General features: G+C 48.1%; 3 protein-coding genes, 1 non-coding gene and 2 pseudogenes across 4 annotated transcripts; 3 read left to right on the forward strand and 3 right to left on the reverse strand.

The window, feature by feature from the left end:
* Window positions 1–541: 541 nt before the first annotated feature.
* Window positions 542–614, forward strand: TRNAK-CUU (transfer RNA lysine (anticodon CUU)). Its single transcript has one exon. It is a non-coding gene; the product is annotated as a tRNA-Lys (tRNA).
* A 12273-nt stretch (window positions 615–12887) lies between these two features.
* On the reverse strand, window positions 12888–13811 carry LOC149362026 (uncharacterized; annotated as a pseudogene).
* A 4301-nt stretch (window positions 13812–18112) lies between these two features.
* Window positions 18113–58558, forward strand: LOC149362027 (uncharacterized). Its single transcript, XM_089569639.1, has 5 exons — window positions 18113–18233; window positions 49228–49406; window positions 51374–51444; window positions 52841–52927; window positions 58421–58558. Exons 1-5 carry the CDS (start codon window positions 18162–18164, stop codon window positions 58540–58542), a joined length of 531 nt encoding a protein of 176 aa, XP_089425765.1. The 5' UTR covers window positions 18113–18161; the 3' UTR covers window positions 58543–58558.
* Window positions 58559–72243: 13685 nt separating this feature from the next.
* LOC149362028 (uncharacterized) lies at window positions 72244–77353 on the reverse strand. The gene is made up of 2 exons (XM_089568207.1): window positions 77016–77353; window positions 72244–72490 (listed from the first exon to the last, which is right to left on the reverse strand). Exons 1-2 carry the CDS (start codon window positions 77351–77353, stop codon window positions 72244–72246), a joined length of 585 nt encoding a protein of 194 aa, XP_089424333.1.
* A 22684-nt stretch (window positions 77354–100037) lies between these two features.
* Window positions 100038–102348, reverse strand: LOC149362029 (uncharacterized; annotated as a pseudogene).
* A 10179-nt stretch (window positions 102349–112527) lies between these two features.
* Window positions 112528–133281, forward strand: LOC149362030 (uncharacterized). The gene is made up of 5 exons (XM_089569640.1): window positions 112528–112599; window positions 122112–122290; window positions 127071–127141; window positions 130228–130314; window positions 133149–133281. Exons 1-5 carry the CDS (start codon window positions 112528–112530, stop codon window positions 133271–133273), a joined length of 534 nt encoding a protein of 177 aa, XP_089425766.1. The 3' UTR covers window positions 133274–133281.
* Window positions 133282–144179: the final 10898 nt, after the last annotated feature.

Here is a 144179-nt window from a genome sequence, read left to right on the forward strand (position 1 = left end):
GGGTCGTGGTTTCGAGCCCCACGTTGGGCGCGCACGTCTTCTTCTTTTCTGTCGCGCTAGAAAACGAACGCACAACTATGACTATTTATTGCGCCCTTCCGCCGCCCGGCTAGCTCAGTCGGTAGAGCATGCGACTCTTAATTTCTGGGTCGTGGTTTCGAGCCCCACGTTGGGCGCGCACGTCTTCTTCTTTTCTGTCGCGCTAGAAAACGAACGCACAACTATGACTATTTATTGCGCCCTTCCGCCGCCCGGCTAGCTCAGTCGGTAGAGCACGATACTCTTAATCTCAGGGTCGTGGTTTCGAGCCCCACGTTGGGCGCGCACGTCTTCTTCTTTTCTGTCGCGCTAGAAAACGAACGCACAACTATGACTATTTATTGCGCCCTTCCGCCGCCCGGCTAGCTCAGTCGGTGGAGCATGAGACTCTTAATCTCAGGGTCATGGGTTCGAGCCCCACGTTGGGCGCGCACGTCTTCTTCTTTTCTGTCGCGCTAGAAAACGAACGCACAACTATGACTTTTTATTGCGCCCTTCCGCCGCCCGGCTAGCTCAGTCGGTAGAGCATGAGACTCTTAATCTGAGGGTCGTGGGTTCGAGCCCCACGTTGGACGTGCAGGTCTTCTTTTTTCTGTCGCGCAAGAAAACGAACGACCAAATGGGACTTTTTATTGCGCTCTTGCGTCGCCCGGATAGCTCAGTCGGTAGAGCATGACACTCTTAGTCTCAGGGTCATGAGTTCGAGCATCACGCTGGGCGTGCAGGTGTCATTCGTTTCTGTCGCACACTAAAACTAACGCGCATATGTGACTTTTTATTCTGCCCTTCCGTCGCCCGGAGGACAAATTTTTGGTGGATGTTGATGACGTAGCCGTCTTTTGTGCGAACATAGAGAGTGTTAGCGTGGCAGTCGAAGCCGTGAAAGATTTCAGCACGACCACAGGAAGTCCGATGAATTCGGGGAAGTGTCTAGAATTTTAGCACGGAGAGTGGCCATCGGCGGCTTGCACGTTTGCCAACGTGGCTTGGGTCACAACACCGGTTAAGTACTTGGGTGTGCCTCTAGAATACTACGAAGACAGGGAGCTATTTTGGCGCAACCAAGCCGAAGAAATACAGGTACGTGAGAAGTCTGACTAGAGGAGCGGGGTGCCGCTGTGTATCTTTGACGTGCAACAGTGTGCAATCTGTTTTTCTTTGCCAAGTTGTGGTATGCAATGCAAACGCTTCTCTGTTCCAGGTTAATCATTCAGAGGATGCATCAGGTATTTGCCCTTTTCGTTTGGGAGTCGAATTGGGAGAGGCGTAGACGGGATAACTTGTTTCGGCGTGTCAAAGACGGGGGTCTTGGGCTAGCACACTTATTCCCCGACAGCTCGTAAACAGATTCATTTTCTTCCGCAACGTCACTGATCCATATCTGCGCACTGTTTGCCAAGTAAGGCTCGTGCGGTCGTTGCCAAATTTTGTTGTTGCCACAAAAAGTATGCCAGGGCGCCTCTTTGGTTTTTTACGAGAGACCGTAAACAGTGTCGGAATTTTGAAAACTCGTTTTTAGATTAAATATTTGTGTTCAGTCAATAAGAAAAAATTGTATAAGGATGTGTGCGATGACTGTTTCTCTGTTCCTGTGTACTGAGCCTTGTACAGGGGCTATCCGGGTGAAGATGTATTGAAGCGGTTCAAAAGGATGCCAGTTTCCCCAGCAGTAAAAGCATCTTACCTTTGGCTGCATACAGGAACGTTGTCGGTAAAAACATTTCTTGAGGACAGGGTTTTTTTTTCTGTCATGGGGGTCACTTTGCTTAATATAGAAACAGCCTGAGACAATGGATCATCCGTGTACTGTGCGATGTCAGTGCACTTTAAAGAACCCCTCGTGGTCGAAATTTCCGGTGCCCTTCACTACGGCATCCCTCATAGCCTGAGTTGCTATGGGACGTGAAACCCAAATAATCCAATCCAATCCAATAGACGATGTTTTTCTACACTTTAGGGAAGGGGTTTATTTTTGGGACGTGCTGCAAAGAAACCTTAAGAAAGACTTACCGTTAGATATACATAGCATCAGGTTCCTATCAACAGATAACGAAGATGGCGTACCTTTCGATACCGTCATGTTAATTGGTCTACACAGCCTCTGGCGGTCCCGGATGGTTGGGTTTCATTTAGACCCCGATGCTTGCCCTGCAAGGCTCTACTTTCGTGAAGGTATGCATGCCTGTGTTGAAATTGCACAAATTGAATTGTACAGTTCCAGCATGGCTGTCAAGATTAGAGCCCTTGATCCTTTTGAGAGAATTTTAACACGACAACGTCATCCCACCTAAGGATGGCAGCATCCTTATTACTAACATTACTACGCGAACATTTGGCTCTAAGCTGGCTTGATTGTTCTGAGTAGAATTTTATACTGTCTCAGTGTCCGGGAATAAAGAAAAAAAAAGCTCAGTCGGTAGAGAATGCGACTCTTAATCTCAGGGTCGTGGGTTCGGGCCCCACGTTGGGCGTGCTAGTCTTCTTTTTTTTCTGTCGCGCAGAAAACGAACGCACCAATGTGACTTTTTATTGCGCCCTTCCGTCGCCTGGCTGATTGGCCTTCTTAGCCTTTGGAAAACGCGCATTCAAGACCGCAACGTTGAACCTGTTGTTTCGCCAGGAATTCATTTTAGCCGTATGTTGCCGCAGGTAACCGACAGTTACAAAGAATTGGACTTTTTACTGGATTGGTTTCTTCTCCTGATGCACTGCATATTCTTAGCGGCCTTTTAGTTATAATATGTTTACTATTATGTTCCTGCCACGTGCGCCAACCTAGGTCCTCTATAAATAGTTGATTTTGTGCACACACACACACACACACACACACACACACACACACACACACACACACACACACACACACACACACACACACACACACACACCCTTTCTGTACAAAACCATATAAATAAATACGATGAAAGAAAAAAAGAAGCCCGGCTAACTTAGTCGGTAGAGCATGAGACTCTTAATCTCAGGGTCGTGGGTCGCCGCAGACTAATATGCTGGAAAGTTGCTGTGAGTAGAGCCAAGAATAAACAGCAATACCTTTGTCAGCTCGGAAGATGTCCTGGGTGCCCAACAGTGAGCGATGCGCATAGTTGAACTCTCATTAAAACAGTCTACCCAACGCCAAATAGCGGATATTACTGGAAGGTCAAATAAGACTGTGAACCGTATCATCCAGGATTATAGGGATTAAGGCCGCATCGGCGACGCTCCACATAAGCTGCACCCTCGAGCGACGACTGCAGCTCAGAACAAGAGCATTCTTGAGGCCGCGCGGGGAGCCCGTTCAGCACCGCCAAGGAGATAGGTGCTGCTGCTGGTGTGTCGGCGAGCGTGTCTACAGTCAAACGCAGGCTGGCGGAAGGAGGTCTGACGAGCCATGTGGCGGCTCAGAAGCCGCTCCTGACGGACGCGAACAAGACGGCACGACTGAAATTCGGAAATGAACACGTCGACTGGACCACCGACGACTGGAAAACGGTAATATTTTCCGACGAGTCAACATTCACAACACGCTGGGACCAAAAACAGAGTTTGGCGCCATGTCTATGCCCGCCACGATCCCCGTTACGTCCAGGAAGTGGCATCAAGTGGCCGCACTACGGTCAATGTGTGAGCAGCTGTGTCCCGAGATGGACTTGGTGTCCTGTATCGTATTGACGGACACCTGACATCGGCAAGCTATTGTGGCATACTTGATTATGTCATGATTCCCTACGCGTTGGACGGCCCTTTTACTGAAGGAGATTTCCTCTTCCAGCATGATCTCTCACCTGTGCACCGCAAAAATTGTTGAGGAACTCCTTAACGAGCGAGGAGTACGATGTCTACAGTGGGTGCCCAAAGGAGCCGACCTCAACGTCATTGAAAATGTATGGGGAAGGATGAAAGTCGAGCTCTGCAAAAGAGGACTGCACCGATCATCCGCTGATGAGCTATGGAAGGCAGTAGAAGAGGAATGGATGCGCATCCAAAATGAAGCAGGTTTTATGGAGAATCTGTACGCGTCGCTTCCGTCGAGGATGCAGGAAGTGATCACCGTTCAAGGCGCGATGACGCGACACTGAGAAGTGACGACCGCATTTTTTTTTCTTTCTGGGTGTCGTGGTATTTCAGTTTCTGATTTCATCTTGAAAGTGCAGTTATCGGCGCCAATAGCTTGCTGTATTATATTTGCTACATCGCTTTACGTTTGCGCTGCAGTTCTTGTCTACTTGCTTGTATAGTCCAATATTCCTTTACAATTTGTTAGCTTTTATTTTGGTGCACAACTCATTAGTTTCTTCCTAATTCTATTGTGATAGCAAAGCAAATGGTATGCAGTATTCGCACTGTATAATATATTTACTCTAGGGAGAATTTTCACTTTATGGTAGTTTGCTTTCTATTTCAGGGAAGAAATATTACAGTTGTCAATGCTATATCTTTAATTACTTCTTTGACTACGCCATCTGTGACTGTAGCTGTAATCTTCAGTCGCACAAAAATAAAAGAAACAAAAAGTCACGGAGCTTCGGTGTTCACTCAAATACCAAAAATGTATTTTAAGGAGAAAGCCTTGCTTTCCCTAATTGTCAACAGAAGCTGTCAGCATCGGCGGGGTTATCCAGGGAAACTGCTCCCCGAAAATTGGCGTGATGTCAACGGTTATTGGTCACGGTTATTGTTCACAAGGCAGTATATACGCCAAAATATAGTACTGATCCAGTTTAGCCTCCTGATACATCTCTTACTCCGCAATAATCGACACCTTAATTCATCTCAGGCTTTCGCATTCACAGCAAGCAAGCTGTCCTAATGCCAATCAAAACTTTTTCATTCAGACTGAATATATATCTCAGTGATCACACGACCCTTCGAAACGCCAATTAAGTACCATAGTAAAAAATGCCCTGCACAAGGCCTTGCGATCAAGTATCTTGGAAAAGTATTTTCTGGTGCTACTTTGCATGACCTGACTGCGGACAAATGTATTCCCGTAATGCCTCTAATGATCGGCAAAATCGGGGCTTGGGGCCTTATATATAGAGCACAATAAAATTTCGATACCATTTAACACAGCTTAAGAAGGCGCGGTGTGTTCTGGAGCAATTACACATGAGGGAAGTTTGTGAAGGCGACCAGACGCGTGGTCCCAGGAATGACCGCAAGTGAACACAGTAGGCTGCTCCAGACGCGTGGTCCCAGGAATGACCGCAAGTGAACACAGTAGGCTGCTGTGGCCAAATTCGAAATGTTGCTACAACGGAGAACGGCGGTGATAGCAATGGCAACGCTCTGTCGCATTATTATACCCGGACCATGCAAACGCTCTGTTGAAAACTATGCGTTGCCCACGTCGCAGCCGCTTCTGCCTTTGCGCCAGACGCTAACGCGTTCTGTCAGTGCTGATATCATGTCTAAACGCAAAGCCATTTTCGATGATGGAAGCACTCAGTCTGTGGTAACCAACTTTCGCACGCCGTGCCTCGGCGGTGGAAAAGGCGCTACATAATCTTGCAGTTTCTTCCCCAGTGAAAACAAAGTGAACAAGAAAAAATGACGTGCCGTTCAGATGATCGGGGCTAAGCGGTTACAGCGCGCTTGCTCGAACAGCTCCACCCTCTCCAGATAGTTCGAAAAAATGGCGCGATCGGCGCCACTGTACAACCGTGCCGAGCGCCCTGCCACGCGCTCGCACGGTGTGGCTCATACTGAGCGCGATAGTACTCTATTTTTCATGAAAAATACAGAACATTTTTTGCTGCTTGTCTTCCAAAAATATTGTGTAACACTCTGTTTTCCGTTTTATGATGTCTTTCTAGACCACTATTTTTATTGTCATTAACGAAATACCTGTGCGAAAATTCCATTTCCTACATTCTATTTTGTGTGTTTCTGTCTTCGTTTTAGCTAGTTAAAATTTTGTGTAAAACTTGTTTTTTTTTGTACTTTATGTATGGATTATGCCTTCCGGATTATTTGTGGAAAAAATGTTATTCAGTGAAAGCAGCTCAGAAGCCGTTTGAAATACGAAGCTCTGAAGTCATATTATTATTACCACAGAAACTTCGTTCTTAGGCAGTTTTTATTCTTGCAGGTTGCACCCTGGTGCCCCTGAAAAGTATCCCCAACTTTTATGTATATCTGGGAAGGAAAGGACGGGTTTGTGATTACAATACACAATATTGACCGCTTTGGCGAGGTAATAAAAATAAATATGTTGAGATAGTTGGGACTTTTTCAATAAAGTGCAAGAGTCTGAGGTTCTTGCAAGGATAATATCTTGTAGCCTTGATTAAGCGTCTCATCTAAGCCCTTACAGAGTAGTATTACACAGAATGAGGAAAAAGTTTGTCCTTGACTAAGGCATGAATCCAACACTATTCTAGGCTGTAACAACGGTCGTGTATTGTAGAGATATTTGGGCGTACTGGTCTCTTCGTTTGTTTTCTGCTAGGCCTAAAACATCAACCTGTTGGCGATTATGACATCTTCGGGATAGCTAAGTGAATTCCACTGGCGAGCGCCGAGAGAACCAGCTTGCTAGATATGTCCCGAGAGAGCTCTATAAGCGACCCATTTGGGCTGTGGAATAGGGAACATCCAAGAGACGGCCAGGATTATAAAATGATGCTGCTTGATCTGCCAGAAAGTTGGGTTGTTTTTAATACAGCTACTTTCTACTCTTATTTTATGCTACGCATTAACCTATACGCCCTGGCTCACCTGAAAGTAGTTTCTCAGGATTTAGTCATGGGTAACTTCCAAATGAAGCCCGTAAAAAACTGCGCGAGCAGCCACAACAACCACTTTAAGGTAGGCAGTTTATAGGAAGCATTTTTTTTTGTCGTAAATTTAACTGGCAGGCTCAAGAGCTCGGCCCGATAGTCGAGCTACATGCGATTGCAGCCATGTCGCTTTCACTGCCCACCCTGCAGGCCAGATGCCCAAAAAAGATTTGATACAGGCGCGTTGAAGGAGCGTGTCCGAGCTTCAAATTCACGTGCATTGCCAAATGCACTACGTTTTCTCTGTCCTATCACTAGTCTTTTTAACTCGCGTACACGCACACGCACGTGGGCACGACAAACACATACACGGGCACGCATGTACTGTCATCACTGATTCTGCTGTCCCTTGAAAATTCGCTTGCTAAGATATGGCGCCGCCGAGCAGGGGTCGCAGTAAATTTTTTCCAAACGGTACGGCCGCTTTTCGATGGAAGCGAAGTGCCGAAGACGCCTGTGTGCTTCTGATGCCACTGCAGGATAAGCGACCACAGGACATCGAAATTAGTCCTGTGTCAGTCATATCTGCTATGATGCCTCCCATGCATCACGTGCACCTACGAAGCGGTCAACTAAACATGTCGTACAACGTTCCCTTCATGCACAAAAGCACTATGTATGATAAGGCTGCGTCGGCTATGAGACCAGTTATACTTTTACTCCTTCCAAAATATTCTTCCAACAAAACAACATGGCGTTTCGTTTATTTCATATTCAAAGCAGCGTGTATTAAGCACTCGGAAGGCATTGTAGAATATGTAGTAGATTGCAAATTTCGACCTCACGTGGAATCAGACACCATTTATTTTCGCACGAAATGAAACACGCGCAGCCCGGGTTTGCCTTACATCGCAAAGTGCACTGACCTCAGAGGTCAGAGGAACACACGACGATGAAATTACCGGTGCATCAACACAGAGCGACATCCTATGCCATTTGTTGCTTTTTACTTAAACTGTCACTGCTTCGCTGCGCCCGACCGTTTAAGCGGTCACGTGATAACGAAAAGAAGGATACGCGGCTGTCACCATTTCATCTAGGGCGCCGCCATCTTGGGGAGGTGGCGCCGTCTATGTTCTGTTCTTGTCCCTAGCGCCATGTTGGTATGCGCGCACGCATTTGTGCTACGCTCACGGTGCAGGACGGCGGTGCCGCAAATTGACCTGTCGGAGCTTCTGATTTATTTTGTCTGTTACAAAAGCGCCTGGGTGACGAAAAAAGCTTTTCGAGCAAGACAAACACCGTTTTTCTGAGGGATGACCGGAACTTCGTCGGATTATGGGGCCGGAAACACTTCCACCGTCGTTCCGATGATTGACCTAGGTAAGCGAAATTTGTTTACGAGTTGTTTGTTTACTCTAGTGCATAGCAACGGTCGCACCGCTGGCTACGACAGCGGTCGAAGAAGCGACACAGGCAGCCGCCAAGCTTCTTGTATGCTATCTGATTGAGTTCGATAGACTACGATTACCAGCCAGCATGACAGTCACGTCATGAATGTTTACGTTAGCCGCACTTCACTTTGCCTAAGTGCGCCTGGTGTGCCCTTACAAAAATGACTTTTGAGCTTCAGTTGACGCCTTGTTCAGCTCCTGTTGAATCAACTGGAAACCAACATGAACTCAATGTATGTTGAGCCTACTCAACACCTGCTACACGGAATTTTTGTTGAGCGTAGTCTAGAGATTTACTGTTGAGCAATTTCTGTTGAATTTAAGTTGAATCATCTCAAGGCAGCCGTTTCTTAGCCTAACTAAATGAAATCATTTCGACATGCATCGTGTTAACAGAACCTGATCACATTACACATATCAGGAACGCATGCAGCACCCGTTAAAACTCTCATAAACCGCTCAAAGTCATTTTCTTGGATAGAAAAAAGTGCTAGTATTGCAATATGCTCATTCAGGCATACCTACTTTGGAGGATTCGTATGTGCCCTCATAAAAAAGGGCCTTTAATTAATGCTTTATTTTGTTTATGAATGAATCAAGGTCGTCAAATAATAGACCGTTGCATATGAACTTGATTACTTCTACTACACATAAAATAAATAAATATTAATAGTAATAACTGACATAACTTTACTGATAGGCAGGCCACAACCTGCGCAGGTCCGGACACCCCTGAGTAGGACTATATAAGGGCGAAGCCGAGGTTGCACTTCAGATCGTAAGATGAACTCTTAGTTCATTCTATAGCGTCGGGTGTAGTACTGTCCCATACTCTTTATCTGATGGATGTGTAGGGCTAGGGTGTATGTATGAAAATAAATATGGTGTATATATGTGTATATACATACATATATATTTATATACATAAGTGTTTGAGCGTATGTGTGGAGAACTACGTCACAGGGGATGACGGCTTCAAATTGACGATAAATTGCAGCAATAAATATGAATATACCGCCGAAAATTTCATTGGTAGTCGGTCCATCTGCCGCAATACGAATGTATTCCCACGATTTTTTGCTTTTTTACCCCAGCCAAGATTCAGATAGGCGTGTTGATTCACTCCCGTAATTCCAACATGAATTCAACATGAACACAAAGCAGAAATTTCATTGAGAATGCCCAACTCTAGCACAGTGGCCACTTTTCCCATGAGTTTCAACTCGGCCTCAATAATTCACCAACACTAGCCCATCCTGGTCACAACAAAAAATCAACATGGCGTGTTGAGTCTGCTCATGAGAACTTCAACACTGTCTCAAGAAGCATTTTTGTAGATGCGAACTTTATTGTTCGACCACTCACGGTGACAAATTTCTTTCGTGATAGATAACCCGATTACGTACAGTTCACAATTTCAGGCAGGTACTACAGTGCACTTCTCAGTGAGATACGCTTCGTGACAGATTCAGGCGCTTGATACCTGGTGTTATCTCTGTGTTTCAGCGGATTATCACTTTGAGATAAATGTTCGCCTACGAGCAGATCTAGGCGGTAGGTGCGAGAATGTTTACTAAGCCAGAGCGCGCAGGAACCGAACGAAAGCACTGTCTACGCTAGTTGACATCGCGTATGTCACCGTCGCTTGCTTGGGGGCTTGGCCACCGAGCGAGCGCGAGCAATGGTCGTTCTCGCTGCCTCGCCACTTTTTTTCTTGTACGTGTCCACTCTTCACTCGACGAAAGAAAAGTGTTGCGGCCTCAAATAACTGTCACGCTAAACAACGAAAGTTAATTTAGAGGTGTCATGGGTATTTGCTACGCGGCAGAAGAAATTCGCCACGCCACCTGCACCTCGATTGTGCTTTGACGAGCAAGCGCGTTTACGGTCGTCATTAAGCACGCTACGCATCTTCACACAAGTTTTGCAGGCTTTGGTATCTTGACAACTGGTGCAATGAGCACACTGGTTTGCTTCTGCCAAGGCCCGGTTGTTTGCGGTAACAACATTGCTTACTCGACAGTGCTGTAATACCGCATATTATTTGCTGTCATATTTAGCATGCAACGAAAATTTTCGACAGGTCTTTTTTCTGCTTATCTGAAATATCAACTTCCATTGCTCTGATTTTGTGACCTCCATATTTGTCTGCAGGTGGCAAATTGTACAGTCATCCAAGCGTTGTCACTGACTGGAGTGACGACTTAAAGAAGTGGCCACAAGTCCAGATGCCACACATTATATTTTACTTGCTTGAAAAGAAAGCATGTGACCTCAAGGAGGTGAAATCATTCAGGAGCATGGAATCCTACTCATATTTGCAGAGTGGATGGGTAGGGACAGTGCTCGTACATACAATAGATACTGAAATGGCATTGCTGAAATGCCAAGTACAGGCATCACAGTGTGTCAAAGTGCTTCACGAAGCATGGGTGTGCTGCGGGAAAAGCGGCGAGATTATAAATAGTGGCTGCTCTTGTATGGCAGGGAAGGGAAAAGTGTGCAGCAATGTGGGTGCGTTACTGGGGAGGATTGACCTGGCTGTATCTTCGGGCCTCACCGGGGAAGCATGCACGAATAAAGCAGCTGCTTGGAATCGAGGCACGAAAAGAAACTTGGTGCCAGCAGCCCTGGAGGATATTAACTTCAAGTTGCAGAAGCGGACAATTGACCAGGAGAGGAAGAAAAATCAGCCACTATGTATCCCCCGCATCTTCGACAGCGATAAAGATCTGGCAGAGTTTTACGAAAACTGCCCTTTGAAGGATATTCTTAACATTCCCGGTAAGTCATTTCCTAGATATGTTTCTGCAACATTATTTTAATGCATGCATTTATGTTAGCTATTCTGCCGAAATTCTGTGAAGATTTTTCCATTCTGTTTCCCTATACTTTTACAATACTATGCGCCCTGTTAAGTGGATTCCATCAGCATATTTTAAATGTCACTAAAACAACTCCTAACAAGAATTAAAAGCCGCATACTGTAGCCAGCCAATATAACAAGCAAGAGTTTTTCAGGTTGTCAATCACTAAGGCACTCCACCTGCATGGTAACAGATTTGATGTACGGTGCATGAAAGTTAATTTCATGTGTTTTGACTTCAGGGACTCTCCTTCATGCAACAATGACAGCTGCTGTGCGACAACCACCTTCAAGACCGGCTCAACCACCAATTGCTGAGCATGCCTCTCATGACGAGAGTGAGAAATTGCCAGAAGCATGTGAATTATGCAACAGATTCTACCTTAAGTACATATCAATTTCTACAGAGGCATCAGCATTGTTGGGGGCAGCCACAAAAAATTAAAATGGCTACTTATGGCACACCTCACGACGAGTGCGGTTAACAGCTTCGAACATCAAAAGAGTGCCCAAGAGGCAGACGACACCAACAGAAAAAGCCCTGTTGTCGCTTACTGCTCCCACATTTCATGGAAGTGCTGCAACACAACACGGCTTGCGATATGAAGGCGTGGCTCGAGAACAATTTGAAGCCACCTTTGATTTGTCAGTTTCATTGGAAGGCATTCATGTATGCAAGGATAAGCCATGGCTCTCTGCAACACCTGATGGCATCATAACGTCCAATGATGCAATCCTCGAGATCAAATGCCCAGTAGTCGAGGATTGTAGAGACTTAATCAGCACTGGGAAGTATGATGTGAGTCTCGATAATGGAACCTATGTTCTAAATGAAAATGCACCTAACGGCTATTATGGCCAAGCACACACAATGCTGTGTGCCAAGAACAGTCTATGTTTCTTCTATGTATGCTCCTTAAAATGGGCCATAGTTGCAGAGGTTCCTTTTGACGCGAGATATGTGGAGCAGACAATGCAAAGGCTACGAAAATTTTATTTCAGTAGCATGCTGCCCCGTCTTCAAATTATGGAAGCAGAAGGCAAACTTGACCTTTCAGAATACAAACAGATCTTAAATCTCTGATGTCATTGCAGTCAGTCTTGTTGTTCATTCACTTACAGCATTCTGTAACAAAATGAAAAAGAACTTCAATGTCAGTTTGCATGAAAATGTTTATTGCCTTTCACAGCACTCCTGATCAGTCCTCGGTTAAACTTGCTGAATCGACTTTTTCGCTTCCAGGGGATTGTTCAGCTATTAATGGCATTTTAAAATTGCAGAGGCCTGCACATACAAAGACCATTGCATCAATGTTTTTTTTTGCATTTGATGCTGAGAGCCGATTTGAATATGCGATAAGCTTTTATGCGATTTATCGCCCTCTTGACGTGTATCCGCACTGACGCAATGCGCCGTGTCTGTGTGACCTCCTGCTCCGACAGTTGATGTTTGCCTGCAAGCAAAAAATTTCAGCATGATGCATGTATTCTCTTGAACCTCAACATTAAAAAGAAAGGTGCTTGTTACAGATATATGTAGCAAACCACAATGTGCCAGCCAAAAATGAAAAAGGAATGCCGTTTTAAAAACACTCGTTAGCAGCGCTACTGCAGCAAAGATTTATGAAGCTTTGTACCAAACAACCGCTAACCACAACAGCACTGTGCCCACTGAACAACTGTTGAAAAAGGAGCAAACAGCCTTTAAAACCTGGTGATGCATTTCTAGATGGAAGCTTTCCTTTTTTATCATTAGATAAGCTCTGCACGATTGTGCCTCGTTACCTCTAGTAAATGCTGGGGCATTCAGCTTGACTCCCGGGGCCTCCAGGTACGGGTCCAAGGTAAAACCTCTATCGGCCATTATCACATCGCCTCGAACAAGGTACTCACTCATGGACACCGCACTCCCTAACAATGTGCTTGTCAGAGGCACGTCCCCCAAAAGTACGGGACACAAACATTATGTACCCACAAGGGGCGATAACAATCAAGAATTTCACTGTGTTGTGCCCTTTGTAGGAACTGTATGTTTGAGCTCTTGCTCGTTGTTTTTTGGCCTTTCCAGACCAACCTCCGTGCAGACAAAAATGCAACGAGTGTTTCATAGCCATTCTCTATGAATGAATATGGCATGCTGCTTTCAGTTCTAGCTTTCGGCAGCCAAATCACATAATATTTCATAATTTCTTTCAGGCATTCTAGAGTGCTATTAAAGATTTTGCAGACAGACGAAACAGATATTCTAAACCTGAAGGAAAGGTCTCTGTACAGCAGGCCAAGCCTGAGGCGCATAAGTGTCAAAAGAAGATGGTCCTCCATGCTAGCCGTGACTGTGGCATTGGAATTTTTTCCAGACAAGTCAATAACGTCCTGAAGACATGGTTAGACACCCCAGTGTAAAAAGCTATGTCTTGACAAGTCATCTGTGATGCCATCAGCACTTGCTGCCGTAAAGTGTAGGTGTGGTCAGCCAGAGAGGGGTCTTCCCACTGCACACTGTGGTCTCGTGTGCAGACCTGGAAATGCAAATATTTAGACACACTGTATTAGTAAGCCATACCTTTTCAAAGTGAAATAGAGAGTGGTCACTTAGTTTTGAGGTCATGCAAGGAAAACTTGTATTTAGTGTACAGTAAATGCTTGAATAAAAAACACTTACAGTTTCTGTCTGTGTTCCTCTGCTGCTTGTGTTTGTTGTGGCTGCAGAACTGAGCGCCTACAAAACATGCTGTATTTCAAAAATGCAATTCTGTCGTGCACCGTTTAAGATGTAAGAAAAAAAAAAGTAAAGCCTACTCACATGGTGACTGTGACCTTCCAGTGTCTGGGTCGGGCAAGCTGCAGGCGTGCATTCTTCGAGGCACAGTGATGACTGAAAAATATTCGAAGTTTTACTACTGCAAGCCTAAAAAAGACTGAGTACAAAGTTACATTGCTATCTGTTGCCTCTCCTTTCTGTCTTGGAGAAGGAACCATCTGTTTATCTGCATACTGCTCACACAAGTGCATGGACGGAATAAATAAACTGTAAAACAGATTCACTGAGTGTCACGGGTTCGGTGACTACGCATACTGCTCACACAAGTGCATGGCCGGAATAAATAAACTGTAAAACTGATTCACTGAGTGTCACGGGCTCGGTGACTACGCGACATCATCACCGAGTCCGGACAATGAGGGGGTGGCCGTTTGATGCCCGGCGTAGCCGGTAAGCAAACGTAGTGACTGAGACCGAGGCGTGTTAAGAGGTAACAACAACAAAATAACGTTTATAGTTTCGATTCAACAATGCGGCAGCTTTCACAGATACATAATTCACATTCTACAAAACAATTGCGGAAAGCACATAGCAGTAAACACACTGAATTAAGTTATACATTGAATATTTCTACACAGCTAGGTCAGAACACACGTGAGAGGTCAATTAGATACATTCGATCAAAAGTCGGAAGGTGAACAAACAAGTCAACCGGGAAGCGCGGCTGCAGTCCATCCACAAACACGCAGTCAGTGCGGCCCCCGAAGGCGACGTTCGTCCAGGGCAGCTTGCGGTTTCGAGGATGCGGTGCGGCGGCTCGGAGACCCGGGAGTTCGCGGCGGCAGCGTTTCCACCGACGAGCGGACTGAAGTTCGTTTCCATACGGCCCCCTTTTAAAGCCCTCGGGCGCTAGCGAGCGAGCACTCGCGGCGCCACAGCGTCGTCGTCGAAAAAAACGAAACACCAAAAAGCGCAACAAGAGCACGTAGGCACCTACACTTTGACTCTGCATGGCCGCCATCTTGGAGGAGGAAAAAATTAACGCACAACTAAAAAGAAGCCCTAGGCTTCGACTCTCGATTCGGTGACCTTGGAGCCGGAAAAAAGTAAAACACAACCAAAAAGGCAGTCACGTACGCCGCAACTTCTTTCCTGCTAATGGTCAGCTCAAGACCTCGGCAGATCGGGGCCGACTTTGAGCCGCCTCCGCTTTCGCAATGCGAGGGGTTGTCTAAATAACTGAAAAAAGCGTGCATGCATTCTTGCTCTTCCCGAGACACATACAAAGAAACGCGGACGCATCAGTTTTATACAAACAAAAGTAATTTATCGGCTGCCGCCACTTCTGTGACACTGAGCATGCAGAGTGTACTGAAGTTTAGCAGCTTACAGCATTAAGGTCCGACTTCAGCACGACAAGTATGCTGGGACTTCCAACATCTGTATCCTGCAAAGGAAATTTAAACAGCACCTGTGTCACACCATGGCATAACAAGAGTTAGAACACACTGCAAACAGTAAGTAAGAAACTAATTGCAGGAAGCAATACAGATAATCCCTATGGGTGGCCTACGGTAAAGGTTCGGAAGCCTGACGAGGCCTTAGCCCCCACACACTTTTGCAGCAGCAGAATCACATTTTCTTTAGTTCAAACGCTTACGTGGTTACAAAAGTTATGAAAGTGAGTAAAAGAGATGACAGTGATAGCTGTAAGTGATAGCTGTAGAAGTATTCTTTCATAACTTTGTAGCAGAGGAAAACAATGCTTACACTGCAGGAAGCACACAGAAAAACCATACTACTACTGCTTTTAATTCATTGCTTTGCTACAGGCTATTACTGACAATTAATGTTCTTGAACATCTCTGATTCAGCTAAGAATCCAAACAAATACCATGCGTTCTAGCTGCTTATTTAAAATAACTGTTTCATTTAAATGTCTCATAGTATGTGAGTTAGTATTACTTAATGTTACTTCTAATATCGACTGCTAAGTAATATTGTCTCAAACAATGCTTTTTCATTGAGCCTGTGAGGCAATTCCCCTAAATAAATATTGTCCTTCAAGCACCACATGCAGAAATGCAACTCTGAGATAACAAAAACCTAGGAACGGCACAGCCATGTAGAGGACAATGTGGACAGTCTCAAAAGGTGTAAGCGACAGCCCATTATTGTGCTAAGCACTGTAGAGGCCATTCTGCAAGTACGTCACTCCATAAGTGTATGTTACAAGTGACTTCATTCACCTGATCGACTAGAGCGCAGTTTAAATCTTCATTAGCAGCAGGTGCGACGTCTTGTACTGCATTAGGTGCAGAAGTATCAGGGCTGGTCTCCGTGTCTGGCTCCAAAACCTAGATAAATGCAACAGAACAGAGTGACAAAGCAACTTTTTCTTCACTAACTGCTTCCTGAAGTTGATTGCACGATGGACTCAATTTTTTATGGACGTGATGTGTGTACACTGCTCAAGTTGCACATGCATTAGGAATAAAGCAACTTATTGCATCCATTTAGCACTGAAATAATGGAGGTGATCCACAGCACGTATCCCATTGTTAAGAGAATTAAATAATAATTCGAGAACATGCAGCAGTGGACAGTGATATGCTGCGTTATATACAGGTACAAATGTCTTTTCTAATACCTAGTTAGTACCATGCATACAAAAAGCTAATAATTAATATCATGGAACAATCCAATTATGCACTCGAGAGAATGTTTCTCAAGAATAGGTGATTAGGTACAATGATATCTTGTCATGACTCATACAAAAAGCAGAATGTACAGAGGCTGAAATTCACGTTATTACATTAGAGTTGAAACATATTTTATGCATAGGTATTAAGCATTAACCACCTGTTCTGCATGATGAACTCAAGCAAGAGATAACATCTGTTACATAAATCATGTCCAGTTGGGCTGATACTTGATTAATGTTATGAAATTTCACCTTTGCAAAGCTAGCAGACAAAGCCTCAAAAGAGATTAACAAAAAACCATTGCGACAAGGATTGGAGAAAGTCTAGATTACCAGTTTTGACAAAGCCTGCATCAATTGTGGCACTGACACCAATGTTTTCATAGCAGCTGAACACAGTTCATGCAGCATTCGAAACTCGGGATCCCAGCAATATTTTTTTAAATGTACAAACGACCATATAAGGCAGGGATCTCGAGTCTTTTGGCTTTCTGAAATACAGTGGCACGACGATTTTATTGCATATTGAAAAATCCATAGTATTTTTATGCAAAACTTCACACCGAATTTTTGCGATATCGCACTCCGTCTGTCTGTGTGCACGTTATGAGTAATTGATCCGGGGCGCGAACGGTGGGGTTACACAGCATCAAAAGCAGTCAAGGGATAAAACACTGACAAAACGGCGAACTTTCTGCTCGTTTGCACTTCATTTCTTGCACCCTACTTATTTTCACAGCGCTTGTGCGTTGTTAACATTTGCGCATTTTCGACCTTTTCGCGCTAAGCAATGAAAACACATAAGACGCACAACTCGCTTAACTAGCGGCTTTTTTTTGCAATTGCACGAACAAGATACAATGACATGCGCGAAACGAACCTCACCTTCCTTTTTTTCGTCGGCACGTAGTCCCTTCTTGCGATACGTCTCCTGGCGGTCTTGACCTGAGCGAAAGTTGTCGCGCACAATTATTCTCCAGTACAACAGTCACCTAATTAAAAATTCCCGTGTTTGAAGGAACCACGCTTTCACACACGGCCACATACTCACGTAATGCTTACCTTCCGTTCGTAGCCCAGCATAAGCATAGGCACGGAGTTCGTGGCTGTCCGTTGTCCGCCAACAAAGTGTTCCGAGCAGACACGAGAGGCGGCCGATGGCATAAAATCCTTTCTGTTGACGCTAGCCAGCCAAAGACGTCGCTCGTCTTCATCCGACGGAGAGCGATGCAGTTGGAACAAGTTGCAGCCGCACTGACTACGCGGCTGTTGATGCTGCGCACATGGCTCTGCGGTTATTTTTTTCCGCTTGCGGTAGTTGTTGGTGCAGCCAACAACAGCGCAGTGGTATCCTGATCACCTCGGCTCACGATTCATGTTCACAGTCAGCATCAAAACACGTAAAAGCTGTTTTCTCGCGCAAAAAACAGCAGTGCACGCACGGCACTCAACGCGTATCTCGCCGCTCGCGCATGCCAGGAGGAGAGGAGGAGGAGAAGCAGCGCCGCGCGCGCGCTGGTTCGAGGCTATTTTCCTCCTCGCGCCGAAAACGGTCTATAAAGGATATGGCGGCCAGTCTACTGTAAAGTGCTCTCGCAGCCTCCCGGTTTTCGTCATGGCGCTCCAGCTTTTCTCAGCTTTCCTGCTTGCCTTCACCACTTCAGCTGCTCTGGGCGACGAAATATCGGTCAGTGTATAGATATAAAGTAGAGCGTAAAATTTAGTGACTCTTAGGCGCTCGTTCTTTATATTCTGTTGGCATGATCGCATTCGCTTCCGGTGCAATAGAACGAGCGGAACAAGTGCGCTGATTCTTGTTGGCGGGCTATCTGCGCTAACTGTGCGTCCGTATTTGTCTATTTTGTAGCGCGAACGCACTAATCCGTAGATTCAGAGCCTATTAAGATCGTTTCTGGCCGACTGTATGACCGAGAAGCGCGAGCGCTCCGTCCCGCGGCACTGACCCCTCATCTTCTTCTACGCAGCACAAATGCGGGCTTTTGCACTGGTTCGAATGTAGCGAACATTCTCTGTCGACCTTATTTTTTTTTCTCTCGATGGGCATGAAGAGTTCCGAAGGAATGAAGAGGAAGGAGGGCGTGTTTGGTAACAGGCGCTTGCCGTGGAAAGACATGTTCTAAAGATGCAATTCAGTGCAGAAAACAAGCACGCAAAGAGAGAGTAGACAAGACAGAGTGGTATGAGCATTTGCTGCTTACGCTCTACTGCACCATTTGAACGCACCATATGGTAGCATAAAATTTCACATATGATGTCAACAGAAAATAAAAAAAAACGAAATGATGAGAACGAGCCGCCGCGGTGGCTCACTGGTTGTGGCGCTCGGCTGCCGACCCGAAAGAAGGGGTACAATCCCGGCCGCGGCGGTCGAATTTCGATAGAGGCGGAATTCTAGAGGCCCATGTAGTGTTCGATGTCAGTGCACGTGAAAGAACCCCAGTTTTTTCCGGAGACCTTCACTACGGCGTCCCTCATAGCCTAAGTTACTTTGGGACGTTAAACCCCCATAGAACCATAAAACCGAAATGAACAGAAGAATAACATGGCATTTTCAACTTTATCTGCGTTTTCTGTCTGTGCTTGCCTGCAGCACACCAAATGTTCAATTTAGAACTTTGATTCAGAGGTTTGTTTGGCTTCCAAAGCAAGAGTCTGGTTTAGCAGCTCGACCCAAGGAACTAAGACAGAGTGGAAAATCAACTCTATTTGACAACAAGCTGGCATAATTTAAAGGAGAGGAGATATGGAACTTAGTGTTTCTAGTGTTTTCGCTGCGGGCGTTGCGTATGGCTGCAGTGGCCCTCAATCAGGAATATGCATTGAATAATTTCATATCATGCAACTAGTACGCCGAAATTTTGGTTGTGATTTCTGCGATTTCTGGTCTCGTTCAGAAACACTGGGTGATTAGCAGCCTTATGTTTACCCTAATGCCAGCCAGAAGCTGGCGGGCCGGGAAAGGCATGCTAATGAAACCTACTTTTAAGATGTCATGTTCGTCCCATTCGTAACACATTCTGGTAGACAACAAATTTAGGTACTCCGTTGTTTAAATTAAATAAAAAACTGAATGTTCCATGCTGTGCCTTTTTGCCATTTATGGTGATAATATTCCTTATAGTTAGTGATGGTTTCAAAATAGTTGTCGCATGCTGTACGCTTTCTCTTGTAAAGGTTGCCTAGACCTCGTCAAGCTGCGTGAGCAGCTTTTACCCAGGAAACCATGTAAAAATGTCTGGTGAATTAATTGAATTTAATTGAATAAAGCAAAGCTCCCAGTCTGTACCTGTAGTTTGTAACCGCTGAGTAGCGCCCTGATGAAGTTAAATATAAATGATGATTACGCAACTGGTAATGTGAGAAATTAGCGCTAGCAGTCATACGATGATTCCGACATTCGCTGTTAATGGTACACTGAAGCTTCCTGCAGGCTCTCTTGGTTCTGTCATGCATGTTTAGGATCTTGGTGAGCAGTTTAATAGCAGGTCAAGGCTCCGGGATTGTTGAAACTCAGAGTGCCGGCTGCTGCTCCTGCTATCATAGCGCATACAATTCTTGCCGCACACCGTTCTGTTGCTCAAATATTCCTCACACAATAATGCGGGCAGCTTCCCAACTGGCCAGTGAGTTAGCGACGTACGTATTTCACATCCAGTGAAACATATTATCAATTAGAACGCCATTTCCAAATTCCGAACGATCGACAGAAAGAAATTTGGAGAGATATAGTGCGAGACTGGAGCTTTTGTGTTATTTTTCTCACATCCAGGATATCACTCGCTAGTCACCTCTTTTAGCGCATGTCATTCCTTTCGCTCTTTAATTTCCAAGTCCGTAAATCCCAGATCTTTACTTACACGTTTCTGGGGCTCAAGGTTGGCGCGATTACGATCGCTGCTTCAACAATTACGGATCGTGCGAAGGTCGAATCCGAACAAATTTCCACATTTATCACTATACCGAGTATCTGCAACCAAATTTTGAACTTTACCGGCGAAAACCTACGTTTTCGTCTTTGAATTTTCTTAGTTAGGTGCTTTCATTGGCTAATCATGCGTGTGCGACGCATGTTACTTCGATCGTGAACGCGAAACGACGGCAGCTATTCCCTTTTTAGAGACGACGTCGCCGGGCTTGTATCCATATGACGCCACCAGGGCAATTTAATAAAACGATCGCTGCCAGTAGGAGGTGTTCACGAGGTCGATTTTTATAGTTTTTAATGTACTGTGCTTTGTGGCATTCAAGCTTTAGAAATAAAACAACAAGCTTGTACACTTTTTACTGAACTACAGTAGTGAAGCATGACATTGAACCAACTTTGTTAGTGTGTTCGTGTACAGGGCGTTGCAATACTCCATTATCTTTGAATCTTTTCTGCATCCCCTCTTGATTATTTAATGGTCTTCACGCCTATTCAATGTTTGGATATTTTTATTCTTTAAAATTCTTTTACCCTATTACTTTCTGCAGTCTTCTCCGTGTCCCCTTTTCTGCCTAAATCACTCGGCAACGCCGATTAGCGCTTCACCGCTGTTCCAGCGCAAACTAGATTCTCTGTCTTTAATGAAAAAACTTCTCTCTCATTTTTTAGCACAAACCTGCCGCGGCTTCTTTAAGAGGAAAATCTGTAATTCTCTTCATTATATGAAACAAAAGAAATAGGTTCAGGAGCTCGAAAGAATTCTGGTAGTGCTCAGATGACGAATGTGCTAGGGTGGTAGTGCTAGGATTTGGCGCTATTGGGGCTGCAGACTGTTGTGCTGAGGGCCTTACGGTTGACCTAAATACATTAAGGATGAGGAGGATTCCTTTTTAAAAAAGTGACTCACGCGGTGTGTTCAACAACCGCGTTCTTCAGTAACAGTAGAGAAATATACAAAAAACCTTTGGAAATATATGCTTGCCTTCCACTTTGATCCTCTTAATTGTGAAGCCCATCACTAGTTGCGATGTTTCGCGGACGACGAGCCAGCAAAAGATGGTCGGGAAAAGCTGAGGTTTATTTCACAAATGAACTATGCTTGTCATCGTTCAGCTTTTCCCTAAAGATCACTTCGCACAGAAAAATGTGCAGTACATCCGGCAAGTAAACTCAATCCCACGTCTCGTTCGCAATTCAAATAGGTCGCTTTTGTCATTCGTGCCCCTCTCTATATAGCGAGAGAGAGAGAGAGAGAAAGAGAGAGAGATAGGGTTAATCTCCTCTGAAAGAAAACAGGAATTGGCCTGAGCTGTATTTCACCTACCTTGTACTCTGCGTTGGCTTAAAGAAGAAGGGTAAAAAAGGTTTGTGACAGGCGACTGCATGAATAAAATACAGGTTCGAGCATGCCTAATCGTGTCACAGCTGCTCCTAATTACAGCCGCAGGAAATGGCGAGCTCGACACCCACCCTTCGCGAGTGTGTGCAGCTGCTCGGACTATCATCCACCGCATTATCATACTACGAATAAGACAGAGAGGGGGTAAAACAAGACCGTAATTCATGGTATCTGCCACACAGGTGTAGGGGAAGTGTCTGACATCACTGACATCTGCTCAGTTCAGCCGGCATAGATTGTCTCGAACATCGTCTCTATGAGTGAATGATTGTTACGTAAAAGACAAACAAGGGAAGTTGCGGACCGGCAGTCGATATTTTCGACGGGCGCTTTAATGCGTTTAGTTGTGGAAGAAAGAAAACAACCGAGTTGCTCCAGAAAAACATTGAAAAAGATGTTAAAAAAAATAAACTCGCAAGACAGATCCAGACAGTTTGCATACAATGTATGGCTGCTTGGCTTGGGCAGGGCATGTAATACGAAGGCAAGGTAAAGGCTGGTCCTTAAGGGTAACGGAATGGATTCCAAGAGAAGGCAAGCGTGGCAGGGGGCGGCAGAAAGTTATGTGGGCGGAGGAGATTAAGAAGTTTGCGGGGATACGGTGGCCGCAACTGGCAAAAGACAGGGTTAATTGAGAGGCACGGGAGAGGCCTTTGCCCTGCAATGGGCATATTCATGCTGCTGATGATGACGTTCGCTGCTTTTACGTGTTTCCGGCTGCCGTAACAGAACTGCTTCATGCGAGTGGAAAACCTCCTGGCTTTTAGGACTGCGCCTTGAGGTACTTGTCTGATAACTATCGTAAACAAGTTCTTGTGGCCCCAAATTTGGTATTAGGAGAAGTTTGGTATTAGGGAAACTTTTTGAATGTGTGTCACGAATTTAGTTATGCAAAACTACCCAAAAATTGACCATCGATAGTATCGCTAGTTTTTTTTCGTTGGTTTATTGGTTTATTGTGGTTTAACGTCCCAAAGCGACTGAGGCTATGAGAGACGCCGTAGTGAAGGGCTCCGGAAATTTCGACCACCTGGGGTTCTTTGACGTGCACTGACATCGCACAGCACACGGACCTCTAGAATTTCGCCTTCAAGAAATTCAGCCGCCGCGGCCGGGATCGAACCCGCGTCTTTCGGGCCAGCAGCCGAGCGCCGTAACCGCTGAGCCACCGCGGCGGGGAGCTAGTTTTTTTTAAACTATCGATAGTGTAAAAAAAACTATCGATAGTGCTACTATCGATACACTATCGATAGTAATACTATCGATTCTACTATCGATAGAAGCACTATCGATAGTAGCATCCATAATATTACTATCGATAGTACCGCTATCGATAGCAAGACTATTCATAGTGAAACTATCGATCGCAAGACTATGATAGTAACAACATTGATATAACGCGATATAACCAAAATATTTGCGATACCTGATTGGTTTCACGGTCTCGTGGGCTTAACGTCCCAGAGAGACTCAAGCTGTAAGGAATGCGGTAGTGGAGGCCTCCGGGTAAGTAAATTCCGACCAGCTGTGGTTCATTAACGTGCACTGGGACAGTTCGGAAAAATACCTGAAATTGCATCCGATGAAAGAACAAACAGCACGAGTTCTGCTGGTTTACACGACACTGCCATGCACTGCAGACGTCGTCTTGGTGACGTTATCGCTGCAGAAATGCTTTTCGCACACATGTTTCGCAACTAGGACATTCGCACAGTAACATATTATCCAACAACTTTACGTAGGGAACGTCCGCAGAGCTCGGTAATGAGTAGGCCGCGAAAAGGGGCGAGTCCTGTCAGTTACTCATATCATCACCTCCATACCACACACTCGCGAAACCAAGTTTAGGATGCAGTGGTGGATTTTATGGTATTGATAGCGCTATATATAACAAGCAGTATCGATACGGCTATCCATAGTACTATCAATAGAACTATCGAAACCACTGTCGATAGTACTATCGAAAGTAATAATTATCGATAGTACTATCGATAGTCTTTTTTGCCATTGATAGTTCGATAGTGACTCAACTATCGATAGTATCGATAGTTTTGCATCACTAGTCACGATACCTTTATGACAACAAATTGTGGACCCGTCCTTATGGAGATCTTGACAGAGCGGAAGCCCACACCTAAATCAGCGCATCATACATTCATATCCCTTAGCGAAAAAGTGGATGTGCTAAAAATGCATTTCTAACATATTGCCACCTCGCATTGCCAGGTGGCGCATAGCTGCTGACGACGACGAAGAAGGGCTCGCGCCGTGTGGAATCTGTCGCCCTTGCTGCCCCAGCTTGCGTGGCCTTGTCTGTCTTCGCACTTGTTATTAAAGCCCCCCTTCGTCAACAAGTACGTTACAGTTTGGTGGAGTGTGCCGGGTACCCGTGAGCCCATGCAAGAGACCCCTCCAGGCAGCCATCGCGCCAGCCCTGTACCACTCGACACCCCGGTACACCGCTTCAGTCGGAGGATCCAGGGACTGCCTTCGGATGTAGGACTAGTAGAGAGCGGCGCCATGGAGACAGCCGCTCCTTCTCCTCTGCAAACTGCCGCTGCCGCGCCATCTCACTACACCCTGCAGACTCCGCGGATTCCCAAGACGTTCCGTGGGGAACTTCTTGAGGATGTGGAGGACTGGCTCCTTCATTTTGAGCGCGTAGCTGCGTTTAACCAATGGGACCACGCAGCCAAACTCCGGAACGTTTACTTCAGCCTCGAGGATGGTGCTCGCACCTGGTTTGAGAACCGAGAGGACGTTTTAATCTCGTGGCATGAGTTCCGTCGTCGGCTGCTGGAGGCCTACACAAGCGCTGATCGTCGTGAACGAGCTGAGCGTGCACTACAATCTCGCATCCAGCTGCCGAACGAAAGTGTCCAGATGTACGTCGAGGACATGACGCGCCTTTTCAGAAGAGCTGACCCGGCCATGCCGGAAGACAAGAAACTCCGGCATTTGATGCGTGGCGTCAAAGAGCAGCTTTTCGCAGGCCTCGTGCGCAGCCCACCATCGACCGTTGCTGCATTCCTTACAGAGGCCACAACGATGGAAAAGGTGCTGCAACAACGTTCTGCGACCTACGACCGGCCCGTGCATGCTGCTGCTGTCACCGCATCGTTTGCTACCTCCGGGAGCCACCCTGACGATCTGCGTGAACTTATTCGCACCATCGTGCGTGAAGAGGTCCTGAAATTTTGCAGCCCTTCGCAGCCAGCGCTAGGTTCGATTTCTGCTCTTGTTCGCGAGGAAGTGCAACAGGCGTTCAGGGCTCCTGCTGTCGAAACACCTCCCCTACCAGGAGAATGCAACCGCTCCACCTATGCTGAAATTGCGAGGCGCCCGGCTGCGGTTTCGCCACCACCGTTTCCGGTAACGCCTCCTGAGCCGCGGTCTTCAGTGCCACCAGTGCAGTATTTCGACGATCGCCGAGCGCCCTTGCGGAAGGCCGATGTCTGGCGCACACCTGATAACCGGCCACTCTGGTTTCACTGCGGAGAACCAGGACATCTCTACCGTAACTGCTCTTATCGACGTCTCGGTCTGCAGGGCTTTCGAGCCGATTCACCCAGACCCCGGTTTGGCCATCGGCCCCCTGCCATTGAAGAGTTCCTAGCGGAACAGCGAATTTCAGCCCGCACGCCGCATCAGCCGCGCTCATCGTCTCCGAGGCGCTCTTCCCCGAACCCCCACAGCTCCTCGCGAGCACCACAGGGTCGCTCGCCCAGCCCTCGTCGGGAAAACTGAGACCGGCGACCTTCGGGGGCGAGGTCGCTGGGAGTCGCTGCGCTGAAGACCTCCCGTCGCCGCCGCTACGTTCCGACCGTGCACAGATGGCACCGTCATCCGACCTAGACAGCCCCGTTTCTTTGGACATACCTGTTCTTCTCGACGGTCACAGAGTCAGTGGATTAGTGGACACCGGGGCCGACTATTCAATTATCAGTGATAGATTGGCGACTCTTCTGAAAAAAGTGCTTACTCCATGTTCTGTGGTGCATCTTCGTACAGCCGGTGGTCATCTCGTTACCCCAAAGGGCATTTGCACGGCTCGCGTTCAGATTCATGGATCTACGTTCGTCATCAGTTGTGTAGTTCTGTGCAATTGCTCCCGCGATCTCATTATCGGCATTGACTTTCTGCGGGAGTATGGTGCTGTGATCGACCTCCGCCACCGAATCATCAGCTTTTCGACCAGTCAAGCCACCCACCTCGCCGACTCTTGCCACCGCAGTGCCGCCCTTCGAGTTTCTGCTGACAGTGTCACGTTGCCGCCACGGAGCAGTGTTTTGGTTGAAGTCGCCTGCAACGACTTGCATGACGCAGAAGCAGTCGCCGAGGCTAACTGTTCACTCCTGCTTACTCAAGGCATCTGTGCCGCTCGCAGTCTACTAACGCTTCGTAGTGGCCGATCTGCGGTGCTGGTCACAAATTTTTCTAATGAATACCGACATCTTTTTGCAGGAACCGCTATTGCTTCTGCCGAACCTTTTATCGATACTCCTGTTTGTTTTGCTTCCGCGGCAGCCGGCACTGACGAGCCCTCCCTTGAAAACGTCGACATAAACTGCCACCTGCCTCGGGAACAACGACTGGCTTTGGAGCTTCTGCTGAAGGAATACAAGCCGTGCTTCGCTTCTTCCTCGAAGGTTCGTCAAACACCCATCACGCAGCACCGCATCATCACCTATGACGACGCTCGCCCTATACGACAGCAGCCTTACCGTGTTTCTGCTAAAGAACGGGCAGTTATTCAAACCCAGGTTCAGGAAATGCTTGATGATGGCGTTGTTCAACCTTCCCAAAGCCCGTGGTCTTCGCCTGTCGTCCTCGTTCGGAAGAAGGACGGCACTCTCCGGTTTTGTGTCGACTATCGCAAACTGAACAGTGTGACCAAAAAGGACGTCTACCCGTTGCCGCGCATTGACGATTCGCTGGATAGATTACGGCGCGCTAAGTACTTCTCATCTATTGACTTGAAGAGCGGCTATTGGCAAATTGAAGTAGATGAACGGGACCGCGAAAAAACCGCTTTTGTGACTCCAGATGGCCTCTATGAATTCAAAGTGCTTCCTTTCGGTTTGTGCTCCGCCCCGGCTACGTTTCAAAGGATGATGGACACCGTCCTCACAGGCCTCAAATGGCAAAGCTGTCTTGTCTACTTGGACGACGTCGTCGTTTTTTCGGAAACGTTTGATCAACATCTCCAGCGCCTGCGGGCTGTCCTCGACGCTCTCCGCTCGGCTGACCTTACCCTGAAGCCCCAGAAGTGTCATTTCGGTTACGAAGAGCTCAAATTTTTGGGTCACGTTGTGAGCGCTGAGGGAGTGCGGCCGGACCCCGAAAAGACTGCCGCCGTCGCGCGCTTTCCCGTTCCAACCGACAAGAAAGCTGTCCAGCGCTTCCTGGGTCTCTGTGCGTACTATCGGCGCTTTATTGCGGACTTTTCCACGATTGCCGAGCCGTTGACGCGTCTCACCAGGAATACCACCTCCTTTGTCTGGACCTCTGAGCAACAGACCGCTTTCTCTACGCTCCGCCAGCGCCTTCAAACATCTCCCGTTCTTGCGCACTTCGACGAAGATGCCGATACCGAGGTTCACACCGACGCCAGTAACATCGGTCTTGGAGCTGTCCTTGTTCAACACCAAGAGGGCCTTGAGAGGGTTATCGCCTATGCTAGCCGTACTCTCTCCCGCGCCGAGAGCAATTACTCCACGTCTGAAAAAGAATGTCTTGCGGTCGTGTGGGCCACCATGAAGTTTCGCCCTTATCTATACGGCCGCCCATTCAAAGTCGTAACCGATCACCACTGCCTATGCTAGCTGGCAAATTTGCGCGACCCATCTGGACGCCTGGCACGCTGGAGCTTACGGCTCCAGGAATTTGACATCACTATTGTCTACAAGTCCGGCCGCAGACACGAAGATGCCGACACACTGTCGCGTGCACCAGTTGATCCTGGCGATGCAGCGCCCGATGACGACAGCGGATTCCTTGGTACGCTCACTGCCTCCGACCTGCTGACCCGGCAGAGGGCGGACTCGGAACTTCGCCCTCTCATTGACGGCCTTGAAGGTAGCGATACGGCTATACCTCGCCACTTCTCTCGACGTCTTGGCTCCTTCTGTTTGCGGCAAGGCCTCTTGTACAAGAAGAACTCGAGAGGCAACGATAGACCTTACCTTCTGGTCATTCCAGCCGATCTCCGAGGTGACGTTCTTTTCGCCTGCCACGATGAGCCCACATCTGGCCACTTGGGTTTTTCACGTACGCTCGCCAGAGTGCGGAACATGTACTACTGGCCTGGACTTTCTGATGATGTCAAACGCTACGTTAAAAGCTGCCGAGAATGCCAGCGCCGGAAAACGCCACCACTTAAGCCGGCGGGTTTTCTCAAGCCCGTTACAGCCCCTCGCGCTCCGTTCGACCAGATCGGTATGGACCTCCTCGGCCCTTTCCCTTTGTCGCAGGCCGGCAATAAGTGGATCATAGTTGCTACCGACTATTTGACTCGCTACGCCGAGACCAAGGCGATCCCTCGTGGCACAGCTTCCGAAGTCGCGGAGTTTTTCATGCACAACATCGTCTTGCGACACGGCGCCCCATCGCACGTCATTACAGACAGGGGGACGGCGTTTACAGCGCAGCTAATCGACCACATCTTTCGGCTGAGCTGCACAACGCACCGCAAGACCACAGCCTACTATCCGCAGAGCAATGGCTTGACCGAAAGATTGAACAGGACCCTTTCGGACATGTTGTCCATGTACGTAGATGTCCAGCACAAAACTTGGGATGAGGTCCTGCCGTATGTCACCTTCGCCTATAACACCGCCCTGCAGGAAACTACGCGCTTTACACCGTTCCGCCTTGTGTACGGACGTGAAGTTCAGAGCATGCTTGATGCCATGCTCCCGTGCCCAGAGGATGACCAACTCGACCCAGACGCCCAACAATTTGCCCAACGTGCTGAAGAAGCCCGTCAGCTGGCCCGCGTGCACATCGGGCAACAGCAGAGCACCGACGCGCGCCGTTACAACCTTCGCCACCGACAGGTTGACTACAAACCCGGTGACCAAGTCTGGGTATGGACTCCTGTCCGTCGCCAAGGCTTGTGCGAGAAACTGCTCTGCCGCTATTTTGGCCCTTACAGAGTGATCCGGCGTGTGAGTGACGTAAACTATGAAGTGGTTCCGGACGGTGTTGCGCAACCCCGACGCCGACAGCCCAGCTCTGACATTGTGCACGTTGTACGGCTTAAACCGTACTATACTCGGTGACGCAGACGTGTTGATGTCTTGGAACGGTTCACTTGCGGAACTTTGCTCGTTTTTTGTTTATTTTTTTTTGTTACGTCGACAGCGCTCTTTTTTCATAAGGGGGGGAATAATGCCACCTCGCATTGCCAGGTGGCGCATAGCTGCTGACGACGACGAAGAAGGGCTCGCGCCGTGTGGAATCTGTCGCCCTTGCTGCCCCAGCTTGCGTGGCCTTGTCTGTCTTCGCACTTGTTATTAAAGCCCCCCTTCGTCAACAAGTACGTTACAATATTGTATTCATTTCATATTTATTTCGTAGTTTTTTTTAGCTATGCTTAAACTCCAATACGAATGCTTTCACAGTACACTAGGAATAATATTTTGAACGTTCTTAAAAATACGCGAAAAGTACATTTTTTGTCGCTTATCATATTTATAATGCAATAAAATTATACTAAAAATGTACATTAAATACATTAGAAATAGACTATAAATATACATTTAGTACATTACAAATATATTCACTTGGGCTGAAAAAAATGGTCTAGTGGGCGGCTTCACAGAATGAGACTGGTTAATGCTTCAACTGCAGAAGAAACTGTACACGCGCAATCATCATCAATCACGAGGTGTATGAGATATAAGGTCACGTGAGGCTATGGGAACGGCAACGATACCTACAGAGCAAATCATGACGAAAGTGACACAGCAAACAAGAAGGGCTGCGACATGTTTTGTTGTTGTTGTTGTTGTGACTGAGAGAAGGATGAAAAGGAAATTGCACGGGCCTGCTACTGGCTCTAGCCAAGCCACCACCGCTGCCAGCGTGCAGATAGAGGAGAGGTAAGAGATCAGAGGAAAGAGAAAAAGGCAAGAAAAGACGCGCGTTGCAGCAACAACTGCGTCCGCCGGAGCGGACGCTGCTTAAAAAATTCAGATAAGCGGCCGAAGCCGCACTCCAAAACATGTGTGCGAAAAGCATTTCTGCAGCGATAACGTCACCAAGACGACGTCTGCAGTGCATGGTAGTGTCGTGTAAACCAGCAGAACTCGTGCTGTTTGTTCTTTCATCGGATGCAATTTCAGCGCTACACTTGGCTTGCCTTATATATACCCACCGAGAGCGACGCACTATCTTTCCCGGTGAGGTGTTTTTTTGCGCAAAGACTGTGGGCGCCTAAATTATCGCAGAAGTGCCATATTGGTCACGTTAGAATCTGGGGGAAATCTGGAACCGAATTGCTCGTTGAAACTTGCTTTAGGCATAGGTCAGGAGTCGAACTATCAACCAACAGTTACACGGGCGTCTAAGGGAGCCGGTCGGCCTTTACATACATTTTAAGTACACTTTACATACATCGCCAACACCAAAATGCGATTTCCCGAAACTCGATTTCGAGCACTAGATTGTTCAACGGCAGCTTCAAGTGTGTTGCAAATATGCTGCCAATTTGCTAGAATTTCAGTAATCTTTGAACGGGTTAATTGCAAAACAGTTAAACGGGCTAGTTGGTGGTACATATTGAAAGCTAAACAGACAGCGCAAAGACGATGACCACAGTACAAGAAACACAGGACGAACGCCGTAAATACGCATTAATTGCGTATTTACTGAAGTACACTTCAAATACATTGACAACATACAAACGCCATTTCCCGAAAAGCGATTTAGAGCACTCGACTGTTCAACGACAGCTAGAAGTGTGCTGCAGATGCGTTTAAAAGGACTGCTCGTTTGTTAGAATTCAAGTATACTTCGGATGTATTAATTTCATAATTACGAAAGTACACTTTTAATACATTTCCAGGATGCTAAAACAGCATACATATTTTTCCATGTATTTGAAAAGTGTTCGAATTATGGTTTAAGTGATGTATTGTTGACATATTTTAAGAATATATTTCGAAAACCAAGCACGAAATTTCAGGAACGTATTTTCTACATATTTTTAGTGCATTCATGAATACTAAATATGTGTCAAATACAATTTAAATAGCCCACCGTATATTCGAACGTATTATTTTTCGCTAAGGGATATAACATATATAAATATTCCTTCATCTCTCAATTCAATTAAAGTTCCATTTTCATTAATTGGATCGTCCTACAGACTAGCACTGATCGATGAGCAATCACATTGCTCTGCTTGTTTTTTTAAAGAACAGTATGGCATACTCACGTGCAGGAAATAGTGCTGCTGCTACTACTAGTACCTTAGTAACTATTGCTAATACTAGCGCTACAACTACTAGTACCATTGCTGCTACTTCATCTACTGTTACTGCTACTAGTGTCGCGTTTTATTACTCCTGCTACTGTTACAACTATTCCTAATGCAACTCAACCCCTACTGTTGGTTTGGTCTATTGGAGCTTAACGTCCCAAAGCGACTCAGGCTATAAAACGCCGTAGTGAAGGGCTCAGGAAGTTTTAACCACCTGGGGTTCACTAATTTTTTTTAATGCTGTTGTTTTTATCTTCCCCTTGTTATCGCCGAATGATGCTGTGTTGTTTTTCGTTTCTTTTGTGTATTGTTTGGTTGTTTGCCCCTCCTGCCTAGGCCACATAGGCCTGCAGTATTTTGAAATAAATAAAGAAAGAAATAATAAAATACTACTGTTGCTGCTACTAATAATAATGGAGCTGCTTATACTGCTCTAACTGCTACCGTTGTAAGCATAATAATTTGTATTGTCGCCAATAAGTACGCTATATTACGAACAGAGAGCCTATGCCTCTAGTTAGCATGCGAGAACGTGCCTCATGTTATATAATACACATGGCGATTGAAATACGCGCAGGGATACAAGCATACGGGCAAAAGAACAAATTTACAAGAAAGGGGCAAGAACGCGATAAAGTTGGCAGGCGCATTTAAAGTAAAATTAAACGAGCTCTAAAGCACAACAGAAAGTTCAAAAAATTCTCAAAGCGTTAACTGTATTTTACTACTTATGCATGAATAATTCTTTCAGATTGTCATTGGATGCGGTGGGAAAGATATGCGGTAAATTGCTGAAAATATTGGGAACACAAGCTTAGTGGCTGGCTGAACCGAGACCTAGTAGCTGAACGAAATGCAACATACTGAACGCCTGCTACAAGCTGCCACGTGGTAGCATTATCGTGTATAAATACCGAGTTCTATAAATGTCTAAAGGCAACAGTTTGATTGAGGAAGAATTTAAAATTTGGGAGGCCCAGTTCACGGAATATATTTGCAGATGCTAATACTGGCGAATTGTAGGCAGAACTTGCAAGAATATTTTTACAATGCTGTCGACCCAGCATCTGCAACAACCCAAACAGAAGCTGAAAGCAGAAATGCCATATCTCAACACAAAGCAAGCCGAAGCATGCACATTCAGTTTCTTTACAGGCACGTGGCGCAAAACTGTTGGTGTTGAACAGCAAAGATGCTAGCGGAAGTTCTGAGCAAAGATAGAATAAGTGGTGGTCAAATATTTAGGGGAATCCCCCAAGGTGGAGTAGATTTGTAATAAAGGAGTAATTACTTAATGAAATCCACCCGAGCGCAGCCATACGGGTGGATGCTGAGTAGTGCGCTCGGGTGGATGTCAAGGAGTAATTTCTCCTTTATTCTAGAATAACTGGTGTTGCCACGAGAAGTTGATATCCAAAAACACTCCATGTTATTTAACACTATTCACCACGTTCAACCGGTGAACACTGACAAGAAACACAGCCCCAGGGATGTAAGCATAGATGCAAGTTAATTACGCTAGTCGTTAGCGTACAGCGAAAATAAGCAAGTTGTGTTTTAGGGCGAAAGCGCTGCTTCACGACCAAAGCTGCAAAAGCCGTTTCATCGCTGAAGCCTCACCTAAATGAATACAATAAACCGCCGCGAACGGGAACGGAACCCGCGGCGGCGCGAACTGATCAGCTTTGCTGACCAGTGATGATGATGATGATGTCCTCCAGTGCTCAAGAACACTATGGGAACGACCAAGCCAATCTTTATTTCTGTTATTTCATAGAAATCAAACCCGCTGAGCTACCATATGCTTTACGTACACACATACTACTCCGCGATGCCGACACACATTCTTATGTGTTCGTACACTGCATTTCACGTGCACATCAAAACTGCGGGACACATACACATGCGTCAAGAACTGGCAACCATCCAGGCGGCCGGTCCTTCGCAGCACAAACCCCCGCACCGAGGCGCAATGTTCAATAAAGAGAGATTCAGATGAACGCGGCGGTTCTGTGTGCGGATCCATCATACGGTTTTTTGCGGCTAAAAGATCCAATCATCATTTCCTCCTGAGTGAGTGAGTGAAGAAACTTTATTTCCGCCAGAAGAAGACCCGTGCCATCATGACTGTTCGCTTTTACTTGCAATATTCTTTCGATCTGTCAAGGAGACAGATGACAAAAGTACCAGCACAATCTCTATTTTCTCTGCCGGTGTATCCGCAACCTTTCTGAGGCTTTATTGATTCTAGCGTATGAAAGTCTGTTCAGCAACTGTAAATTAAATATGCTGCAAAATCCTTTCTTTTTTAAACTACACGCTTCGACCCTACCTGGCAAGACCTGGCTTCGCGCCAAGGGGACTTATGTGCCATGGTTGGTGAACTGTCGCCTGTGCGGCCAACCAGAGGCGATCCATCAGTGCTTTCTGTGGTGACGGCATCTCCGCAGCTGATCACGCCTCGTGTTAAAACTGCAGAAGACTCACAAACTGTGCATTGAACATCGCCATCTTCATCAACTTCCAACTGCGGTGTGAACAGATCAGACCAGTTTAACCTTGATCACAGCTTAACCTGAGTCTAATATCGTCGCCAGACGTGCCGACGATCCAGCAAAGCAAAACTACGAGCCAACTAGGTTGAACACATGTTTTCGCACGTCTACTTGGTTTAAATACCTTAAAACCCCCGCAATTTTTGAACACTGACAATTATTTGATTGTCATTGGGCAAATTAAATGCGTTGTACACGTCATTTTGTAACATACCGGTGGCCGTGCTAATGTGACAATACTAATAATACCAGCATTAATATTCATTGCAATGTCGTAATACAAAGCGAGTGCAATACTACCGAAAAAGGCGGGTCTAAGCCTTTAGTTGGCTTGTATGACGGTGCGCGATGATATAAATGGTGATTGAAATACATAGCGATGTTTGAGCGTATGAACAAATGAGATGAAAATGATAGTAGAGAAGAACAGGATAAAAGTTGGCCGTCCTATTCAAAACAAAAGCACAACTTAAAAGCACTAAATACCATGATACTAGAAATTTCATAGACCGCGACTGTAAGTTTACCATTAATTCATTAGTAATTACCTGTGTTAACATGTAGAAGTTTGGGGAAAGATACTATACGGAATTTGGTAAAGATGCGCGAAACAAAAGAACGACTTTTTGAGGCGCCATAACTTGCTGCAAGCGAGAAGCGACTCTAAGATCGTGTTTTCTAAGTTCCCACTTGATGGAGTTTTCCTGTTGAAATGTAGCTTTCCGTTATTTCTTCAGGACAATAGTTTCAAAGAACAAAAGTTTTGAAGTTTGGGAGTACTTTTTCTATCCTTTTTTATATATCCTTTCTTTTCTACCCTTTTTTTTCTACCCTTCGTCCCCGTTTTTCACGCTGTTATTTTCGAAAATGTATCCCCAACTCGCCCGCCTAGGTATCGTGCGAGTCCTAGTTCGTGAAAGATATACTAGCGGCCGGCAGTATAGAGGAATTATCGGCAACATATTTTTGAATAAGCCTTATATTGTTACCTATCCGGCATCTACAATGAATAATAATAGTAATAATAATTATAATAACAACAAGTACTGCTGTTATTCCTATTATGTTTATTGCCACTCTGTAGAAGATCACAAAGGACGGCAATGCTGAACTCAGAGCGAACTTAAAAAGATTTGGCCGACACTTCTGAACATTATGCTGAACAAACAGAGAATAGGAAGTTATGACACTGCTTTCAAGTGTACTTTCAGGTTGCGCATAGAGGTCACATAATAACTTTAAGCACCCCATTGAAGATGTCGGGTACATAAGCACAACGTCTTGCTTTCTCATATGTATAGTTAAGCTCTGTGGTACCGAATAGCGATAGGATTTCTGCAATTTTCAGTTAGCAGTATATTTCATTAAAAAGCCTCAATTTCAAACACTGCAATTATCAAACGTTTTGTAGAGAGAGAATGGAATAACGGAAAACTGAGGAAGAGTGAACCGTCCGTTCCGGGTAGCGTAGGAAAATTATAAACATTGCACTTTAACGTGTTTTGTTAAATATATTATCAATGCGGCAATGGCAACGCGAAGGACGTCACGCAAATACAGCGATGCTATGTATAGGAGCGCTGTAGAGGAGTGCATATACTTTTTTTTCACGTACGTTGCAGGCAAAGACTCCTAATTAAAGAATAACAATGTACCTGTAACATTCCGTATGACAAGCTGCTGCAAAAGCCAACCTAGTTAATGACAATGCGCTTATTTTTCCCGCATATAACATACAGGACACTGGAGGCCAGACGTAAAAGCTTGCGCTACAACTCATGCGGATGGTTACTAGCATTAGAGCTGATACTTTTTCATTTATTTCATTTATGAATACCCTCAAGACCATTTGGCATTAAAGAGGGGAGTTAGTAAATGAAGTCACATTAAACAAAAGGAAGAAAACCATCCAAATAACAAATACACGCTGTAAGGCTCCTAATCTACAATTCTAGCTAGCATATTTTTAAAACATTGATTGTCTTCAATGGCAGCGATAGGTCGGGGAAGCCGGTTGCAATCCTGTGATGTAAGTGGAATAAAATTGTCGGTACAGGAATCAATGTGACAAGAAATAATTCTGACTTTGTGAGAGAGGCCAATGCGGGCAGATCGAAGGACGGAATAGAGATTAGTTCATTGCGCAGGTGGGTGTTATGGAAGTAGCTTTTGTGAAAAAGCCAGAGGCGAGAACTATAACGGCGAAAAGCAATTGATGGTAGACTTACGGTTTGTTTCATTGCAGAGATACTGGCAGTCCGATATTAGTTATGAAGATTGAAACGAGTAGGATTTTTCTAAAAAAAATCGAGTGAATTAACTACTACTGATAGTAGTAGTAGTACACTATTAGTACGACTCGACTAGTGTGAACACGCTATTGAAATTGTTTACCAAGGTTGGAGGAAAATCATTCTGGTTGTTTGCCATTGCTAAGCAGGAAGTATTGTGTGGAAGCACCGTTTTTTGCATGTGGAAACCACGCCACGTACCTCAAACCAGGACTGAGGTGTCCACTGACCCAGGAAGCCAGTTATGCGCGTCGTCAACTTTTTCATCCTGAGTGGTAATTTACGCAATGTACGCCAGCGACCTACGTTCCAGCGCCGCGTTTCTGCAGCAACGTTGACAACGCCAACGCGCATTGCGTTTCTGCTACAACGATGTCCACATCAACGCATGCAGCCCACAACTCTGTCACTAACGCCACACACCTCAAAGCGCGAATATTAGTTTATAGTAGTATTAATTGATGAGGACGACGATGCGCAATGCGCAGCGCGAGAGTTTTTTTTTGAAGTTTAACACGAGGCATGTTCGGCTGCAATAGACACGTGCTGCACCAAAGTACCTTGGCCTTCCTACGAGTGCCTATGAGCACTGTTCACATTACTAGAAAGACCGTGAGCCAACTCACCAGCGCTATGCTCAGACTATTCTCTCCCATAGTCTCTCGATTTTTGGCAGGGCGACCGCACACAATCTGTTTCTCGACACTAAAATTTTTACGTACTAGAAATTATTCATTGCACAACACTTCATATCCAGGGTTTCCATAAAAGTTTCGTGAATTTTGCTCCGGATTCGTCTTTTGAATTAATGCGGCGTGATGACCTTTTCTATCCTGCAAGCGCTGGCGGCATTGGTTTAGTCAATCTGTATGTATGACAGATAGTTTCACGTTTCATATTTTTCCGAGACATTACACACCTAGCAATGCTTACATTCTTGCGGGTAAATTTAGTTCATGATTTACTGAGCCTCACTGTGTCCTCTGTTGTTTCTCATCGTCTGCGTTTGTTGGGATTCATGAATGAGCTGTATTTGGTTGTCGTTTGCTACTTGTCCATTTCTCCCCTGGAATTCTTTTTCGGTGTCGAGAAAACTGAAGTAGAAGTACTTACTCTTTATGCTCTTCTCTGCGCCAATGTATCACTCTGTGTATTTTGGTTTACCACGGCATGACGTAATCAAGGGAGTATTTAATTGCTGCTCTCGCCATGTAGAAGAAAATTTTTCTTCAAGTTGCGCACTCAGGCATTACCGCTTAAACCATAGCCAGAGAAAAAGGGGAATATTAGTGTCTTCGGCTAACTGTCGTCTTTATGATGCTCCTCAAGCGATTTAGCATTGCTTCAATAATTGTAGAGGTGCAACACTGTTCTGGGACATCATGCATTGGACATTAAAGAAAAGACTTAATTTGATGCGGAAATCTGTACGATTTCTCGCTCCACTACGATTTGTTGATGAACTGTTAGACATGTTGTTTTTAATTGGATTACACAGCCTGTGGAAAACACGCATGATGAGCCGACATTGTGAATCTGTTGTTTATGCTATACACCATTTCTGTAGAATGATTGTGCAGCTAAAGCAATTGTATGCCCGGACCGAGTATGAACTGGAGTGGTACTTACTCTTAGTGTTGAGTTGTTCATAGCCTTTCTTGTAGTTCTTTATTGCTTAGATGGTGTCGTGTTATGATGTATTACCTATGCGCTCCGAATTGACTCTTTTCTCGTGCTTCGTTGGCTAGGTGTGTTGATTTGCCACTTCTTCTTAATGTGTGTAAATAGCTCAGTTGCATAAAACACCGTACCGTTGTAATAAATACCACGTTGAAAAAAAGCGGCGGTAGCCCAGTGCATAGCGCAGTGGTCAGTGAAGCTGATCAGTTCGGGCCGCCCCGGGTTTGAATCCCAGTCAAGGATATTTATTTGATTTGTTTATAGTGAACAGTGGATTTATTAGTGGGTCACGGCGACCAACGCACGCAGCGGTCAGGTCGTAGCAAGACGGCAGAACCAACCGAAGGAAGCAGCTCCAGCACGAGACTCGCGCCTGAACCACCAGCGATGACGACGAAGTGCGGCACCACGGAAACGTCCTCTTCTTCTTCTTACAATGGCCCCGGCGAGAAGGAATAGTCATTTCTGGCGACTTACGGCGAAGAAACGACAGGCGGGTTGTAGTACGGTTTGAGGCGGCTAACGTGGACGATCTCACGACCACGACGGCGGTGGTCCGAGGAAGGTGTAACTTGCTCAATGAGGTAGTTGACAGGAGGCGTGCGTTGAATGACGCGATAAGGGCCATGGTACTTGATGGAGAACTTGCTGTCGGCAGGAACCCAAAGCCAAACGAGAGAGTCAGTGGAGAACGTCGGAGCAGGCCTGGCATTGTCGTGCACGTCTTTACGGTATCCTTGTGTGTCGGAAGTAAAGGTGCGGGCCAGCTGAAGGCACTCTTCAGCCTTGTGGGCAATGTCGGAGATAGCTGTGTATTCAGACGGATCTGGTCGGTAGGGTAAAATGCTGTCGATGGTACAGGATGGTTCACGGCCGTATAAGAGGAAGAAAGGGGAGAAACCTGTCGTCGCTTCATGGGCGGTATTATAGGCAAAAATTCAGGGGGCACTTTGACTGTCTAAAGTGGGTAGAGGCGGAAGCGTTTTCCGCACCACCTTCGCTGTTTCTGTGGCACTGGTGGCGTCACATATATTTGACTACTAATTACTAAGTGATGGAAAATCACTAATTAATTGTTAATTGCTGATTAGTGCCTGAATACTAATTAACTGCTAATTAATGACGCTTAAGCTTCGGCTTTAGGAGTGGAACGCGACAGCGCGTTTTAGCGCTGCCAGGGAGTCCACGGAAGGAAGGAAGGAAGGAAAAACTTTATTTTACTGTAGTCCTTTTTCCTGCGGTTTGGGAGCATCTTCAGAGACGTTTTCTCCTTGATTTTACCCCCAGGAGTCTTCTCTGTCGAAGTCGTCCGCCTCTAATCAGTGGTCGGTTGCCCTCAGTCCAGGGCTCCGCTGGCCACTGCCGCCCGTTGAGCTCGCTGTACCAGACCTTCTTGGTCTTCACAGCGGTCGCTGGACAGCAGAGTCTCCCACTGCTCCGCACTCGGGTTTTGTATTTTGGGGACCACGTCTATCTTTTGGCAGGCCCATATGATGTGATAGAGAGTAGGTTTTCCGTCGCACCAGGGACATTTGTCCGCGTATATGGTAGGGTGCATTTTGTTTAGTATATGTAGGTTTGGGAAAGAGCCTGTTTGTAATTGTCTCCAAGTGACAGCTTCCTCTCTGCTGAGAGATTTGTGCGGTGGGGGATACCGCAATCTTCTGCCTCTGTAGTTTTGTAGTATGGCCGAGTAATCCCTGGGTGCTGGCGCGAGTTCCGCGGGCTCATCGGATGCTCGGAAAGTAATGTATCCTCGAGCTATCCTGTCGGCCTCTTGGTTCCCTGCCACCCCCGTGTGCCCCGGTACCCACACAATTTTGTGTGGGATCTTGTCGCTTTGTTCTTCCTGGTTTTTAATTCTGTCGCTCGCTGCGAGGAGTATACGGAGCGCGTGACGACCTATCCTGCCATTCATGTAATTTCGGCAGGCTGTTTGAGAGTCGGTGAGTATTGTTAGCGACCGCCCGGTTGTATAGCCCTCCGCCACCGCTAGAGCGACGGCTACTTCCTCGGACTCTGCAGCTGTGCAGCCTCGGAGAGACGCGCTGGTCATTTCGCGTAAAGACGAATCGACCACCGCCGCCACAGCGATTTTGGTGTCTCCTCCTCTCCAAGACGCGTCTGCATACACGGTCGTGGCTTGAGGAGCGTATGTTCTTTCGATGAAGTCGGCCCTCGCTTCTCTTCTGCCTCGATGGAGGTTGGGATCCATGTTTTTTGGTATTGGCGCTACCTTGAGGGTCTTGCGAAGCTCGTCGGGGATCGTTGCCGTCCTCGTCATTTCTCGCATCTGCTCGCGGTATCCGAGCCTCTGCAGGAGCGCTCTTCCAGTCGTTGTCTGCAACAGCCTGAGTTTTTGCGACTCAAGCTGCGCCTCTCGTAGCTCCTCAAAGGTGTTATGTAATCCCAGGGCCATGAGTTTTTCGGTTGACGTGTTGCGCGCAAGTCGGAGCGCTGTTAGCCGGTTAGCTCAGTTGGTAGGGAGTCCACGGAACGCCACCACTCGTTCGGCGCGATGCCTTGCCCTTTGAACGCAACGCTTTTTGAGGAAAGGAAATGGCGCAGTAATTCTCTGTCATCTCGGTGGACACCTGAACCGCACCGTAGAGGAAGGGAGGTTGGAGTGAAAGAAGATAGATAAAGAGGAGCCGTAATGAAGAAAATGAAAATTGTATTTGAGGAAAGGAAATTACACAGTAACTGTCTCACATATCTCGGTGGACACCCGTCAAAATTCAGGGGGCACTTTTTTGACCTAAAGTGTGGTCACTGATGTGTGGTTAAGATGTTAAGCTTCGCCCCTAAGAGTGGAACGCGACAGCGTCTTGCAACTCTGCCAAGGAGTCCATAGAACGCTATCACCCATTCGGTTCTACGCCTCACTCGTCGGTAAATTGGTTTTTGAGGAAAGGAAATGTATCTGTCGCTCATTTGTCGGTGGACACCTAAACCTCGCCGGAAGGGAATGGAGGAGGATGAGAGTGAGTGAAGACACCGTATTCACTAGACGCGCCTTTGTTCATTCCAAACCATCGAGCTGGCATGGCGGAGTGGATAGCGTGCTCGTCTCTCACGCCGAAGACCGGGGTTCGATTCCTGAGCTCGACCAATTTCTTAATCGCTTTTATTTATTTATATGGCCTGACTAGTAAAGCGAATTAGGCTAATTGGGTAATTAAGCAATTAACTAAGCTCCGTCCCACTTAATTGGAGCATCACTATACGATCCCTTCAATTGGTTGCATGGTTACTAGCCAAAGTACAATTGGCCCCGTTTGAAATTCGCGCACTGTGACGTCACGACCGTTTCCACCAATTGAAAGCGTGACATTTTCTGTCGACAACTGCTGCTTACAACGATGAGACATTAAAGGCTTCCGCCTTAAAAGTCACAAACGGAAGTACCTGATCCCAGTTGGAATGGTCAGACGCAACGTACATTGCGAGCATGTCGCCCAGAGTGCAATTGAATCGCTCCGTGAGGCAGTTTGTTTGCAGATGGTAGGCAGTAGTCGCACGGTGTATGATTTGACATGCTGAAAGGAGCTCTTGAACTACCTCTGACAAAAATACATGGCCCCGGTCACTGAGGAGCTCCCCAGGTGTGCCGTGACGGAGGACGAAGTGGTGTAGTACAAAATAAGCGACATCACGAGCCGTCGCCGTGGGAAGGGCGGCTGTCTCGGCATAACGGGTCAGGTGATCGACGGCGACGATTACCCATCGGTTACCGGCCGGAGTGCAGGGAAGTGGGCCATAAAGGTCGATGCCGATGCGGTCAACGGGGCGAGCTGGGTGCGGTAAAGGTTGCAGGGGACCGGCCGAGTGACAAGGTGAATCCTTTTGTTGCTGACAGGCATCGCGCGATCGAATGTAGCGGCGGACAAAATTTTAAGGCGGAAGCCTTTAATACCTCATCGTTGTAAGCAGGAGCTGTCGACAGAAATGTCACGCTTTTCAATTGGTCGAAACGGTCATGACGTCACAGTGCGCGCATTTTAAACGGGGCCAATTGTACTTTGGCTACTGACCATGCAACCAATTAAAGGGATCGTATAGTGATGCTCCAAGTAAGTTTGACTTAGTTTAATTAATTGCTTACTTAACGAATTAGTCTAATTAACATTTCTAGTCAGACCAGATAAATAAAACCGAGTAGGAAATTGGCCGAGCTTGGGAATCGAACCCCGGCCTCCGGAGTGTGAGTCGAGCACGCTATCACTCCGCCATGCCAGCTCGATGGTTTGGAATGAACAAATGTGCTTCTAGTGAATACAGTGTCTTCGTTCACTCCCATCTTCCTCACTTCCTGTTACGGCGAGGTTTAGGTGTCCACCGAGATATGAGAGACAGTTACATTTCCTTTCCTCAAAAAACAATTTACCGACGACAAAGGCGTGTTTGTCCGCGTTTCAGATTGGTCCAAATTGTCGTGACATCACCGCACGCGAATTTTGACGGGTGTCCACCGAAATATGTGAGGCAGTTACTGCGCAACTTCCTTTCCTCAAATAAAATTTTCATTTTCTTCATTACGGCCCTCTTTCTTCTTTCACTCACACTTCCACCCTTCCTGCACGGTGCGGCTCAGGGGTCCACCGAGATGACAGAGAATTGCAGCCCCATTTCCTTTCCTCAAAAAACGTTGCGTTCAAAGGGCAACGCATCGCGCCGAACGGGTGGCGGCGTTCCTTGGACTCCGTGGCAGCGCTACAACACGCTGTCGCGTTCCACTCCTAAATTCGAAGCTTAAGCGTCATTAATTGGCAGTTAATTAATGCACCAACAAAATGTACAGTGAACAATCGCGTAGCAGAATACAGTACTCAGGCTTTCGCCTTTCACCACTTTAGCCGCTAAAGTTGCTCGAAATTTTTACATTCCACGCCAGTAGTAGCGCTGAAGAAGCCGGTGATGTGTTTTGAGAACACCAGCGTGAGCACTTTGCGGGTCAGTGTGATGATGGGCATAAACGTCGGAGCGGAGATGGCGAGGGATAACCAGTAACCTTTTTCTGCCGTCGGGGTTGTAGTTTCGGCGATAAAGGAGACCATCCCGGACGGAGAAATCGGAAGCTTGGCGGCGGAGAGCTCGCGGATATGCAGCCATGGTAGGGGCATTGATAACATTGAACAGGGCAGCAATCCAAGGATCTCGGCGCTGCTCGGAAGGCATATCTGAGACTGTGAAAGCGGTCAGGGGAGGGTCTGGTGTGGGAACCGCAGGCAGGGACACCGGCGACTGAGACAGAGCGTCGGCGTCAGAATGCTTGCGGCCCGAGCGGTACACAACACGGATATCATATTCGTGAAGGCGCAAGGCCCAGCGTCCGAGACGGCCCGACGGATATTTGAGCGTAGCGAGCCAACAGAGGGCGTGGTGGTCTGTAACAACGTCGAACGTGCGTCCGTACAGGTAAGGACGGAACTTGGTGCTCGCTCAGATGATCGCCAAACACTCTTTCTCGGTAACGGAGTAGTTTGACTCTGCAATGCCCAGAACCATTCGCCTCTTCCCTCCACATCCTTTCCCTCTGCCCGGCGGACCCTCCCCCGCGTGACCTGGAGAACCTCAAGACCTGGGAGGACTGGGAGACCCTGCTGCGCTCGGAGGACCCGGCCGTGCAGACCATCGCAACCGGCCGGGCTGCCAGTGTTATGGACCTTAGGAACATAAACACTCGAGTGCAGTGGGGTCGTGCGGGGACCCTGGGGCGTGCCCCGAATTCCTTGTACAATAAAGTTTCTCTCTCTCTCTCTCTCTTGACTCTGCAGTCGTGAGGGCGGGGCTGGCATAAGCGACGACGTATTTGAAAAATCATGCTTGCGCTGGGTGAGTACCGCACCGAGGCCGACACCACTGGCATCAGTGTGGAGTTCCGTTGGAGCATCGGGATCGTAATGACGAAGTATGGGCGGTGATGTCAAAACATTGCGGAGCTTCGCGAAGGCCTCGTCGCAGGCCGGTGTCCAAGAGGACAAGTTAGCGGGTCCAATCCTGAGCTTTGTTAGTGGGGCGATGATTGTAGCAAAATTAAGTACAAAACGACGAAAGGAGGAACGTAGGCCAATGAAGCTGCGCAGCTCTTTGAGAGAGGCCGGTCTCGGGAAGTCAGCAACGGCGCGCAGCTCCTCAGGATCGGGGAGGACGCCATCTTTACACACGACGTGGCCGAGGATGGTGAGTTGGCGGGCGCCGAAGTGACATTTTTTAAGGTTCCGTTAAAGGCCAGCACGAGCAAGGCAGGTCAGCACCTGGCGGAGACGATGCAGATGGGTGAGAAAATCAGGAGAGAAAACCACGATGTCTTCCAGATAACAAAGACAGGTCTTCCATTTGAGGCCACGCAGCACGTTGTCCATCATTCGTTGAAATGTTGCTGGGGCATTACAAAGGCCGAACGGCATAACGTTAAATTTGTAAAGCCCATCCGGAGTGATGAAAGCGGTCTTTGGGCGATCAGCTGGAGCCATGGGAACTTGCCAATATCCGGAGCGTAGGTCAAGCGAAGAAAAGAATTCCGCGCCTTGCAAACAGTCCACGGCATCGTCAATGCGTGGCAGTGGATACACATCCCGACGTGTGATTTTGTTGCGACGTCGATAATACACGCAGAAGCATATAGACCCATCCTTTTTCTTGACAAGGACAACGGCAGACGACCAGGGACTACTTGATTCTTGAACAACACCGTGGTGGAGCATGTCCTCGACTTGTTCGGCTATGACACGACGCTCTGTAGGTGACACACGGTATGGGCGCTGGTGCAGAGGCGGGTGAGTGCCTGTGTGGATGTGGTGGGAGTCAGCCGTCGTCGGGCCCAAAGAGGCTTGCGGTGTGTCGAATGAAGTCAAAAAATGGTGCAACAGCTCAAGAAGCTGCTCGCGGCGGCGTGGCTCGAGGGCAGTATCAACAGAACAGGCGAGAAGATCACGCTGAAGCGGGTCGGAAGCCACATTAGTAGCGTTCGCCGCATCAACTTCGCAAGCAGATGAACGGTCGGTAGCGTCGAGGTCAAATAGTAAGTCCACAGGCTCAAAATGGCCAATGAACTCTCCACGAAGCAATGTAACGGGATAAGAGAGTGTATTGATGACCAGAAGTGTGCTGGCACCATTGCGCACGTCAAGCACGGCGAAGGGCAGTGAGATACGGTGGCCGCAGAAAGCAACTATGGAAGGTAAGAAGAGAACGGTGGCGTCGGTGGTAGAAGCGGCAGAGAGAGGAACGAGGACAGCGCTAACGGGTGGTATAGTAGTGGCCTGAGCGACATGAAGTTTCGGGACAGCACGAAGACCCACGTCATCAAACGCAGCGGCGGATGGCAGAGCGCATGGCACGGAAAGTTCGACGTGAGGGCGGGCGCAGTCAATCATCGCACTTTATTTATTTATTTCACTTGACAATAAACATCCGTAACTCACAAACAGCGCAAGATCTTGCTTGGTGTTTACTCATGGGAATGATGCTTCCTTAGTAATAGACGTTGTGCTTAGGTATAACGCCAAGCTCACGGGAGAGTTAGTCGAACCCTTTCGCATTGCAATAAGTGGTAGTGGGCGTATTAAGAATGCGCAGGTGGCGTTAGGGAAAAAGAAAGCGCTTTCTTAGATATTCCTCAATCTGGAGTGTACGGCGGTTGCCTCCGCGAATATGCTTCTGTATGAGTTCAGCTTGCATTGTTTTCTTTCTTTGCTACATATGGTGGCGCTTTTTGCAATGATTTGACTTCTCTTTTTACTTGCCTTGTGCATATACGCGTTTTGGGTAGTAAAATGGTCAGTTTTGTTACTGCTTGTGAGTGTGTACGGCTTCTTTGTGTCCTGTTTGCTCGTACTAGGATTCAGGAAATTACTGCAACTACTGTTGTTACTGCTACTACATGTACTACTGCTAATTCTACAACTGCTACTGCCACTGCTAATAATACTACCATTAATGCCACTTCTAACCACTACTACTTCTACTACTACTACTGCAGCTATTACCACCGCCCCCACCATTACCAAAACAACAATGTAGAGTTTCTACATGCAACGCAGTAAAATCCGCGGACTCGTCGCGAAATTGTTTCGCTTAAAAAACGCGAGGAAAACTGCCGATCACCTGTTCGTAAACGCTACCCGTCGCTGAGGTACCCGTCGCTGCTGTTGTACACCTGGTTGATGTGATGCTTTTGGTTTTTTGAGTATTTATGACGCTTTTTGTTGTGATTGTGATACTAATGTTTAAGTGCCACTGTAGATATTATATTCATGTTGATACTTTATTTATTGTTTTCGAGTGCCTCACCTGTAGCTGTCTTGTAAACTAACAACTGAGGCAATACGTTGCCTCAGCAGTGTGGGCGCAGGGTGCCTCTCAAGCTGCATTCAAGCAGCTTTTTTCCCTGCGTCCTCTCTCTCCCAGTAATACTTGTACTTGTACCACTGTAATACTTGTAATACTGTAATACTGTAAGTAATACTTGTACCACTGAGAGCGAGAAATAAACTTCAACTTCAACTTCAACGTCCTCTTATCTTGAATGTCAAGCAACAACTGGCATTTTAACACATGGTAATTATACCGAGAGTATAAACGAATCTTTACATGATGATGGCTAGGCAAACCTTGTCATAGGAAGAGACACAGAAGAACTGCTGAGATGCGTCAAACAGTGAGTGCCAGAGGCGCTCTTGGAAGGACCATCGGATGGCGCGTTAACAGTTTGTGAACGCTGCTTCATTTAAACGCGCAGTTTTACAGGTAACCGGATGCGTTGTCAAGGCTGCGTCAACAAGAGCGGACCGGTATTCAACCATGTAAATGATTAAACTCATTAACCGAAGCCTAATAGTGCACATTCTAACTGGTGAATTTTAGCACGTTATGGTAGAACTAGATTGAAGCTGGTCGCAACGCTTTTCAGAAAGCCTAAAACACTTTCTGAAAAGGTTTCTTATGGCTCGCGGCAAGTTAAACCTAAGGTGACTTGGTTAACCAGAATCAAGAGGCCATAAAGCCCACCCAGCTCCATGCAGTAGCACGCGGCGCTGCAGTGAACACCAGCCACGTTGCCCTTTCCTGCTACTATTCGCCGAGCTGCGACCCGAGGTTTTCACCGCCCTTCTATGGCGCTAAGATGGATCAGACAGATAAGGCCAGTTCAGACATCAGCGTTTCAGCACATCGGAGACATACCACCACAAAAATAAGAACCCTCCCCAGCTTAACCACATTCACTGCAAGGCCAGGGACTCGCGCATTCACCACCAGCTAATCTTGTCCTAATCCAGCTGCAACAACCAGACCCCGGCAATCTTTGTAATCTCAAACTCCCACCTGACTGTTTTCCGTGCTCTGCTAAGTGGGCCTTCGCTCGTAATCCACTTAGGAGCTCTAGGAGACTATCGGCTGTTTCTCCTTCGCATTATACGCTCGGTCCATACCCATTTCTTTGTCTTCACATCAGCTTGAATATATCCAATTCGTGTTTGTTCCCTAACCCACTCTGGTATATTCCTGTCTCTTAACATTGCACTAAACACTTTTAATGTCACAGCTTTAGAGAGGGCGTTCGGAGGAAAAGCCGTGCACGTTGTCAAACTAATACAGGATTGGTCGACAAGGTTGTGACGTCTCACGTCGAGCTGCGGAACGAAAGTGATTAAAACTCGAATTAAATTGCGTGTATGCTGTCGTACCATGACTGAAATGTCGCTGAGCAGACAAGGAAAGGGAAATGAGTTGCTTGTTATGACAAATGTGAATAAAGCCAACAACCACCGAATCCAAGGAGCATAGTGGAACGTTTCAATACTATGTTTTTGATTTGTGGTGTTGATCAATGTAAGATTAAAACACTAATTTATTTATCGCTTAGAGGCAATTGATTAGAAAGAAAAAGAAAAAAACATATTCCGCCGATGGGATCAGAATTCACGACCTCGTAATTTCGCTCCCGGTTCCCTATGAACTGAAGAAGTAAAGTAAATTTCAAAACAAAATTGGGGTAATTAGTTCGGAAGTCGAGCCATGGGCCTTCGGTTGCGAGTGACAAACCTTACCCCGAGGCCACGGTAGCACGTTTGTTCGACTCACTAAAAGAGCGAAGTAGTGTGTTTTGTTGTTTATCACGTGGTCTAGCATGCCTACCGATGTACGCTAGTTAGTGCATGCAATTAAAAGAAACAGTAATTAAGAAAGAAAGTAGGAAATAACGATGAACGATCTCGTCTCATACACTTAAGATGGAGCTGAAGTCTCCTGCTAATTTTCTTTCCATTGCAGATCTCGCTGCACTCTCATCTATGTAGCGGAGGCTTACTAGACTAGCGCCGGGAGTGCCTTCTTGCCAGGCTACTGCGTATGTGCAGTAGGCGCCCGACCGGTCCGGTATATTTGCATGCCAGTACGCCTTCGCTTTGTTAAAAGCATCGCATTCTCTGAAAAAGAGCAGGCATAGCTAAAATTTTCTATGAGCCGGTTGCACAGTATGGTGAAGAAAGGTGGCTGGCGCGGCTGGACAAAGCTGCGTCGGTCTACTCTGACTACACCGCATACCCGTGAGTAGACACGTGTTTGATTAATATTTAGGGGTACGTTACGATGTAACCATGTCGGCAAAAAAGTCTTACAGAATCTGCATGTGCAAAAATATTGATTTAGCTTGGGGCAGTAAAATGAGCTCATTGCCTGAACTGCCGGAATGTATCAAGGCAGGAGGATTCTGCATCCGTCTTTATCAATGTCAGGCGAATTGGCGCAGAAGCGGTACAAGAACTTTTTTCCTTCCCGAGGACACGCCTACCGTGGAAATTCGGTTCCAATAGCACGTAAGTAAGAAGCTAACAGTCAATCACACCATGATTTTTCCAAACTTTTGCGAGAAATGCGAGACATGAGGAAAGAAGCGAAAACAGAAAAAAATACCGAGGGCTCTTAAGGCTACTTACGTGCTTTCAATGCGAACGCATTGGTACTTTATAGATTTTTATTTTCATTTTATTATTTATTTTCAATTTTTTTCTCTTCTTTTCTAGTGACACACCTATTTTCTCGCATACAGTCCTAAGACAACGCACATATTCTACGTTCACCTTTTTTCGTCAAGAAACATCGCGGTTCTGTGGCCTATGAGTTACGTGCTCGCCTGGCAGTCTAAAATTCATGCGTTCAATTCCCCGCACCTTCACAAGTCTTTGATACCACGGTGACGTCATCTCGGAATTTGGGGACCACTGCTGCTGGTCAACGCCGACGTCGGGTTTCTTTGCGACGAGCCACAAAATGCTTTCGCGTAAATAACCTGTGCGTTCTCTAAATTTCCCTTTTACAGGAAGAGAACACTAAGCTTTTGGTGGAAGCGGTAAAAGTGCAGAATTCCGTCGTCGCCTACTTCACCTCGACCCATGATCCCAGACTCAAATGCCTGACCGCTTGGGTGCCAGTATACGAGCCTGAGAATCACTTCGCCGTCTACCGTTATCACTACCAAGGCCATAATGGAGAACCTGGGTTCGTAAACAACATCTCACGTGCTTTATATACAGCCGAAGGGATTAGCACTGCAGCTTTCGTCGCGTAAAAAAATATATTCTCTTATGCTGTCCATCGTGCCACATGCGAACTGTAATAACAGTCACACCCCTGTTTCGCACCGGTGACAACTTCAGGTTGGCGCGCTATACTTAGGCGCAAGGATTTTAGGCATAAAGAATAGCTAACTTTCGCGGTGATGGGGACTATACAGGAAGAAAATCGGAACTAGTTGGCGGCTGCTTCTTCGACAAAATTTGCATGTTTTGTAAGGGGTAGGAGGCGTTGAAGTTTTGTACTCAGCGGTTGACGGGGGGGAAAAGAGGAAGACAGTAGGCTTCAGTTGTATTCCAGCTTCGATGCCAAGGAACAATCGTCGCCACACCATAGCTCTTATTGTCACCCGAGGATAAATTTGAGATCAGGTGCACACCAGAACGTGGCCGATATACAATCGGATCGTCTAAGGCATACAAGCAACATGACTTCGATAGTTAATGTAAGAGAGTGCGAATGACACATTGGATTGGGCAGACCTGAAGGCATGTGCTCGCCAAATAACTTCACTGCTTAGGTGTCTGTTATATCAAGACCCCTTATGGGGGAGATGATTTTACTCGAGGAGCGCTAAGGGCGAGGCCAGCGCTCTGAGGAGGAAGGAACGCTCCTGGAAGATTGTTGAAGGAAGAAGCAAACTTTTTTTGTGTATATTGTGACGAAGACGAAGCTGGCAGTGGCGCGGGACGGAGCGCCCGCGCTAGGCCAGCGGCCATTAAATCATCTCATAGCCATGGTTCACCACGTCTCATTCTTCGGCTGGCCGCCGCGTAACATTTGGTGCGAGGTGCTGGGGTCCCTTCATCGCCATCCTGGTCACGGAGCTTCGGCGTCCTGGGCCTGCCGTGGACGTCGGCCGTGAGTACCTGGTCAGCGCCGCACGGCCGTGCCCCAGCCCGCCCGACCTGAACCGACCTCGACGCTCACCCCAGCCCCGTCCCCCGCCCGGACCACACTACACGACGACGCAAGACCCGACGGATCCAAGACCCGACGGCCCAAGACCCAACCGACCCAAGACCCCACTGACCCAAACGTGAAGACACCGTCCCCCTGCCTCTGCCGTTCGGTGCGTCCAGAGACCTCGGCCGTCAGCTCCTGGCACCCTACGGCCCGGATGCTTCGTGGACCAGGACTCATTCTCTCATCTTTCTCATCGTGGCGGCCAGCACTGCCTCATCTTCTACATATTGTTCGATCCTTCACTCAAGACCATCGCCATTTCGCCGTCTGTTCGTCACCGATCGGGACGATCGCTCGGAGGCCCCGGGTAGTGTGACGAAGACGAAGCTGGCAGTGGCGCGGGACGGAGCGCCCGCGCTATGCCAGCGGCCATTAAATCATCTCATAGCCATGGTTCACCACGTCTCATTCTTCGGCTGGCCGCCGCGTAACAATATTATTACAGATATCAGAGAGCGCCGAGGCAAGTCTGAACAGTAGAGAAGGACATGTACAGGGCCCACACATCACACACCACACGGGTTCGCCCCGCGCCTTTTATATGGGCGACCAAATTTCATCAGTCCGCAGGAGTCCTTAAGTTGGCAGGCCAGCTACCTCAGGCACAGCACGTGATGTAAAATTCCATCGCCTGCTCTGATAGGCAGTTCACATTGACGCACTTTGGAGGTGGCACCTGAAGTGATGAATGCGGCGACGCCAACTGGCGTTCCCTCCGTTGTATGGAGAACGGCTCGACCGGCGCATGACGTCTCATACTGCCCCGCAGGAACGGTCACAACAGAGACAAATATGTTGAACACAGCTACCTGCTTTTCTAAGCACTGCCTTAATATGGTTCCTCCCACTTTGTGTGTGTTGACGTGTGGGCAGAAACCCTATCCGATATCTTGTCATTATTTTGTCCTGCTTCTTTTTCTCCATAGGGCTGACGTAGATTACTGCGTTAACATGACTGCGACGGAGTCCTTTACGTTCGGTTTCAGCCCTTGCGAAGGTAAGCATTTATGCGTTCCGCCTCAAACCCTATTTGTTTTGTACTCCTGCGCTAGGCTCATTCTGATTCTCAGCCGGTCCGGAGTGCTTGTGACTCTTTCTGTTACACGAGCCTTGTTGCGTGTACAAGCTACGAGCCGAAAATATTTTCGGTTTTATTTTATTTTTGTCTGATATGCTGTGTAAAGCGCTTACCAAAAAGGGAAAAAATTCTCAGGACCATTAAGATTCCAATGAGAAATTTGAGTGAAGTACTGTAGGCTCAGTTTGCCTTGCTGGATCGTCGGTACGTCTCACGACGATATTAGTTCGATAATAGTAATAGATGATGAAGAAACGTTGTTAGCAAAGCTTTAAAAGGTGCTAGTTTGTCGTACATCTTAGCACAGGAGTGCGCGAACTGCATTACAGGAGGGACGACACAGGACAAGTGCTATCGCCGTCCTGTGTCGTCCCTCGTGTAATATAGTTTGCGCACCCGTACGCTAAGAAGACAACGATGTGCAATGTGCAGCGCGAGAGTGTGTTGCATTTTAACACGAGGCGTCATCGGCTGCTGGGATAGAATAGTGCTCTCGTGCAGTGACGAGCGAAGCTGATGTGTTAGTGGTGCTGCGGGTTTGAAGCACAGCCGCGGCAACGTTTATTGTTATTTATTCATTCTTCGGCTATTCTACAGGGACGGCGGCGACACGTTTGAATTCACGAACGGGTGAATAAGAACTGCGCTCTAAAATTCTAGCGTCAATCGTAGTGGACTATCGCAGAGGTTGCCGAATTGCAATGCAAGGCGTTAATACGTACCCACCTGTGTGTAACACAAATGCAAGTGTTTCATTGTTATTCCTTCAAGAACGTAAGCCGAACCTCAATGCGGAAACCTCAGTGATAGACGGGTGGGCACATATTTGCGGATTTTGTTCGACAGCGCGTTTGTGGGCAACGACCCGAGCGCGCGCTTCCAACCGCATATAACGGGCCCTGGCCTTCCGCCTTCAAGCAGCATCCGCCAGACGTTTTCAGGCATTTAATGGCCTCTTATGACCGTCTGTCACGTTGGTAAACACGAAGGTTGCACGAAGCGTGGGTGGCGTACAGGGGATGATTGCGTGTTCGGGGGTGAGCGCAAGACTCATCCGAAGCCGACGACTGCAGCGCAATGTGCGTGCGCTCATTTCGTCGTTGCCAGTGCACCGGAACTGGGGCGCAGCTGCTACTAACAACGGACCATAGAACTTTAGTCGAACGCACTTCGAAAAGCTCTCACCATAAACTTGGTAGCGGACAAACGTTCAAAGCTTACGCATCTATTCTTAACAGTGTACAGAGCGTACGTTTCGCGGGACGTGTGGAATAACTCGTAAACTGAGCACTACGTGTTTCCTTGTGCCTTTCAGAGGGCCCCATTTCTGTTGCGGCCCAGGCGTACTACTTCAACGGAAAGAACTGCTTTATTGGTCGATTCCCTCTTCTAGGCAGCGACTGTAAGTCACATTAATAATTATAAGCTGTCAAACTCGCGCTGCACGTGCATATGATATAGTGCTAAGCAGTTGGCGGCCCAAGTTCGTTGATAGCACTTTTGACTTAGCTTCTGCGGCATGTCCACAGTTATTGCCGTTGTCTTTCGTGAAGGTACCCGAAAATTTTTTCGGGCGATCAATGAGATTGACAGGGGCCGAGAGCAAATCTTTATTAAGCGAATACAGAGGACTCAATGCGATTGGTGCTGAGATAAATTACTTGAAATTTGAGCTCGGATTTTCTCCGCTTTACCGCTAAATGTACTTTGGATCGCCGGTACATGAATACGCGGGTGCGAAAAATGCTACTTTTACCACGCATTAAAACATTTTTTAACAAACGACTTATAGAAAAATTGCCCGTGAGGACTTGGCACCAGAGGAAGGGCATTTTTAAGGCGAAAGCCTTTAATGTTTCGTACTGTCGTGACCAAGACATGTTAGCAAATGTGTCCGCGAATCGGATGCATGCCTTATCTGAGCATATGAAAATCAATAGCCAATCGATACTTAATCGGGTGCAATCGAAAGACATCAGAAAATGATATCAAGTGATTTCATGATTATATTATTGCACTTATTGATTAATTGGTAGTTAGTAGTAGTTAAGAAGTGGCATATGGGACTGTGTACTGCGCCTGCCCCTTAACTAACGCTAATTAATGTACAAGTTAAGGTCACGTTAACTATCACTAACCATACATTACCTAGTATCACGAAATGTGCTATTCATGCTTAACTATCATTAACCATCACTAATGATTAGACGTTTCTAGGCGTTTCATAGAGAGTTCCATCACTTCACAGTTCAGTGACAGGACATGATGGATGGCATTAGAACAATGGTAAAGACTAATTCGCTTAATTAACCTTTCTAGTCAGACCAGATAAATAAATAAAACCGAGTAGGAAATTGGCCGAGTTGGGGAATCGAACCAGGGTCTCAAGAGCGCGAGACGAGCACGCTAACCACTCCGCCATGCCAGCCTTATGGTTTGAAATGAACAAAGGCGCGTCTAGCTAATACGGCGTCTTCGTTCACTCCCATCTTCCTCCCTTCCCTTACTGCGAGGTTCAGGTGTCCACCGAGATATGCGAGACAGATACATTTCCTTTCCTCAAAAAACAATTTACCGTCGAGCAAGGCGTAGAGTCGAGCGGGCGATGGCGTTCTGTGGACTCCCTGGCAGCGTTGCAAGGCGCTCTCACGTCCCACACTCAGAGGCGAAGCTTAACATCTTAACCACACATCAGTGATACAAGCAGCAACACTGCGCTTAAGGCTTTCGCCTCACCGCACTTTAGATCAGCAAAGTGCCCCCCTGATTTTTTGTTTGGTTTAGTTTGGTTTATTAGGGTCTAACGTCCCGAAGCGACTAAGGCTATGAGGGACGCCGTAGTGAAGGGCTCCGGAAATGCCGACCACCTGGGGTTCTGTAACGTGCACTCTGTCGCCTGCGAACTGCCGCATCTGTGATTCTCCTGAAACAATTGAACATTGCGTCATAAATTGCAAGGACGCATTTAATTTCTGGGATGTCTTGTAACGGCCCTCGATAAAGCGAATCTATTTGTCTTCCCAAACCTTACGATATCTTGCCGGAGTGCGATATGTTGGTGAACATCTTGATGTGTTTTTCTCGAACGGACTACACATCTTATGGAAAACTAGAAAGATGCAACGGCCCTGTGAATCAGTCGTGTCGTTGAAATATTGCTTTCAAATGATTGTTCACCTGAGAGAACTGTGTGAACAGACAGATTTTGCAGTGGCATTCCCTTTTGTAGGCGTTCTCAGCCGTAACTCCTGTCTAGTGCTGTGCTCTTCTGCCTTGTTTTAGATGTCGTTTGTGCCGCTTGTTAAGAGCTTTGTAAATGGTGCATGTAAAGACTAGACAGTGATTCGATTCCCACCGTGGGTACGAAATTTGTCTGTTTATTCAGCTGTTGCTCTTTTCGCATGAATGCTTGCATCCAAATGGGCAGAACTTCAGACGAACAGTTGCGCATAAGGGATGACTCGCGTCAGACTCGCGATTCGTGTCAAGCTTTATTTGACAGCTTTTCCTGCGCCTCCGCTGTGTGTACGTTTTCGAGGCATAAATAAAGAAAGAATTTGAATTTGAATATAATTTGAGAGACTAATGGTTCCAGTCTTACTTTTTATTTAAGAGAGGTAATATTGGTTGTTGCTACGCAGTTCCTCCCCAAAAGAACGAACTTTTCGTCCATAAAAGACGATAAATCTCTGTGTACGTACGTAGCTCGTGCTGCATTCTTAAATCAAGCCGTAGCACTACGGGCGGAATTTGGTCTTTTAACCGGGCACCTGAAGACGTTGAAGGTAAACGTCGCTACAGCTTCCCAGGCAAAACGGATCCACAAAGCGACTGCGCTTGCAGTGATATATAGGTGCCCGCCACATTTCGAACTCTAAGGGTTTACGTTAACTGTTGCGCTTTACGTAAAGTAAGTTTGCGTGGATAAGGTGGCCGCAGCTGGGACAGGGTCCGGCTAATTGAAGAGATCTAAGAGACGCATTTAGCCTGAATCGGGCATAGCGAGGCTGATGATAACGAGGCTTTAGTGACGGCGTGGGATATATGCGAGAGTAAACTTCTATGCACGTTCGCGAACCCACGCCGTCGACAGCGTGCTCGAGACCTTCTCCGGGCTTGCATCCAGGACCATAGAGAGAGCGCGAGAAGATGCGATGAAGATGCGCTGTGTCTGAGCGCCTGCGCTCATTCAGAGGCTACTGAGGAGAAAGTGGTTCATGATCTTTGTCAGACATTACATTTTTGGAGGCGTCATACGCTATCCTCCGACTACAGCAGCAGGATTAGTCATTGAATCAGCTACCATATGCGCTCGTTGGCGACAAGTACGCCTGTGCATATTCATCATCTGGCCGAAGCGATATCGCCTGTTTGGGATTGAACACATAAAACACTTTGTGCGGTGTAAAAAAGAAATTACACGAAAGACATCGATGTCTTGGGGAAAGTTTTACATTCGGGAGACGGGTAGGAGCATTAATGCGAGGTTGAAGGAACACCTTTAGAGATGCCAAGAAGTCACGCACCCTAAAATTGAGTTGCATGTTGGCGCAAGAATGACTGCGACCCTGCATTACTAACAGTCTTGCCTGTAGCACCTGGTACGCATGCTCTCAAGCATGCGTACCAGGTGCTACAGGGAAGATTGTTAGTAATTTTAAAAAATAGGCTTTTTTAGGGAAATATATGGCTGTTACGGCATAGCATTACCATTGTTAGCGGGCACCAAAAAGCCGATGAATTATCTTGAGTAATAAGCTAGTTTACTTGTATCTAAAAATCAACTTTTTAGCTATCACAGCGGGGCAACCGGTTGCAATTTGAGATTTGTAGCCCGTAGTTAGTAATAGGCATATAGATTTATAGAAAATGCGATCATCTTCGGCGCTCTGGCTCGACAAAATTTGGCTACATCGGGCCAAAATACATGCGCTTTCCAAAAGCATACAGCAAAGCCACCTTTCCGGTGTGCGGTACTAGTCAGAAAGGTCAAATTTTTACAAGCCTCAGCGTTAAGGGTAATCACGTTTTTTTAGTTTCAGAAACTTACTACTATTACTAATGACCGGCTAAAAATCTTTAAATGTAACTAGGAGCCTAACTCTAGCAATTATAAAGTTAATTATTATAAATTAGTCAACCAGCTCAGAACCTAAAGTGACTCACTGCTAATATTATGCCCGAAAAGTCATATTTTTACCTCAGAAAACCTATTTTTGAGAATTACTTAAAGGTTTCCCTGAAACGCCTGGTTTACCTTTTGTAAGGGAATACTAGAGACGTCCTTATTAAAGCCTAGAATCGAGCGTCAGTGAGTCAATTACGATCACGGAAAGCGAGGTGGAAATCATTGGACCCGCACAGTACGGCCGGCTTGCGCCGCTGACCGTTTTTTTTTTATTTTCTTCTTTTCGCATCCTTTCGCTTCTTCCTCTTTTGCTTGCTTCTGATACGTTTGATGAGTGTGCGTCAAGATGCAGCAATGGGTGTGATACACAGCTAGAAATTAGGTAATCTTTAAATGCGTCTTCACTTTCTCTTTTGTCCTTGTGGTAGCCACGAAGCAACGAGCAGAAACGCGAATTTTCAACAAACTCAACCTCATAGCGCCGTTGATATCTGGCCTTCATTCTACACTAGGCGAATATTCACCGTTTATCTTGAGCGCAGATGGCACGCTGCAGCTATAACAGTCATGCTTTATTTATTGGCGCCATATAAATACATGAAGCGAAAGGCCAGCAGTAAAAGCTGACACAATCGACAGCTTGATAAAGCCGCAGGCCACCTTACACACTCGATAGCATCAAGGAAGCAAAGAAATGATATGTCTCTTAATTGATATAAAGCAGGAGAAGAAATAACTAAAACGCATTAGCAATTTATTTCTCATGAAATAATTAGTATGGACATAAGCAGAAGTGCGTTGAAATGACGTTAGGAAGAGCTAGGCAAGCAGTTTCACTTACAGGCAGGAATAACAAAACCTACAAATGCGATGACAACGAGTCAAGGAAAAGTAACAAATAAATGAAGCGCATTTGTTGCTTCAAACAAAATACCCATCAAAACTAAACACATACAAGTGGTGGAATCAGGATGAAAACGCGTAGAAAAGCACAAATGCTAAGAGAAGTGGCCTAGTAGGTATGAAAATTCAGGCGGAGTCTTTTAAACGTCATCTTTGCAAGTTGTATATTTTAATGATTTAATCGTTTAACTAACCGGATGAATTTATTCTGGAGTGTTTGTAGGCCGTAAGCTGTTTTAAACGGTCATTTAGGCAACCGTTTTACATATATCCTCAAGCCAAACATCGTGGGGTAATCACTGCCTAAATCAATTCGGTGCAGTGCGATTGTGCACTGGAAATGATGCAGCTGGGAGCCCGTAAAGTGGGGCGAAGATACCGCTCACGCTTGGAGTGTTGTGAACTGCTTGGGTCTTAATATCTGGCGCTCAAACTGTAAGTGCCGGTCCTGAGGTCCTATTAAGAACATTTCGCGACTTCCTGTCGCACTGTGGAAGCGACATGAAAGGCGATAGCTGGCACGCCTTCCACTCTTCATGAAATTCCCTTGACAGAAGTTAGGGTCAGTGAAGCCCCCCCCCCCCCCCCCCCCCCCGCCAAGTCTCTCCTAAATTAGCCAAAAACGGCTGCCCGCACTTCCAGAATTCTTGTAGCAACTTCATTAATAACTAAATGAGTCGTGAGTTATTTGCGAACGCTAGTTTCTTGACGACAGATCCTCTCCTCAGTTCTCTCTAGGAAGTAAGAATGACAAATTTAGCACCAGAACCTGCTCTCATCAATTGTTTATTTCATTTTTTTTTCGTCGCGTCGACAATTAGGTAGGCAGATGTTCATCAAATTGCCTCTTTCTTTTTCCTGTAGATTGCCTCCTATGGATGAAAACAGCCTTCAAGGATTCTGTGCCAGAAGAATGTGTGGCTGAGTACGGTAGGCTGTGCGGCCAGGAGAGGTATGCCCTCTATGACAAAGACCAATGCTCTTAACTGTGCTTTTAATGATTCTGTTGTTCTGCTGAAAGCTAAAATTAATTTTTTCTCATTCGTGCCGATAATAAAACTTCTAAGTCATGGCTTGTTTCATTCGCCTTGCTTACATCTTTCTATTTGGAGGTGACCCTGAATGGACACATACAGCAGTGCAGTTTCCTTTTACTTGTCTGAGTACGACTGTGATTATTGGTTGTAGATAGCTCCCACTGCTCTAGCTGTCCTTGCTACGTTTTTTTCCGATATTGTGCATCGAGGTCGGATTTCCGCTAAACAATACAAATACGCTGAATTCTGTTTTAAATATCTTGTTTTTATAAAAAACACGCGAGTATTCTTGAAATGCGGCCCACAGCTTGCTGCCTCGTGAGTCTTAGTTACACTCGCTCAAAGGAGAAAATGTCCAGCTATGTGTCGTATGCGGGGCTGCGACGTCCGTGAGAACGAGCAGGCGGAAGGCTGTGCGTATGCGTATGTGTGTGTGCGAGCTATGTGTTGCGCCACTCTGTTCGAATTGGCGCTAGACGGACGGGTAGCACCGGAGGAAAGACGCTGGCTGCGGTAAAGCGCCGCTTTTGAAAGGGACATGTGGTTTTCCAACGATAACCATCAACGGGGCCAGCCTGTTGGCGAAATGAAAGTGTGCTTAATGGCCATGGCTATAGAAGAACTTGACAGGCGCTCGTTGACGCCTTCAGGAGCGTCGACGGCGAAAGAGCCGCTCAGCGCCGAGGACCCCGAGGTGAAGGGAATGTTTGCGGTTTATGGGGGTTTAACGTGGCAGAGCGACTCAGGCTTTGAGGGACGCCTCAGTGGAGGACTCCTGATAATTTCGACCACCTGGGTTCTTTAACGTGCACTGACATCGCACAGTACTCCGGCCTCAAGCACTTCGCCTACATCGAAATGCGGCCGCCGTGGCCGGAATGGAACCCGCGTCTTTCGGGTACGCAGCCAAGCGCCATAACCACTGCGCCACCGCGGCGGCCATTAAGATCAGGCTTCTAGAAGATGCAGTATAACCAGGGAGGCAAGAATACAGAAAGGACACGGGTACCGTGTCGACAGACAGCACTCTGGTCGAGAAGTTGTACCGAAGTTGCACACGGATGTAAGAAAATTTGTTATACAGAATTGTTTGTTGTATTGCAGCTGAATTCAGAAAGCAAAAGAAAAGAGCTGTTGCTACTGTTTGGATGCCAGGGGTGTGGTAAGAGAGTGTTGACGTTGCGTTAAATACCTCAGTTGTGCATTTTCATGCATTTCTCCATGACTTATGCGCCTCTGCAGTCCGGGAGGCCCCACTCACTGCCAAATTTCGTCTACTAGCTTACCACGGTTCACTCTCATCACCAGGTGATGCTGGCTACTTGCTAGACGAAGGATAATAAGGGCTGGTTGGAGCATTTTGAAGGAAAAGAAGTAAAAGCGCTTCCTGAAGCCACACAGGTTCATTTTGTGTCAACCGGAACGCATGAGTGGCAGTTCTATCACTGCAGTCCGCTAACAGACTGCATGATACCCTGCTCTCCTCTCAACCCAGAGCGGCTGCCCAACGATATCATGACAACCAAGGTTTTAAAAATACATTTCAATTTGAGTTCGTCGAACGTAGCAACAAACGTTCCTGGTGATCGTGGAACCGAATGCCCCGCGCTCTCGGCTGGGCTCATTTTAAAGCTAATCGCGAAATTTCAAGTTAAAGCGTGGAAAGTTACTAGAACATCCTGGAAAAACGTAGAATAGGCTCCGCCTGGATAAGATCAACGAAGATAAAACTCTGGCGCGTATCGCACCACAAAAAAAGCGATAAAGCGGCGTGCCGGCAGCTTTGAAGAATAAAAAAGCAATCACTACGAAAATTCGCGGCAATAGTTTTCTTTGGCTAACAGCCAAACTGTTGCTTCCTTGATTTCGGCTGAGGATGTGGAGAAGACGGGTTAGACATGGTGGGTCCGCTGCCTTTCAGGATTACTTCAACTGAATCCACCATCTAAGCATCATGAGTGATTTGAAGATCATCTGAATTTCCGGACCTATGAATGGGAGAAACAGCACTAATTTGTTCCTGCCGCTGAGAAAATACAGACAAGGACCGTTGGGTCATTAACGATGGCATGGGTATCATTACAGAGATAGCTGCAATTTGCGTGGCTTGCGTAATCTGCGCTGCCAGAGCGTTAGGTATGCACTCTGTGACGGTGACGGATCTTGTCAATCATTTTAGCCATAGAGGTTTCCACAGCAGCCACTACAGCCTGAGATATAGATGAATACAGTGACATTGCTGAACGGGCTGACACACCTGCACAGCCGTGTGCTCTCTGGTTTCTGTGATTGCTTCGCGCTGCCAGCAGTGTTTGCGGTCAATAATTTTGAGAAATTGTGACTCATAAGCCCGAGAAGGACAATCCGAAGAATTTGCAGCGCGAGCACTGCTACAATGTCAAAACTATTTTTTTTGTCCTAAGGATGAATTCAATGGATGGTCGTTGCCGCATTCGCAACACCGCAAGGTGGACTTGCAACCAACAGCCCTAAATAGCGATAACTCCAGCAATTGTTGCACTGTAGTGGCTTAGACGGAAGCGGATCTACACGGAAGATTAAAGGCCATGCTTTTATTTCTGACTGGCAGGCATTACCCGCAAACGTTGCATTAACCGATTCCTTGGCACCGGCACATTGTTCACTTCCCAGCACAGCAATATAAGGGAGCAGCACCTGCCGCGGAGTGCAGGTCGTGGTTATCAACCGGAGACAAGGAAGAGTCTACACAATGAACCAGCCCTTTTATGGAGGACAGGTGAGAAGGAGTGAAGCTGCTTGCCGGGAGAGACCCAAAATGACGGGCCGTTTAAGAGATTCTTCACGCAGGAGAGCTCTGGTGAACGGGACAGGTTCCTACCGGGTCCAAACTGCCTTACCTCAGTAAATGACCTATAGAGGGAAGTGGCTGCCTGGACAGCAGCTCGAACAGCCCCTTGGTTGTTCATTTTGATGACACCACCATCCTTTGGCTCCAGCGCCACAGGAATGCTGCGGACGCCTGAGGGTCAAGCTTCAAGAGGCCTCTCATAAGACGATACGGAATCCGACTTGGGGAAAGTCCTCTGGCCCGAAGACTGCGTAGACATTACCTCGGATTTACGAACTCACCGCATGCGTTATCCACACAAGACAAAAGGCGCAGGTGGAAAACCATAACAGGACCAACCACTGGATACTTAGCCGTTCCGCGCCTCAATCAAGCTTGCGTCGTGGCGTGTACCTTATGCACTCATGACGATGATCATGATGTCCTCAGGCCAAATGGCACTATGCACGCATAGAATCCCGGCAGACGTCTTTTGTTTCTTCTTCAGCGGGCCGATTTATTGTTTCCGATTCGCCTGGCTGTCTTCTGCACAGAGGCATTTTTTTTATTATTCTTCTTGGTAATCTAGGCGCAGAAACGCGCCTGAGTGGCTAAATCTATTCTGTGAGAGATGTCGGCTCGACTTTTTTCAGAGTAGATGATATGAAAGAAGTTATAATGGCGCTTTTCACACCTCGTAGTGGCCCGAAGCTCAACGCACAAAGATTCTACGTACATTGCGGGCCGTGAAGGCAAGATTCGCGCTTAAGCGTGGAAATTAAATATTTATGTTTTAATTCCTGGACAAGAAAACTGGAGGGTGAGCCTTGGGCCGCCATTCAAATTTTATGAAAGCGGCAATTTCTTGCAAGCCTGATTTATTCCACACGAACATCAGATTATGATTGACGTACTATCGGGAACAAAAGTGGTATACTCCTCGCCGCGGGAGCCGGACCAACGGAAAACTGCGGCAAAAGCACGAAACATTGAAACGAGCCAAGCGATATGCCTGCTCATAATAAAGGTCACGCACTGCCTGTCTTGATCCCAGATTCCGCCTGTAGATGGCATTGCATACGCAGTTTTCCGTTGCTCCGGCTCCCGCCGCGTCCACATCAATACGCAATAGTCCACATCAATACGCACCTATTGTAAAAAAATGTTTTTTTTTGTTTTACAACAAAGACGTAGTAAAGAAATTTCGAATTTTACCTTCGTGTGGAAGCCTGTAAGAAAGATTGAGTGCATATACGTGGATGTTTTTTCACAGTCAAAATTCAGAAGTCGGGATTTCTCAAGATAGTGAAGAAAGCATGCAAGTTTACTTACAAGTTATAACTGTCGCGAAATACTCCAGTCTGTGCATCCCTCGGGAAAAAAATAAAGGCCACACCTCACAGATCAGCTTTTCTTAGTAGATTAGGCTCATCTTAAGAGTGGGTGTCCGAAGTCAAAATGCTGTGTGCGCGAGAGGGAAGCCAGTAAACTAAAGCAACAGAAACGGGCCCCGAAGGAGGAAACAGGGTATAGGCGTCTAGGCGGGGGGCCCTATAGCGCCCGGCGACGCTATAAAGCGCCGGCGCTAAGATCGGCGTTACAGCGCGCGTTAGAAAGAGAATAAAGTCGGACAGCGCGTGCTCGTGGCGCACGCCCGGCACGGGCAGTCCGGAACTAGAAGCCTGCCACGCTGGTCGTCTCTGTCTGGCGCTCCGCTGCGACCCCGCAAAATCCTCAACAAGGGAAACGGGGATAAGTGTGAAATACGCTGGGTGGTCGTCAAAGATAATTGCCCTCGCGCATGCTCTGTTCAACCCCTTTGGCACGTCATTTTTCATTTCTATCGGAAATAAATATTTTTTCCACCTAAAGGGGATCCAGACCTTAAAGGCGCACTACAGAAAATTCCAAGCTCGTTTTTTTTTTTTTTTTTTACCGCGGGAACTCGAGCTATGCTCTCGAAGCATTCTTAGAAGCTGCTAATTATTGTCCTGCGCGGCCGTTTTCCTTACCAAATCGAATTAACCTTCCCAGCTCCCACCTTTTTGTTAGCCCGACTCTGAAATTAGGAGGAGTCACGCAACGCGTGGAGTGCCTTTCAGCCAGCCGTGTGGCTATTTGCCGCTCGGCCACTGGCGGAGTGATACGTAAAGCAGAGTCGACGCGGATTTCTATTCCCGTGAGCATAGTTTGCGGCTGAAACTATTTATTCACGAAAACTTAAAAACAACATAAAAGCGAACGCGACGGGCTGAAAGGCACTCCACGCGTTGCTTGACTCCTCTCTCTTTTGGAGGTGAGTTAAAATAAAAAAACTCGGGAGCTGGGACCTTTAATTCGGTTTAATAAGGAAATAAGCCACCGAGGACAATTAATCGCAGTTTTTAAGAAAGCTCGAAACGTGTTCATTGAGTTCCCGCTGTAAAAAGAAAAGCTCAGAATTCTCTTTAACGCACCTTTAAGACAAATCGTTTGTTAGTTTTACAGTGGAGAGTACTACGGTCGATTTCTTGCAGGGTTGTGCAAAATTTCGTACATTTTCGCAACTGTTAAACATAGCAACACCTGAATTCACAACACAAAGTAAACACCCGAGGCATCGTGGAAATAATTTATATTTTTATGTATGTACGTCACTGTTTAATGGCCAGAAAGTTGCCTTACTACTGGCGGCGAAATGTTTCCACAGAAATCGAGGACGGCGTGCTACTAAGCTCTATGTTTGGCGATATATTAATTACTGCGTTTGCTATGTGGCGTAAAAAACAGCTTATTTGCGAGGTGAAGAATGTGAAGTTTACCTAAAATAAAAAAAACACTGATAGATGCAGTTCGCTCTCAGAAAAAAAAAAACTGCTGGTTGGCTTTGTACACAACTGTGCACTTATGTAGTGTGTCAAAGGCAATACAGATTATCGTAGACATCGCTTCAAATCAATGCAATCATTTGTGAAATCTAGGCTCGTATTCTTTAATATCCATTTCATCTTCGTTCTATTTGGTACTCTCTCATAGGCCGCTGCCGTGATTACCGCAGGGCGTTGGTGCAGACTTCACGCTCATCTGAAAAACATACCGTTGATGCCGCCTGCTTGCGTAAACACGTCTCGAGCCAATGTCATAGTGACCAACCGGCGCCGACGCTTACAAGTGATGGAGCGCGACGATGCGTTTGTCATGCCTGACGAGCTTTATCGCCGCTAAGACAGTCGTGGCGAGAAGAGTGGGAGTCGCTTGTCTCACGGATTGGCGCAGCGTGGTCCGTGTGACAGCCTAAGTGAATGCGGTGGCACGGGGCTGGTTAACTGCAGCGTGGCGACCCGACCGGCTGGGTTTATGATTGGCAATTCACTTTCCTACCTGCTGCTGTTTTCGCCAAATCGGCGTCACGTGCAAATCAAAATGAAAAATTAATCGGTAGAGAAAATGGCCCCTCACCCCTTGCGAAAGTTACACGGCCGTGCGCTGCTGGAAATAAAGATGGTAACCACACAACGAAGGTCAGTATTTCACGGAAATATCCCGGAATCCTGTGCGTGCATAAGGCGCCCCCAGCCAGGGAGTGATCCGGTGTCAAAGCCCTCAGATCGACAAGCCACGGATAGATAAAAGGAAGGCCGAGGAGGGCATTCATGCCCAGCCTTCGTTTGACGGTGGGGAGTGCATGCCAAATACGCCTTTCTTGCGGTTCCTTGGGCGTTGTGACTACTGTGCTGAGCGAGCTTAGACTGGCGGAGTGAAGCGCAGACAAATCTTGTCCATTTGAGGGGGTACTATTTTTCTCCTGTTTACAAGGAAAACAACTGCACTCTCTCTGCAAATGGATAAGATGGTCTGCGAACCTGCAGAGCCTTGCACCAGCTGAGCGTCCATCATGCCTCACGATAAGGTATTGAGAACCGTCGTGCCAGCGCGTCACTGCATTCCCTATTGGCACGCCTCCCCGATGAAGCTATCTCTAGAGGGTATCAGCTGTGGTAAATTTTCCGCTATATACACCTGCATTACACGGCTTTGTAAACTTAATTTGTCGCCATTAATTACCATGTACAGCGGACGAGCACAACCATCGACCGTGCACTCTCTGGACGTTGGTTATGCGACCACCTACAACTTAAGCCCAAGGAACGTGCAAGCGTTTGAACTTAAATGCAGAGAGATGAAGACGCTTGGGGTGTGGTTTAGCTTTAATACGTGTGCCTGGTCTGTCTATGAATAGCACACCACTGCTTGCACAGTCAAGGAAAAGCCGAACAGCCCACGAAACATTTCGTTATGGTCTGCTCTCGCGATTTCCAAAGAAAAAGAGTACGCAGCTGTTCAGCAACAACATGCAGCTAGTCTTCATGACTAGTCGAATAACATGAGCAGAGAAGGGAGACCTCAAGTATTTACCACGTGTCCAGATTCTGCAGGAGCGTTTTCGAGAGTATGCGCATCATGTTCGAGCATTAACTTTCAAGTCGACGACCACATTAAAGCCGGGACCAAACATTCCGCACCAAATTGTCAGTAAATGTCCACCAGCAACGATACATACCTGTACGTATCATTGAGTAAACGAGCTTCCGGCTCTGTCTCATTTTATAACTATTGTGTTCTTTCATACACACACATAGCCACTTGGTCAGAACAGTTTGCACCGTTCCGCCATCGGGTTCATTGGCGTGCCGGTTGCGCATGCAAAGACGCGAGCAAATTCCGGCACGTGGCGAAGTATGTCATTGCAGTCTGCTTCGTCCGCGACGCGCGCCAAGGTACCGAGGCACATTGTGTAGCAGTACGCTACGAAAAACAGCTTCGCTCCGACGTAGCGTTCCAGTCCGGGCAGACGGTGATGAGTGGCTTGCCAAAGGCTACGGTAGGCGTCCAGCAATGGCCCGGCGGCGATCGCGTTCACTGCAGCCGTGTCAGATACTCTTCTTCCTCCTGTCCATCTTGCGGAAGCGTTAGCCACACATTCCATAAACTGTTTGACATCCTCAACGGGATGGTCGTCCTTATAGGTGCGCACAAAGTAGTCGCTGGTTGCTCGGGCGAGTTCCGCTCCGACTCCGGCGTAGTTCATCTCCACGATGGCGTCCCTGTCGAAAAGCGGGAAGGAGAACACGTACGGCAATAGCACGGTATCGTTCATCCACATATAGAACCGTAAGTTCTCGATAGCAGCGTAAGACACAGCGGATGGGGTCGAGCTGAGCGGGCCAGCGCCGTTGATCCAGTTCTGTACGAGCGAGTCCGACATGTCGGCTGTCAGAGCTGTCGCATGGCTGTCGCTCTCCGAGGAATCGTTAAAGACTCGAAATACATTACTCGTAGAGTTCCAGTCTGCGATGAAAGAATAGTTGGCACTAAATGCCGGCCAACGCCGCAGTCGATCGTAGAAATACTGGCGAACGGCCAGCACCATGTCTTCGGCTTGGGCTCGGGCGTTGCCGGCAAGCATGTTTTCGATGTAAGCCGAAAACACGGCGTTCCCCGACAGAATATAAGCTCGGCTATAGCAGAATGCACCGTAACGAAGCTCCGCTTCCTTGGCACCGAAGAAGTTCAAGATCAGTTGGCGATTTGCATAAAGCGCAGCCAATTGAACAGTCATCCAGGATAGCAGAAGATGCATTGTTGGGTGGCTGATCTCCGCCCAGAGCTGGAAGAATGCTGGGACATACGAAGTGAGCTCAGTTCTCAAATTCACAGGCTCTGTAATATTGATTGAAAACAAGCCCAGTAGTGATTTCCAGCGTGCCTCTGTGAGTCCGGGCACGGTACTGTAAAGCACTGAATTGTTTACAGGCAGCGGCTCACTACTCGTTGCGTAGTTTTCGTTCAACTTTATTATAGCGTACTCTTCAGCTTTCAATAACTCCGTTATTTGCGCTACCCTTCCGACGGAGCCGCTATCTTTCGTGCCAAATGCATTTCGTAAATATTGCACATAGGAAATGCTCTCGTCAACATTGGACCTTATCTCCACGTACTTGTTCACCATGAGTATTAGATCTGTTGGGTAGTGGAACAGGATGTCGGTGCCGTTCTTGTGCGGGGTCACTGCCATAGGAAGCATAACGGACCAGTGGAGCCTCAGTGCCACGTTCAGGAGCAGATGCAATGTGTCAGGCTTCTTGGCCATGGCCGGCCAGACAATACCGGCCTGACTGAGCGCCATCTTGACCTCTGGCAGCTCGTCTCGTTCGCCCGTTAGGACTTGGTCGCAGCTGCGATAGAAGCGGGCTGCCCGCTGGAGCCTGTTCTGGCCGACGTCCGGGATGACGATGGACCTCACCAGGCGGGACATTCGGTCGAAGGCTGCCGTGAACGCCTCCTCTCGCACGGACAGCGCGCGCTTCTTATTCCATCCGTGGCACACGTGACCCGCGAAGTCCTGGCATGGGTCGATGGAGTCGTTCATGGAGTCAAGGAGCCACCTGGAGTACACCTTGCAAGCGACGCTTGAGCACACGTTGTAGGTTGTCTCTGGTCTTTTGTCAAAGAAGCGCAGGTACAGCAATGCGCCCAGGACGAGTACGGCGGTAGCTATCAGCGAGGACACCCACTTCAGTGTCGAGGGGAGCTTCGTTTCAGCCGCTTGCTGTATGAGGAGAAAGAAAAATCAATTGCGGACTGCAAAACCAATGTGTCACTGCGCAAGGGAAGACGTGCTTTCGAACGATTGAGAAGTTGCGCCGATTCTTGCGTTATCAAGGGAACAACTCTCGATGTTATTTATTAAACCTGTATTGATTTTCTGCGCACGCCGAAAACAGACCCCCTCCCCAGTGCTCTTGAGGACGAGTAAAACGCCGGTAAGCAAAGCATCCGGGACGACCACGGGCTTTGTCCGCAGTCGGGAGCACCGCCCTCAATATCACAGGTTAGGTGGCCAGTTTTTTCCTCCTCTGCACCAAACACGGAATCTACACAAACCACCAAACTCAAGGCTGAAATATCACGACTTAAAACACGGGTAGTTCTGTAAACCCCAAAGCCCACACCACATCCACAAGCTGCGGCAAACCAGTCGCGCAACCCATACATGCCGTCTTCAGTAACGCCCCCAATGAACAATTCGACACCTACAAACACCCGCGCCCTTCACTACTGCTCAGAATATTGGATCGCATGAAAAACGATATCTTGCAGGCCATACCGCAGCAACACTCACAATACCAACAACTAATGCAGCAGCAAATGGCCACCTTCCAGCAACAGATTCAGCAACAGCCGGTTACTATGGAGCAAAAACTCCAGCAGCAGATGCAGGAGATGTACACCACTCTCAAAACTTGCATAGACCGCCTACCGTGTAAACAAATCCCATCTGTTGACCCCCCTAGTGGGCCCCACCAACGCCGCATGTGTTGGCCGTCGGAATTAAGTAATTCGGAAAGTCGGGACAGCTTCCCAGCATTAGACAACCACCCTGGCGCCCAATAAAGCATCGAGGAACTGCCATTGTCCTCCTCCTAAAGCGGCATCTCTTCTCCACTATATACATTCCGCCCCAGTCCCCCGCATAGGTCATTTGCCTTCAAGAAGTTGGCAAAGAGCCAAACCACATTATTCCCCGAAAGGCCAGCAAGAAAAGTACGTTCATCCTCATTGTGTACAGTCGTCCTCAGCAAAAACAAGCTCCGTTTGGCCCCGTACTCTCGGAGCGCCACCGTACAGCCCAACGTAATTGTCTCGCGGTACTTGGCGACTTTAATGCTCGCCACACCTCCTCGGCTTACCGAGTCGATAAATCCATAGGGACCACTCTCCTGGACGCCGTGGACGCCACACACCTTACCCTAATGACCGATTTCTCAGTCCGCACAAGATTAGGCAACAGTGTCTTCCGTGACACTCCTCCGGATCACTTTCACTAAGAATGTCCCCCGCCCTACCTGGACTAACCTAGGGGAAACAAGTGATCACTACATACTATCAATCAGCGTACTGTCCCCACAGCACCGGATTCCCCCCGGTAGCATCAAGATCGCCATTTGGGAAACCTACAGAGCCGGGCTCCAGATTCCAGCTCTATTACTAATATCGCAGCACGGACCCAGACCCTTTGTGGCACCCATCGATAGCACACGCAAGCCCTCCAACAGATCGTTGGCAACCCCGCAGTCGACCTTCATATCCTTAATTTTGGAAGATCCGTCATAGCCTGCTGAGGAGACGACGCCGACAACGACATGATCGCGCCTTCAAAAAGTGCATAGTGCAGCTTACCTTGCAAGTCCAGGACGGCGCAACGCAACTCTCCACACAAAACTGGCATCAATTTGCGACTATCCCCTTGGAACTCTGAGTGCTCCCAAAACATGGGTCATACTGCGCAGCCTTCTACACCCTGAAGCAACAAAGGCGTCTACCAAGAGACCCTTGCAAGCAGCAGCCTATAAATTCACCGCCACTGACCAAGAAATGGATATCCTCCGCCCCCAATATTTCGGCGCTCGACACCCACTTACATCAACTGCCACTTACACCCGCCACAGCAATCCGGAACTCGTTGCTGTGAAGCTGAAGGCTGCGCAAACATGGGGCGAACCACAAAGAAGAGACACAGAGACACACACAGGCGCCTGTGTGCATCTCTGTGTCTCTTCTTTTGTGGTTCGTCTCATGTTTGCGCAAACTTCGCCTTCACAGCAATATATACCAACTAGGACAACCCGAAGTTTTATTGAAAATCCGGAACTCGTCGCGCCAAAAACTTCTGAAGCGTTCTTTGCAGCTGCCGGCACTCGCAGCTGCTTAGTGCCCCAGGTGCCGAGAAAATCACGAACGGATTGTTACACAATCTCTTTTATAATTCTCTTCAAGAACTTACCCAATACATCAATGATGAACTGGGGAGCCAAGGCAAAATACCCCCTCAGTAGAAACACGCAGAAGTGATACTCATCCCCAAACCCAGCAAGGCACACTCCCTCTCTGCTCTGAGGCCCATGTCACTCACCTCCTGCTTAGGCAAGCAATACGAGCGAATCACCCAAACACGCCTGTGCAACTGTGCAAGAACACGCCTGTGCAAGAACGTAAGTTCTTATGTGAAGGTAGTATACCCCATTCAGCTTAAGTGACGTTCCACATAACTTGGACAGAAGGGAAACTATGAATTATAGATTTTATGTGCATCAATATAATACAGACTGTCAGCTTTAGGGTCACATTAGCACTACAGAAAAGTTGGAAGGAACACTTAAGCTCCGCCTGTAGAGCTAATGCACATATATGGGAATATGGTGATCCTCAACTTTACATTCATAGGTGCCTGGGACTCCTCACACCACTCCTTGGGCAATGGTGCTCTGTTTGAAGGATGCGTCACTGCCCTGAGATGGCAGGTGCTGCCAGCGGTGGCGACCGTGCGACCCATGTTGCTCTTCCCGAGGAACCTCTCGCGATAAAGCATTAATTTAACTGCCATCTGCCAGGGTGGCAAGTTTCCTCACAATCAGGTGGGTGCGTAACAATGACCCCACAAGGTCACGTAACCTAGGTTGATCATATAGGTTGCTTCTCTTGGAATGGCTGCCGGGGCCACCCTACACCACCCTATTTATCGCTGACGACACCCACAACGCTTAGGCCGGATTTTCTGCGGAATGAGGACTTGAAGGCTAACGCTTTAAAATATAGATGCCAGCCTGACCTCAAGAAGACGAAGAACTAACAAGGGCCGAAAACCAAGTAAGAAAAATTCTTGAAGCAAGACTTCTCGCTGGGATCGTCCTCCAACTTCCAAAAGCACCGTCCTCTTCGGAGGCACACTGGGATGGCTGGCAGATAAATGAGAGACACAAAGGCCATTAAAAGCTCTCTGACCTACCTGGACACAGAAGTCACGCGCGACATGGAGCATTAACCAACCCACCGGAACAGAACCTCTCAAAGACAAATCTGCTGACTATAGTTCACCTAGCGGCACTTGTGACTTCAACCGAGCATTGGCGTGAACAAGGAGCTAGGACGTGAACATCTAAAAGTTCGTAAGCATCACTGCCAGGCATGAATATTTCCATCGTTCACTAACCATCCAATCTTATTAGAGTTGAACTGCTACCATTCGTCCATCAGGATGCACTTCACTACCCAAACTAACGCGTTAATGGCCGCCAACAGAATGAAGCGGAAATTCACAGCGCCGTCGCTTACGATCGAAACAACATTAAAATTTAAGTACAAAGATAATTGACTGTCTCGAGGGAGTAATGATCTGCATTGAGTAATCTTTCAGCAGGCCTCTTAGATGTTTGGCAACTAGCACTTCCCTGTGCGAAATAACTCGGATAATGCGGTTTGTATGGGGACTTCCGTACCGTTCTCTCAGCGCATTGAACAATAGTAACAACTACTTTGGTCTAGATAAACGAAGATATGTTCACTTCAAGTTAGGAGCCCTTGGCTTGGTTGTCGTCAGATCAGGAGACAAGGAGTGATGGGATATTATACTTGGAAGGGTACCCGAACATGTGAGACGTCTAGGGACGCAAGCGCATAATGCGGTGACTGAGTCTACCCCTGGCCACTTTTGCATGCCGTATTGAATTGCAATGCCGCCGCTCCTGCTCGCTTTTCCTTGAGAGTTATTATTTGTATATCCGAGGCGAGATAGTAGGGAATAGATCTACGAGCTTCTTACTGCAACGAGAGATCATTGCAGTCCGCAATTTTATCTACGAAAATTTCGTTCTGTTACGTTTCATTCTTTTCGAAAATTATGTGGGCGCCTCTGCACTGTCATCTTGCCAATGGTCAGCCTTGTGCAAGCAGGGACCGCCAAAGAAGCCCGTCGCTTGCATGAGGCGCTGAGACATTCTGTCGCCAGCCACGCAAACGCCGTTTCACAATGCTTCACACACAGAAGAACACGCGAAGGCGCATACCTCCTTGCGCTCGCCTCGGAAGACAACGGGTGCACAGGCCGGGCTGAGCGAGGGTCCTTCCAGCGCCCTCCTCTCGGCGAGGCTCAGTGCGCTGGGCGGTCGCCGAATGCTGCCGGCTGCTTCGCTGTACTCGGCCCCCCAGTGGGTCGGCTCGGTCCTTGCCCAGTGCTCTTCGTGAAGTCGAGGGTGATCGGCGCTCGCTGCCCTGGAAGCGCGTCGGACAAAGCCCAGTAGTCAATGATTACTACAGGAAACTGCGTGTGGCAGTACGAACAGGTATGCCGCGTGAGCTCCCAGGCTTTATGTCGTGTTTAATGCCTCGAAGTTTCACGCGTGCCAGGTTGTGAGAGTGGATGTAGAGAGAGCTTCAAATTTAGATTAAATTTCGATTTTAGCTTCCTCCAACAAGAACATGGATGCGTAGACTCATCCTCAGCTTTTATAAGTTCTTGAAATTAGCAAATGTTGCAAAAAAGGCATACAATTCTGAGAAAATATCATTGCTTTTCCAAAAAGCACGCATATTTAACCTTGCGTTTGAACCATGACAGCCTTAACTGCTTAGGCGCACTATGAGGAACACGACACCTCGAAATAAATCAGATTTTGAGGAGACACTTAAGCTCTGCCTTAAGGGCGTGATGTGATTGACTATATGGTTTAAGGCCCTTATATGGGGAATTGGTCATTTTTATACGCTGGGAGTTCTCATACCACTCCTGGCGCAGTGGTACAGCGGTTAAGCGATGCGCCGCTGTCCTGCCATGACAGGTGCTGCCACAGGCGGTGATTGTGAGACCGTGGTTGCTGTTCCAGGGCAACGTCTCGCGACCAGTCATTAACTGAACTGCCTCTTGCCACGGTTGCAAGCCTGCTAGGTTGCTAATCTGTTGTCCGTTGTTTCTAGATTGCTGCACCTAGGTTGCTTCTCCCGGGACACTTCGCACACAACGCCGACGACAACGACGCCGGAATTTGTGCGCAGCGGGAGCCTTAACACTACCGGGTCAAAATGGTTATGGTTTTAGGCTGCTGAACTTAATCGCGGAACCCATCCCCGCGATCCGAGCAGCTCATCACCAGCCGTCTAAGTGACCAAATGTCGTAACCACTTAGCAAAGGGAGCAGATGTGCAGATGTGGTTTGGCTTGTGACTGTTTGAAAACAGCAAGCTCAACAAAGCGGTCATACCTCGAACTCCTAGCGTCTGCTGCGTAGCACCAGGATATCATGTCGAGCCTTCCGGGACATGAGTAGCTAAGGTCATGTGCTCCCGTTCAGTAGTGAGCGCCACTTAACTAATCGGGGAATTTCAAACGCGCAATTTTGAGAAAAGCGGAGAGCCCCGAGGTATTCTCCGCGAGCATGCTGATTATCATGGCACGCACTTTCTCCTCGCTGCAAAGCCTGCCCTGTAAAATGCTTCCTGCTTTCACGTCGTTCATATTCGTCGTGAATGAAAAATTCCTAATTCTCGCGGCAGGTTGGGGGCTAGGCGCCACGCGGCACTTGATAGCTGCCGCGAAAACTAGAAGCGTTTGTCCATATTTCTCTTAGGTATGTGTACCCGGGTATAGTGGAAGACTTCCCATCGCGCCCGCGAGAGACGGTCAACATGCGGCGGAACCACCAGCAATAGGTCTGCCCCGCATACTGCGCGAAGATTCGGACGTTTTAGGCAGCGATAAGAATTTTCTTGGTTTGAGCAGCCATAGACAGCGCGAGCAACTAGTGTCCAGTCGCAATGGTGCCTGGATCATTTCTTTTTCCTGGTGATACTGGCGTGCCGGGTGTCACTTCAATTAACGGCTCACTGGACATCCTCGAAAATGACAATAGAAGTGCATAGCTAGTGCTTGACACAAATGCCTCTTTAGGTAGATCCCATACTGTGACGAGGGAATGACCGCGAGTAGAATTGTAATTGAACATACGCAGCCTCCCCTGAAAACCTTTCAAGTTTGAAAAGGGGCAAATATCAGCCATACCTCAGCTCGTGATTGGCTCGGATTTGGCACGCATAAGTTCCTCTCTCTTTCTCATTAAGGCCGAGTATGACTTCTTGAGCGAGCGTCTCTGACATCTCTGCTCGGAATGGTCCGTCATCATCAGCTCCACTGCAGCAGGACAAAGTCCGCTCCAGCGTATCTCTAACGAGTTCAGTCGAGAGCCAGCTGTGGCGATTCTACACAGCTGAAGGTCCCCTCATCTCACCCCCCCCCCACCCACTTGACTCCCCATGCTGCCTTTTCTACCTACTTTGTGATCCACTCCGTTACCATAATGAAAGGAAGGTTCTGGTAGTTGGTGTTCGGTAAATAGCCCCCACATGGTTACACGCGGAAACGCAAAGGACAACAAAAAAGGTTCTCACAAAACAGATAAGGCTAGCGCTCGATCAAGTGAGAACCTTTTACTGCGCCTGTTTTACAGTCCTCGTTCTTCCAAAATCCGTGGTGCGAGTGTGCGGGTGTGTGTAGTTTCTGTGTGTGAGGTCTTCTTCCAGAAACACCCTCCGGTGGATGCGCCGAGATGTACCCACCGGTAAATATGCATCTCTAATCTACGAACCTATACCCAACATATCTTACTAAAAGCTCCGCCCACCACCACCCACTCAACTTGCTCTTCAAAACGCCTCCATGTACCGGAACACTAGGCAGCACCGAAGGCACCACTCACCTCTACCTGGAAACTATAGAAGCTTCTCGCACCACCCACCTTACTCAACCGTCGAAGAGTCCTCCACCCTCCTAGCACCTCCTCACTGAATAAAAGCGCGGCGCACAAGCCTGGCGAAATAGCTACGGTGAGCTCAAATTATAAAAGGCGTTGGCAACACGATCAAAGTAAAAGCGAAATGTGCTGTCTCGATTAAAGGGCATGCGAACAGCGCAGCATGAACGCGCTCAGCTGTTCGCGTTTCTATTGATCGACGTGTTTCTGGGCGGCAAGAAAGAATCTGGAGTCGTCAATAACTGCCGACGCAGATTTTTCGAATCCCATAATGTGATCTCCTGTGCATTTTCGGCTTCCCCTTTTGTGTTTTTCAAACTAGTAATAAATAATGTGGATGCACTAGCAGGCTACCGGATGTCTCCTCCTTTCTGCGTTACCTGCTCCACACATGTTCATTTTTGTTTCTTGATATCAGCTACGATATCATTTGCTGCCTATACTTCTTGCTCTCTTCGCGTCTTGTAATGCTACCGCTGTGATTTTCCTCTCTATATCTCGAGTACGCAATTTATTTCAAGACCCTTAGTCGGGCTCCAAGTTTTGGCTCCATTTGGCAGGACAACTGCTATATCCTGTCTACTTGAGGATATCAGTAAGCTGCTAAAGGCCATCTGCTCACAGCACCTACCAAATGCACTGCACTCCAGCCGTATTCGCAGAGTTATTTAACTGGGCTTCACTTGAAGTTTTTAGCTGTTTTGAACACTTCCTGTTGCCATTAGAGTCTTCATCTTATGGCTTCAGGAGTTTTCAAAATCACGCGATCGGCAGCAAGAGAAATTTGTTTTCGCAGGTCGGAAACACAGTCAGACGGCACAGTGTGGGAGCTGCTGTCGTCGACAAAATCCTAATTAACAAAATTGGTAAGTTTTTCAACTTCTGTGGATAGCCGACATGCTTTAATTATAAATTTTAAGCCAGCTATGTTGTTCGACAGCTTCATTTGGTACATATCTTGTAGCACATCCGTACTCATACATATTTCTCTTAAATTCCTATTCAACACGAGTAATTGCGCATGGAAAGGGGCGACAATTGGCGCAAAGCTACTCCCGATGTGACGCAGCTGTTGCGCATCGTGTCTCCTCTACGAACGGTGCTGAGCAATAGTTGAGCAGTTACTGCTCAAACGATTCATCTTCAGCTAGCATAACTGAAGAAACAGCTTACGCGAGAATACATTAGAAAGGCGAGGAACGTCGCCATTGGCACCTCGGTCTAATTACAGTCTTATTACAGTAGTAAATTAACTGTCGCCATTTTTTTTCACCGTCCTTTATCAACGCTTTCACCCTTTCCTCTTCTACCTTCTTCGCCTCCTCCTTCGATCGTAGAGAAACCGCGTGCATGGCGTACGAGCTCACGATAGTCCGCACTACCACCGACATGACCCCTCAAGATAGCGGGTAGCCATGAGCAATGCCTTCCAGGAAACCTCCTTGGCAGTGGAGGCCTCGTTTTCGAAGAAGTATTTCATGGTAGTAGAGCTTAGAATGAGGTGAAAGAAGCCGCAAACGCTGAGAGTTGTGCGTTGAACTTTGCTCTTAATGCGCGCTTATAGAAAATTCTTTTGGGGTGACGTATTACTTACTAAAGTCCGAAAAATCATCTCGGAGCTCCTCTAATTGCGAGAAATTATCTCTCGGACAGGAACACAATACGCAATGGACAAAGGCTCTCCTAACTTTAAGCCACTATTGTCGGGTTGGGAGGCAGTGCACGATACAAAATGATGCATCCATAATAACCGCGGTGTGGGTAACACAAGGCTGTAGAGAGGGTAGTTTACACACTCTCAGGCGCGCGGAGTACATCCGCACCATAATGGTCTCAGCGGTGGGTTCTGCTCCCTTGCAAGACGAGACTAAGCGAAATCGAAAGCGCCAATCCAGTGTTTGCGCGACCTGCGATTAGGCCGTGCACACCAGCACCTGCACCTTGGCGCTATTGGGTAATAATTGGTGGAGGCATAGCTCTGCCCCGCTCCTCACCTCTCGTTGACACACTGGCCTTGCGTGAGGCCCTCCCTAGAGACCTCAAAAGCTGGCGATATGCGGGGGCTGATCGAGTGTGTGGGTCCCGTCGCTTCCTCTGTCCTGGAACGGCTTGTCCTCAGGGGCCGTCGCGGCGTCCCAGAAGCCTGCTGCTCGCTCTTTGGCGTGGCATGCCCGGACCGCGACGCGCCTGACGGCGACGAGGAGTGCTCATATTTCCGCTCGCGCCGACTCACAGCCCGGGTTCCATCGGCACTCAGTTTGCTCCCCAGGCTCTGAAGGGATGGTTTACTCTGGTCTTCTTCCGTGGGCGGACGACCAAGAGGGAAGGGCATCCTCGTCGACGGTCTGCGGCTCCCTCCTTGGCGATGTCGCACGGTGTATCGCTTCCTACCCACGCAGGTCGTGGTTGCGCAACGTGTTGGGCGTCACGTCGATGTAACGAGGGAAGGACTCCAGTTAGCGCTGGTGGGCACCCAGATGTCCGATATCGGTACTGAACAGCTGCAGATCAGCGGTTCGAAGAAGGCTGCGGTGCACCTTCTTCTTCTTCTTCACCATATGAAAAGACCTGTCTCGTGCTGCTTCGTCTTCGTCTTCAGAGCTTCCCCACGCGCAGCTTCCCCAGAGCGCAATAATGTCGCTGCGGCTAATATTGCTGTCACTGCTGCAGCGCACAGACTTGGGCCTGAGTCAAGTTTGATGTGGCATAAGGACGCTGCTGCGGCAGCCGTTATGCCAGCAATGAAACAGGGGACGAACGGGGCATTTTCGTTTACCTCTTGGCTATTCGCCCTTACAAGCTTCAGTTCAACTCTTTTGGAAGATGTTACATAAATTGCCGTCTCATGCATTACCTAGAACAGAAAGGTGTCCTAAATCGATGCAAAGAAGGATTTTGGCTAGAAACGTCCGCAACAAACATGTGTATGTGAGAATGCTATTTCGCACCAACAACACTTTTTATATCTCGTTCCAGATATGGAGAAGGCATACGCTACTGCCGCGCGCTGCGGTGTACTCTAGAGCACCTCCGATCAGTTGGTGTATGGGAAAACGTGGTTAACGGCATAGAAATGACATGCTTTGAGGACCCTGTAGCCACTTCGGCAAAAAAAAAGAAATATAGTAAAGTGTAGTACTCTGCTGCCGTATGAAAGCCGTGTACTCGATGCTAACAGGTCCTGCTCATACTGCCGTGTGTGTTAGGGTAAAAGAGCAATTCAGATAGGTTTATTCTTCTTTCCGTTACAAAAGGCGGTTGGTTAACAAGAGGCTGTGTTGCTTCTTCCATGTCCAACACCTGAGTTTGTTGTCTTCACGCGGCGCGCGAGCGCTCGACCTCCTCATCCTCTTTTCAAATCACTCTCTCCACACGCGGGCGGCTCCGGTTGCTCTAATTCAAAGTTCGGGTTGATCGCCCTCCGGCGAAGGATCTCCGTCGACGGGTAAGAGCTGGCGTTCTCATTCGGCCATCCTGTGCCACCGACCGTCCCGGTCGGAATCATCCTCACGTTCCGATTCTTCAGAACTTGTCTCGTTGACTTCCCTGTCCTAAAGCTTCAGCTTGTGCACTACAGCTGCAATACTGCAATACTGCTCCACTACTGCTGCAATAATAGCGGTGCAACACTGCTGTATGTTCTTCGACTCTGCCGCGCCCGAGGCACGTTCTCTATGCGGTAGCGCTCGTTGGGAAGCCTTTCTCGGACGATGTACGGTCGTTTGTATTTTTCTTTCAGTTTCATTGACTCCCCACTTGCTGACGGTTCTCGCTGAACAAGTACAACATCTCCGGCATTGTACGTCGGCCCTTCTACCCGCTTCCTGCTGTACCGCTCCTGTTGCTTGCGTTGGACTTTCCGAATATTATCCGCCGCTGCGGCTGGCCTGGTTTCAATTTCATGGTCACATTACTCGGCAAGGGCGTGTTCCACGGTGTCGCCTTTGATGACCCGTGGCCTGAAGTTGACGAGAAGGCCGAACGGTGTAGTTTTAGTGTCTTTGTGGAGCGTATTGTTTATGCCCCACATCACCTGAGGCAACGCAGAATCCCAGTCTTTGCCGTTTGTATCTTTCGTCAAGCTTACCACTGCCGCGGTTATCATGCGATTATATTTTTCGACTTTCCCGTTAGCTCCCGGTGTGGGAGTAGCGTTTTTCACTTGCATGATGTTGTAAGTTTCGCACGCTGCTTTGAATGTGGCGCTCGTATAAGCAGTTCCACGGTCTGTGATCACTATAGCCGGTTGGCCAAAGATTCCTGCCAAATAGTGTAGAAACTGCACCGCTGGTGCAGCCGATGTGCTGCGGACTGCACGCAACAATACGAACTTTGTGAAGGAGTCGACGACAACATCTATGTAGGTGTTTCCGGACTTGCTTCTTACAAACGGGCCTAGTTGATCGGTGCATATTGAATGAAGTGGCTTGTTGCCCATGTCAATGCTGTGAAATTTTCCCGGTCTCTTTCTAGATGGCGCCTTGTGGCAAAGACATTCGACGGAAGAAGCTATGTATCTTCTAACGTAACGCTTCATGCTGGGAAACCAGTGCATTTCCCTAAGGTTCATCAAGATTTTCTCCACTCCAAAAAGTCCAATGTCATCATGACATGCCCTGACGAGTCTCCAGTGAGTCTGATTTCGAACTACTCAAAGCAGTCTATGGTTCAAGTCGGTTCCCAGGTTCTTCTTGAATACTATGCCGTTACGCAGCCGACCGGTACTCGTTTCTGACGCGCCTGTCGTCTTTGGATAGGTCTTCTTTTGTAGTCTTTCCTTCAAAGCTTGAACCCTTGGATCATTCAGCTGGGCAACGGTGAGCACGTCTTCTGTCGCTATGCATGTCGCAAGGACGTGAAGGCCAGGAACAATGTCTGTCTCTTCTGGAGGGTCGTATGCAGAGTAGCTAAGTGCACCAACATGGGTCATTGCCGCATCCTTACGATATTCCATGTCGAAGGGGAACTCTTGCAGCCGCAGCCACCATCTGCCAGTATGAGGAAGCAAACACTTGCTCATCGTTGCCCGTACAGCATGGCAGTCAGTGACCTCTTTGCAATTCATCCCGATTAGGTACACGCGAAACTTTTCTAACGCCCAAACAACTGCAATCGCTTCAAGTTCGTATGAGTGGTATCACTCTTCGTAGTCAGTTCTTCGCAGGGTTGCGTAGACGACAGGATGAAGCTGTCCATCTGCTTGTTCTTGCAAAAGTATTAATCCTACGCCGTCTTTGCCGCCATCCGTGTGCACCTCTGTTCTTGCGTCGAACGCGAAATGGGTCAAAACTGGCCTTTGAGTGAACCTCATCTTCGGTTCATTGAATGCAGCATCGTGCTCTGAGGTACACTTCGATACTGCGTCAAAAGACGTCAGTCGCGTTAGTGGTTTAGCAATGCAGGCGAACCCTTTTACAAATCTTTGAAAATAGCTTACCACACCCAAAAACTGACGCACCTCGGGTACATTTGTTGATTCCGGAAAGTACACGACGCTCTGGATCTTTAAATTTCCGGGTGTAGGGAACCCAGTACAGCGTTGATCATTATCTGGAACACTGCCGGTGCGTTGGTCACGCCAAATGGCATTAGAAAGAATTCGTAATGGCCGTCTGGAGTAACGAATGCACTCCTGTGTCTCGATTCTTCAGTCATAGGAATTTTGTAGTAGCCTGACGCAAGCTCTAAGCTCGTGAAGAAGCATTTTCCTCGAAGACCGTTGAGTTGATCCTCAATTAAATGCAGCGGATACCAAACCTTTTTTGTGACACGGTTGAGGGCACGGTATTCCCCGCAAATTCGCTGCTCTCCTGTGTTTTTTCGTAGCAGTAGGATAGGACTTGCATAATCCGATTTGGACTCTACAACAATGGTAGCTTGCTTTACTTCTTCAATCATTTCTTTTATGTATGCTTGCTCGGTGTAAGAGAATCGGTACGGACGAAATATCACTGGCTCCAGCGTTGTTAGCTCAGTGCTCATTTCAGCGCGATTTGTGCAGCCAATCACAGAAACGGTGGTTGCGAAGCAGTCCCGGTAATCAAAAATAAGCTGTTCGAGCTTTGCACGTTCCTCAGGAGCAACACCAGGACCTGCTTGAATCTCTTCGCTCGGTGTCATTAAGGGCTGGACAAAGCTGGTGTCCGACTCATCCTCGCGTGGCAGTGCATTGCCTGGGTAGCAAATTTCCGCTCGCGCGCCCCGCTCGTTCTCTTTGATGGTGAGTTCATGATTGAAAATGTTCATTATAGGGACTATTGTTTCCTTGGTCCCGTCAACACTGAGGACACAACGTGGTATGCAGTGCTCTCGATCTTCTTGATGGCATACAGCGTAACGAAACCCGCGTATTTTGGGGGCACAACCGTTGTTTCCTTTGCCCAAAGGCACACAGGACGTTCTGGGAGCTCTAGAATTTCAATGAACTGAAGCGTGTCCTCTCTATTGTTCTCGTTCCTGTGCTCCTCAAAAATCCGCACGGCGTTCTTCCGCCTCACAATCGTGACGTGTGGTTGCTCTGTGAAAGGCTGGCCCACAAGTAGGAGTACGGGCTGTGGAGCGTCTGGCTCGATCAGCACGGGAACGTCCGCTGTAGCTTGGTCGACCGTGAGGGTGATGCTCGTTTCCCCACACGGTGTCACATATCCAGACCCGTAACCCCCGATGGTGAACGACTTGGTCAACTTCGTGCAAGCGACTCCGATTCGGTTGGCGTCCTCTTTCCGCAGAGTTACGCATTGGCTACCGAGATCGATGTATGCTTGTATGTCGCAGCCGTTCGCTTTCGCCATTAAAAAGTACTTTTCGTTAGCCTCTTCAGAGGCTCGGGGGTCAGAGCCCACCATGTTTTGAGCGACGCGCGCTCCTCTCTCCGTTTTTGCCCTGTAGTCTTTTTCTCCGTGGCCCACTCATCCGCAAGCGTTGCATCTCTCCTTTCGCGGTGGTGCCGGGCAATTGAGGGACACGTGACCGTACTCGCTGCAGTTGAAGCAGAGGGGCTCTCTTTCATTCCATGGCGGCTTCCTCCTCGCCTTCGGAGGAAGGTTCTTGCGGTCGGTAGGGTTCAAAGTCGACGCCGATGCTTCGTTTTTGTTGCCATGGGCATTGGAATATGCGGGAAAACGAGAATAGTTCGGGGCACCACTTGATTTCCAAATTGTGCCGCCAGTGTTTCCCCATTTCTCTTCAAGGCGTTTAGGCGGTGAAGAAGATCTTCCGGCGCCTCGTATGTGCGTGCGCTTTCTGCTCTAATTCCCTCGTGGTCATAGTGCCCTGTGATGAGGTATTGAATGCCAGCTTCATCTGTGAGGTTGCAGCGACGAGCTTTAGAGAGCTTGTCGTAATAATAACACTCGATGGGCTCACAGCGCTTTTGTCTGCGCTCCTCCATTTCTCTATGGAGTCGTTGGAATCCAGCTGTCGCGGGGAACGCGCCCTTAATTTCTTCTTTCCATTCCGGCCATGTTTTGTTGATGGACGAGAGGGAGTCATACCATGTCTTCGCAGGCCCTTCTAACCTCGAGAGTGCGTTGCCAGATGTCAGCCGGTCGCACCAATGGTAGACTTCTGCCAAGTCGTCCACGCGTCTTATCCACGCGTCTACTGTCGGAGAGCTGGATGACACCTAATCAAACGGTGGCATTAACCGAGTTGTCTTTCCCGCGCCGATAATGGGTGCGGCCGCTGCTTGCTGCGTCTGAAGCAAGGCAATTCCGTTGATGGCTTCTCTCACTGCTGCCTGAACGCTGGCCTGTAGGATTTCCGCCACGGTGATCGTTGACTGAGGTATCGGAAGTAAGTTGCCACTTGTCACCGCGTCGTCGCAGCCGCCTTGGCTTGAGTCGTCGGCGTCGTCGTTCCCGCCATCGCTGCTCGGTCGTCCGCCATCTTTCAATTTCAATTTCAATTTCAATTTATTTCCCATGTACACATGGTGAGGGCCGAGGGAAAAAAGGCAGAAATTTTGGCTTGACGTGCCCCTCGGCCCCTACATTGCAGGGCAGCAGGTAACATAAATGTTTTAAACAAATAGCATCTCAAAATGCAAACAATAGTTATCAAAAATGGTTTTGCGTATTATTAGAAAAATGACAAGGAATGAAGTGTACAACAAAAAATGGTAACAAAAAACGAAACAGAAAAATACGCGTCATCGAACAACAGGAATTCGGTTACTCAAATTAGGTCAACACTATACGGAAACGAAAGAGATAAAGAAGCAATGAATCTATAAAGTGGCACATACATCGTGTATAACTTGGCGGCATGCACGTGAAAGATCAACTTGTGCAGTTTGAAACTTATTTAGAAGACGGGGCAACGTGTTTGCTAGATTATGTGTACCATATATTGTGCGGCAGGTTGGATTATGCCACAGTTCGCTGTGTCTGATAGGATAAACTTGTACATTTAGCGAAAGGTGTGCCGTGTCACGCAAGTAATTCATATTTTGTGTTATGTCCTTCTTGTATCTTTCAGCTAGCCTAACATTATACATTTCAGATACTTTTATGGCATTGAACTTGTGGAATAAATCGCATGTGTATATATGAGAACCGACGTTAAGTACTGCACGCAGAGCCTTCTTCTGTAAAACATAAATCTTATTTTTATTGGTACCTGTAGTTGCTCCCCAAACTAAATGCGCATAGTTCACTTGGGACATAAAGAGCGAATTATATAGGAGAAGTTTAACTTTGCATGGAAGTAAGTGACGATGCCGGTTAATGATACCTGTGACACGAGAAAGCTTACTGATGACAGCGTTTACTTACTGATGATCTTCGTTTGCCATATCCGTTGAAGATGCTCCGGTGCGGGTGACAGTCATGGTGGAGCTTCCCGCTTAATTTCGTATGTTCGGGCGAACGTTGACTCTATCCCACTTCTTAACTGTTAAACTTCTAAATTGTTAAAAGAACAGTTCAGAGACTTTATTTGTCATTCAGTTAAAAGGGCGATTGGTTAACAAGCGTTGAAACTTGGACGAGTCGGTAACTGTGAACCATGGCATGTGAGGTAGCGAAAGACGGGACAAGGAACAGAGGAAGACGCACACAACGCAGGCGCTAACTTCCGATTTACAGAAACCTAGGCGACCAAGACGAACGTGAACCGCGAGGCAAACAGGCGCATGCGCCCGGAAAAAAATAATGAAAACCAGGTGAATCAGGAACGAAGGACGAACGACTCAGAGCTTATTTAAGAAGGCCAGCTCTCTTTTGTACAGGGAGATAGACGGCTTGCTGACACATTTATCATCCAAGGCCACAAAAAGGGCCACAAATTGGGCTTATGCCGCACGAGGCGGACTTATGGTTGCTTGGCGGGGGAACTTATCACTCATCCGTCAAGGCAACTGTTTGGTCTAAGACCCTTTTCCCAAGCATCTCACCCTAGAAGAGCCGAGCACCAGGCCAGGGGAAATCTTGTACCCATTAAAGAAACCGGTGGGTACCCGGCGGCACTGGGGATCGAACCCAGCACCTCCCGAATGCGAGGCGGATGCTGCCTCAATAAGCGCTGCCTCAATAATTTCACGAGTTAACCGATCCCGGTGTCTGGCCACGATCGAAGATTTATCCAAAAATGGCACACAACCACACTCCTTACAGTGCAAAGCTAGATTCCTGCCAGTAAAAGTTTTCAAGTTCTTTTTGTGCTCACGAAGCCTATGATTCAAGCAACGACCAGACTGACCAACATACCGCTTCCCACTGGAGAGCGGGATGTCATAAACAATGCCTTCAGTACATTTTACGAACTTTTTTCTGTGATTATGGTGCACTACAGCTTTCGGGGACGTTTTTCGGCGGGCAAAGTTTTTTTGGATAGTGCGCTTAATTTTTCAGGCGCTGAAAAAAACCACGCGAACATTCACTTTCGTCCCAGTTTTCTTGAGATTGTGGGACAGGCAATGAATGTAGGGAATGACGACAATTTTGCCTTTCTTTCTTTCTGAAGGCACAGACGGTAGTTGCTCTTGCAGGCGCTTCTTCTTCAGTATGCCTTCAATGACAGAAACACAGATATCAGCTGGGTCGCCTGTTTCATAGCGGTGGAATTTCTTTCGAGGAGACATTCTAGAGGCCCGTGTACTGTGCGTTGTCAGTGCACGTTAAAGAAGCCCAGGTGTTCGAAATTTGCAGAGCCCTCCACTTCGGCGTCCCTCATAGCCTTACTCGCTTTGGGACGTTAAACCCCGTAAACCAAACCAAACCGGATCCTTGCGAATTGTTCGTGAATGTGATGACAGATGAGGTCGGGGCATTACTTTTACAGGGCATTTTCAAACATAAATTAATTATGCCTTGTTTTACGAGTTTAGAATGTGCAGATCTGTAGTGGAGTAGAGGTTTGTTAGCACGAGGTGAATAGCTCCAACACACGTGGTTGGCCAGGAATTCAAAAGAGATACCAAGAGAGCGGATCTCGTTGTTAGTCGGCATTTCGTTATGCAATAGTAGCGGTGAAAAACACTCTTGTACAATCGCTAAAATACCGGAAGCAACGTGCTCTAAGTGCGACGCCGTACACTCAACCAGAAAGAGGAAATCATACACAAAACGAAAGAGTCTCACCACATGTGGGCTGGTAAGCCGCTCTTGGAGGCTCCTGTCAAAAGATGCCATATGCAGGTCGCTAGGTACAGGGGCCAGACAAAACCCAATCCATATTCCCTGTTTCTAGATGTGGGCAGCGGCTTGCCGATTAATGAGGGTGGAACGGAGATAAAAGTGTAACAATTATAAAAATCTGCTGACGGACAAACCGGACTCATTCTGAAATGGCACACCACCAAAATGATGCATGGAATCTTCGACTATGGTGAGCAGGTTATGATTGGACAAGGAGTAATAAAGATCTTTCAAATCGATGGAGAAACCAAGAAGGCTCTTGTCTTGTTAACAAGAGGCTGTGTTGCTTCTTTCGTGTCCAACAGCTGAGTCTGTTGTCTTCACGCGCCGCACGAGCGCTCATCCTCCTCATCCTCTCCTCACGCGGGCGGCTCGGGTTGCTCCGACTCAAAGTTAGGGTTGCTCGCCCTCCGGCGAAGGATCTCTGTCGACGGGGAAGAGTAGGCGTTCACTTAATGGAAGCCCTGTTCTCGATGCTAATAGGTTGTGCTCATATATTTTAGGTAATCAATACACCGTTTCCGCTATATTCGAATGTTAGCTTCGAAGAGCGACGTCCTGGTACCGGCTTCTGGTAAGCTTTGACTGATTACGAGCTGTGGTGTCCGGCTATCGCCGCCGCCGTCGCTAACGCGCAGGCGCGCCAGAAAACGAATAAAAGGCGTGCGCCGCAACCTACGGGTGGGCTATTCTCGGCCAGCCACGCACCGACGAACATGCGGGAGTAAACGGCGCGTTCGCGCCTGGAAACTTGCCTGCTCCTTCGCATGAACGCGCGCTCATGAACGCGCGTGTCTGATGAACCACGCATCACAACAACTGGCGACGAGGATGGGATAGAAGACGGCGTTCTTCAGTTTTGGAAGGGAAGTGTTTCTGAAGTTCACTCGGTGAAGAAGACTATCGTTTTTGCAGCGTGCGGAGCCGGTGACTGTCATCATGACTGGGGCCGAGGCAGCAGTGACGCACTTTGCTGGGCGACTGGGCCAACTGGAACCCTTCGACGAGTCCGCCAGCGATTGGGCTTCGTACGAAGAGCGGCTTACGTCGTTCCTGATTGTCAACGGAGTACCCGACGGCGACAAGCCAGGGCATTGCTCCAACAACAGCTCGCGACCCCTTGCTTTGTAGAGTGATAGATTTCATAAACGTGGGGTGGCCGGCGTCTGTGTCTGAAAAAGATTTGAAGCCTTTTTTTAACAGAGGCAACGAGCTCACAGTTCACCAAGGCTGCATCATGTTCGGGATGCGAGTGATCGTGCCGGCAAAGTTGGGCAACTTGCTGCTGGACGAACTCCCCGAGGGGCAACCAGGCACCGTGCTCAGCAAGCAACTGACGCGCAGATACGTGTGGTGGCCGTCCATCGAGGCGGACCTCGAGCATCGGGTCAAGGCCTGCGTAAGTTGTCAAGAACAGCGTTCCGAGTGCAAAGCGCCCCTGCATCCTTGGTCTTGGCCAACACCACCATGGCAGCGCGCACATATAGATTTTGCTGGCCCCTTTTTGAACGCAATGTTTCTTGTAGTCATGGACGCGCATTCCAAGTGGCCGGAAGAGTTTGTTATACGCTCGACTACGTCGGACGCTACAGTTGACAAACTGAGAGAGCTGTATGCGCGGTTTGGTTTTCCAGAAACCATGGTCACTGATAACGGCCCGCAGTTTACTTCCGAACAGTTCAAGCTTTTTGTGAAAGAATTGGGCAGTCGTCACGTGCTTACTGCACCGTATCATCCCAGCTCAAACGGGCTTGCAGAGCGTTTTATTCAGACACTTAAAAACGCTCTTCGTAAGTCTAGCGGAACGGACACATTACATCTGAGGCTTCACAAGTTTTTGCTTACCTATCGAAACTCGCCCCATGCGACATCTGAGTCACCAGCAAACTTGCTACTAGGACGACGGCTGCGAAATTGACTCGATGTTGTCAAGCCAGCGGTGGGAGGAAGAGTTGCATATAATCAGATAAAGCAATCCATGGCTCGCCCACGTCGTGATCGTGACATAGCAGTCGGTGACCAAGTGATGGCTCGCAATAATCGAGGCAGACCAAACTGGGTCCTTGTTGTGGGGCAGTCCGGCCCTTTGTCTTTTACCGTTCGTGCTACCACACCCAGAGGCAGTTTAACCTGGCGCCATCACAAGGACCAGCTGCTCGCGCGGACCACGGATCCGGACGGCGAGGCATCCAACCTGGACGGAGACGAGTTCCTGGCGTTTCCACCAAGCGTCGACCCAGTGACATCCTCCGCCCCTACCACCAGTGGTCCTGCCGCTTCGCAAGCGTTCCAGACGGCGGGTGCAAGACGCTACCCGACCAGAGACCGTCGACCACCGGACAGATATCAAGCTGGAGTTGTTAAATTTGCCGATATAAAAGGGGAGGGTTGTGGTGTCCGGCTATCGCCGCCGCCGTCGCTAATGCGCAGGCGCGCCAGAAAACGAATAAAAGGCGTGCGTCGCAACCTACGGGTGGGCTATTCTCGGCCAGCCACGCACCGACGAACATGCGGGAATAAACGCCGCGGTCGCCCCTGGAAACTTGTCTGCTCCTTCGCATGAACGCGCGAGCAACTTGCCTGCTCCTTCGTAGGAACGCGCGGTCATGAACGCGCGCGTCTGATGAACCACGCATCACAACACGAGTCATCGGCCATAGTTCAGCGTCCTCGTGCTTCTGTACGAACGTCTACATCTGCTCAAGGAACAAGTATCAACCGCTACGTTGGAGACATTGTCTCAGCGGCTATAGCGCCCTTTTGCTGTCTACAAATAATTGTGAAGACAACCACCGCCCACCGAGATCGGGAGCCGTGTTCTCAATGCTAACAGGGCCTCATGTTTTGTGGGTGAGCGTGCCCCCTGTTTTTCGCTGATGTTAATATTCCTGCTATTTGCTGCAAACGTCACTCGCACGTTGCTGACTTGGTGTGGGTATCGGCCTGTGCATGTATCGGCCCGATTAGCCAGTTTTTTACGGGAGACAGAGAGGCGCATTCAGAGCCACTTGTATGGCTGTGGTTATCATGCTTGTTTTACTTTTGGAGGCAGGAGGACGTTTTCTGATAGTTTTGATTTGTGCATTACCTTGCTAGTTTTCCCTGGCGATGCGGAAACAAACCCAGGCCCGTACAAGGCGGAACATGTTTTGTCGATTGTTAAAGAACTAACTAGGTCAAGTGGACAGTCCTAGAGCAAGACGTCAAGCAAACGGAAAGCACTTTCTACAAACATCGCAGACATAAAAAGACAGCTCACAACAATCCAGGAACGCCTATATGTCGTCGACGACTTGCGTGTGGACATCGGCAGTGTGAACACAACGCTCACTGAATTCCACGCTTAGTTACATTCTGTGGCATCAAACACAACCTACAAATCTCGTCGTTGACGACCTGGACAACCGAATGCAGAAGAACAATCTCGTTTTTCGGCGTATTACTGAAGGGTCACTGCAAAATTGAAAGAATGCTGCTGTATCCGGAGAGCGATTTCTGCGGAACTTATGGTCCTAAGTGCTTTGCCCAAGGCTGCAGTAAACAGCTATCGTACAGCGTATCCACTCCAGCCTACGTTTCATGGATTCTGCGTGATCCCGACTGAGAAGAGAGACTAGGCAGTGAGCGAAGGCCGCACAAGAACTTTGTTTACACCGTGCATTCCGGCTGCTCTTCTCCATTTTTTTCGCGCCACGGCTGAGACGTGACTCCGGGGCCAACTTCCAAGCGGCGGAAAGAACGCAACCGACTCACTGCACTGTCTGTTCCCGGAAGCCCGGATTCAATTTTTGACGAGCCGCGCCGCTTGCGTGGCTCATAAGCAAACCCGCGTCAAGCTGCCCTTCGACCCTATGGGCGATCCTCTTGACACTCACCCACGACTACGTAACGTGACGTGAAAACATAGAGACATTGTGTGGGAACCTGGCGAACTATTACTCTACTTATAGAGAGCGGCACCATGTATCAGCTCTCTCTTGTCGACACCACGCAATATGTAACCTTTTGTATAAAGCTCTTCGACTTTGTATAAAGCTCTTCGCATCTCTGTTGACTCGGGCCCGACACCACGCCGGAGGCGCCGATGTCGCTGACCAAGTCCCAACAACAGTGGATGGCAGCTCGGTGGGATCAGCCAGCGGCAGCTATCCTGGTGTGGTGAGTGCCGCGTGTTTGCTTCTCGATTCGCCAGATTTCTTTAGCGCAGAGAGTCGTTAGTTGAGTTTGGCGCATTTAAATCATTGCTGAAAATTTTCCACGGGGCAAGAATTGGGTAGTCTGTGTAAAAAATTTAGTTGCCAGAGTGCAGAGTCTGACAGAGTGCGAAGTCAGAAAGGACCAGCTTAAAGTCCAAGACCTTCTTCAAATGTTCCAGGAGCTGGGTGTTTTAGTTGTCTCAGCAAAACGCAAAAAGCAAATTTTGGAGCTAATGCAGGCAGAGAAGATGACCGAGGAACAAGCCGATGAGATTTAGAAGACATTTCTAGACAGGAAAGAACGCGAAGAGAAAAAGGAGCGGCTTGTAGAGCTTGAGCGGAAAGCGCAGATAGAGGAGTTCGACAGAGAAAAGGAAGCCGAACAATTAGAGCATGAACTGCAGATGAATAAACTCGAGATAGAAACTCTTCGAATTTCTACGAGGCGCATTTTTTCTTCGGGTACACAGTCCAAAATGAAGGACCTTGCGCAGCCATTTATAGTGGGCGAGAACATATCACTTTTTCTGGTCATCTTTGAACGCCCATGCGAAAAATTAGGCTGGGAAAAGGACGAATGGCCGCAAAAATTGTTGACCGTACTTTCATTCGAGGCTTCCGAGGTAGCACGCCTTAGCAATAACGATGCACAGGACTACGACAAGGTGAAAGCGGCACTGCTGCGGAAATACCGCCTGTCGGATGAAGCATTTCGCCAGCGGTTTAGACATGCGGGGAAGGGTACAGAGGCCAAGAGTTTGCTTATCAGATTAAAGCTAACCTGAAAGAATGGCTGAAGAGCTCAGGTGCATTGAAGATCACGACAACATGGTCGAGTGGATTTGCCTGGATCTATCGCGGAATTTTGGAGGACACTAGGCTCTAGATGCAGGACAGAATAACTGAACTAAATCTGGACAAAGCAACCGAGCTGGCTTAAGATTACTACATTCGCAGGAATTTACGCTCGAAATCCGCAGAACAGGATAAATGTGACAGAGCAGACTTTGGTTCCTGCAAGCCCGAAGGAAAGAGATTTCCTCCTTCTAAAACTTCGAAAAGGAACTCCCGTAGGTATGGGAGAGCTTAATGGAGGGCCAAGATGAGATCAGCAGAATTGTCGGGGTGACGGGGTGAAAACTCACACACGCGATTCATGCGCGAAAGGCAGTGATTTGTTTTAACCGCAAAGAACGAGGCCATTTGGTTAGAAACTGCGAAAAGAAAGTCGCTTTCGCGAGTATTCAGGACTCTGACGAAAACCTGCGGCTTTTGCAACCATACATGCAGCAGCTGTTAATAAACGGCAAGAAATCCGGAGTTCTCAGATTTTGCGGCCACCATGAATATTGCTCATCCGCTTTGCGTTTCTCATGAGCACTTTACTGGGAAATGCGCATGGATCCGGCAGGTGGCAGAACAACAAAGTGTCGGCCTGCCACTCGCAAAGGTAGTCATTTTCGGAAAATTGTACACTGAGGTGTCAGTTTCCGCTAGCCTACCTGACCATTTTCCTTATCTGTTTTCTAACAAATCCGAGCAGATGCTGAAGGAAAGAGGGCAGTCATTCTCCGGTAACATAGCGTGCATGGTGTTAACCCGTTCGAGGGCACGTGAATTCTCAGGAAAGCCGGACTGTGCATCATCAGTAGCATCATCCGTAGCATCATCAGTAGATGCAAGAGATGCGGAACCAGGGAGTATTTTGACAGGCTTTCAGCCTCACGCTACAGATGCAGAGTGTCAGGAGAGAAAGAGAACTGAGAGCACAGAAGAAGCTGCCGTACTAGCTGAAAAAAACCCGGACGCAGGCTCTGTGTTGACTCCTGCGTCCGACAGTTGGAAGCAGCGCGCTAAGCTAGACAAGGCGACGCCTGTTTCTGAGCATAAAAGTGACGCTTCACTGAGCACTCTGCTAGAGAGTGTCAAACAATGCTGCTCCAGAAAGAACATTTCGTTCTATGAAAAATAGGGTATAATCTACCGCCGATATTGTGGCACTAAAGGACGAGTGTAGGACCAATTGTTGGGGTCACAGAATTACCGTAAGCAGCTACTCGACATTGAATACAGCACCGCTTGGGCAGGCCACTTAGTCATGCGAAAAACGAAAACCAGGTTAGTACAGGGGTACTACTGGCCCGGTTGATGGAAGGAAATTGAGGAGTTCGTTCGCTCGTTCGGCACGTGCCAAAGGATTGGAAAATGCACTGACAAGTGGAAGGCGTCCATGAAGTTGGTCTACATGATTACTGAGTCATTCCGTCGGCTCATTATTGACATCGTAGGGCTGCTCCTTGTATCGGAGTCGGGTTGCCGCTACGTTTTGACCGCGCTATGCGTCGCCACAAAATTCCCGGAAGCAAGTCCCCCGGACGAGCTAAGTTCAACCTGCGTTGTTGGTGCCTTATTGGGGATATTCTCGCGCGTCGGATTCCCCTCAAAAATCCAAAGTCACAACGGAAGCATGTTCACTAGCTGTCTCACGTCGAGATGCGGAATTAAGGTCGTCCACAGCTCTGTTCACCACCCGCAGTCGATCCCGGTTCAGTGAATGCACTCCGTCTTGAAGCGCATTTTAAGGGCTGTTTGTTTCAAAAATAAACATGACTGGGTAGGTTGCATTCCCGCGGCATTGCCCTGAGGTCGGCTCCTCACGATATCACAGGTTTCAGTCCGGCCGAGCTAGCTTACGGACGTAAATTAAGGGGGCCACGCCGCGGTGGCTGAATGGTTACGGCGCTCGGCTGCAGGACCGAAAGACGCGGGTTCGATCCCGGCCGCCGCGGGTGAATTTCCATGAAAGCGAAATTCTAGAGGCCCGTGTACTGTGCGTTGTCCGTGCACGTTAAAGAACCCCATGTGGTCGAAATTTCCCGAGCCCTTCACTACGGCGTCTCTCATAGCCTGAGTCGCTTTGGGACGTTAAACCCCAATAAACCAAACCAAACCAAATTAAGAGGTCCACTCCGCTTGTAGCAAGAATCGTGCGAGGGCCAAGGAGAGGATCCTAACGTCGTATCCTACGTGTTACAACGGCTGGAGCGGATGGGGAAAACTCGTGAAATGGTTGAAAGCAATATTAAAGCGGCGCAGACATTTGCTAAGGCGCGCTGTGACAGAAAGACACGAAGGCGAACTTTCCAAGTGGGTGATGAAGTCATGTTGCTGTGCCCTTCGAAAAAGACAAAGCTAGATGTCCAATGGGAAGGGCCAGCCAAAGTGGTGTCCAAGCTTTCAGGCACAAATTATGATGTAAAACTTGGAAGAAATCATTCTAAATTGTACCACAGTAACCTCATGAAGCCTTATATTAAGCAAAAGGGGGTGGTAAATTTTCCACTTAACCTACCAGAAGAGGAAATCGCTGAGATTCCTTGTATGACAACTGGAGACACTGCGAGTAGCATGCTGGTGGCCAAGATGGATGCAGAACGAAATTTAAATGAAACCCAAAAGCGCGACTTAGGCCAGATAGCCCGAGATTTTTCTTTCGTCTTCTTATACAAACCAGGCAAAACAAACCTGATAGAGCATGACATCAAACTGACGGAGGATAAACCAATCCGTTCCAAGCCTTACCGCGTATCTCCGAGACAAAGGGAAATCATGGAGGCTGAAATTCACCGGATGTGTCACCTGGGTGAGATAATCGCAGCTGAGAGCGACTTCATTTCACCGTTGATTTTAGTTGAAGTGCCAGGCAAACATCCGAGGCCCTGCATAGATTACCGGTGTTTAAACTAGGTAAGAGTCAATCAGACGTACCCTATACCCAATATTGAAGACAGGGTGGAGACAATATCCAAGGCCCCGTACATTTCAACCTTGGACCTTGTTCGCGTTTACTGGCAAGTTCCGCTTACTGAGCTGCGAGTCACTATGCAGCTTTTATTTCACCGATAGGGTCTTTTCGGCCAGTGATGCTCAGCTTTGGGCTGAAGAATGCTCCTTACAAATTTTCCTGTCTTATGGACCGCGTTCTTATGGACTAGAGAACTTCGCTCTTCCGTACCTCGATGATGTAGCCCCTTAACGTGTCTGCAGAGCACATCATCAGAGAATGGTCGCTTACTCAGGTGGAGCATAGCCCTTCAGCAGCACAACTTTGAAGTGCGTTATAAGAAAGGGAAGCTAAACACCAATGCTGACGGTCTCAGTCGACCGTTCTAAAGAGAGGTGAGCCGTTTAGCTACTATGTTATGTAACTGTTGTGGGTACCTCCCTTAGTCCCTCCGCACACGGGGTCAGCACGTAGCCCAAGAGTGGGCTTCCTTACATGTCCCGAGGCGTGCGAAGAGAGAGACCCACTGCGTGGTTCGAGCACCGAGCCGTAAGGGGACCAGTCTACTCTTGCCGCGCTCGTGCGCTCTCAATCCAAGAGCGGTAACACGTTTGCAGCACACGTATTTATTGTGCTGACAACAGCGGTACACTCATACACAAGCACTGCATGCGGCACTCCTTCCACCCGTGCGCACCTGGCATCCACCGCCACCCGACAGCGGGCCGCAGACGATGCGCGCGCAGACCGGTGCGGCGGGAAAACTCTAGTGAGAGCCGCGGCTGACTCGGGTCAGCGGCGGCGGTTACTCGGCGGGTTTCGCCGGGCGCTCGCAGGTTCCGCAAGAGCGGGGCGCGAGGCTCTCGGCTTGCGATGTTCGGGACCTGTGCGACAAGGCACGCGAATGGCCGTCGGCAAAGGCCTCGGGGACAGCGAATATTGGTCGCTCACGTACCTTGTCGCTTGCGTCGGCCCGTGTTCCGCCCTCGTCGCACGCCCGCCACCAACTCTCCCGCGCTTCCGCAACCCACTACCGAACAACACAACTTCGCCCCTACGTCACACCCCCGCAACCCAATCAGCGGACCACGTAGCACGACCCCCCGTGGAGTGCAGCCGGGATCCCCGCGAGACCGGAGGGCCCAGCGGGTGGTTAGGCAGCGTCCAGAGCCGTACCGCGCCTCCGCTAGCGGACAGGGTTTCGCAGCAGTCGAAAAGGAGCAGCACAGGCTGCCCTCGAGACAGCGCGAATCCCCACATCCCTCTCTCCTTAAGTGCCCTGGTCGGTCTGGAAAGCCAGCCGTATGTCCGTCGACAGACGCGCAATGGCACTGCAAGGAGGAGTCCTTCCACCAGCCTCCCTTTTCCCCTTGCCCTTACGCGCTACGCTACATGGTATATATATGAAAGAATACAAAATACATAAATATAATGGAAAAACGATAACAAAAGCAACAGGCGGTGATATAATATATGCATGCCAATAATAGAGGATAACATCCACTCCGGATTATACAGTGCTATAAAAAATGATTAGTCACTAGACAGAGGAGAAACAAAGAAATGAAATACATTACTGAAATATAACAAAAAAAACTGTCCTGGCCCTAAATCGCGTCCATCGGCTGCCCAGCGTCAGCGGCGCTTGCGCCGGTCACCTCCCTCACCACCAAGGGCCGCTCCTCCGCGGCCACCAGCGCCGCAAACGACGGGTCCACCTCCATCCAGCCGCGCACCATCGCCGCCAGCTCCTCGTTGGACATCGCCTATGCCGGCTCGCAGGGCACTGCAGGGACATCGGTGGTCACCCTCGCCTTGGGATGCAGGCTCCCGGTGTAGTGCGACTCGTGAATGACGAGCGCACCGCACGCCTCGCAGGTGACCGCGTCCGGAGGAATGGGCATGTGGGCGCCGCCCGATTCCGCCTCCCGCTCGGTGATCGTGAAGCCCCGAAATGGGAAGGGCACATGGAGCTGGCCCCGCTCCACTCTTCGCTGGGCGGTCCAGGGTCTGGCCGATACGTATGACAACGGCGGCGAGGCACCATCCTGACAGGCCCAGGTGGCGACGCACCGCTTCCTCAGGCCGCCGCCTGCTCGCCTCCGTAGAAAAGCCGGGGCCGCCAACTTCGCCCCGGGCGCCCCGGGCATCCGTCTCCTCTGCCGGCCACCCCGGCGGCGACGACGATTGGGAAGATGGCCGGGTCCGGTGGGCATCGGCAGCGGTGGTATAGGCGACATCACGGCGACTTCACTCCTAGCAAGCCTGGCGTAGTCCTTCAAGCTCGTGCACAGAGGGACCACTGGCGAAGCGAGGCGGTCTCCGCGGGGCCCGAGCCCACTTCCGCGCAAGGAGAAACCCGGAGGAGGGAGGGACCGGCGATCCTACGGCTTACGCTGAAACTGGACAGCCCTACACCCCCCCCCCTCTTCACTGTACACACACACACACACACACACACACACACACACACCGGAGAAACTAAACACACATGAAACAACCCAAGAGGGAACTGTTCCGCATGCACATATATACAAATGCGCGCGCCCGCCGGTCTGAGAAAATTCTCGGAACGGGCGAGCGCTCGCTGAGGTTGGCAGGGACGAACGAGGCGTTGTCTCATTACTCTAAGGGTCCGGAGTCAAGGACGCGCTGTCTCTATGGTGCACGGCTCCTGAGAGGGTAGCGGTGCGGTGGCCGAAAGCGGTCGGACGCACAAGGCATGCTCTGTGGCTTGGACGCGAGGTCACTGGGCCCCGGCGTCGACTCATGCGGCCTACAGTGGTAGGCTTTCAGGTCAGCGATATGAACGCGGCCTCGGGTGCGCCCCGTTTGGGGATCCACCAGCTCATACACAAGGGGAGAAAACCGTTTCTCCACCCGGTAGGGCCCCAGCCACTTAGGAGCCAAAGACGCGGAAAACCCTTTGCTGGCATCACTGAGGGCATGGTTGCGTTTGAGCACTAAGTCACCTGCCTGAAAGCAGACGTTCCGGTGGCTTTTGTCATACTGAGCCTTCTGCTGGGCTCGAGCAGCACCCAGGCTTTTCCGCGCCCTACGAAGGGCTTGCGCTAGCCTGGTGCGAAGCTGCGCCGCGTATGAAGAACGCTCCCCCGGCGCACTCTCAACCCCTTCTTGGCGCTGCGTCACAACAGTGAGCGGATTTGCCAGCTCTCTCCCAAAAGTGAGAAATGCGGGGGATAAACCTGTAGAACGATTCTCCGCAGTCCGGATTGCGAACGCGAGCTCGTTTAGGTGGTCTGCCCAATACTTCTGGCTCTGGGCAAAGGCCGTGAGCATCGACTTTACGGTGCGATTGCAGCGTTCCGTCAGATTAGACTGGGGGTGGTAGGGCGACGTGAGGCGATGCTCTATCCGAAAGGAAGAGCACGTCTCGCGAAACACCCGAGCCGTGAAGTACGACGCGTTGTCCGTGATCAGGCGCTCCGGAAAGCCAAAACGCGTGAAAACTTCCATCAGCTTGTCTAGCACAGCCCGGGCCGTCACCTTACGGAGTGGAAAAAGCTCCACCCACTTAGTAAAGTGATCGACCACTACCAACAGGTGCTGAAAGCCCTGCTTTCTCCTAGGGAAAGGCCCCATTAAGTCGCAGGCAGCGTACTGCCACGGCCGCTGACTGTCAATCGGTTGCATCAATCCCGGTGGGCGGCCACCGCGAGATTTCACCGTCTGACAGACATGGCAGGTCCGACAATAGCGGAAAATGTCCCGCTTCATGCCGGGCCAGGTGACAGTGCGGCTGAGTCTTGCAAAGACCTTTGAGCCGCTCAAATGTCCGGCCAGTGGCTCGTCGTGAGCATAACGCAAAGTGGCGCATCTCAGACTTTTGGGTACCACTACCTTAAACGGATCAATGGACTCATCGTCGGTAGCGGTATACCTCAGCACGAGCCCATCCGGGTCCAGCAGGAACGAATCCTCGGGGCTGCCAGCAATGCAAGCTGGCTTGGGCCCTTCCGCACTCGTTGCAATGCCAGCAACGTTACGGCGCTCTGTCTCAACCAAACGACTTCTAATCTATCTACAGAAAGAATCGGCCTGCTGGGCCCTCAGGAGCTCTTCCCGGCTGAATATGATTGCGGTATCCCCGACGGGGGAGCCGCTTCCATTACAGTTAGACGGAGACGAAGCAAAGGCGTGGTTCTCCTTCATCGCGGTGCGGGGCTTGCCCAAAAAGGGGGGCCCCTTCGGCACGCGCAAGGTGGCTGCGCCCTCACAGGAGAGGACAGCCCGTCCAAAGCTTTGCGAGTCATTCGTTTTTGACTTACACTTGCGTATCCCACTTAGTGCACAGACCCTGTCAGCCCCTCCACGGGGGGAGGCAGCCTCCGCGTAGCTCTTTCTGCTAACCGTCCCATTCCCGCGCTCTGTCCGCGCTCGTGAGGCATCGCTTTCCCCAAATGTGGGAGGACACTCTCTCTCCACGTCGACCCCCTCTTCGCTCGTCCGAACTGGCGGAACAACTTTTCCTCCCTCCCGCCTGCCTCCGGCAATGGCGGTGGCAGGCAGAGGGGCGCGCGATAGCGCGTCTGCAACGACGTTTGTGCTCCCCTTTCGGTACTGCACCGAAAAGTTGTAGTGCTGTACGAGAAGCGCCCAGCGCGCCAGTCGGCCCACGGGTTCTCGAAGCCTCATGAGCCAGCTGAGTGCGCTGTGGTCGGTCTGCACAATGAACTTCGTGCCGTCCAAATAGACGTCGAACTTGCGCAGAGCGAACACGATTGCTAGGCACTCCTTTTCAGTAACAGAATAATTCTTCTCCGCGGGGAGCAAAGAGCGGCTGGCAAAGGCCAGTGGGTGCAGAACGCCATCATATTCCTGGAGGAGGACAGCCCCCAGTCCCAGATCACTCGCGTCCGTCTGAACAACGAACTCTCTGGTCAGGTCAGGCAACCTGAGCTGCGCCGTCTCGGCAATGGCACGAGACAAGGCGCGAAACGCTTGTTCTTGCTCAGGGCCCCAGTGCCACTCGACAGTCTTGCCCAACAGCTTTGTTAGCGGAGCCTGGAGTTTGGCACAGGACGGAATGAATGACCGATAAAAATTGGCCATTCCTAGGAAGCGACGAAGGTCGCGCACGTCCTGGGGCACGGAAAAATCCAGGATCGCCTTTAGCTTCTCCGAGTTTGGTTCAATGGAACCTCCGCCCAGTGTGAACCCAAGTAACTGCACTTGAGTTTGCGCCACCTGCGCTTTCGCCGGGTTGAGAGTCATTCCCGCTGCATTGAGTCTCTGCAAAATGTCTCCAACGTGCTTAATGTAGTCGTCAAACGTGCGCGAGTATATTACAATGTCGTCGAGATAACACATCGCATGCGACCATTTTGAGTCGCCAAGTACCCTGTCCATTAACCTTTGGAAGGTGGCTGGCGCATTGCACAGCCCGAAAGGCATCCTTTCGAATTGAAACAAGCCTCGATGGCAGGTAAAGGCGGTCTTGGCTTGGTCTTCGGGCTCCATTTTTACCTGAAGGTAGCCCTTGGCGGCGTCAAGCGTAGTAAAATACTTTGCCGCCCCCAAGTTACCGACTATGGACTCAATGGTGGGCAGCGGATATGCATCTTTCCGGGTGAGCGCGTTCAATCGGCGGTAATCGACGCAAAAGCGAAAATTACCATCTTTCTTTGGGACAAGAACGACTGGAGATGCCCAGGGGCTATCTGAGCGTTTGACGACCCCGGTTGCCAGCATTTCATCTAGCACTCCATCGATAGCCCGCCTTTTGGACAGACTAACTGGCCTGGGGTTGCTCTTCAAGGGAAGCGCGTCTGCGGTCTCGATCTTGTGGCGCACTAGGTCGGTACAACCTGGCTCGTCGGTGAACAGCTCTTCATACCGGAAGAGCAAGTCCGATATGCGAGCCTTCTGTTCCCGATCCTGCGCAATTGCACTAGCCACCAAAGGGTGGACGCCCCCATCTTGCACAGGCGCGCGCCTCCGCTGAACCACGGACGCGATTCCCTCGCCGGCCCCGCTTCCCACAACACTGCGAGGAGGAGGCGCCCGCCCCGAGGGGGCAATAACACGAGCCGAGGGTGGGCTGGCGAAAGGTTTCAAGGGGACCACGGGGCCGATCCGGTAGCCACCGTTCGCAATGTCTACCACGATCCGGGACTTACGAAGAAAGTCGCGCCCAAGAATCACGGGGACAGTCAGTCCGGGAAGATGAATAAAGCGAAAGCGCCCCGCTCTCCCGCCCCATCTGACCATCAGCCTCACCGCGCCAGCCGCATGGGCGGCGCCGCTGGCAAGGCTAAAAGTCGCTCGGCACTCTCTCATACGAACGGAACGCTGCTGTAATAGGGAGGCAACTTCGTCCCCAAACAAGGGGGCACTGGCCCCCGTGTCTAGAAGCGCCGCGACTTCACAACCCGCAATTGTGACATTGATGAACGGAGCTGGCATGTCGGAGGGCAGGCCAGCACGGCATACGGAGGGAACAGCAATTATCTCGGTCGAGCGTGTCCTCACACCCGACCCCCGACCCCGTTTCCCTGCTGGACGGGCTCACTTGTGCACAGACGAGAGATATGGCCCAGCTCGCCACATTGGAAGCACCGCACTCCGCGTGCAGGCATGTCGCCGCGTCTTGGAAATGCCCCCTCCCGCCTGGTGCACCCCGCTGAGCGGCCTTCCGGCCATTTCGGGAATGTCTCCCCTTGTCCCCCGCCGTGCCCAGAGGCTCGACTTTTGTTCGGACTAGCAGTAGCGGTGGCACTGCTTGCACGCCGGTGAAAAGTAAACGGGTCAAGAGCGCGTTCACTTAATTTCCACTCTTGGCGGGTGTCCGCGCCGACTGCGCACACAGCTTGGGCAGAAGCATCATAGCGTGCATAGGAGGAAGCCCCTGTCCACGCGCAGCGGGGCTCCACTGCTTCGCTGGCAGGCGGTGGAGGGCGGTATGCGCGCATGGCGAGGATGTCGCCTTGTATGCGCTTGGCCTCCGCAGCCAGATCATCCAGGTCGCGAAACCGACCGCCACGCAAGTAGGCCGCAAAAGTGGGATGCGCCTGCCTAACAACTCTTTCGACACGCTCGTCGTTTGAGGCAGTCGGCTCGGCGATCTGGAAAAGATCCTCCATTGTCCGCACATACTCGAGCAATGACTCGTCAGGCGCCTGCGTACGCAGCTCAAGCTCTCGCCGCATCCTACGGTGGTAGTCTACAGGCAGGAATTCCCGACGGAGAGCCGCCTTGAACTCATCGAGCGTGGTTGCTCGGCGACCGGAAAGCCGGTACCATTGCGCTGCTCGCTCCACAAGGGCAACAGGCACGATACGCGTGAGCATCTCGCGGTCATCCAGTGCTACCGCAGCCTGGTAGTGCGTTAGACTTTCGATGAACTCAGTTACGCTGACCGTGTCGGCGTAACCACGGTATGTTGGGACGGCCACCTTTACCGCCGGCCGCGAGTGCTTGGATGCCTCCAGGGAAGCCTGAAGAGCGCCCGATAAGGACTGTATTAGCCGCGTCGCGTCCTGCAGCAACGCTGACGCGTCTGGTACGGGCGCTCCACTGAGAGCTCCCGCCTTTTGGGTCTTAGCATGCTCGGGAACCACAAGCAGCTGCGCTATCTCTCCCGCCTGCCTCGAGCTCTAAGGAACATCAGGCACGACCAATTCCTCGCTCCGTACTAGCGGGCTAGCTGCCATTTGCTCCGTAGTGCGGGCCTCTCTGTGTTCCCCATTAGCCAGCTGCGTAATCGGCAATCTCCCTTCTTCCATCAATGATTGCAGCCCTCCATTACCTATCTCTCCGTCCAGCGGACTCAAACCGGAGCGAACGGGTGTCGAGGAGACGCCTTGCGCTTGCTCCGTTAGTTCCGACACTGCAGCCCGTTGGGCTGCTGATTCCGCTCTCCCCGACATTACAACATCACCAGCGACGATAGAGTTTTCCCACTGGGCGACGTTCGCGAGAAACGTCAAAGGTGACGCCTCCCTAAAACTGGAGAACATGGCGCGGCAAGCTGGTCACACCGGTTCTCGGCTCGTTGTGCGTGGCAGCAATTGCACAGGCAGTCGCTGCCCCACGTTCGGGCGCCAGAAATGTGGGTACCTCCCTTAGTCCCTCCGCACACGGGGTCAGCACGTAGCCCAAGAGTGGGCTTCCTTACATGTCCCGAGGCGTGCGAAGAGAGAGACCCACTGCGTGGTTCGAGCACCGAGCCGTAAGGGGACCGGTCTACTCTTGCCGCGCTCGTGCGCTCTCAATCCAAGAGCAGCAGCACGTTTGCAGCACACGTATTTATTGTGCTGACAACAGCGGTACACTCATACACAAGCACTGCATGCGGCACTCCTTCCACCCGTGCGCACCTGGCATCCACCGCCACCCGACAGCGGGCCGCAGACGATGCGCGCGCAGACCGGTGCGGCGGGAAAACTCTAGTGAGAGCCGCGGCTGACTCGGGTCAGCGGCGGCGGTTACTCGGCGGGTTTCGCCGGGCGCTCGCAGGTTCCGCAAGAGCGGGGCGCGAGGCTCTCGGCTTGCGATGTTCGGGACCTGTGCGACAAGGCACGCGAATGGCCGTCGGCAAAGGCCTCGGGGACAGCGAATATTGGTCGCTCACGTACCTTGTCGCTTGCGTCGGCCCGTGTTCCGCCCTCGTCGCACGCCCGCCACCAACTCTCCCGCGCTTCCGCAACCCGCTACCGAACAACACAACTTCGCCCCTACGTCACACCCCCGCAACCCAATCAGCGGACCACGTAGCACGAACCCCGTGGAGTGCAGCCGGGATCCCCGCGAGACCGGAGGGCCCAGCGGGTGGTTAGGCAGCGTCCAGAGCCGTACCGCGCCTCCGCTAGCGGACATGGTTTCGCAGCAGTCGAAAAGGAGCAGCACAGGCTGCCCTCGAGACAGCGCGAATCCCCACACTGTATAACCGAAGCAATTATATCCGGTTAACTTTTCCGACTTCGCAACGGTGCACACTCCACGAAGTCGAAGAAGCGTCCTAATCCATGCCGCTAGTATTAATGGGCTCCAACGAATGTATACACAATTGTCCGAAGGCGTGCGAAACCTCGAAGGCATCGTAACCAGGCTAGCTTTAAATATGAAACAGCTAGCCTCAGAATGGGAATCGTACAGCGCTCCTAGAAGAATGAGCTGTCCCCTTCGCTTGCCTGATGTGTATTCTAATTGATATGGACTTTATTTGGCCGCATTGCATAAATCAGACAGGGTCTCATTGTGAGATTGTGAGGACACTCTTGTGGAAAATGTTCTTTGGGCTTGTTACACTTGCCAAACACTCTGGTTTGTTTTGTAGTGCATTAAATAGAAACGTACTTGTTTTCTTGAAGATCTGGCGAATCGCGTAGTTTTCGCGGGGTACTTTCTAGCGAGTATGTCTTTGCAGGCTAGTTGGTGCCTAAGCATTCTGGGTTTTTTGCGCAAAAGACACGACACAAAAGAAACGAGGTAGACAGGACAAGGGCTTACTAACAACTCAGGTGCTTATTGACGGAACATTTGCTTAAATACAGCAGCTGCTCTTATCAAACAAGAAGAGGGAAAGAAGAGACTTCGCATACATATATATCAGATCAGCACAGATCCCATCATCGCACGAGTGAATGCATGTTTCGAGCTCTAATTCTTCGCAAGATAACTGATTTCTTTTTTTGAGAGCAAAATTGAAGGATTCCTGACACACGAGGTACCCGATTTTTCTATCTCATTAGCCTCAATTATCTCTCTTCCAAGTTGTGTCTTGCACCGGCGCAGTACTGACGTTTTTTCGAGCGCGGGAGTGCAGTTGCGGCAATTCCGAATATGGTCAATCATTTTGCTACCTGACTTGTTCTTGACATCTCTTGCGTGCTCCCTCAGCCTTTCATTAAGGCACCTGCCAGTTTGGCAAATATACTGCTTACCACAGGCAAGCGGTATCGAGTACACAACGCTCTTTTTACAGGCCACGAATCGCTGCTGATGCCGCTTCGAACAAGCGACGGCCATATCCTCCGCATTCACTCTCTTGCAAATCCTGGAGAGTTTTTCAGGAGCGTTAAAAACCACTCTAACACCAGCCCTAGCACCGATCTTCTTAATATTATGCGAGATTCCGTGATTCAATTTCCTCTCAAAAAAAAAAGAAATCAGTTGTCTTGCGCAGAATTAGAGCTCGAAACATGCATTCACTCGTGCGATGATGGGATATGTGCTGATCTGATATATATGTATGCGAAGTCTCTTCTTTCCCTCTTCTTGTTTGATAAGAGCAGCTGCTGTATTTAAGCAAATGTTCCGTCAATAAACACCTGAGTTGTTAGTAAGCGCTTGTCCTGTCTACGTCGTTTCTTTTGTGTCGTGTCTTTTGCGCAAAAAACCCAGAGTACTTTCTAGTCTGGGTGTGCTTGGTAATGGCGGTCTTGCTGCGTGCGCCATGTTTACACAAATCCCTGACAGGAAGTGGCGCTGTGTGCGGCGACGAGGACATCAACAGAAAGCATGAGAGCTTCGACGACTGATAGCTGCACCGACCACTCGCTAACTGCTTCGAGTTAACGCATCGACCTGCCGAGCAGCGCTGAACAGCTCGACCTCCTGATGCAGTGTCTTGCGGTGGGGGTGCTGTTGCATCCGGAGAGTGATTTCAACGCTGCTTATGGCCCTAAGTTCTTCGCCCAAGGCTGCACTAAGCAGCTCTCGCACAGCGAATCCACTACAGCCTACGATTCGTGGCTTAATGGCTTCTACGCGATCCCGACAAGGGAAGAGAGAGACTGGGCAGTGAGTGAAGGTCGCACAAGAACTTTGTTTACACCGTGCCGCCCGGCTGCACTGATCCATTTTGTTTGCGCCACGGCCGAGACGTGACTCCGGGGCCATCTTCCCAGCGGCGGAAAGAACGCGACCGACTCACTCCACGGTCTGTTCCCGGGAGCTCGGATTCAACCTCCGACGAGCCGCGCCGCTCGCCAGGCTCATAAACAAACCGCGTCAAGCTGCCCTTCGGCCCCATGGGTGGTCTTCCTGACCCTCACCCAAGGCTGTGTAACGTGACGTGAAAACATAGGGACAGTGTGTAGGGACCTGGGGAACTTTTACTCTCTACTTATAGAGAGCGCCACCATGTATCAGCTCTCTCTTGTCAACAACCCGCAATATGTAAACTTTTGCATAAAGCTCTTCGTCTTCCCGCAACTTCCCATCTCTGTTGACTCGGGCCCGGCACCACGCCGGAGGCGCCGATGTCGCTGACCAAGTCCCAACAACGCATAAACAATCAGCAGTGAATTTTTATCAGATCTTGCAATCCAGACAAAACAAATTGAAAGAGCTCACAGGGTAGGACAACATAAATATCACCATATCCGTCCAATAAATATCGGATTTTTGAACTTCAAACGCAAGTGTAACATCCTATGGGACGCTTACAAAGTTAAATACAAAAAAAAAACCTGAAGATGATTATGATACTCCTTAAAGCGAAATTTTGACGCTGCTAGGTAGGCGTTTTGACTTTGGGATATATTAGGCTAAGTAATTAGAGACATACGTGTTTCCACGTGCAGTTACAAAGCACTCTTTATTTTCCACACACTAGTTCTTCAAGTAATCTGCTTCGGCGGTGCGAATGGTCCTTTCGGCGGCGGCGACCAGCCTTTACTTCGGCGGAGTAAACGGCAGGGCCCTTTCGAAGGCACCGCTTAGCCTGTACTTAGAGGCAAGGTGCTGACCGTGGTACGTTATGCTAGAACCAGGTCTATGAGAAGAGTATTTCTTTTTTTTTCGAAGCGAATAGTTTTTGTCGTGGAATAATTTCGAAACGAATATTTCGAGCAGTTATGGCGGAAAAATTATTTAAAGGCAATAGATACCTTTAGAATCATGTGTTTTTGTGACACACAAGGCCACTACATAAAAAAAGTAGATTTCAGCTTTCTAACACGCGCTAAGTTATGTCGACCTTTTTTTATTCGAGATGTTTGCCATTAGGCATAATGAAAAAGGGAAAGCAAGTTATAAGAAGGAGTGTAAACAAGCCTCGCTTAAAAAGTGGCAAAAGTTCACGATAAAGCTACTATCATGAGTTCACTTGCGATAGTCGCCTGCAATGTCCCATCGCAGGCCTACCTTCCTTAGGAAGCGTCGTCCCACGGAAGCTGTAGCCGGGCAAGTCCACAGCAAGTATTTTTCGTCACACTGGTCTGGCGCAGGGCCAAAATGGGGACACTTGTCAGTCACTTCAGAAAACTGGCCATAGCAAATAGAGGGAGGTGACCTACATGTACAGACGACGTATCGTCGAGATGTGAGGCCTATATGATGAATCACCCACAAGTGGTCTTAGCTGCAATTACGTCTTTGCACGGCTGTTACTTTTAAGCGGTGGCTCCATGGACATCTCGGGGAACGCGACGTGCTCCTGCGCATGAGCCGCATGAAAGGGGCACCCACCTCTATATGGCTCGCATCAACTCCCTCATGTGCTCCCGCTATCGCACTTGATAAGGGAATTTCAAGCGGGAAGAAAGGCTCCGATTTCCAAGTGGTGCACAGCAGAGTGCCGGTGCGTGAGCTTAGGAATTGTCCTTCAGTTTAGACGAGTGATTTTTTTATTTACAAAAACTAACTGCGTGTGTGAGCTTTTTTTTTTTCAACAAGATTTTTCTGGTCTTGTGCTGTAAAACTGTCCCAGAAAGCATCCTGCCGCGTAGATCTCTATTAATCTGGCTCAGCAGTTTGTATCTCTCTGTAGCTTAAGGTCGAAAACTGAGTGGTATTCTATTGCGTCCTCTCTCTCAAAAAACCGATTAAAATTTACAAAAAAATGACGTTTCGGGATATCTTGAAGGTCAAGGACGAAAGCACAATTGCGTTCATTTCTCTACAGAGAGCACATGCATTGAAACATCTGCTTAGTTGCCATTAGAGGAGTAGTCAGTATCAGTGTTAATTTTAGCCTTCTTTGCTTTTAAGATCCCTTCGTGATATGTTGTACACCTCTCCCAATAAAGAAATTTCGACGACGGTCCATGTAGCGCTAACAAATCATCCATATCTCCCATTGATAAACACAATAAATATAGAAATTTACTCCTATGCTCCTTGGTGTCGGTGGCTGTTAGCTTCATTCATGTGTATGTTTTAACGAGGCTCTCATTTCCCTTCTCTTGTCTGCTGAACCATATGATGTCGCACCGCGGTGACATGCTATATTCCTTTTTAAGGACATGTAACACAATATCAGAACACGTTACGTTTACTCGGGTCATGTTTTCACTACATACGAGCAGAGCGTCTAGGACTGTAATTCAGAGATGTGCATTCGAAAGAAGCCATTTCATATTCCGCACGCCCAAGTTTCTGTTTCAATTCCTTAATGTAAATTTTTGGCTCACTGGTGGGCACATTTCTTGAGGAGATGTAATGCTATACTAGCAGTTGAAAGACAGGCTTTCTGGCATGAAGACTTGATTTGCCACTGATTTGCAGATTCTTTCGCTATTCCACTTTTGCACGCACACGAACTTCGCGCTTTCAAACACAGCACATGACAAATGTCGCCACCTACTGTGTAAAAAACAGGTCGTGGTAAATCACTGGCTATCCGAGCTTTCTCCTTGGCTAAATTCAAAAGACCTTAAGTTGAGAATTTCTAAAACGTTACCTGAGCTTTCCACACCGGAGACACGATTTCACCTCTTTTTACGGTGCTTCTCTTACTCGAGTACGCAGAATGAGGTTTCTTGGGGTAATTTTTTGAGCAGCAGTTATAGAGTGACAGTATAGACACACATATTGTATTTCTAGTGAGATAACCCGTTCTGCTGGTGTTGGTATCGAAATAAAGAGACCCGTTTTATCATGATAAGAGCTGTTAGTTCCCTCATAAATATATACATTTCTGGGAACTTTGCAGATTATTTTACGAAAAAAATTGTTCAGTGTTGAAATACTGAAATATACAGGGTACTACAAATGTTTACACAACAGCTAGCAAACACAAGAATTCTCGGAACTTTGCATATTATTTTACGAAACAAATTGTACACTGTTGAAATACTGAATTATATAGAGTTCTAAAATCTTTACTGAACAGCTAGCAAATACAAAAATCGATTAACTTACCTATGTGATCTATCACGGTTAGAAAATTGGACACAAATATATTTTAAAAGCCGTAGCTAACTACGGATTAAATTAATATGCGTTATACCGCACCTTTCGAAAATGTGGCGGGCTAATGAGAATTTCTTTGTACAAAACCTCGCTTTGAAAAAAATAAAAACTTTTGTGCATGAAATCAGGCTACATACGTAAAAAAACAAGAAGTATCCTTTGCAAATACCTTGTTCTTCCTCGTTGGTGAAATATGGCTGTGTGCTGCCTGATTTCTTGTTTTCCACTAACAACACATTTGTTTCAAGAAATTTCTTTCAAGTTTAGTGGCGTATTTACGTTGGTGCATTTGGCAACACTGAGGTACAGACTACGTCTTTGTTGTCGTTGCTGTGGCTATATAATAATGCTTTCTGCTCTTTTTATTTTCCGTTGTAATTTTCCTAAAAATTGTCAGAATAAATGGAGTAACAGAATGCTGCGTAGTACGTGGATTTGCGTATTGTGATTTTTAAAGAGCAGGCCGCAGTCGCGTGTGAAAGTACATTTTGTTAGCGTTACATTGGTTGCCATGATGTAAATCAGAACTACGCATAAAATAAACGCACATATTTTTTTTCAGATGCTGCTCCATTCTTCAACGTTTCATAGCAACGAGAACCATTTTAACCGCTCGTCTTTACATTGAATGCTGGACCACAGCGTGTCTAGCTGGGCCTGTATGCACTGTTGATTTAATCGTATGGACGCTATTCGATTCATTGTTTTCAGCATGTACTGAGCAGGTCGCAGTCAAAACAAAATTCTTTCCTACACGTGCGCATTAAAGATCGCGAATTATGGCCTTTGTTTCCTTCAGGTATCGCTGGTATGCATGGCCTAATCACGCATCAGATTCGCATGGGGCAGCTGCGGCACTCACGTGCGAAGTGTTGGCCTTCAAAAGGCAGCTGTATGCAATGCCAACGATTCGCGCGGATCCGATTAGGTGCAGCGGTCACTCCGTTACAAATACTCCTGACGCGACTTTGTTCATCTTGTCACTTGTCAAAAGGCCCTCTCTCCCTCCTATTTTATCCCAGCACAGAGTGCTAGGCAGGACAGTTACAGCTCTGGCCGATGCCTCTACCTTTTTCAGTATAAATTTAACCTACCTCACTATTCCTATGGCACTATGTAGAGACAGTTACGAAAAGCAATATAACTTTAATAACTGGCACGTGATTTCTAAAACACGTGATTTTTAAAACACGTCAATTCCGCAAAGAAAGCTTGTTTTCAAAACCTTTGTACGAAACTCGTTGATGCTTCTAAAGTCTTCTGCAGACTTGTCAGGCGCAACGGCAGAGAAAGTAACTTTATTGCTCCTTTAACAGATCTTGAATGAATAGCTGATGACGACGAATATAAAGCTTGTTTGTTGAGTAGTTATTTTTCTTCTATTTTCAATGCCTTCTACTCCCACATGATTTACGCGGTTTCTGTGATGGTAGCAGATTTTATGTTGCAATGTTCAGTGTGATGGGTATTCATAAACTTCTATAAGGCATTAAGGAACAGTCCTGTAGCGAAAATAGCTAACAGCTCAGTACATTATCTCGACATTTTTTGCTTTTATTTCAAAATAGCTTGCTTGAAGGCACGTCACCAAGTGATTCTAAATTGGCTCGTTTTGTACCTATACACAAGAGGGGACCAAGAAACCACGTTGGGAATTGCAGGCCGGTGTCATTGGCAAGTATAGTGTGTAAAACAATGTAACATGTTTTTTATAGGTGGATTATGTGCCATCTGACTAAGTATAATCTTCTACATGATAGCCAAGCCGCATTCCGACAAAGTTTATTGCGTTAAACTGAACTGCTTGAATTCAGGGATGGTTTAGCGGTGGCAGTTGATACAAGCTAACTTGCTGTTTTTTACATTTCAGGAAAGCGATTAGTGTTGTTCCTCATTACTGTCTAATTTCCGAACTACGTAGATATTAACTTAACGAGAGCGTAATCAACTGCAATAAAACTTGGGTTGGGCCTAGTTGGTACATGATGTTGTGAAGGTATAGGATGCGCAATAAAAGGACGAACCACGAAGAAAGACACAGAGCCACACACGAGCGCACTAACAACTGTTTATTTCTTCCTTGGAACGCTTACTTATACACCTGGCCACGCATGCCCAAATGCAATCTTTAACCACAATAGTCATGCCAATGTCTGTTAACGCAGACGCGAACGCAAAAAGTTGATTTCGGCTACGTAAAGAGCCAGGGACGTGTCACTGATACAGTCTACAGCGTTTTCCTTTATGTGGAAAGCTTCCAAAGCTTCCAAATCAACTGGATAGCTGAGCGCCTTTCGCTAAGACGGCAGACTGTCATTGTTAATGGTTGTTATTCTTCTTACTCTCATGTGACCTTAGGAGTACCCCAAGGTTCTGTTTCGGATCCTCGTTCATTTTTATCAGTCAAATATCAAGGACATTACTACATACATGTAGCCCGGCTTTTTTGTGGAGGTTTTGGAAAGACATCAGAGCGCGAAAAATGAGCATCGAATGGGAGGTGTGCTGTTCTGTCAATAAGCTTTATTGAACGAAGAGCGTTTATATACCAGATCGTTAAATACGACCTTGCCTAGATTAGGGATGCATAGTGCAAAGTTCGGCTAGACTATTCTACCAAAAGCGATTAAACCCAATACATAACTCAGGTCTGCGGCTTTCAAGTGGAACATACAGGACATCGCCCATAAATAGTCTCTACGTAGAATGCAATGAACCACCCCTCGCAGACAGAAGAACCATGCACATTCACATACGTCCTAAAAACTTTTCGACTACCAAAACATCTCTGACACCCCTTAGTCACAAAGTGCCTATCCAAACTACAGTTTAACAACAAACTTCAAGCAATCAGACCGCTTCTCCTCCGCTTTGGAGAAAAATGCGAAGAAATAGGCGTACTGAACAAACTGGCCAATATTGCCCCGAGACCGCACACACTGCCACCTTGGTGCACCTTTCCTTGTGTATGCGATCTTGCATCGACAAAAGGCATTGACAATCTTGCATTGACAATCTACAAAAGGCTAACTCTACAAGAATATATACTGTAGGAGTATTTGGTAATGAAGGAAAAGTAGAATTACACAGATTTTTACACAGACGACTCTAAAACCGCACACTACTTGGAAGGGCGGAAATACTAGGGAAAGAAGAAAAAATAGTCGGGCTACCTCAGTGCGCAACAGGACATCATCATCAACAGTTTTCACGCCAGAACATACTTCATGGCTATTGCAGTTATGAAGAAAAACATAGAAAACTATGCTATCTACACAAACTCCCTCAGCGTAATTACAGCTCTAAACTTCAGAAATGCAGTTCAACCCATAACATGATGAAACATATAGACGTGCAGGAAAGTTATGCAGTGTTCCTAGTCACGTGGGAATCAGCGGGAATGAGAGTGCTGATGCATGGGCCGCACGTGCCCGTAATGTACGAATAAAACACAGATTTTTATACTCATGGTTTGAAAACAGATGTTTACGCAGGAAGTGCAGCAGTGCGAGGGAATTCAGAGTACACAGTACGACTTCCACAGTGCGCATCCATCTTTACTGCAGAATGCGGCGCAGTCTGTTTGGCCATAGAGAAAATAGTAAACGAGAACCTCACAAGCAGTATTATTTATACAGACTCCCTAATTGAACTTACAGCTCTACACTCTAGAAATGCAGTCACTCCGCTACTTGGCGACACCATAAGCAACATAATAATGGCCACAGATCGACGGCAAAATTTAAGACTCTGCTAGGTCCCAAGTCATGTCGGACTAAAATGCAACGAGAGAGCAGATTTGTGCGCTGCTCAAGCTCTTGGGAAGGGAATAAAAAAGTAAGTATGTCCTTCAAGAATCGCATCAACTTAGTACAACAGAAATCAAGGAGAAAATGGGAGTCCGCTTGGAACAATGGACTAAATAATAAGCTACACTTGATGAAGCCGGTTTTAGGTGAATGGAAACTATCTTTGCAGCAGGAACTTTTCAAGGAAGTGATTCTCTGTCGTCTCCGAATAGGCGATACACACCTTACGCAAACTTCTCGCTGACAAAAGAAGAAAAAGCTTTTTCGAAGAATGCGGAGATGAACTTACAATTAACCACATTTTATTCTCTTGTGCGAAATATGAAAAAATGAGGAAAATGTGCTTTATTTAATTTTATAACGCGTACACTCTTTTTCATTCCACACTGCTTCTAGGAGATAATGCAATTTTTCTGGACACAATGCAATTTCATGGCCGACCCCAGCCTCTTTCTCATTCCTGAGAAGGCTGAGGTCTTTATTTGGCTCGTTGGCAAGCCTTGGCAAGCCCTGGCAAGTTCATTGGCAAGCCTTGGATAACTGCCAAGGTTAGTCAATGCTCTAATAGCGCCGCTAAAATTTTTTTTCTGCGTGATCGCTTCGCAGTAATAACATTTTAGGCCCTCTACACCAACGATAATTTTTCACAGTTCTATAAATTACAGCAAAAAGTTTTCACATATGCCGTGTGTTTGGCGCATGGCGGCCTTAGCTGCCTATGTGACATGCATAAAACATCACAAAACACAACACTCGTCTCCGCTTCGCAGTGCTATGTTTATTTCAGCGGGCATACAATAACAAAGAGGCAGGCAAGCGTGGCCAGCCATCAAACGTCTACGCAGCACAGGGATTTGCATAAAAGTTACGCGCCAGCTCGCCCGTCCAGTCTATGTAGATACAGCCTCTAAGTTCCCGCCATGACGCTCCGGCTTGTGACAGCTCTTTTGGTCGCGTTCATCGCATCACCCAGTTTGGGAGACGAGATTTCGGTCAGTATAAATTGCAATTACCTACACGTTTTCAAATATGCGCGTGGAATTCCCGATGGGGCTGAAAGCTAAGACCCAGTGAGCGAGGGTACATTCTTCGTCACAAGATTTCTCCTGCATTCTGGGACGTCTTTAGAATTGAAATTACTATAACCGGGACCACTTTATTGGTATTCTTTCCGTTGTAAAAGCCAATAAGCAACAGAAAAGAGAGATATACGCTGACTTGCATTATCTTTTGTGTGCGCGACGTGTACGCACTTGTCTTTCTGTTTTTTTTTCTTACCCGATGCATTAATGAATTCATGAAGTGATTAAGTAGAAGAGTCTGTGATTCTCGTTGAATGTGTATGTTCCGGGCATTTTTGTTTGTTTTTCTGCTTCATATGAAGAGGGTTAAGTTCCAACATGAAGCCGTTGGAAGGTTTCTGGCCAAACAGGCCAAATCGTTGGAGATACGATTCACAGTGCTGACAGGCGCTCCCTGTACATGGATCCAACTGTAAGATGGAGCCGCTACTTTGCAATAACGGCAGCTCTGTGCGGGAAACTGAATGTAAAAGAAGCTGACGTCGACCGTAGATTCTTCCTCAACAGGACCATGGGCGCACAGCAGTGGTCTGTTAGGGGTAAACCACGTCAACGCCGGCTTAACCCACCGGGAACGCAAGAGAAAGAACACTAACACGTGATCAGATAGAAAGGCGACTCTGGCAAGTTACGTAAATGCCTTCAGCTGGTATCAATGCTAGGTTGGGCAGAAAAATGAGGAGGAACTGCAGTCCCCATGTTCCATCTGGAGAGTCTTCTGTCGAAGACTTTAAAAAAAAGTTGCCTTTTACATGTATACGACGTATGCTTGCCTTTCGGTCGGTAGTAGGCTACCCCGAACCGTAGATTATCTGAATTCAGGGATTACCTGGATTCTCCTGGACTCTTAGTCCAGATCTTTGCAAGAAACAGCCGACGGTGAGGCATGATGCAGCACGAGTATAGAACGTTAGGAACCATCGCAGCTCTTCTGTTTGAGACTTGACGCCCCTTTTGTGGTTCTCCGTACTTTTCCAGCGTTACCCGATGTGTTTAAAGCGCTCATTTTTCTTTATTTCTGTCGCTCGCGTCATATGCGGGGCATGTCACATTACTTAAATCAAAGTCGAAGTAAAACGTGCTGCTCCCAATGTGCTTCAGACAAACTGCAGAATATCTGCGCAACTCAGAGTGTATTCTTTAAATACTACCTAGTTTGTTAGCAGGAAATAAATATGCAAATCATTATGATTTCAGTTCGGGAGCAAGTACATAGCGTACAGTTGAGGGGGATCTTAAAAAGTCGAATAATTTTCTTCTAGAAACGCACCTGCTATGTGACCCTTTTTACCGGCATGTCATGAAATCATCTGGATATGAAAGCAAAACAACGCAAGTGCGCTCTCGCGTGACCATATTTTAGGGATATCCATTTGTGTTTTGAACGAAGTTAGCATGCATTCTGATTGTGCCCTATAGTGAACGTTCGCTTGTCTGCCCAATGGCATCATAAAAAAAAATTAATGAATTGCTACTTCGAACTGGAATACTTCATCACTTTCATTCACTTTTTCAGTTTTCTGTTTGTGATAAACAAAATCATTTTCGTCTCACTGGGCCGAAACTATGACCGGCCTATCACTAATCGGAGACGGCGGAGCGCGCCTTTTACGTTTCGGGCGAATGTGCCGGCGAAATCTCCGCCGACGCTGAAAGCAGCGTCGGCTGCTCACTTCGGCCCAGTGATCCACCACGCTTCACTCGTAAAAATTGTGGTAGCCACTTCAGACTACATTTATGTGCTTTGCGTGCGAAAGCATTGTTCTTTTTCGTTTACTTTTTAAGATTTACAAAAAAATATATATATTTCTCTTTAGTCGCACTACTACTCACTAGCACACAGTCGTAAGCAGTACATATCATAGGCCCCGCTTTATTCGCCGCAAGGGAACCTGTTTTTGCGACGCATGGGTTACGTGCTCACCTTGCAATCTGGGAGTTCTGGGTTAAATTCTCCGCACCTTATCTCGGTTATGTGGGCTTTTTCATGCCCCATTTTGCGGTCAACAGCGACAGCGCCAGGCCTCGTTCCTGATGCGTCGTGATACTTTTGCGTTAAGAGCAGGACCGAGAGCGCTACAACATAGCAGGGAAAGAGTGCAGCCGTTAGGAATTTTTATATTTAGAATGCTTTCTTTACTTCTCAAATAACCCCACAAAACATGCAACCAAAAAATTAAGCAAGATATTTCAAAAGCTCCTCTACAACTAACGAAAAGCGCTTTGACTTAGAATGGTAACCTCTTGTTTTTGCCAATTCACCGTTGGCAGTCAACTGACTAGGTACAATATCGAAAGCACTCCCAGGTGTGCAACGCTACGAAGAGCAATTTATCTTTGATGTCACGCACATCCTCTGTGCAATACTTTTTAGTCTTTTGCTCAGATTATGTTACACACAGTGTAGGTCTCTTCTTGGTTCCCAGTGGGACGGGCGTGACATATTATTTGTTGCTTTATTTCCTTCTGTTCCGGCATAGTTTTCTCTTACTCTTTTGCCACCACTGCCATACAATACCGAAAAAAAAAAGAAAATTCTATATTTCAAATGTGGACAGCTGCTGATGATAAAGATTTTAAGATCGGCATGGTCGTAGTCGATCGTCGGGGCAAAAGAATCCGAGGGCATTCTGAGGCACCATGTGCTAATCCCGAGGAACATACACTACAATTCCTGTTTTTCAGGGGAGGTTAAATGGCGGTAGAAAATGACGATGAAGTTTCCTGCAGTTATACTTTGCATACTGGTGTGGCACCACAAGGACAGGGACAGAGACAGAGTGACAACAACATAAGTGCTCACTAACAACTGACAAAATTTATTAAAAGCACAAAAAATATATAGACAAAACCTATGGTTACATGCGCAGTCTAAGCATGTAAAAAGCCACAAGTGTGCCCCGTTGTTCAAGGAAACGCGCTTTCTCTGGAAGCATGAAGATAAGACTTCCCCGGAGATTATGGAGACCTTCCGCATAAGGAAGTCGGCCAATGTATGCGTGAAATTGCCATCCTTGCTGCTGCTTGACGCCGAGGTTGATTATCTTCAAAGAACACTAAACCATGATAACAGGTAGATTCGTCGTGATTTAACGTGTGGTCTTGCCTGTAACCTTTGTAACCGTGTTATGACTGTGCATGTAACCATAGGTTTTGTCTATATATTTTTTGTGCTTTTAATGAATTTTGTCAGTTGTTAGTGAGCACTTGTGTTGTTGTCACTCTGTCTCTGTCCCTGTCTTTGTGGTACCACACCAATATGAATTCGTACCAACTCGCCCAATTTTCAATACTTTGCATTGTGCGTAATAGCATTAGAGTGAACTTTCTCATTTAATTTCGTTCATGTTATCATCAAAATGATCACCGAACACGCCAAGTCCACACCGAACCAGAACCCTTTCCTGTGGATCTCTATTACACCTGTCTTCGGGGAGCCACGTCCTCCTGTCTCTATAAATCTATTTATCATGCCAAGAAAAGCCACACGACAAAGCACTTTCCTCGGTGACTTCGCTGAAGCACCCAGTGATCCAGAGACGACCTTACCCTCGGCCACTCTCCTTCCGCAGCCACCGTGTTTTTGTGGACGCCCCACGGTGGGTGGGTGGTGGTGATGGTGCTGTAAATGTACACACGGGAAGAGACGAAGTGGCCTGTCTGCAACTGCTCCGCCTAAGTCACTGATTTAGATGATTGTGGCTCTACCACTGTTCTATATGACCAGTGTGCGCTAAAAACGTCATGAGTGATTGTGACATTGATTGCAGTTCAGTTCGAGACCCCTCAGGATGCTAAGTACCTACCACGACGTTTGTCACAACTCCAGCCGGGGTATACACGACCCCCCCACGACTGTTTGATGCTTAGTCACTTCCATGCGGATGCTTAGAATACCTGCAGCGCACAATGTTGCACGATTGTTGGAACGGTGTCTGCCATGAAAAGTGCTGGAGTGCAGGCCTGACATTGAAGGGAGATTAGTGGGAGGCGTTCGCTAGAAGGTTACTATGTTTTAGCTGTGTTTACCCGCCTGTAGGTACCGGAAGCATATCTTATGCTAAAGAAGCCTAGTATTTCTCGGGAACCTTCCGGCATTAGTATCTCGGGAAACTGTGCACAATTAAAGCACTTGTGCACTCAGTACGTTTAGCACAGCATAGGCGGGGACAAGTATCCCGTTTAGAGCCCACTGCATACCGGTACTGCATGTAACATACGGTAAGCTGAGCACCAAGCCAAGGAAAAGCTTGTCTTTATTAGAAAACCGATGGATACCCAGTGAAACTTCTGATCGAACCCCCCTCCCGGAAGCGAGGCGGATGGTCAAATCACTGGGGGTTACGGAATGTTAGGTGGCGCTCGAATGGGTACATCTTTTTTTACTTTTAAAATGGGGACCTTTTTACCGGAAGTGCTTTTCCCGCACATGCTTCTTCCTCACCACATGCCGCACGTGCTACACTACGCAATCACAAACCAAATTTTTGACTGCTATGCCACTCACAGGTGCTCAGGCCACGACAGGTATGTTTATCAACTCCATGTCTAGCGTCATTGCTTCGCCTCTCATGATAAGTTTTGACAGTTAGCTAAGGTTGGTATGCGTAGTTTCAACCCAGATAAATAAGTTATTTTTTGTTGCTTTTAGTTCATGTGTATACGTCTCCCCGAACGTGAAGAGACTCTTCAAAATGTGCTCGAAAGCTTGAAATGTGAGTTTTTTACTTCCTAAATCCAAGAAACTAGAAAATATCTTTTTACAGCAAACTAAAGGAAGAGGTTTCGGGGCCGCAAACAAGTGAGGGTAGCGCTAGGATAGGGAATCTGATTATGGTGCTATCGGGATCGGAGATGGCGACGCTCGCCACACGTCAGTGGACACGAATAGATGAACGGTGATGAATGCTTTGACAGGAATGTGATGCATGCGCCGTGTGGAAGATGCATTTTGTTCTCGCACTTGCACCAAAAGTCCACTGTTCGTAGTGTAAAAATCTAAGTGCGCAGAACTAAACACAGCAGCGCCTCGTCTTGATCCTTTTGGAGCTGTCTGTGTACACTGCAGGAGAAGGAGTGAGATATGGAAAATTTATAAGTGAAAAGAAATATCGAGTAATCGGCCATAGCTACAGCTCTCCTGCCTAGCACTCTGTGCTGGGATTAAGGTGGAGGGAGGGACGGGGCTGTTGTTAAGTCACAAGATGAAGAAAGTCGAGTTATGAGTATGTGTAAAGGAGTGACCACTGCGCCTAATCGGATGCACACGTATCGCTTGTGCATAATTCAGCTGCCTTTTGAGCACCAACATTTCGCGAGGGAGTGCAGCAGCTGCCCTACACAAATCTGCTGTGTGATGACGCCGCACATGCCAGCGATACCTTACAAAAACAGTCCCAAGATTCAGGATCTTTAATGTATACGTGTAGGGAAGAAGTTTGTTTTTACTGCCAGCTGCTGAGTGCCTAGAAAAGAGTTTGTTTCAAACAACGTCCTTAAGATTAAGTAACCACTGCATACAAGGCAAACTAGGCACATTGTGGTCCAGCATTCAATATCTGGACAAGCGGTTAAAATTATACTCTTTGCTATTAAAAAATGAACAGGGCAGCATAAGAAAAATATTTTCATTTATTTTAAGTTTTGATTTAAATCACCTAACCGAAGATAAAACGAACAAAAGGTGTTTTCACATCTCACTACCACCCGTTATTGCTTAAAAATCAAAATGCGTACATCCGCAGAGAAAGCAAGCATCGCGTTGAATAGCACTCCATTCATTCCGATAATTTCATTGAAATTTCAAAAGAACAGAAAGATACCAGAAATAATTATTATATAACCAAGGCAGCGACAGCAAAGAAACCCTGCGTACATGAATTTTGCCGGAGTCATCAATGTGAATACACCGCTGAGTAACTTCAAACAAGTTTAATGAAAAAAAAGCTATTGTTAAACAAAAAGTAAATCGCACAAAACACAACCATATATCACCAACAAGGAAGAACAAGGTAATTGCATAGGGTACCACGTTGGTTTTTTGGTTACATATGTAACAACACTTACGGACACGCGTTTTAAACTTTTTTTCGAACCGAGCTTTTCTACCAGAAAATTCTCATTAGCCAGGTGGGGCCTTGAAAGGTGTGGTACTAGGCTTATTAATTAATCCGCAGTTAGATACAGGCATGTGCAGTACCAAAGACGCATTTATCTTCGATACTGTGTTTCGACAAATTTTTAGTATTGCTACTTGGTAACGCTTGCCATACTTGAAAGCATCGCAGTGTCAATATCGAAAATACGTTTTTGGTCTATCGTGCGTATTAACGATACACGAGACTGAGAAAAAAAATTGTACCGGAGACTTCGAAGCTGCTGTGAGTCATACGGTGGCGCTCACTCAGGTGTAGCGCCTTGAAAAAAACGGTATGGAGAGGAATTAGGAATAGACCATACCAATGCCGTTGGCCCAGTTAGGCCTCCTTCTTCATTCGATTGTTGTCCGGCAGATAGACAACGCATATTTTGCGCTTCTGCGTAATAAATGGAAGAACGGATAATGACATGAATGTCTAAAAAAACGGGCATTCATGCTAAACGCAAAACCACTTAATTCTTATCGTTAGCTTTTTAGGCATAGCCAATAACCGCCGCTTTGCAGCGAGAGGTTTTTTGCTGGCGATTACTGATAGACCGTGTGAGTTTTTACAATTCCAAAAACGGTGTTACCCTCAACGGTATGGATCAATAATTTCTGGCAATGTCTCACGCGCTTCTCGAAAATCACGCGTTTGCGTTGCGTGCACACATGCGCACACATTTGCATGTAGCTTCGCGTCCAACCTAAAAATTGCTTTTGAACTTTGGTTTTGAGGGAACCTAAACATTTGTTTTGAACATTGGTTTTGAGGTAAGGAAATAGCGCAGTAGTTGTCTAACATATCTGTGTGGACACCCGAACTACGCCGTAAGGGGAGGTACAAAGGAGTGAAGAAAGAAAGAAAGAAGGAAAGAAAGAAAGAAAGGAAGAAGGAAAGAAAGAGAGAAAGAAAGGAAGAACGAAAGAAAGAAAGAAAGAAAGAAGGAAAGAAAGAAAGAAAGAAAGAAAGAAAGAAAGAAAGAAAGAAAGAAAGAAAGAAAGAAAGAAAGAAAGAAAGAAAGAAAGAAAGAAAGAAAGAAAGAAAGAAAGAAAGGAAGAAAGAAGGAAAGATCTTTATCGTGCACTGATATCGCTGAGCACACTGTGGCATCCATCGAAACGCGGCCGCTGCTGTCGAATTCGAACCCGCGTTCTCCGGATCAATAGACGAGCGCGGTGGGCCGCGTCGCACCTCCCAAGCCAGAATTTCAGTTCTGCCCGCGGTGCGGTCCGCTCGTCCAAATAATATCCACAAAAGTGATATGGGTAATGTGCTGTTTTTAGGCCAAGAATGTATAACGGCAACCAGGCGCCAATTTAAAGCAGCTAAAAATAACTTCATGAATTTAGGTAACCAATTTGCTAGCGACCATCGTTCACCACTGCTTATATTGAGGCTAGCGCTACACAAGACGCCGACGTGAGGACTGTAAGAGAGAGGTCAACGAAGTTCTCCTCCGTCGGTGTCGGCCCCGGGCGTTGTTGAACGCCTTCCCAACCGCCTAGTGCGTTAGCGCGTCTTTACACCGACGCGACAACATTACGATTAGTCCAAAGGTTAGGGGAATTCCGATAGGTGCGGTGGGATGCCCTACAGCTTTCACAGAAATTTCGTTGTTAAAAAAGCCGCCATCCTGCCAGTCGTCCAGCTTAGTTCCTATGCTAGAGCGACTATGCCGGACTAGGCCATCGTCCCGGTTCGATCCCTGGACCAGGGCCAGTTTCTCTTTAACCACAATATTTCCTTGAAATCTCGATAATAATTAAGCCTTCGTACGTAACTTAATGGCTGCGTTTGGGCGGATACTAATGAGTAATTACTCCATTATTCGTGATATTAATGCAGCTTAAGAGATATTTTGCCTTAGAAGGGCTATATTCAAGACCACGCCGGATTTGACGAAAGCAGCTGCTTATCCTGCGCAGTTGGAGGCCGCGTTATCCTTCATAATCTAGAGTGAAAGAGTGTAAAGGACTTTTGCGGAGGGAAAAAGCTAAGGAAAATAAAGATTAAACGGTAATCTACGTGCAATCGAGGGTAACGCATTCGTGCATCAGCTACAGCCAGCGTGTTTTGTACACGAAGCTCTCCTTGCGTGTGTACGCACCATTAGCAAATTATATCAACCAAACGCGGTTACTTAGACTTGACATGTGACCACAAGGCCTTTGCAGAGCTTGAAGAGCGCGTCAGTGTCAAGCGTTTACAGGTTCATCACATTTTACCAGTTATAGTTGCCGGAATTGACATCACCGACAGCAAGAGGAGGCGGCCCTGAAAGAGGCTTCGACACTGCTGGTTTTCTTGCAGGCCCACGGATATTTCTGCTGGTATTGTTGTTTATGCACTTCTCACACTTTTCCGAGCGCAGTCAGAAGGAAAGATGCTCACGCTATGGATTTTTGTTCAAGTCGGCCTGCTGTTACTAAAAGCAAAATATACAGGGTGTGTAACCTAAGATTTCACGCAATATTTAGAAATGCGTTTTTGATAGACGAGCGCTTTTTCTACATAGAATTGTCAGCGGTATAGCTCGTCAGAATACAGATAAGGTCCGCTAACTGGGAAGATGGTTTACTAGTACTGAAGTGTTAACTTTCTACCCATTACTGTTATGCTCCTTAATTACAGAGAGGCATGTAGTCCACCGTAATTATAACCATATCAGTTTTTAGAATTTGGAAAACGCGGCTACCGTCGGCTCTGTGGTGTAAGAAATTTTGGTCGACATCGCGGAAAACTACAGGCGCTTCGGGACGCTTGCAGGCAAAGCAGCCTTTTCAGTGCACGTAACTCGTCGAAATAGCGGAGGTTTGTTCGGCCACAGCGCCGAGGCTAACCGCTTTTTCTAAATCCTAAAAACAGATAAGGATATTAATTACGGTGGCCAATATGCCTTTACTAATTAAGAGGCCTATAGTAATAGATAAAAAGTTTATTTGGTAATGTTTAACCAGCCTGCTAGTTAGCAAGCCTTAGCTGTATACTGAAGTACAACTTCTCTTACAATGCTATGCCGAAAAAAGCAATCTTCTGACTGAAAAAAGCATTTTTAAAAATTGTGGAAAGTCTTAAGTGAAACACCCTGTATATGCCAAATAACTAAATAACACCATTTATCCTTCTCGCATGTAATAGCACTGTTTACCAAGCTACCCAGACAGTCAGCAGGCGCAATGTGAGCTACCTTCTTTTCTAAGTTTTCCCAGGCAGTGAGAGCTTTGAGGAAACAAGACAATAGAGGATACGCTGTGAGATGTCGAATCTTTTCATTTACAGGAAGAGAACACACAACTGTTTGTGGATGCGCTGAGAGTGGGAGATGACACCTTGGCCTACTTCAGCTCGGTCAATGATCCGAGAATAAAGTGCCTGGCCGGCTGGAGATTAGTATACGAGCCAGAGAAGCGGTTCGCCGTTTTCCGTTATCACTTCCAGGGTCAGAACGGAGAACCCGGGTTCGTGAGAAACTTGTTTTTTTTTTTGCATTATTACTTCCTATTCCTATGTGTCACATGCTAGTAGTAAGAAACTGCCACGGAAGCTTCGCGCCTCGAAAACCCTGCCCGCTCTTTCTTAATCTAGGAGGTGAACCCCAGGTGTTGACAGAAATTCGTTATTTCTTTGCCGTACCGCAACGAAGCATCATGTGCTCTAGAAAACAACGAGCAATAAAACCATATCTACAACGTCAAGCCTTGCGGAACGCCGTTTTTTTTATATGATGGCATCTTTATAGACGAAGGGCATTTGTACCCTTGATGTGAGTTAGGGAAACATTGAGAACACATGATTAGGTACATAGTGAACCGAAATTTAAATTCTGCACAGTGCAAGTGGTACAAGTCGGATAGTTTCTTCGGTGCAGTTTCCTAGCGGTCATAACGCTTAGCGAGGAAATGATGTACAAAAAATGCATTTCGAACATAATTTCTTGTTTTTTCGTATTTTTGGCCCTCTGCTTTAATTGCAATACGAATGCTTTCTTTCTATGCTCGGAATAATATTTTGAACGTTCTTACAAATACGTCAAAGATACAACTTTTGCCCACTTAGTATATTGGTTGCGCATTAAAATGTACTAAAAAAGACAATAACAAAGACCTCGCACCTCATAGCATACGCAATCTTTGAAATATATTACTCCCACATTACTGAATAGTTTAGAGTCGTCGAATTTAGATCCAGCATACGAACCTAAACATACCATCAGTCTCTTCTGTCGGCAGAAATTATTATAGTTGTCTTAAATGTTGTAATGTGAGGCGTTTTCTGTGCTGTAATTATTGTACACATGTCACTTGTAGAAATTTACTGTAGCTTCAATTTGTTACATACTGTGTCCAGAATGTCCAACACATTGTACTTCATCTGTTTTCTTTGTTTTCTTTTTTTTTCTGTGTCTGAAGCGTTACAAACTGTTGTTTGCCTTGCAATGTTGAATTTGAATTTATTTCTTGCGCTTGAACTATATTGCCTTTGTAATATGTATCTGTATTTATTTTTTCTTTTTTATGGTGATGTTGTTTCTGACACGCTGCAATGCCACCATGTAGGGGGCCGGGGCCCCTGTCAAGCTGTTTTTACAGCTTTTAGTCCCGGCTCCTACTTTTTCGAAAGAAAGGAAATAAAGAGGAAATGCATTCCATTTCATTAAACATAGATTAAAATATACATTTAATGCAGTAAAAATGTATTCCCTTCGGCTTATAAAAGGTCTACTTGTCGATTTCACCGGACGAGACTGGGTAATGTTGTCAAGAGCAGAAGTAATAACTGACCCGGCTATATGCGATAAGCATGCAGAGCCCACCCCTGAGAAAACGCGGAGTTATCATTCAAGAGGTATATGACATTGCAAGGTCACGTTAAGAAATTTTAACGGGAAATATGTCGCCACACAGCAAATGCCGGCAGAAAGTGAAGAAGTGCTCCAACGAGCATGATGCATTGTTTGCCTTATAACAGTATGTGCTCACCGAGAGACGAAACACTTGTTGCCCAGTGAGGCGTTTTTTGCGCAAAGATTGCGGCCCAAATTGTCACACAAGCGACATACTGCTCTCTTCGAAGCTGGAGACGATCTAGAACCGAATTCGTAGTCGTAACTTGCGTCAGTCATCGGCCAGGAGACGAACTGTCAACCAACAATTACATGGGCGTCTAAGGGAGCCGGTCGGCCTTGCCAGTCGAGGTCCTTTTCGCTAGCATGTTGGGGCCCGGAGGTGCCCGAGGCGCCCTAGCCTGTATAATGCATTCGTTCTCCAAATATAATCTAAATAAGTGCTGATTGCTTTCCGGCTAGAAGGTACCACAAATGAAAGCACGAGAGAAAAGGGCGATTTCGAGCACTGGATTTTTCAACGGCAGCCAGAAGTCTACGGCAAATACGCCTACGCGGACTGCAGATTTGTTAGAATTTAAGCACATTTTGGCCAAATGAACTTTGTATTTACGAAAGTACACTTTGAATGCATTGTCATCATCCAAATGCCATTCACGAAACTCGATGTCGACTTTCGTGATTATTCAACGGCAGCTTGAAGTGTGCTGCAAAGACGTTTTAAAAGACTGGCCATTTTTTTAGAATTAAAGTAAACTTTAGAGTAAATAATTTCATATTTACGAAATCCATTTTAATGCATTTAGAGGGTGCTGAAACCACATAGATGTTTTTTCACGCATTGGAAATGTGCTCGAAGCATGGTTTAAGTGAGGTATTTCTGGCAAACTTTAAGAATATACAATGAATACCAAGCCTGAAGTTTCAGGAGCCTATTTCCTACATATCTTTTAGTGAATTCATGAACACAAAATATGCTTAAGGTACAATATAAATATCCCACCGTCTATTACAGACGTATCAGTGTTCGCTAAGGGAACTGAATCGGTCTGTTGGTATTTATGCGGCTTAAGAGAAAAACAGAAGACATGCTAACTCATCCTCGTTTCAAGACATAATTGAGCCTTTTAGCAGATTCTATGTACATTGAGGGCATATTGCCATTGGCATCTAACAAGGTATTATGAAAACAGCCACGTGTAAAGAGAGCTCAACGGCGATTTTGCAGTGTGGTTTGCTAGTACCGAGAGGTGTAAGTTTTTCTTGGAGTGGCTAAACTTTTTTGCAGGCTCCCTTCTGCATATATGTCGCTGGAGGGCGCAGAAACATGAGGTGAATTTTGGTAACACCAAGGCACTGTAGATAATTCTGTCCTTCATAATAGCGGAAACCCACTTGTCAAAAAAGGTGTAGTTTCGCCCACAAGAATCATTAGTGGAAACACCTTGCCACTTCCACAATCTTCCATGGCCGAAGCAGACACCATGATAAAGCGTACGTAGTTTCCTTTCCATTCTCGGCAGTTAAAGTCCTTTTTTTTGTAAGTTGAAACAGAGCTTAATTAAAAAGCGTACATTGAGCGCCTCTATATCTTCAAACAGAAGAGTTTGAAGCTGATGTATGGCGCCAAATGTTAGTGATGACGTCAAGAATGAAAGGGAGGACCGCGTAAGTTGCAGTTCTACAGCTAGCTGATGACAGATCTACAGAGAGCTGATGACAGGCTATTGAACCCAAAAGCATGACATTGCGTACTTGACTTGGCCAACCAAGTAGGGTGGCGAAAAGGTGACCTGTAGCCTTTTAGGGCAACGCGGTATATTCTCAAGAAAGAAATGTGCCAATGGGTGGTCGTACCTCCTTAGGCAGAAGGTTAGAAAAAAATTGCACGGTTTCAACTAAGGCTGAACAGTGTTCGACTAGCAAAAGCAAGGCTTGGTCTGGTTCATAGGTCGTTTATATCCCACACACAACCAAGTAACACTCTGGAACACTTTTCCAGATGTCTACATAAGGAGCACAGACATTAATTTTTGGTTCCCTTTTTTTATTTATGCTCGGGACATTAGCTACCAAAACTTGAAATTCTCGAGTACCAGGTAAATAGATCATAAGCATCTTTCAGATGCCTTTATCGATCACAGACGTGGAAGGAATAGGCGAATGAATTGTGCACGAACTCTCACTGAAACTTGACGCTAGCAGGCGCGGCAATGACCAACCGCATTTCAGAGGTGACCTGGCGTTCGTTCTCTTCGCGCTGGTGGCGCTGTCACGCAGTCACTCTTTTCTTGTCCGTTTTCAATTTTGATGTTCCTCAAGGTGAAATGCTCGACGTTAGTCTGTTTCGGCCGCCAACGCGGCCTGACGCTTCCGTCCCTCATTAGCAAGTTATTGACAGCGCTTCGCCGTGTCATAGGGAGCTGTGGACTCAGATTTACGCCTTCTTTTTTGTCGCTGTGCATCACTGCGGCGTAGTCGGGGGCAACACGTCTTCCGAAATGTTAGACACCCCCCGCTCGCTTTCCATCTGGAGCGCTTTGCATTGCTTGATCTTCTATTGCCGCCGCAAATGGAAGATGGCGAAGACGGCGTTGTGCAATGTGGAGCACGAAAGGGGTCAAGCTTCACACAAACTTGAATAACAAGTCGCATCTCGTGAAGTAGTGCTTTAGCACTGAAACAAAAGAGGAGTTAAAGTGGAGTGGTGGAAGATTAAATTTTGACGCGTTTTCTTGCAGCGGCTTCACAGACTAGTAACCATGTAACCTTTCTGGTTCTGAGGACTAGCAAAAGATGCAGATCAATGTAGGGTGACGGCTGGCACTTTTAAATATTTGCGTGTTGCATCGCAGTAGGATGGCTTGAAACATTGCACTCAGGGGCTGACAGAGTTAAGAGATCAATACAGCAGGCTTCCATAGTCGTCAAGCATGGATGTCATGCAACTTGCTGCGATATCGTTAGCTCTTGTTGCCACCACAGAGTAGATGATGAGACAATCTGTACGGCTCAACAATGAAGCCTTTAAAAATAGGTCCAATTTAAATTCCTGCCTCTCATGCGCGCAAACAAAATAAAACTGTCCAGGAATCATGGCAAGGGTGCCCGTATAGCGTCGTGAAATAGGAATACTTCAAGACTTCTAGGCGTTAATAACTAATTTTCTGTTCAGCTGCCACCTATACCTCGCACGTAATCCTATAATGTCCCTGCCTTTACTATTATTTCTCCTCATCATCTGATAATGTAGACAAATACGTTGTCGTTAAGAGCTAGCAGCTACTTCATGCATAATCTTTATCTTGTTCCTCCCACTTTAATCATAATACATTCTGGCAGAAAAGATGTTAAATAATGTTGGCATTCCTCGGCCGTCTTGTTTTTTTGCTTAGGACGGACGTGAATTACTGCTTCAACCTCACCACGACGGAATCCTTCACGTTCGGCTGCAGCCCTTGTGAAGGTAAGGCTATAAGCGATATGCCACAACCCTAACGCTTCCCGTTTTTACTCTGGACACGTTCATATTCTCAACCACCTGAGAGTTCTTGGGCCTGCTTCTTCTTACATGAAGCCAGAATGCGTGCAGAATCTCGCAAATATATTTGTGGACCTTATCTTTTGCCCGATGCCGTAGAAGATGCTTTATAAAAGTTCTTGCGTCGATCGCTATCGTTCTTCTTTAGAGCTTTGATTACAGGGTTACGTTTTGCATTGTCAGCTACTAGACCGAAGGTTCGCAGGCGAGTATGTTAATGTTCCTGATCTAGTCATTTTGCATCCGTGACCACGTGTCCATCATGTGCACAAAGCCCTTGCATCACGCTGTGTTTTCATCAGGTGGTGGCGGGGGGCGCGGATGTGAAAAAAGACGCCACGAAACGACTTAAATTGGGTCGCAACAGAAACATCCTGAAATAACTGTATGGCGCGTTATCATGCACGGCTGCTGAACTGCAGCCGCTGCAGTCAAGACACCGCCGCCGGAGGCGACGTGAGGGCCATGGATCCAATCGATGTGCACCGTCGTATTCTGAACACTCCGTATGCAGGCGGCTATGCCCGAGGATGTGCGGCTTGCTGAACACAAGACGAACGCTGTCGGGACGCTGCCCGCATTGAGTGCGTGCCAGCACATTTCTCACAGCATACAGTATTTGTTGCGTTTCTTTTTAATGAGAACATAGTTGGCCCACACCGCTACGCGGCAGCAGCAGTCCCGTCAAATGCAAAAATTCTAAAATTACGATTGTGCACAAGCTAGCTTGCGTTTATCCTCCACATCACGTGTGTTCTCGCTACTGTTCTCACACTGAGAGCTGTCCATGTAAACCCAACCGGAGCCGTCGTGTAGCTGCAGCCAGCTGTTGATTTAGTTACAGTGGTTCCTACTTGGCTCGTTCGCCAAGCGGATCGAGGCTTGCTCACTCTCAAGAGAACCATCTTTCTGCTCTCTCTGTACCAAAGAAGCCTATTCAAATTATAGCTGTATCATTTATTTATGTTACATAAATAAATTGAGAATGTACACATGTTGCTGCTTAACGCGGGAAAGTGATCGTGTAAGCGCACACTTTGGAAGGGTATTGACAGAGGCTTTAGGGGTCGCATCTCGGGAGCGTTGTCTTCCTGTGTTCAACCAGCCGCATGTCACGCATTGTGAAATCCCGCCTACGTGAAGCGTCCAAGGGGTGTTTCAAGGCGTTGGGCGGTGTGTTACGACCACACGTCCCACCCGAAAACGACGAAGGTTGCAGGAGGCATAAAGGGGCAACTTCATGGGTCGTTTTCGGCGCGCGTCCTGCGTGCTTGGGCGCCCACGCGCCGGCCAGAGGAAGTCTGCGCATGCGCGACGCTTCGGCCGCCGCCGATCGCGATCACGTCGCTTGAGTCCTACAATGCCAAATATTCGGCGCGCGCGCGCTACTCGCGCCTGCTATTTCGGGCCCGCCAGCATCGACCAATCAGTGAGCGTTTTGCTTCCGTGTCTTTGTCCGGAGCGGAACAGGTCCGGCGCGACCGGGCGGGTACTCGCGCCATGCACATTGACTTGTATACCAATTTTTTTGCGCGTCGAGGTGCGGCGAACGCACGCCGGCGCGTAGGACGCACGCCGGGCACCCCTGGTGCAAGGTTAAGGCATGGCTTCCCATTTCTGAGCCGCCAACGTTCAGCGCGCTAACTCAGCTGCGCCACCTAGCAGAATATAGAATTTTTCTAATAAAGGTTAAGTGCACAATTAACGCCACTGATTCCCGTTGCTGCTGTGGCGCAATGGATTATACGATGGCTTTAAAACTCGGAAGATAGCAGTTAGAACCACGCTTTTGCTTGTACATTAGTTTTTTTTTTCAGCATTTACACCACGCAAACCATCTGCAGTGTCCCTAGAGCTTGCCTTGGTGTTGCCTTTTAGGTCGCGTTCTGGATGCGAGCTAAAATCGCTGTTTAAGCCACTCAATACAAACCAGTCTTGCTTGAATTTTTCTTCGGTTGAACAGGCAGTTACTGCACACCACAAACAGTGTACTATTTCCCTCGCGGTGAGTGTTGGCTTGTTCACAGGTTGCATTATGAGGGGATTTAGAGCTAGAATAATCCTTTAAAAAGCAGCTTCCAGTCCAGCCAGGTGTTAATAAAGACCTGTAGTTGGCGTGCTGTATCTTTGATGGAATGGGAATACGCGGCATGGACTGTGTAGACAGAGTTGTAACGTGAATGCAGGCAAATGCACCCATTGCCTGAAGGCGAGAACTTTAGCATGAGGACACGTGTGCCGCCTTCTTGGTTGCCCGCGCACCGGAATTGATGTGAAAGTGTTGCAGACCTCGGACGACGCAACTTTAGTAGAATGCATTGCTAACAGCTGTCACCAAACAGGTGGTAGAAAACGAGCACGCGAAGCTCACACATCTGGTCGGTACAGTCCACACAGCGTATTTTAAGGTGAAAGACTTTTATGGCTCATGACTCGCCAGCGTGTCCGTCCGTCCGTGCGTCCGCTGCACCTGTCAGTCATCAGTATGATAGTAAGAATGGTTAATGGATACTTGAAAAGTCAGTAATGATAGTTAATGGTGTAATAGTAGATGTATGAACAGTAGTTAATGATGATTACTCAATTAGTTAAAGATAATTTGTTAATTAGTTAGTGATAGTTAGTTAAGCAGTTAATGATAATTAGTTAATGATACCCAGCAAACGCGCAAACCCACTCAACGCGCGCATGCTGTCGCGTTACCCCCCCAAAGGGGAAGGTAAGCGCCATTAATTAGTAATATGTCAGTATTCGGTAATTAGTAACTAATTAGCAGTTAGTAATTGATTAGTAGTTGTAATTTATTGGTTATTAGTCAATAATAAGGTATGACGCCATTCAGTGCTGACGTCACCAGTGCCACAGAGGCAGTGAAAGTGATGCGGAAAACGCTTTCGCCTCTACGCATTCAGGCGGTCAAAGTGCCTCCTGAATTTTTCGATCGCCACGATTGCCTAGGCGAAGTTTACAATGCGGCAGTCAGATAAACACCTGTTTATTTTTCCTTTCAGAGGGCTCAATTTCTTATGCGGCCCAGGGGTACTACTACGATGGCGAGAGCTGCTTTGTGGGGCGATTCCCTTTTTTTGGCAACGACTGTAAGTCACCTCAGTAAATAAGCTGTCAAACCCGTGCAGGCCGTGGACAATAAATGGCGCTGAGCGTCTATCGGTCCAGGCTTGTTAGTTTCTTTATTAGCGTAGTATGTGCTGAACGTTGCAATTCAATGAAATTATCTGTCATGAGCGTGTTGTCGTTCTCAGATTTATTGAAAACATTCTCTTGCGCATAGATATTTGTTCACAATGGAACACATACGAATTGCAACATTTCTCACGTTATAACTGACCCTACCGGAATACACCCCTTTTCGATAAGGCAGTCGCTTAATGGTCACAAAGACCGATACGTCAGTGCTAACTGCAAATGATCAGCGTCTGAAATATCAGCAAAAATAGCACAGCGGCTTGATTAGTGCTCGACTGACCACTTGTCTTTAAATATTGCACAAATCATGTCGTTCGATGTGATGATGTTACGGGAGAAAGTACAGTCCTTTATGCATTACCGCTGCGCTATGAGTGAATTAGTCGCAGCGAACTTTTGAGGGCTCGAATTGGATTAGGCATATCTTAAGCGGCCTTAAGATATAAGTTAGATACGAAATATTAGAAGGGAGCGGGGATATGTATAAAAGGCATGCACCATTCAACTAGGGAAATAACATTTGTTAATGACGTAATTGCTTATAAGCGAAGGCAAGGCACAGTAGGTGTAATTCGGCGTTCAACTCCGAAATAATAAGGGGGAAAGGATAAGGGGGAGTCAGGAAGAGATAAAGATGGAGATTGGAGTGCCGTGGATTAATTTCGACCACATAGGGCTATGCTTTTAACACGCTCTAAATTCGCACAGCGCATAGGCACCTTTATCATTCGCTGTCCATTCAAACACGGACGAAATTTATCTCCATCTTCGGGCTCAGGAGCCGAAAGCTGCAACCACAGAGTGAGGACACTGGGCGAGGACGTAATATTGCACTGTGTCTCGTTGGTTGTGGAGTTCGGCGGTTGAGTGCGGGTATCGGATACAATCACGGCTGCGGCGGCTTGGTTTTGATGTAGGCGAAATGCTACATACGCCGGTACGTTAAAGGAGAACACCCTGAAATCATTCCCTATATTGACGCTCTGGGGAATGGGTTGAGAAGAATCGCCAATAAACACGCGGAGCTGGTAGTGTTCATGGCAACAACAATGACTCAAGGGCAGGTGCCAGCAACTGAATGATGGGAAGTATGCCAGAGAAATATGACATGTGCGGGATTGCCCAAAACACACTTGAAAGCGCTTAAAAAGAGATTGCGTATAAGGTACCAGTGCCGCACCAACAGATGTCCTTTGAGAAGAGGTGGAGGTGTATGAATACAAAGCTTAAAGAACATCTCTATTAATCCCCCAATAATCTAGTATACATTTCAACTTCTGTGATTGCTCACCAGGATTTTTAAGCCGGAGTACAACTTAATAGGCGACGGAAATAGGAAGAAAGATCCTTGAAGCATGTAGCTTGGTAGGTCAGGCATGGAATTGGTTGTATTCGAACCTTCAGTTCTGATCACGAGCCGTGAAGTGGAATCCAGTGGACGTGATAATAACAACGGGCTTGCGACGCTGGTGATAAGCAGTGTTCCTTTTGTGAGCTCTTTCTCGCAAGTGTTCTCCTCGCCTGTATTTTCCTTTCTTTTCAGATATATTGTAAGGAATGCGTGCAAACAGTAGGAAACAGTTGTAAAATCGAGAATCGCTTGACTGTGTCATTATCTGCTCTCTAGTTTTCACTAACCTCGAAGTAGCTCTCAAAAACGAAATATTGAATAAACTAGCAGCCATAAGAGCGCTGCTACGCTGTGTTTATTTCCGAAGAGCTCGACTAAGCGCTCGGCACTCTCCATTCAGAATATTGTTGAAATGCTATCTCAAGCACAGATTTTGCGCGGCCTTGGTTGAAGCATCGCCATTGGCGATTCGATAACTAGGGAAACGTCCGGAAAATTTGTTGCCTCCATCAATACGATGCGCTTATCTGAGGTGTGATCTTATTTCGTGCCATGAAAAGGCAGTTAACGTGTTTAGCCCTCTGCACTACATGAATACTTGGCTCATAATCTTTGGAATTCCCCCCCCCCCCTCTTCCTCTCTCAAGCGGCTGAAGGAAAAAGAGAAAACATTTTATTTTCCAGACCCCGCAGCGTGCTAAATTATTGCGCATTTTCTGGACCAAGTTGTAAGCCAGTTGCAAGACGGTAGCTGGTATGTCTCCCGTTGTTGAGTAAGTTTTCTCGGCAGACGTAAAGCTTTATTAATTTATTTTATTCACAAAATAACGCAGCCGGATGGGTAATCATAGTACAGACAGAAACGACAACAGCCAAGGATATGGCAATTACAAGTACATCGAAATTCATCTAATAACACTCTTCACAAAGAATCTTACAATCACAAGAAAAACATGTAGGCAGTAAGAAGTAGCAGTGATCGCTCTATAAATAGCATTATCCTAAAATAAAAGTGGACAAAAGTAAAAAGAGAAAAAAAAAGCGAGGCGCAGACAGCCAAGTACCGAGAAAAGCAATACGCCTTGGGCCTGGTATACCTTAGACTTGCCAGCAGGTAATGGCTGCATTCCGAAAACTATCCTGCTCAGGTGTTCCGTTAATTCTTTCATTCCTCAGTAAATCTGTCCCGATTGTTTTACGAACACCATGCATCTCCCCCACCAGTTGCCTGAAGAATTGGCTCTTGGGAAAAAAAGGCAATTATTCCATCACAGCCTGTCCTCATGAAGTGTTTCCTGTTTCTATTTTTAGGTCGTGCTGTGAGTGAGGCAGCCAGATGCTTCAGGGATGTCACTTTCTCCTTTTTCTCTCCAGATTGCCTCCTGTGGATGAAACGAGGCTTCGAAGATTCCGTGTCCGAGGAGTGCGCAGCTCAGTTTGATAACAACTGCGGCCCGGGCAGGTACGCCCTCTATGACAAAGAGCAATGCTCCTCCTAACTGAGCTACAAATGCCTGAGTTGTTCCACCGACGGCTACGATTTGCTTAGTTCAGTGCTTGGAAATAATAAAATACTTAAAAATCGCAGCATCTTTTACTAAACCTGATTAATTATATTCCACAAGGAGGCGACTGTGAATGAACGTTTACACACATGCAGTATTTTTCTATTTATTTTTGCCTACGATTGTATGATTACATAAATACGTTCTAAACAGGTGCTTCATTCTGTCATTGTTTGCTTTATACGCTTGTCCCCTATCTTTCTTGCACCTTTTGCGAATGAACACGAGGCGATCTGCGCGGCTGGCAGCCGCCTTTTGTGGGTTTTTTTTAAAAGAAACGTCCACCGCCCCTCTTAGAGAGCAGAAAAATTGTAACGCGAACACTGGGTTATAAATTCTTTAGAAAATACGCTCTAACATCACTGACTCTAGGAGATGTAGAAATGGTAGTGATTTTTAGTGTGAAAGCCATCTTACGTTCACCAACACCGTTCTTCAATCCTGTCTAGATCTTTCTTCTTCTGCCGTTGCCTAGTAACAGCATTTTAAGTTAAAATAAATCAAACAAATATCCACGACTGGGAGTCGAACCCTCGGCTGCGCGAACTGATCAGCTATCCAGCCCGCTGCGCGAGAGAAAGCCGAAAATGCTGGTTGGTTGGTTGGATGGTTGGCCTAAAATAAAATGGCGCATACCCACTACGTGGGAGTGGCCAAGTCACAGGCGATGCCTCGTGTTAAACTGCGAAACACTCGCGTTGTGGAATTGCACGTCGGCGTCTTCACGGACTTCCGTCCATGGCGTGAACAGATCACTTCAGCTCAGTCTAAGTAACAGCTTAACCTCAGTCTAATATAGTCGCCAGACGTGGTGACGACACATCAAAAAGAAAAAAAAAACATGAGGCAAGCAGGCTAAACAACTGCTTTCGCTCGTCTACTCAGTTTAATTGTGTTAAAACCCTGCCAGTTTCTATGCTGCACAATGTCGATACATAAAGCAGGGCAGGGTCTGCAGCAGCTGTCTGCGTTAAAGAGCGCCTCTTTATTTATAGTTGTGATCTTTGCTGTCCCGGTGCATTTTTTAAAACAAGTTTATATTAGCGCGTTCATTTCATTACTTTCCTCCAAACTGTTTCTAATACCACGAGAGCTGCGGCCTGTGATGGTTTTGGAAGCCATCTGCGTAAATAAAGACAGAAAAAAAAGTAATCGATTTTCAGGTCCGTGTGCTTTTGTCATAGCCGCTGTGCTCTTGGTGGGCTTCATAGACGTCACTAACGGCGATGAGCTAGACGCCACCTGCGTGTCCTCTGGTGACGATCAGGAAGCGAACTGCACAGGCTTATAAAAAAAAAAGTGTCCCTCCTATTCGGCCTGGGTGACCCAGACAGCGCGGAAATAAGCAGCTCTGGAACGTGGTAACGGCTGAACGGCAACGGGCTGAGGCAGGCGCACATCAGCTATGCTTCGTTGCGTGCCTGCTGGTAGAGGATACTACTTTCTACTCCGGGTGGCTGTTAGTAGCCGACGGGACAGAGCGGTCCGAATGACTAAGATAGCGACATGTATTGCAGCGATAACCTTTGATAATACTTTCCACGGAAATGCTCAATCGTGCCCGCATTACGAAGAGCAGAGAGAATTGCCTGTGGCGGCCACCAGAGGCGCACTAGACTCCTGGCACATAAAGCTCATTGTGGCGCGTGCGACCAACGACAAGTAGAGTCGGCGCTGAGGTAGCGGACGGGGAAATCTCGGGTGGTGGTGGTGGTGAAAAACTTTAATCAAAGAGAGCTTGAGGGTTAAAAAAATAATAATAACCCTGTTGCATGGTCGGTATCCTTAGTCCGGGACACCGCATGACGAGGCCCCGTCTCGCGCCCGCTTGACCAGAGCCCTTTGGGACTCCAGTGTGGAGCAGTTGAGGAGGGCAGTCTCCCATGCCTCTCGGGTGGGGGTGGGGGAGGGGGGAAGATGAGGATTCTGAGTACATGCCCACACCATGTGAAAGATATCGCAGATCTCTCCACAGTGCGGGCAGCGCCCATCTGTGTTCGGATCGAAGTGTTTTGCTATTGCAGGACAGAGAAGGGTTCCTGTCTGCAGGCGCCGCAGAGTACGCTCCTCCGCCTTTCTCAGCCCCTTGGCAGGTGCCGGATAGAGACGGTGGCTGTCGCAATAATAAATTAGGATTTCGCGGAACCGCAGAAGCGGTTTATGAGCTTCTGAGCCACGAGAGCTAGGAAGAGGAGCCCGGTGTGTGAGCGCTCGGGCGGCCGCATCAGCGGCCTCATTGCCTCGTAGACCCTGGTGGCCAGGAGCCCAGATCACTTTTGTGCGAGTTGGATCGGCGAGAGCGCGTCTTAGAATTTGCGAGGCCAGAGGTGATATTTCGCCTGAAAGATAATGTTCACAGGCCCGGCGAGAGTCTGTGATAACCGTTTTCGATTTTGGATAGGCGGCAGCGAGAGCTATTGCGACTTCCTCCGCTCGTGTTGAATTTGGGGCCCGAAAAGATAGCCCATCGATATTGATTCCCCGGTGGACTACGGCAGCCGTGAAGAATCCCGCGGGCGACGGCCCTGTGATGTCCACGTAATAGACGCCCTCTTTATAGCCATATTGCCTCTCAAGCGTGCGAACCCGCGCTTGTCGTCTGCCTTCATGTGAAGCCATGTCCATGTTACGCGGGAGCGGAGCGACCAAGAGCATGTGGCGCCACAGCACCGGGATGTTCTCCGTCCCCTCTGGTATGCATGTGTGTTGGATGTGTAAGCGGTTTAGCAGGCGGCGCCCAGGCAACGTCTGCGATAGCCGCGTATATTGGTTCACGAGGTGGGCCTCCCGCAACTCCTGATAGGAGTTTACCACTCCCAACGCCTTCAGTTTGGCGTTGGAGGTAGCCACCGGGAGGTCCAGTGCTCGCTTTGTTGCCTTCCTGATGATGGCGTCAATGCGCTCGTCTTGTTGTTTGGTGGTGCGTAGGTACGGCACGGCGTAGAGGATCCTGCTGGTCACGAAGGCATAGGCGAGCCGTAGCGCGTCCCTGCCCCGCAGACCACCCCGCTTGTTGGAAACACGGCGGATCATGCGCCCTACCTGTTCACCTATGCTCTTGAGTTTCGCTATAGTAGAGTCCGGCCTAAGTTTGTTATTGATGAACAGACCCAGGACCCGGAGCTCCGCCACTTCTCTGATGGGACCGCCCGACAGAGATATGTGTAGAGACGTGTTGTCCTTGTGGTTTGTCCTGACGTGTAGAAGCTCTGATTTGGCGGGAGCACATTGGAGACCACAGTCGGCAGCATATGCTTTGACTATGGAGGCGGCCTGCTGAAGGCAGTCCTCTATCTCCCCAAGGCTCCCCTCGGTGGTCCAGATTGTAATGTCGTCTGCGTAGAGTGCGTGTTTTATGCCATCCACCTGAGCCAGTCGGCCGGGAAGGTGCATCATGGCGATGTTGAAAAGGAGCGGTGATAACACCGCCCCCTGTGGTGTACCTCGTGTACCCATAGAGTACGGGTCGTATTCCTCGTCCTCGATCCGGAGGAGTGCCTGACGCGCAGAGAGGAAGTCTCTGACATAGGCGAAGACCTTCGCCCCGCAGTTAGTGGTGTTCAAGTTAGAGAGTATGGTGCCATGTTTAACATTGTCAAACGCCCCCTTAAGATCTAGGGCGAGAATGGCCTTGTCGTTTTGTTGCATGGCTGTGGGTCGTATTATGTCCCTGTGTAGTTGGAGTAGGATATCCTGTGCAGACATGTGCGGGCGGAACCCGAACATGGTGTCTGCGAAGAGGCCCTTACCCTCCATGTATGGATAGAGGCGATCCCGAACCATCGTCTCCATGAGCTTTCCCACACACGAGGTTAATGAGATGGGGCTCAAGTTGTCCGTAGTCACGGCTTTACCTGCTTTGGGGATAAACGTTACAAGCGATGTTTTCCATTCGAATGGGAGCGGACACCCATCCCAGATCTGATTTATGTATTGTAGCAAATGGAGATATGCACAGTCGGGGAGGTTCGCCAACAGTTTCACTGTTATGCGATCCCGACCCAGTGCCCCACCTCGGCGCATTTTAGCCAGGGCCGCCTTAAGATCATGCAACTCAAAAGGGGCGTCTAAATCCTGATTTGGCTTGCCGGAGTACGTGTACTCGGGCCCAACCGGGTCGTTTGTGCGGCAGAGATAACTGTCGCACAAAGTGTCCGCAAGTTGCGCCGTCGTATCTTGGTACCCGTGCAGAGCCCGCCGGAGCTGTTTTTGCGTCTCCCCTTTCGTTTGAGAAGGGTCGATGAGGCTGCGCAAGAGACGCCAAGTCCCCTTCGAGCTCATCTGACGCGCTGCCGAGTTGCAGCGTTCTATCCAATTGGTGTCTGTGAGCTGGGCGGCATATGCCGCAGCCTGCTCCGTAAGTTGTGCAATGCGAGCTCTAAGCTTGCGATTCGTCTTGTGTTTCTTCCATCGTTTTGTTAAGCTCCGGCGCGCCTCCCACAGATGCAGGAGGTGATTGTCCACTGCGGGGATCTCGTCGGTGGTGTGAAGTGTTTGCGTGTGTTGTTTCTGTATGTTGGTGACCTGTGTTGCCCACTCCGCATAGCCGTCGGAGAATAGTACCGGAGGGACGTCCTGAATTCGAAATTGGCGCCAATTGGTTATTTTCGCCTGGCCCCATTTTTTACGGGCTACCTTCGCCAAACGCGTGATGCGGAGAAGGCAGTGGTCGCTGCCCAGGGTATCCCCCAGGTTCTCCCATGTGGCGTTTGTAGTGTTCCTAACCAGAGATAAGTCTGGACACGTGTCACGGGTGACCGAGTTGCCCACACGTGTGGGGCAAGACGGATCCGTGAGCAACTTAAGCCGAAGGGTGGAGATGAGCTCCGCCAGCTTGCGTCCCCTGGATTTCTCGAAGTGATAGCCCCAATGTAGACTGGGTGCGTTGAAATCCCCAATGATCACCAGGGGTTCATTGTCAGCCGACTTGAGAGCACGATAGAAAATTTCGCTGAAAGTAACACGCGGCTTATGCGTGGGGCAATACACATTAAGCACATGTATTGACGGGTCGCGGCGCCTGAGAGGCAGAACCCTCACCATGGTGTATTCTTGCTCAGTCTCCAGATCAAGATCGACCTGAATCGCGGTGTATGCTTTATGCACCAGGATGCAGGTCGAGGGGTCCCCCTGAAACGAGCTATACCCAGAGAATTTAGCATCATTGCCGGGCTCTTGCAAAGCAAGAAGCGCCGGCAGGTCACCAAGGGACTGCAGGTAGAGCTGGAGATGTGACCGTTTTTTGCAGGCTCTGAAACCCCTGCAGTTCCATTGAATGATTTCGAATTGGTCTAATTTTTTAGCTTTCTGAGAAGGTTTGCCAGCCATATTGATGCTTTTATTTTACAGTGCTGGGTAGCCACTCGGTTCGGGGGCCGGCGCAGCCCCAGGTAGGGGTTGCATCAACGCCGCGGCTATCGGCCCGGAACCGCTTTCTTCCGCTGCCTGTCGAGGAGCTATTTTACGTTTTAGCTGCGGGGAGTCGCAGGAGAGCGAATTTTTTATTTGGAGCTGACCCAGGGCTGCACCGCCTTAAGGACAGAGTCAGTCACCTGGGCCGAAATGTCGGGAAGCATTGCAGCAAATGCGGACCTCAACATGTCCTGAAAGGACTCGCGGACCGCAATCATAATTTGGTTCGGGAGCGCTGCCACCCGCTCCTCCAACTGCTCGGCTTTACGCTCCAGGGCCTCGAAGCGGCCGGCGTCCGCGGGGGCCGAATCGACCACCGTGTCCGCGGTTTGCCGCGAGACGCTATTTAGGCAAGATGATACTGAGGATCCGTCATCACTATCCTCGGGCTCAGCGTTCTGCATGGGCTCGGACTGCCCGGCCTGCTTAGCTTCTAATTCTTGAATTTTATGGGCTAGAATTTGATTTTGGCGCCTGAGCTCCTCTACCTGCCGCTGTAGGGCGGATTCGCTGGGGGAGGGAGGGGGGGGGGGGGTGGGCCCAGAGACTAACCCACTCCAACTGGTCACCTGATTTTGGCGCGGTACCAGAGGTGGGAAATCCTCGGCTTTCAGGACCGGTGGCCTCGTCGGATTCCCGGACTTCACAAATTTTGGCGGCCCGGACTGGGCCTTCTTGGGTTCGGGCTTGGGCCCCGGAGCCTGCTTGGGTCCGGCCGTGGGCGTCTGGGCCTTTTTGGGTCCCGGCGTCTGCTTCTGCTTTGGGCTGGTTGGGCGTCCCGGCTTAACGACCTTGCGGTACTTGCGGTACTTGCCCGCGCAGCCAGGCGCTCCGGTGGGATGGCTGCCTCAGCAGATGAGGCAGCACGGGGAGCATTGATGTTCAGCTGGGCCACCGTCAGGAGCAGCAGCAACCTGAGCCCCGCAGCGTTCACAGCGTCCAGGCTGCGGCCGCGGGCAGGCGTCGGCCCGATGCCCCACCGTGCCGCAGCGAGGGCAGGCAGGGATCGTTTTCTTATAGAAGCGGGCGGGGAGACGCTCGCAACTATAAAGCACGGTCCGCGGCACCCTTGTCCCCACAAAGGTGACCACAGCAACCTGCGTTTTGCCCAGTTTGCGCACGGATACTACGTTGGGGTCCTCACTGAGTTTTTTCTTGACAGTCTCAGATGTCTCGTCCGGGGAGACGGTGATGACGCCCTTGCAGAATTCGCCGGAGAGCTTAGGGTGGCCCCGGAATAGCAGCGTGCGGCCTCCGACTGGCAGCATGACGTCCCGGAGCAGCTTCTCCGCAGCTTCCACTGATTTCAGTGTGCACACGAGCACATTTTGCTCCCACACGGGCCACACTGCAAGCCCCACACTTGCGGCGTCCCCGAGGATGCTGCGAACGGCAGCGCCGGCTTGTCCAGGACCTAAGGTGGCCTTCAGGTCGATGGTTTCTCGTGGCTTAAGCACCACAATGATTTCGTCTTTCCCGATGCGGGGCGTGTGTTGCGGCCGCCACCGGGGCTGTTTTGCTTGTTGCACAGCTGCATGTTGCGCGTTCTCGCCCTGCACATGTGCAGAGCATCCCGCCACCCGTTGCTGGCCGGTGTCCGTGTTGGCGTCCCTGGAGGCCTTAGTCTTCCTGCGTCCGTGCCATACGCGGACCATGTCTTGGAGGTATTCCTCCTCGCTGGGAAGAGGCTCTTCATGTTGAACGGTTTCCATGTTAACGATCCCTATGGAGGTGGGATCGTATCCGGTGACTTGGCCTTGGACCGCCATTGCCGAGGAATCCCAGAGGAAACCCCGAACGCTGCCGGCGCAGGCCTTGCCACCGTCAGGCTTAGCGCCGCAGAGATGGGCCAGGTCTTCAAAGCACTGAAAATGGAACAAAATTCAGCGCACCTTGGCAAATGTGGTGGAGACGCGGAGTGCGCGTGTAGTCGGTGGACATGGAAGGACCGGAACCACAATGCGCCGCTGGTCAACGAAGAGGACACGATCCAGAGCGGAAACGCCACCCCCGTGAGTACCCGGAGTTTCAGGCGGCTTAGGCAACGAGGGCGCCAGCACACTCTGTGGAGGCCCAGTACACTCGTTAATGCGAAGCATGCACCAGTCCGAGCAAAACACCGTAGACGGCGCCAAGCGTGATGCGGACGACTGCTGACGACATTGAGACAAGTGCGATGAGTCAGTCGCTGTAAATGCTCTGACGTTCGCAGAAGCTGAAGGTCACGACACCGACGCCAGGCTAATTGATCAATATTAAGTAGTTTCAAAACATGCAATGCTTACGATATTTGGGTAATCTTAGCCCCCCAGGATCGCGCAATATGCAGCAAGCGTAAATGTTGTCAATATTTCCTCGCTGTCATGTTTATCCTTGTCTCTGGTTGCCCTACAAAAGTCCACAGTGAGAATTCACTGAGCCTAGGAGCAAGAAAGATGTGACCAAATCTCGAGTATTGCAATTAAATCCCTCTACGCAATGCAAGGAACCTCGAAAATATGGTGCTATCACGACCATAGTATCGCAACAGCGGCACAGTAACTAACTATTTTTACTGGAACACTCATTCCCATGCTCCCAACCAAGAAATAAAGCACGTGCGCAGGCTAAAAAAAGAAAAAAAAATGCCTGTCGATATATCCAGCCCACACTTCTGGGATGAAAGATCTGGAACTGTATGCAAAGATCTGGAACTGTATATAACGACAGCAGATAGTGCAGTGTATATATGGAAATGTTCAAAAGATGGTTTATGATTTCGACCTATAACTAACACTGCAGACCTGTATAAACAGCTGCTAATGTAATAACTTGTTTACAGCTATTTCCACTGCAAGGGTTCTCTAAGCTGGCGGGTCGACTCGAATAGTATTTCAAATCTTTAGGGTGAACCCCCCAAGGTGGAGTAGATTTGTAATAAGGGAGTAATTACTCATTGGCATCCACCCGAGAGCAGCCATACGGCTACAAAGGAAAGCTATACAGCTTTCTCAGAAACTTCGTAGTTAAAGAAAAATTCGTCCTGGTCCGGGGTTCGAACCCAGGACCACCGCTTCACCGGAGCAGTCGCTCTACCAATTCAGCTAACCAGGACGGCAAGCTTATGGTAGGGCGAGAGCGAATTGATCAGTAACTCGAAGTGGGAACTGTGTTGGTCAAATCTTTAGGGGAACTGATCAATTCGCTCTCGCCCTACCATAAGCTTGCCGTCCTGGTTAGCTCAATTGGTAGAACGACTGCTCCGGTGAAGCGGTGGTCCTGGGTTCGAACCCCGGACCAGGACGAATTTTTCTTTAACTACGAAGTTTCTGAGAAAGCTGTATAGCTTTCCTTTGTAGCCGTATGGCTGCTCTCGGGTGGATGCCAATGAGTAATTACTCCCTTATTACAAATCTACTCCACATTGGGGGATTCCCCTAAAGATTTGACCAACACAGTTCCCACTTCGAGTTACTGATCAATTCGCTCTCGCCCTACCATAAGCTTGCCGTCCTGGTTAGCTGAATTGGTAGAGCGACTGCTCCGGTGAAGCGGTGGTCCTGGGTTCGAACCCCGGACCAGGACGAATTTTTCTTTAACTACGAAGTTTCTGAGAAAGCTGTATAGCTTTCCTTTGTAGCCGTATGGCTGCTCTCGGGTGGATGCCAATAAGTAATTACTCCCTTATTATGAATAGTATTTCAGTTAGGGCTACGTTTGCGCGAGTGCTGTGTGCAGGGTTTGCCTTTGGGAACAACTTAAAAGTGGCCAAAACTTGAGCTGAAAGTAGCCAAAAGTAGCCATGTCATTCAATCTTAGCGCCAAATTTGTAGCCAAATAGAATAGAAGCGATATGAGGAATATGATTGTTATAAAAAAAATAGTAACTGTTAGCATTTTAAATCAACGCAAGAAACGGAATAAAGAGCACCAAGTTTTTGCCCTTTTTCTTGGTCTTTAAGGCACAGGTGTGTTGTAAAGAGATGAATTATTGAATGATGAGCGGGTAGATATTGTGATCTATTACTCTCGCAAGCTTGCGAGAGTAATTTTGTCATGTTCCAGCCAACAGCCGAGTAGGACATTGAAGCTGTTTTAGCATTGAAGCTCTAGATCGAACTTGATTGGTGTAATCAGGGTAAGGCAGTGGAGCTTCATTTTTTTGTGCTCCTTTCTATTGCGGAAGCAATACTACGCTCACTAACGGCCTTTCGCGTAGCGGCGGCCGGTAGCTACGTTTGACCTTTTGAATGACCTCTGACGTAGCAACCGTCGCAGTGGACACCTGAACCCCACCGTACAAGAAGGGAGGCAGTGGGAGTGAAAGATTTGGATTGGAAAAAGTTTATTGTCAGCACTGAGCCCTAGTGGGCATTATAATAGGAGGCTTCGAGCCCATGGCTCTTGGCGACCTTGTGAGCCAACTCAGTGGCCCGGACTTGCGTCAACGGGTCTGAACTGGCCAGTATAGCCTCCCACCGCTCTAGAGAAGGGACTGGTAGTAGGTCGGCCGGTGGCGGCGCCTTTTTGCAGCTCCATAAAATGTGGTCATATCCGGCTATCTCGCCGCATTGTTTGCAAGTAGCGTTGTATTGTGTTGGATACATGTGTGCTATTCTCGACGGGCTAAAGAAGGCTCGCGTCTGGAGCCGACGCCAAGTTGCCTCCTGGCTTTTGTCGAGCTTTTTGTCTGGTGGCGGATAGATCCTCCTTTCCAGTTTAAACTGATTGGTGTATTCGTGAAATGATATGAATGCATCTCTCGTGAAATTTGGGGACTCAACCCGGCTCACTGCTCGGCTGACATAACCTCGAGCTATACTGTGAGCCAACTCGTTTCTCCTGTTCCCCGAGTGTGCCGGCACCCATATTAGTTCCACCTCTCTTTGGTCCCAGTCTTTATGTCTTAGGATTCGTTCTGCCTCCTGGGAGATCATACCCCGCGCAAAATTGTTGATAGCCACCTTGGAGTCGCTAATTATGGTGACTGCTTTGGTGCTGGCCATTGCCATGGCGATAGCCGCCTCCTCCGCTGTCCCTGAGTTTTTTGTTTTGACCGAACCAGCCGTTAATGTTTCACCCGAGTCTTTCACGGCCACGACCACAAAGGAGTCGCCTCCTTCGTATTCCGCCGCGTCTACATAGGTTGTGTATTCCGAGCTTTCGAGCTTGGCTTCAAGGGCCTTTGCTCTTGCTCTCCTCCTGCCTTCGTGAAAAGCAGGGTGCATGTTTTTTGGAAGTGGTTTAATAGTGAGTAATTTTCTAACTTTGGTCTGTAATTTTGCCTGCCCGTTTCTTTCCGGAATTCTATCATGTAATCCTAGATTGCTCAGGATCTTTCTCCCCGGGGTTGAGGTCGCAAGCCTCCTTAATTGCGCAAATATATGTGCCTCGCATAGTTCCGTGGTAGTGTTGTAGATCCCCAGTTTAAGAAGTCTTTCCGTAGGAG

Source organism: Amblyomma mixtum, chromosome 2 (genome assembly GCF_055824585.1).
Source record: "Amblyomma mixtum isolate Tamu chromosome 2, ASM5582458v1, whole genome shotgun sequence".
Taxonomy (NCBI): domain Eukaryota; kingdom Metazoa; phylum Arthropoda; class Arachnida; order Ixodida; family Ixodidae; genus Amblyomma; species Amblyomma mixtum.

What these genes read in the sequence shown, in the direction of transcription:
- LOC149362027 (XM_089569639.1), top strand. Translation starts at nt 18,162, where the DNA reads ATGGCGCTCCAGCTTTTCTCAGCTTTCCTGCTTGCCTTCACCACTTCA. An exon ending in CGGTTTCAGCCCTTGCGAAG is followed by an intron (nt 51,445 to 52,840) that starts GTAAGCATTTAT and finishes TGTGCCTTTCAG; the next exon opens with AGGGCCCCATTTCTGTTGCG. An exon ending in CCCTCTTCTAGGCAGCGACT is followed by an intron (nt 52,928 to 58,420) that starts GTAAGTCACATT and finishes TTTTTCCTGTAG; the next exon opens with ATTGCCTCCTATGGATGAAA.
- LOC149362028 (XM_089568207.1), bottom strand. Translation starts at nt 77,353, where the DNA reads ATGCCCTTCCCTCTTGGTCGTCCGCCCACGGAAGAAGACCAGAGTAAA. An exon ending in GGCCAGTGTGTCAACGAGAG is followed by an intron (nt 72,491 to 77,015) that starts GTGAGGAGCGGG and finishes ACGCGCTTCCAG; the next exon opens with GGCAGCGAGCGCCGATCACC.
- LOC149362030 (XM_089569640.1), top strand. Translation starts at nt 112,528, where the DNA reads ATGACGCTCCGGCTTGTGACAGCTCTTTTGGTCGCGTTCATCGCATCA. An exon ending in CGGCTGCAGCCCTTGTGAAG is followed by an intron (nt 127,142 to 130,227) that starts GTAAGGCTATAA and finishes TTTTCCTTTCAG; the next exon opens with AGGGCTCAATTTCTTATGCG. An exon ending in CCCTTTTTTTGGCAACGACT is followed by an intron (nt 130,315 to 133,148) that starts GTAAGTCACCTC and finishes TTTTCTCTCCAG; the next exon opens with ATTGCCTCCTGTGGATGAAA.